This window comes from Ranitomeya imitator, chromosome 2 (genome assembly GCF_032444005.1).
Source record: "Ranitomeya imitator isolate aRanImi1 chromosome 2, aRanImi1.pri, whole genome shotgun sequence".
Lineage (NCBI taxonomy): Eukaryota > Metazoa > Chordata > Amphibia > Anura > Dendrobatidae > Ranitomeya > Ranitomeya imitator.
In genome coordinates, this window is record NC_091283.1 from 307,737,891 (window position 1) to 307,882,069 (window position 144,179).

Sequence of the window (144,179 nt, forward strand, 5' to 3'; positions counted from 1 at the left end):
GACAAGGAAGTGACTTGTCCCTGACCGTGAACATCCACTAACGACGCGCTGCTTTTACTTTTACCAGTTTCACGAGAGGAGGCAAAAGAGCTAGAGGCTGAGTCAGCAAGATAAGCCAAAACTTGCTCTTGCTGCTCCGGCTTTAAAAGCGGTTTTCCTAATCCCAGAAAAGGGAGCGTTCGAGGCCTTGTGTAGCCGGACGACGAACCTGGCTCCACAGCTCCAGACTTAGGTGCAATATTTTTTTCCCCACGACCACCTGATGCTCCACCACTACCACTACCCTCATTACCAGCTGACAATGAACGCCCCCGGCCACGACCTCTTCCACTAGACTTCCTCATTGTTTTAAAAACGTAACCAAACTAACGTTATTTGTTGCAGTCACACAACTTACACGGTGAGCTATAACTTCAGTATGATTTAGCTACCCCTTTACAGGTTGGTGAGACCACAGCGAAAATCAGGCCCAATGTTACACACTCTTTTTTTGGTGGCTGCAAATTAGAGAGATGCCCCACACGCAGGACTGTCACTGAAGCACAAATGTTAATATTAATGTCACACTATTATTTTTTTTTTATTTTTATTTTTTTCAGGAACACTTTAGAAACCCCCCCAAAAAAAAAAAATTGATTTTTGCAGGGAGAATTTAGAAAACAAATGTAACAAACTATATGCTTTCTATGGGCCACTGAGTGAGAGATGACGCACACAGGAATCAGGAGTGGCACACAAGCCCAGAGGCCAATATTTTTCTACCAATGATTGATGGAGTTATTTTCTCTGGTAGATTTTGGAACCCAAATCAAGGGAAAAAAATATAGGCTTTCTATGGACCACAATTGGAGAGAGAGAGAGAGAGAGAGAGAGAGAGAGAGATGGCACACCCAGGAGTCAAGACTGGCACACAAGCAGAAAGGCCAATATTAATCTCCCACTGTTTTTTTTGGTTGTTTTTTTTTTTTTTTTTTCAGGGAGACTTTAGAAAAAAAAATAATAAAAAAAATATGATTTTATCAGGAAGAATTTAGAAACCAAATAAAATAAAATGATTTTTTCAGGGAGAATTTATAAATCAAATAAAAACAAAAATAGGCGTTCTATGGCCCACTGACTGAGAGATGACGCACACAGGAATCAGGAGTGGCACACAAGCCCAGAGGCCAATATTTTTCTACCAATGATTGATGGAGTTATTTTCTCTGGTAGATTTTGGAACCCAAATCAAGGAAAAAAAATATAGGCCTTCTATGGACCACAATTGGAGAGAGAGAGAGAGAGAGAGAGAGAGATGGCACACCCAGGAGTCAAGACTGGCACACAAGCAGAAAGGCCAATATTAATCTCCCACTGTTTTTTTTTTTTTTTTTTTTTTTTTTTCAGGGAGACTTTAGAAAAAAAAATAATAAAAAAAATATGATTTTATCAGGAAGAATTTTGAAACCAAATAAAATAAAATGATTTTTTCAGGGAGAATTTATAAAACAAATAAAAACAAAAATAGGCGTTCTATGGCCCACTGACTGAGAGATGACGCACACAGGAATCAGGAGTGGCACACAAGCCCAGAGGCCAATATTTTTCTACCAATGATTGATGGAGTTATTTTCTCTGGTAGATTTTGGAACCCAAATCAAGGAAAAAAAATATAGGCTTTCTATGGACCACAATTGGAGAGAGAGAGAGAGAGAGAGAGAGAGAGAGAGAGAGATGGCACACCCAGGAGTCAAGACTGGCACACAAGCAGAAAGGCCAATATTAATCTCCCACTGTTTTTTTTGGTTGTTTTTTTTTTTTTTTTTTCAGGGAGACTTTAGAAAAAAAAATAATAAAAAAAATATGATTTTATCAGGAAGAATTTAGAAACCAAATAAAATAAAATGATTTTTTCAGGGAGAATTTATAAAACAAATAAAACCAAAAATAGGCGTTCTATGGCCCACTGACTGAGAGATGACGCACCCAGGAGTCAAGACTGGCACACAAGCAGAAAGGCCAATATTAATCTCCCACTGTTTTTTTTTTTTTTTTTTTTTTTTCAGGGAGACTTTAGAAAAAAAAATAATAAAAAAAATATGATTTTATCAGGAAGAATTTAGAAACCAAATAAAATAAAATGATTTTTTCAGGGAGAATTTATAAAACAAATAAAACCAAAAATAGGCGTTCTATGGCCCACTGACTGAGAGATGACGCACCCAGGAGTCAAGACTGGCACACAAGCAGAAAGGCCAATATTAATCTCCCACTGTTTTTTTTTTTTTTTTTTTTTTTTTCAGGGAGACTTTAGAAAAAAAAATAATAAAAAAAATATGATTTTATCAGGAAGAATTTAGAAACCAAATAAAATAAAATGATTTTTTCAGGGAGAATTTAGAAAACAAATAAAACCAAAAATAGGCGTTCTATGGCCCACTGACTGAGAGAGAGAGAGAGATGGAACGCTTAGTACTGGCACACAAGCCCAAAGGGCAATATTAATCTCCCTTTTTTTTTCCAGGGAGAATTTCTAAAACCCCCCCAAAAAAAAAAATTGGCTTTCTATGGCCCACTATTTGTGAGAGAGATGGGACGCTCAGGACTGGCACAGATGGCACGCTCAGGACTGGCACAGAAGCCCAGAGGCCAATATTAATCTCCCTTTTTTTCTGGGAGAATTTATAAAACCAAAAAAATATTTAAATAGGCTTTCTATGGCCCACTATTTGTGAGAGAGATGGCACGCTCAGGACTGGCACAGATGGCACGCTCACAACTGGCACACAAGCCCAGAGGCCAATATTAATCTCCCTTTTTTCAGGGAAAATTTATAAAACCAAAAAAAAAATTAAATAGGCTTTCTATGGCCCACTATTTGTGAGAGAGATGGCACGCTCAGGACTGGCACAGATGGCACGCTCACAACTGGCACACAAGCCCAGAGGCCAATATTAATCTCCCTTTTTTCAGGGAAAATTTATAAAACAAAAAAAAAAATTAAATAGGCTTTCTATGGCCCACTATTTGTGAGAGAGATGGCACGCTCAGGACTGGCACAGATGGCACGCTCACAACTGGCACACAAGCCCAGAGGCCAATATTAATCTCCCTTTTTTTCAGGGAGAATTTATAAAACCAAAAAAAAAATTAAATAGGCTTTCTATGGCCCACTATTTGTGAGAGAGATGGCACGCTCAGGGCTGGCACAGATGGCACGCTCAGGACTGGCACACAAGCCCAGAGGCCAATATTAATCTCCCTTTTTTTCAGGGAGAATTTATAAAACCCAAAAAAAAATAAAATAGGCTTTCTATGGCCCACTATTTGTGAGAGAGATGGCACACTCAGGACTGGCACACAAGCCCAAAGGCCAATATTAATCTCCCACTGTATTTTTATCAGGGAGAATTTATACACCCCACAAAAAAAAATACAGAAAAATGAAAAGGCTTTCTATGGCCCACTATGTGAGAGAGATGGCACACACAGGGATGGCACTCTAGCAGAAATGCCAAATTGCCAATCTTAATCTCCCACCAAAAAAAAAAAAACAGGGAATGTCCTACAATTACTATCTCCCTGCCTGCAGTAATCTCAGCCAGGTATGGCAGGCAGCTACTATCTCCCTGCCTGCAGTAATCTCAGCCAGGTATGGCAGGCAGCAATAAGGAGTGGACTGATGCACAAATGAAATAAAAAGTGTGGACAAACAAAAAAGATAGCTGTGCAGAAAGGAAGGAACAAGAGGATTTGTGCTTTGAAAAAAGCAGTTGGTTTGCACAGCGGCGTACACACAGCAATGCAGCTATCAGGGAGCCTTCTAGGGCAGCCCAATGAGCTACAGCGCTGAGGGGAAAAAAAAAAAAAAAAAAACTTCCACTGTCCCTGCACACCGAGGGTGGTGTTGGACAGTGCAAATCGCTGCAGCACAAGCGGTTTTGTGGTTAATGGACCCTGCCTAACGCTATCCCTGCTTCTGACAAAGCGGCAGCAACCTCTCCCTAAGCTCAGATCAGCAGCAGTAAGATGGCGGTCGGTGGGAACGCCTCTTTATAGCCCCTGTGACGTCGCAGACAGCAAGCCAATCACTGCAATGCCCTTCTCTAAGATGGTGGGGACCAGGACCTATGTCATCACGCTGCCCACACTCTGCGTTTACCTTCATTGGCTGAGAAATGGCGCTTTTCGCGTCATTGAAACGCGACTTTGGCGCGAAAGTCGCGTACCGCATGGCCGACCCCGCACAGGGGTCGGATCGGGTTTCATGAAACCCCGACTTAGCCAAAAGTCGGCGACTTTTGAAAATGTTCGACCCGTTTCGCTCAACCCTAGTGATGGTGTCTCCGCAGCTCCTCTACATGCATTTGCATATTTGGGGGCAGTGTTCTGGATCACTGCGTTGAGAAATACGTGATGGTGTCTCTGTGGTGTTGGATGTTTTGGTCTCCACGAGGTCAATCATCCGTGCCTTTATAGCCCCTCACAGTAGTGGCAACCAAAGCCCCCATTACAGGCATAATGGTAAACAAAGCTTTTCAACAAAGATCCAGGGGTTGCTACAATACCCCCATTCAGTTTTCTCCTATAAAGCAAGACACTGTCACATCCAGCTTCAAACACCTCCTCTGACAGGTGGTGTCATCTTGTCTCCATGGTACCATATTTAAATCATCTCAAAACCCCTAAGACCATTATATGTGCATCTAGATCTGCTCTTCTGTGCAGGGCTGCTCGCAAAATTCACCATTTTCAGATGTCCCCTTCATATCTGTTTGCAAGAACTGGAGGTAATGCACCAAGCTGACAGACAGCCGCGAGCCACATGTGGCTCCCAAGCTACAGGTTGGGGATCCCTGATCTATATTATCACCAAGTTTATTTAATAGCAACCAGTCAAAGACAAAAGGAAAGAAAACATGGTTGGACCTCAAAGGTTTCTTCAAATGTGGGGCTCAGCGCTGCTTAGTATGTCAGTATGGATGGAAGACAAAAATTTACCAATCAAGCAGTAATCTTCCGGAATTTCAGATTAATGATTTTATTAACGGCAATGACAATTATGTAGTCTCTCACTGAGTGTACCCTCTGTAAAGCAAAAAAGGGGAGAAGCCAGCGCAGCCTAAGGTTAAGACGCAATACATAAAGTGCATAAGCACATATTAATTTCTAACTGTATTTTCAAAATGAGACATTTAGCAAACAATTGATCAATTCTTTGAGCCACCCCGCCTCTTCACGGCAATATCATATTGGGGCAGTCCTACACTACGTTTTTTATATTCGCTGTGTGCTGTGTGGTCTTGCTTTTAGTTCATTTAGGAGGCCTTTATGGCACAGCGAATATAAAAAACGTAGTGTAGGACTGCCCCAATATGAGATTGCCGTGAAGAGGCGGGGTGGCTCAAATAATTGATCAATTGTTTGCTAAATGTCTCATTTTGAAAATACAGTTAGAAATTAATATGTGCATTTGCACTTTATGTATTGCGTCTTAACCTTAGGCTGCGCTGGCTTCTCCCATTTTTTGCTCTGTTATTGGTAAGTGGCTGACCACCACTGTTGCCGTGCGCCGCGCCTGGTTATGTGCGCCATTCTTTCTGTGTCTCAGTGATTGATAGGCTGCTGTACACACACAGCAGCCCTGCCCTGCCTCAGGCTTTGTTTAATTATGCACCTGTGCCTCAGCCTGTTTCACTCTTCATCTGTGGCTCTGGATGGGCAGTGTGGAGGTTGGATCCGAAATGTCTGTCTGGACCTGGTCAACCTTTATCCTCGCTTGCCTACTCTGGCGCCATGGGGGTGACTCAGTATATGCTCCAGGTACAGCATGTTTTTAATGTGATCTTGCTTTTAGTTCATTTAGGAGGCCTTTATGGCACAGCGAATATAAAAAACGTAGTGTAGGACTGCCCCAATATGAGATTGCCGTGAAGAGGCGGAGTGGCTCAAAGAATTTATCAATTGTTTGCTAAATGTCTCATTTTTGAAAATACAGTTAGAAATTAATATGTGCATTTGCACTTTATGTATTGCGTCAACCTTAGGCTGCGCTGGCTTCTCCCATTTTTTGCTCTACCCTCTGTAAACTCCAATATGTGGGTTGTACAACATGCTCGCTAAAAACTAGAATCAGACGTCACTTATCTGATGCGGTTAATTAACCCTGCGGCTTTTTCTTCGTCTGCTGTCTCAAAACATTTTTGGAATGTCCATAAAGGTGATACTTTTGGCTTAGCCTTCTGTGGTATTGAAAAGGTATAAAGCACTTAAAGAGGTGGGTATCATAGAAGGAAACTCCTGAATAGGGAGTCCTTTTGGATTTTCATGCTGGAATCGAGAGTACCTTATGGTCTAAATCACAGACAAGATCTTATTTTACATTGCTAAAATATCTTATTTGCTCCTTCTGGCTTGATTTTCCTTCACCTTTTTTAGTGTGTGTTATCCCTTCACAATGTCTTTTATATTATTTTGCATTTGTGTTTTCATGATTTGTCTTCTCTGGTCTCCCTAGCCAACTTCTTCATTTTCTGGATACAATTGCAATTATTCAAATCAGCTGTGCAATGGAATAAGAGAAGCTATAAGAACTTATCCAGTCTTCAGTGAAGCATGCCATGATTAAGATGGAGGTCAAAACCCGTAGGCTAAACGCTATTCTGTGTGCATGATGCTGGAGAGTGCTGTAATGGTTTACCTTATTATCCTTTTTTTGTATTTTTGGATAAATATGTGAAATTTTGTTGAAGATAATTATTTCCCACTGGATCACTTGCTTTTTTTCTTCTTGAACTGGTTGCTCTGCCCTTAAAAAGTAGGGACAACGCTGGAACAGAGGCCAAAGGAGTCAAAAGTGACTCCAACCAGTTCATTATAGTAATTGGTTTGTTGGGGGTTTCGTCTGAATCTCTTAACACTCTGTAGGAAAATGGATCTTGTTCTGCCTAAATAGATCCACCACGGTCTTCTCCGCAATTATCTTGATAGTATAAAGCCAGCAAGTTGCTGGTCTTCTTCACCTTGTTCCTTCTATTCTTCCGGCCATGATGTCCACAGTGATCGCTCTCTCCGTATGATGTGTCCACAAGTGATAGCTTGATGATTCTTCCTTCCAGTGACATGTCTGGCTTGATTTTTTCTTCTTGCCGTCCATGGTATGTATAATATCCTCTCCCAGCTCCACATTTCAAAAGTGTTGATTCTTCTGTCTTGTTTTAATAAAAAGTGGGGTCACTTTGGGGGTTTTCTGCTGTTCTGACACCTGAGCGGTTTTGCAAACCGTCCCAGTTAAATACCTGTTAGGAGACTCCTTTCTCCCTCTTACAGACATAGCTTCCCTTCAAGACACAGATGTTGCTACCAACTTTTATAACACCACAATAACAGCATCACTCGACTCGGCTGTCCCTCTCATGCATAGCAAAGCTCGTACAATCAACAGGCAGCCATAGCTGACCAGCCTGACCAAAGAACGGAGACGGGCTTCCAGGGTTGCTGAGCGGAGATGGAAGTGATCCCGCTCTGCCGACCACTTCATTGCATACAAGCAGTCCCTCACCAGCTTCAAGTCCACGCTCAGTGGCGCAAAACAAACTTACTTCTCATCTCATATCCTCCCTGTCTCACAACCCTAAACAGCTTTTCAACACTTTCAATTCTCTACTCTGCCCCCCAGCACCTCCTCCCTCTCCACTAATTTCTGCTGAAGACTTTGCCTCTTTCTTTAAACAGAAGATTGATGCGATCAGAGCAAACTTTGGCCCGCAGCCCCCAATACCTCTCTTAGTCGCTCCACCCTGTTGCTCCAAAACCAGCTTCTCCACCATGACAGAAGATCAGCTCTCCACCCTCCTGTCAAGATCACATCTCACCACTTGCACGCTTGACCTGCTCCTGTCCCACCTCATCCATAACCTCACCACAGTCTTCATCCCAACCCTAACACACCTCTTCAACCTCTCACTCAGAACAGGTGTCTTCCCCTCATCCTTCTAGCATGCCTCGATCACACGCATCCTCAAAAAGCCCTCCCTTGACCTATACTCTGTGTCTAGCTATCGCCCGATATCTCTTCTCCCTTGTGCCTCAAAACCACTGGAACAGCATGTCCATCTTGAACTGTCCTCCCTCCTCTCCTCCTGCTCCCTCTTTGACTGGTTACAATCTGCCTTCTGACCCCATCACTCAAGTGAAACTGCCCTAACTAAAGTCATCAATGACCTACTAACCGCCAAGAGCAAGTGACACTACTCTGCCCTCCTTCTTCTGGACCTGTCTTCTGCCTTTGACACTGTGGACCACTTTCTCCTGCTACAGATGATCTCATCTCTTGGCATCACAGACTTGGCCCTATCCTGGATCTCATCATATCTAACAGACTGTACATTCAGTCTCTCCCTCTCCCACACCAACTCCTCACCTTGCCCCTTGTCTGTCGGTGTCCCTCAAGGCTCAGTTCTAGGACCCCTACTCTTCTCCATCTATACCTTTGGCCTGGGACAGCTCATAGAATCCACGGTTTGCAGTATCATCTCTATGCCAATGACATGCAGATCTACCTATCCGGACCTGACTTCACCTCCTTACTCACCAAAATCCCACAATGTCTGTCAGCTATCTCAGCCTTCTTTTCTGCTCGCTTTCTAAAACTGAACATGGACAAAACAAAATTCATCATCTTTCCCCCATCTCACTCTACCCCTCCACCAGACATATCCATCAATGTCAATGGCTGCTCACTTTCCCCAGTCCCACATGCCTAGTGCCTCGGGGTGATTCTCAACTCTGCCCTCTCTTTTAAGCCACATATCCAAGCCCTTGCCTCCTCCTGCCATCTCAAACTCAAAAATATTTCCCGTATCTGTACATTCCTTGACATGAAACCACAATAACACTAGTACACGCCCTTACCATCTCCCGCCTTGACTAATGCAGCCTCCCCTCTAGCACCACTCCAATCTATCCTACACTCTGCTTCCCAACTAATCTACCTGTGTCCCCACTATTCCCCAGCATCTCCCCTATGCCAAGCCGTTCACTGGCTTCCTATCATCCAGAGACTCCAGTTCAAAACCATTACTATGACATACAAAGCTGTCCACAACCTGTCTCCTCCATACATCTGTGACATGGTCTCCCGGTACTTACCTACACGCAACCTTCAATCCTCACAAGATCTCCTTTTCTACTCCCCTCTTATTTCTTCTTCCCACACCCGCATCCAAGACTTCTCCCATGCTTCCCCCATACTCTGGAACTCTCTACCCCAACACATCAGACTCTCGCCTACCATGGAAACCTTCAAAAAGAACCTGAAGACCCACCTCTTCCGACAAGCCTACAGCCTGCAGTGATCCTCAACCTTCTGAACCGCCGCATGACCAGCTCTACCCTCTCCTAGTGTATCCTCATCCATCCCATGTAGATTGTGAGCCCTCGCGGGCAGGCTCCTCTCCTTCTGTACCTGATAGTGACTTGTTTTTGCACTTGTTTATTGTATTTGTCTATACTTGCCCCCTTTTGACATGTAAAGCGCCATGCAATAAATGGCGCTATAAAAAAAATGTATAAAAAAGAATCTATGGGTTATTTTCAAGAGGAGGATGAGAGACACCAGACCCCACAATGCAGACAAGCTGAAGGCTGCAATCAAAGCAACCTGGGCTTCCATATTACCACAGCAGTGCCACGGGCTGATAGCCTCCATGCCACGCCGCATTGATGCAGTAATTGATGCAAAAGGAGCCCCAACCAAGAATTGAGTGCACTTACTGAACATACATTTCAGTAGGATAACATTTCGGTTGTTATAATCATTTTTTCAAGCTGAGATAATGGCTTTTGGGTTTTCATTGGCTGTAAGCCATAATCATCAACATTAACAAAAATAAACACTTGAAATAGATCAATCTGTTTGTAATGACTCTATATAATATCTGAGTTTCACTTTTGTATTGAAGAACTGAAATAAATTAACTTTCTGATGATATTCTAATTTTGTGAGATGCACCTGTACTCCCTGTCTGCCGTAGTCCAGGTAATTACGCATATGTAGAACAGTCACATCGGAAGAGTGTGAGCGTCAGCATGTGAGTGTAAGCATCAGTGTGTTAGCGTGAGCGTCAGTGTGAATGTGTGTGTGTGAGCGTCAGAGTGAGCGCGAGAGTGTGAGAGTGAGCATGTGCAAGAGTGTGAGCGTGAGAGAGCGAGTGTGTGTGAGAGTGAGCGTGAGAGATAGCATGAGCATGAACGTCCACAGATGGAGGTTGTGCTCACAGCCCAACACTGTGCAAGACGCTTGGCATTTGCCACAGAACACCTGGATGGGCAAATTCGTCACTGGCGCCCTGTATATCTGCAGTATATCACACAGCCCACGCAGTATATAACACTGCCCATGTAGTATATAGCAGCCACGCGGTATATAACACAGCCCACGCAGTATTTAGCAGTGTGGGCACCATATCCCTGTTAAAAAAAATAAAAAATAGTTATATGCTCACCCGCCGGGATCCAGCGAAGATCTAGCGATGCGCGCACGGCTGCCGCTATCTTCCGTTCCCAGGATGCATCGCGATACCGCTAAGTCTTCTGGGTAATTTCGCAATGCATCTCTGGGAACGGTAGATGGCGGCCGGCGCGAGCGCATCGTCGGACGACGGATGGTGAGAATAGCATTTTTTTTGTTTTTTTATTATTTTTAACATTAGATCATTTTACTATTGATGCTGCATAGGCAGCATCAATAGTAAAAAGTTGGGGACACACAGGGTTAATAGCAGCGGTAACGGAGTGCATTACACCGCGGCATAACGTGACCCATTACTGCTGGCATTAACCCTGTGTGAGCAGTGACTGGAGGGGAGTATGGAGCGGGCGCCGGGCACTGACTGCAGGGGGGTAGGGGGGGACTGTGCCCATCGCTGATTGGTCGCGGGAGCCTTGACAGGCAGCTGGCGAGACCAATCAGCAACGCGTGATTTCCGTGACGGAAGTTGCCGACAGAAAGCCGGAAGTGACCCTTAGACAATTATATATATAGATGTTTTTTATTGTCTTGTTAAATATATATTGCAATGACGACTAATGGAGCATGGGAAAGCTTATTTTCTAATGGAGGAACTGATTAACTGGACTTCTGGTCACCTGCTGCTCCATCAGCAGTAATTTTATATTCTAACAAGAGAAGGGACTATGTAATAAAAGTGGGCACTGTGAATAACAAAGATAACAAGGATAGACTATATAAGAGACAATGCTGTACATAACACAGAGGAAGCTATATAATAAGGGACGGCATTATATATAACTAGAGAGGATGGTACATAATAAGGGACGGTGTTATACATAATAAAAGAGACGATAAGGCTGTGATCACATTGAACAGGATTTCTATGTCTCATAGGCTTTTATTATAGTAAAAAATATATTCTGCATGCTGTGTGATAATTGTTTTTTTCTTTCTATTGGATAAGTTACATTTTTGCGTATGAGTGTAAGGGGGTGACACAGGCCATCGCATTGCCCCCCCCCCCCTTTGGACAGTATTCAAATTGAGTGTGTGCAGTTTGTGTAAATGTATTCCTTTAATGTTGTTATGAAAATATAGAGAGTGTAGGACTTAGACAGTAGGGAGAACACAGTAGAATAGAATAAGGAATTAGTTAGACCAATAGGATTAGTCTAGTTAGGAGGGGCTAATGTAGAGTAGTTTGGGGAGCTTCCTGGAGTTAGTCAGAGAGAGAGTGTGAGCCGGGAGCAAGGACAGGACAGTCATGTCCAGGGGTAACGTTTAAGTCAAGGAGCCCAGCAGTCCGAGGCCTAAAAGCTGACTGTCACGCGGTAGTGGAAGAATATTTTGGCAGCATAAGAATGGTAGCAGCTAACTTCGTGGGAACAACCCTTATTGTCCGAGGCCTACGGCCGGCTAAATAATGGAAGAGCCATTCTTCGACTTTACCTTTGGAGAGGGCGGGGAACTCCTAAAGAGGGTTAGTGTGACCAGTCAGGAAGCTACAGGACCGCTGGATATTCCAGAAGGAGAAAGGGACAGTAGAGGGAACGGAATGATGATATTCTGCTAAGAATCTTGTGCTATTTTTGTGACTAAACTGGACGAGCTGAGTAAAATTGTTTTGTTGAATATGAACCTGGACTCTGTGATTGTGTGATGTTAAAAGAAAAGGAACCTCGGCAATGTGGAATGGACACCGAGTTACAAGTGAGTGGACTGCAATGTGTTAATGGAACGGAGGGCCAGGGTGCACTGAAACTGCCACCGTTAGCCACAACTACTACTGCCCTGCTCTCCGTTTCACTTGGAGTAGTTGGAGTAGTACGGCGGGATGCGCATACCTTGCACTCAGAAGGTGGAGGTACCCAAATTATGGCAAAGGTGGCAGAAAATGGTGCGGAGACTGAGGACAACTCCAGCTCTGCCCCTCATGGGCATCCTGATCGTGAAAGTGGCACGAAATTCCATCTGGAAGAGACAGTGGTCTGAGCCTGAGGTGCATTCCCCGGTGAGCGATGCCTGAGCATGGTGGGCGCGATGAAAGAGAAGAAGGCCTCACCCCTATCAGCAGATCCCTGAGAGATGGGCGGAATCCGATGCTGAATGGGTGGAGCAGCAGGAAGTGGCTCCACCCTGGAATGGGTGGGGCCCAGAAGAAGAAAATCCCGTGGGCGGCTGCACGGCGCTATTATGAGGCACGACACCGGCACCGATGGCACACTCCTGCGTCCATTGTTGCAACGGTGTCTGCCACAGAGTGGAAGTGGCAGCAGGTAGAGGAAAGGACCCAGCCCGGAAGGCTGTGGGGAACATCAGTTGACGATGGCGAGTATTGGCCTGACATTCCCATTATCTGCTGGAGAGCAGTATAGGCGACTGCTGGAACCGGAACGTCGTAGACCAGAGGAGGTCAGTGACCTGGGAGAAAAGACTGCCTGGAGGAGCCTGAGCTGGAGGATGCGGCAGCTGCGCTGGTGGAGTCTGACGGTCGTGGAGTGATTGCGGTTGGGATGTCGGAGCGGTGGGACTATGAGCAGGTGGTGAGTGGAACTCAGTCCCAAACCCCAGAGCACAGACCTGTGTTTGTAGACGGTCCATCTCCCGGTCCGGCACTCCGATATCAGGAGGGAGATGGTCCCTTCCCATCCCCTGGGCAGGCAGCGTGGATAGCAGGGGTGATCGAAGGAAAGAAGAGGTCCGGGCAGAACTGTGTCAACCAGGAAGTGGCGCAATGGCTGGACAGCAGACCCATGGGATGCTGGCATATACTCACTGGTCTTGCGCCTACACCCACGGCAAGGTGTACGTGAACACAAGTTCCATTAAATTCCAGAGGCCCATGAGGGAAGGAGATTAGGTCACGTTTTTCAAAGAGGATGGACCTCAGAGGTATTTTGCTGTCACAGTCACTCTGACATCCCCGGAGGACAACCCAGTACTGTATAGGCACCAGGAGCAGGCACAATCGCCCTCATCTTCTCAGCGTATGGAACGGCCGAGCTCTGCCCCTCCCTGGTCATTGAGGCGGGTGGACATGACACCTGCGATGGCGATGGAGCCACCATCACCCGCGGGAACACGGGCACGGAGCCCGATGTGGAACAATGATCAAAATTGGCCACCCCTTTTAAAGGAGAAAAAAAAATTGAGCTATACTTGAGTTGGTACACATGCAGAGGTTAAAGGCATGTTCACATTGGCCACAAAACATTAAAACCTACAAGAGAAAAAAGTAAGCGAAAACCCTGATGTAACTAAGTAGAAAAGCAAAAGTGCATTTAAATAACAGAGTTTTTAGTAATACTGTTTTTTGATAAAAAAAATAGCACAAAAGCCATCCCACCTCGTCACGGTAACTCTGATCGGGACAGTCCTACACTGTCTAATATTAAAACCTTACCATGTGTCAATGTTGACCTCAGTGTGATTAAGGGCAGACAAAAAGGCCTGGGCCCAACCAGTGAAACACTGGTGGTGAGTCCTAATGTAAACTGTTTACGTGTTCAGGTCCTGGTAATAAAAGGGACCAGAGCCAATGGAACTTGTAGTGTTAACTGGATGACCTGAAAATTGTGCTGGGTCATGGAGAACTATGCCCAAGGCATATTGCTGGCCAAAAGGCCAGAGGTGAATGCTAAAAAAAACCAAAACAAATAAAAAGAGACTCTTATGAGCAAAAAGGGCCTTACTGTGGTTAACAAAATTAAAAAAAAGGGTGTTTTACAGTTTTAAAGTTAAGTTAGACTGACACTGTATGGTCGGGAACAACCATATTTTAGAAGGGAGGAGTGTAAGGGGGTGACAGGCTGTCATATGCCCCTCCTCTTTGGACAGTATTCACACTGAAGGTGTGCGATTGCTGTAAATATATTCCTTTAATGTTGTTATGAAGATATAGGGACAGTGTAGCACTTAGACAGTAGGGGCAGCACAGTAGAATAGAATAGGTAATTAGTTAGACCAATAGAATTAGTCTAGTTAGGAGAGGCTAATGTAGAGTAGTTCTGGGGATCTTCCTGGAGTTAGTCAGAGAGAGAGTGTGAGCCGGGAGCAAGGACAGGACAGTCATGTCCAAGGGGGACTTTTAAGTCAAGGAGCCCAGCAGTCCGTGGCCTAAGAGTTGACAGTCACATGGTAGTGGAGGAAAATCTGGGCAGCATAAGAATGGTAGCAGCTAACTTCGTGTGATCTGCTCTTAATGTCCAAGGCCTACGGCCTGGTAAACAATGGAAGAGCCATTCTTTGACTTTACCTTTGGAGAGGGAAGCAGGTGGGGAACTCCTGAAGCTGTTTAGTCTGACCAGTCAGGAAGCTGCAGAACCGGCAGATATTCCAAGAGGAGAAAGGGACAGTACAGGGAACAGAATGGTGATATTCTGCGAAGAATCTTGTAATGTTTCTGTGACTAACTTGGACAAGCTGAGTAAAATTGTTTTGTTGAAGATGAACCTGGACTCTGACTGTCATTGTGTGATGTTAAAAGAAAAGGAACCCTGGCAATGTGGAATGCACCCTGAGTTACAAGTGAGTGGACTTAGAACGAGAAGCGCCACCCAACTGCATAGGTTCTCCTAGAGACTCAGATTCTGGTGAGTCAAAATCTGAATTACCCTTGAATAGCGGTGATTCATTAAGTCTCTGGCGCAGGCGGCGGTCCACACGAATCGCAAGAGACATAGCTGCCTCCAGTGTGGTTGGTGTCTCCTGTAGAGTGAAGGCATCTTTTATTTTATCAGAGAGGCCCTGATAAAATTGACTGCGGAGTGCAGGGTCATTCCACATTGTGTCAGTAGCCCATCTCCGAAACTCAGAGCAGTACTCCTCTACTGGCCGGTCTCCCTGTGTAAGATGGCGTATTGTGGACTCAGCGAGGGAGACGCGGTCAGGATCATCATACACTTGACCTAAGGCTTGAAAAAACGCCTCCACAGTTTGTAATGGCAAAGCGTCAGCGGGAAGTGAAAATGCCCAGGCCTGAGGATCACCTTGTAGGAGCGATACTACAATTCCAACCCTCTGCTCCTCTGAACCTGAAGCGTGAGGACGCAACCTAAAATACAATTTACAGGCCTCCCTGAATGCAACAAATTTGTCATGCCCCCCAGAGAATCTGTCAGGTAACGCAATTTTAGGCTCCAGCGAAGCTTGTGGAGGTGTAAAATCCCCTGCAGTGGCAACTGGAGTGCGCTATACAACCGCCGACTGAGTTGCTGCAATTGTCCAGCTAAAGCAGCAATGGGGTCCATATTGGACCAAGAAAATTTTTTAGGTCAGTGATACTGTCACGCCGTTAACGGCGATAAAGGGGCAGGATGGCGTACTGGGACCCTCACCTGTCCCTGCCACTATAATGGGGCCCTGGCTTTCCCTTATCTCAGGGGTACCTATAATGGTTAGGAGGCCTGAGCCGCCAGCGTATCCCTGTCTCCTGTGCAGGCCCCATCAGTGGCCCCCTCTCCCCCCAAGGGAGGTGGACTGCACCAGTGTATAAATACAACAACTAACAGGGTATACAGACAAGGTAACTAAAAGTCTCAAACTCACCAAATGCTCACAACCACAGAGGAAACACAGAGAAGGGAAGAGAAGGAAAAAACTAGGAAGGAAAACAAGTTTAACATGCAACCAAAACAGCAGACACCAATCTCTGTAAATAAACCTCCAAACTCCAACTCTACGCTCCTTCACACTCTCCAAGCCAGGCAGCTGAACTGATCACTGACAATAGCTGTAGTCAGGGCTGAGTCTATATAGAGGATGAGATTACAAAATCCACTTCACATGAGAGACCCAGCTCTCAGCAATAAGTTTAACTCCTGCACTGCTGGCACAAAGCAGCCAGGTCAGAACATAGGAGAAGAGCTTCTGTTCACTGTGTGTGAACGAGGCCCAGAGCGCTGCAGTTCTCTGGAACCTCTCTGTCGCAGTAGCCCCGTGACAGCCATTCACCTGTCCAATTTTTTCCTCCGACCAAGTGGTAAAAGGAAAATATTGGAAACATGCCGATATTGATCCAAGCTTTGGATCAAAATTAGCAATGCAAGTCAATGGGTTCATGAAAAAAATTGGACTGCTCTCGGATGACATCCGAGTGCAGTCAGATTTTCGTGGACTGTCAGAACGGAGAAGCTGAAGAACCTTTTTTTAAAAATATCTCCATGTACAAGAATATCGGAAGACACTCATGCCACACTTTAAACAAACTGTGATTAAACTCTGATCAGAGTCTGATCAGAATAATTTTCTCGCAAACTTTTTAACTTCTCCAAACATGGTGTATCCTAAAAAGATACTCCACATATCTCAGGTGCTTGGACCCCAATAAATACCCACTAGATGAATGTTAGCCCCATGCATTGTCATATATTAGATGACTGTCGATTTTGGATTTTAGTTGCACCCGCCAAAGATCTATGTGTATGACAATGCTTCCCAAATACTATTCAATGCTCCATAATACCCTGTGCACATTCCAATCAAACTTTCTGTCAGAGATGTTCTGCGAATGTTACCCGACATACAGTACAGACCATTTTTGGACACACCTTCTCATTTAAAGATTTTTCTGTATTTTCATGACTATGAAAATTGTACATTCACACTGAAGGCATCAAAACTATGAATTAACACATGTGGAATTATATACTTAACAAAAAAGTGTGAAAGAACTGAAATTATGTCTTATATTCTAGGTTCTTCAAAGTAGCCACCTTTTGCTTTGCTGACTGCTTTGCACACTCTTGGCGTTCTCTTGATGAGCTCAAGAGGTAGTCACCAGGAATGGTTTTCACTTCACAGGTGTGCCCTGTCAGGTTTCATAAGTGGGATTTCTTGCTTTAAAATTGGGTTTGGGACCATCAGTTGTGTTGTGCAGAAGTCTGGTGGATACACAGCTGATAGTCCTACTGAATAGACTATTAGAATTTGTATTATGGCAAGAAAAAAAGCAGCTAAGTAAAGAAAAACGAGTGGCCATCATTACTTTAAGAAATGAAAGTCAGTCAGTCTGAAAAATGGGGAAAACTTTGAAAGTGTCCCCAAGTGCAGTGGCAAAAACCATCAAGCGCTGCAAAGAAACTGGCTCACATGAGGACTACCCCAGGAAAGGAAGACAAAGACTCACCTCTGCTTCTGAGGATAAGTTTATCTAAGAACAAGTTACACGGCACTCTATAAATTTGTGAGTAGAGGTGCTCAAGTAGGGTTTCCAGCCCCTTAAATCAAATGCATCAAAAAGCTTGGCACTCAAAAATGCTTGTAGAAAATAAAGTCATTTACTTTACATCTGGACAAACAGACCAGCGGTAGCTCTTTTCTTGCTAAACGTTTTTGGTCCTTTGTGGACCTTCTTCAGAGCAGGTTTATCTGGAGCATAGGATCTGGACTTATAAGCAGATGTATGAGTATATTGGCAATATATGTGGAGGCAAATTTCAGAGGCAGTGATGGAGACTGGTGACTGTGAGCAGAATAAGCTGCTTGGGCATGCTGTGTACCCACACTGTGTGCGTTCTGTTGCCTGGAGCGCTGGTGGCGTGCTGAGACGCTGAGGGAGGCGCGCTCACAGTCACCAGTCTCCATTACTGCCTCTGAAATTTGCCTCTACATATATTGCCAATATACTCATACATCTGCTTATAAGTCCAGATCCTACGCTCCAGATAAACTTGCTCTGAAGAAGGTCCACAAAGGACCGAAAACGTTTAGCAAGAAAAGAGCTACCGCTGATCTGTTTAATAAGTTTATCCAAGTCACCAGCCTCAGAAATAGCAGGCTAACAGCAGCCCAGATTAGAGACCAGGTCAGTGCCACACAGAGTTCTAGCAGCAGACACATCTCTACAACAACTGTTAAGAGGAGACTTTGTGAAGCAGGCCTTCATGGTAAAATAGCTGCTAGGAAACCACTGCTAAGGACAGGGAACAAGCAGAAGAGACTTGTTTGGGCTAAAGAACATGAGGAATGGACATTAGACCAGTGGAAATCTGTGCTTTGGTCTGATGAGTCCAAATCTGAGATCTTTGGTTCCAACCAAACACATCTTGGAGGCTGTGTAAGGGCTATTTGACCAAGAAGGAGAGTGATGGGGTGCTACGCCAGATGACCTGGCCTCCACAGTCACCAGACCTGAACCCAATCGAGATGGTTTGGTGTGAGCTGGACCGCAGAGTGAAGGCAAAAGGGCCAACAAGTGCTAAGCATCTCTGGGAACTCCTTCAAGATTGTTGGAAGACCATTCCCTGTGACTACCTCTTGTAGCTCATCAAGAGAATGCCAAGAGTGTGCAAAGCAGTCATCAAAGCAAAAGGTGACTTTGAAGAACCTAGAATCTAACATATTTAACATAACATATTTTCAGTAGTTTCACACTTTTTTTTGTTAAGTATATAATTCCACATGTGTTAATTCATAGTTTTGATGTCTTCAATGAGAATGTACAATTTTCATAGTCATGAAAATACAGAAAAATCTTTAAATGAGGTGTGTCCAAACTTTTGGTCTGTACTGTATGCCACCTACAGGTTCTACTCAATTTTTAAATTTTTCATAGGCAGCATGAATCAGACACGGAATACGCTATTGCAGCTGTGTATGTTTTCATATATCAGACTTTTATTGTTTTACAGTCAAATTAGAGTAGACATACAATTAAAGAATCATGAAACACATCAAAAACTTGACAATTCTTAAATTTGCTGAACCCCTTCGCAACATGCGCCATACTAGTACTGTGCTGCAGGCACTGCATTTCTGCCAGCTGCCGGGCTAGTACGGTGGCACAATCGCACGGTCTAACGGTGAGCACCGCAGCGATCGCGTGCGGGTGTCAGCTGTTTGTGACAGCTGACACCCCGCAGCAATGCCCACAATCGGTGCTAGCGCCGATCTTGGGCATTTAACCCCTCTTATGCCGCTGTCAGTAGTGACAGCGGCATAGAGAACAATCGCGCAGGGAGGGGGCTCTCTGCGCTCTCCCACCAGAACAACGCGATGCGATCTTGCAGTTCCGGAAGTCTCCATGGCGACCTCCGGCTCCAAGATGGCCTCAGAGTCCTTCTGGGTCCTTCTGGGAGGTGGCTTGAGAGTTCCTGCTAAGAACAGGTGCCGGCAAATCTCCTTCACTGCCTGTTAGATCGCTGATCTGACACTGTGCTGTGCAAAGTGTCATATCAGCGATCTGATGTAATATAGTGCTGTCCCAACCTGGAACAATGTTATAAAGTAAAAAAAAAAAATTTTGAATGTGTAAAAATATTTTTTTTAAAAATCCCCAAATAAAAGAAAAAAAATAAATATTTTTCCAATAAATCCATTTATTTATATAAATAAAAAAACAATAAAAGTACACATATTTGGTATTGCGCGTCTGTAATGACCCGCTCTATAAAACTGTCCCACTAGTTAACGCCTTCAGTGAACACCGTAAAAAAAATAAAAAAACATGCAAAAAAACAATCCTTTATCATCGCCGAACAAGAAATGCAATAAAACGCGATCAAAAGACAGATGTACATAAAAACTGTACCGCTGAAAACATCATCTTATCCCACAAAAAACAGGCCCCCATACAGCTCCATCAGCAAAGAAAATTAAAAAGTTATAGCTCTCAGAATAAAGTGATGAAAAAAAATATATTTTTTCTATAAAATAGTTTATTTTGTGTAAAAGCACCAAAACATGAAAAAAAGATATAAATGAGGTATCACTGTATTTGTACTGACTGTTATGTCTGCTAATGAAAGGTGTAATGAAGGCAATCCAGAGACACAGTGCGCCTAGAGATCAGAGCGCACACAGTGATCTGACAAATACCCAAAAACAAAAGAACGAGCTCTGAGACGTGGAAACTCTGTAGACTGCACACCTGATCCTATCCTAAACACAACTAAAAGCGGCTGTGGATTGCGCCTAGCAACTACCTATGCAACTCGGCACAGCCTAAGAAACTAGCTAGCCTGAAGATAGAAAAATAGGCCTGACTTGCCCCCAGAGAAATACCCCAAAGGAAAAGGCAGCCCCCCACATATAATGACTGTGAGTAAGATGAAAAGACAAAACGTAGGGATGAAATAGATTCAGCAAAGTGGGGCCCGATAATCTTAGACAGAGCGAGGATAGTAAAGCGAACTTTGCAGTCTACAAAAAACCCTAAAGCAAAAACCACGCAAAGGGGGCAAAAAAGACCCACCGTGCCGAACTAACGGCACGGCGGTACACCCTTTGCTTCTCAGAGCTACCAGCAAAACAAAGACAAGCTGGACAGAAAAAAAGCAACAAAATAGCAAAAAAGCACTTAGCTATACAGAGCAGCAAGACACAGGAACAATCAGGAGAAGCTCAGATCCAACACTGGAACATTGACAAGGAGCAGGGATAGCAGCATCAGGCGGAGTTAAGTAACGAAGCAGTTAACGAGCTCACTAGAACACCTGAGGAAGGAAGCTCAGAAGCTGCAGTACCACTTGTGACCACAGGAGTGAATTCAGCCACAGAATTCACAACAACTGACCCAAAGAATAAAGCTGCCCTATCAATTTTACCACAAGAGGAACGGTATAAAAAAAAATTATAAAGAAAACAAAAGCAATTCCGGGATTGCTGGTTTTTGTTCATTCTGACTCACAAAAATCGGAATAAAAAGAGATAAAAAAATGTCATATGCCCGAAAATGGGACCAATAAAAACGTCAACTCATCCCGAAAAAACAAGACCTTACATGACTCTGTGGGCCAAAATTTGGAAAAATTATAGCTCTCAAAATGTGTTGATGCAAAAACTATTTTTTGCAATAAAAAGTGTCTTTAGTGTGTAACAGCTGCCAAACATAAAAACCCGCTATAAATAGTAAATCAAACCCCCTTGATAACCGCCTTAGTTAGGAAAAAATAATAAAATAAAAAAATGTATTTATTTCCATTTTCCCATTAGGGTTAGGGGTGGTGCTAAAGTTAGGGTTGGGACTACAGTAAGGGTTAGGGTTGGGATTAGGGTTAGGGGTGTGTTGGGGTTAGGGTTGGAGTTAGAATTGGGGGGTTTCCACTGTTTAGGCACATCAGGCGGTCCCAAACGCGACATGGCGTCCGATGTCAATTCCAGCCAATTTTCCATTGAAAAGTCAAATGGCACTCCTTCCCTTCCGAGCTCTACTGTGCGCCCAAACAGTGGTTTACACCCATATATGGGGTATCAGCGTACTCAGGAGTAATTGTACAACAACTTTTGGGGTCGAATTTCTCCTGTTACCCTTGGTAAAATTAAAAAGATTGGATCTGAAGTAATTTTTTTGTGAAAAAAAAGTTAAATGTTGATTTTTTTTTAAACATTCCAAAAATTCTTGTGAAGCGCCTGAAGGGTTAGTAAACTTCATGAATGTGGTTTTGAGCACCTTGAGGGGTGCAGTTTTTAGAATTGTGTCACTTTTGGGTATTTTCTATCATATACATCCTTCAAAATGACTTCAAATGTGATATGGTCCCTAAAAAAAAAAATGGTGTTGTAAAAATGAGAAATCGCTGGTTAACTTTTAACCCTTATAACTTCCTAATAAAAAATAAAAAAATTGGTTCCAAAATTGTTCTGATGTAAAGTAGACATGTGGGAAATGTTGCTTATTAAGTATTTTTTGTGACATATCTCTCTGATTTAAGGGCATACAAATTCAAAGTCTGAAAATTGCATTATTTTCAAAATTTTCGCCATATTGCCGTTTTTTCATAAATAAACGCAAGGCATATTGAAAATTTTTTACCATTATCGTGAAGTACAATATGTCACGAGAAAACAATGTCAGAATTATCGGGATCCATGGAAGGGTTCCAGAGTTATTACATCATAAAGGGACATTGGTCAGAATTGTAAAAAATTGGCTCGGTCATTAACATGCAAACCACCCTTGGGGGTTAAGGGGCTAAATAAAGTATCCTGATGAGTCGCCTTTGGTAAGGACGATGAAACCCATAGAAATGAGAGGCTTGGAGAGTGAGTGTGTATATGTCACCTCGCCCCAAATACTGAAATGTAGTGTATTTATTTTTTCTATTAGTCACCTACTGACTAACCTTCAGAGGGTGAATTATGAGTATAGTTTTAAATTTGGAATTAATAAAGTTTAGTTTTATCCTTCTATAACAAAACATGAGGAATGACAAGAGACAACCCATTTAAGAAAATCCAATTTTGGTTAAAACTATTCCAACATTATGAACATAAGAAAGGCTTCTCCCCTATGTGAACTCTCTGATGTTTATTAACAGTTGATTCCCAAGTAAAACATTTCCCACATTTTGCACAGGAATAAGGCTTCTCCCCTGTGTGAGCTCTCTGGTGGTTAACAAAATCTGATTTATGCCCGAAACATTTCCCACATTCTGAACAGAAAAAAGGCTTCTCCCCTGTGTGAGTTTTCTGGTGGTTAATAAGATGTGATTTCTCGTAAAAACATTTCCCACATTCTGAACAGGAAAAAGGCTTATCTCCTGTGTGAATTCTCTGGTGCCTAACACAAGCTGATTTAATGTTAAAACATTTCCCACATTCTGAACAGGAAAAAGGCTTCTCTCCTGTGTGAGTTTTTTGGTGTATAACAAGACTCCCTTTCTGGTTAAAACATTTCCCACATTCTGAACATGAAAAAGGCTTCTCCCCTGTGTGGATTCTCTGGTGCCTAACACAAGCTGATTTAATGTTAAAACATTTCCCACATTCTGAACAGGAAAAAGGCTTTTCTCCTGTGTGAGTTATTTGGTGTGTAACAAGACTCCCTTTCTGGTTAAAAAATTTCCCACATTCTGAACATGAAAAGGGCTTCTCCCCTCTGTGGATTCTCTGGTGCCTAACACAAGCTGATTTAATGTTAAAACATCTCCCACATTCTGAACATGAAAAAGGCTTCTCCCCTCTCTGGATTATCTGGTGCTTAACACAAGCAGTTTGTTTTTTAGTGCCTCCTTTGTGACTTTGATTTTCCTTAGTAGTCGGTAATGAATCAGAAGATGGGACCCGTTTCATAGGATTAGATGACAGATCTTTGCTGTGAATGGATGATGGTGTATCTGGAGTAACAGCAATCACTTCAGTTGTATCTTGTAGGATCTCAAGATCATCAGATTTAAAAATTGAAGAAGTCAGCTGTCCCTCTGATCTCCTGGTACAGTCATCTGCTAAGATAGAAACATAGTTACTTACCGATAACGGTATTTCTCTGAGCCCATGACGGCACCATGGAGAGAGGGGATCCACCCCACAGGGACAGGAAACCTACAGATAAAAAAGGCAGCACCTCTCTCCCGCATCAGTTGGTTTACAGAACATTAATGGAACTTCAGACTGGTATCATGAATGGGTACATAAAATATTTAGCATTAATATAAGCTTAATAGAGACACCGCGTGGCAATTTTCCAAACTAACTAATTTCAGTGTGCACACCCACATGTGAAGGGAGGGAATGTATGGGTGCCATCATGTGCTCAGAGAAATACCGTTATCGGTAAGTAACTATGTTTTTCTCTTTCCCCCATGACAGCACCATAGAGAATTACATAGATTGTACATTAGGGGGGGGGGGGGGACCACTGCCTCCAGAACGCTTCTCCCAGAGGAAAGATCTGAAGAAGAGGCCAGGTATAGCCGATAATGGTTAAAGGACGTAGAGGGAGAAGACCAAGCAGCCGCTCTACATATTTGATCTATCGAGGCGCCGTCTCTCTCTGCCCAGGAAGTCGCCACTGCTCTAGTCGAATGGGCTCTTATCTCCTCTAGAATGACTACTCCGCATGAGGAATATGATAGGGTGATATTGTCTCTTTTCCACCGTGCCAGTGTGGCTTTTGATGCTTTTTGTCCTTTCCATGTACCCCGGAAGCATACAAAAAGAGACCTATCCATCCTACACTCCCTCATAGCTACCAGATAATGGATTAGGCATCTCTTTTTAAATCTAATGTATGTAGGACTTCCTCCAAATTATTTTTGTGATTGGGGCAGAAGAACGGCAGGGATATTTCTTGCCACCTGTGAAACCGCGATGCTACTTTCGGAAGATAGGCTGGCTCGGTTTTAAGAACAACTCTTTTCTCCAGTATCTGTGTGAAAGGCGAGTATGCTGACAAATCCTGGATATCACTAACTCTACGTGCTGATGTTAAAGCTACAAGCAGGGAGGTTTTAAGAGATATAATTTTCAGTGGGGCTTCCCACCGGGGTTCAAAGGGAGCCTTAGTTAGCCCAGTAAGGACAAAATTCAGGTCTCAGGGTGGAGTAGTATGAAGGAAAATAGGTCTGGATCTACCAGGTCATGGTTGTACAAGGCCCCTAGTGCTGCAAACAGAACTTTAAAGGCGCTTGTAGACAGACCCTGCTCCAAACCCTTCTGTAGGAATTCTAAAATATTGTTTATTGGAACTTCCCCGACTAGATTGGCACCTGAGACTGAAATAAATTTTTTCCAAATTCTCCCATACGCCTTGGTAGTTACGGGTTTCCTACTTTGTAGTAAAGTGGCGACTAAGTTTGGAGAGAACCCCTATTGCTCAGAAGTGACCTTTCAAGTTCCATGCTGTCATATGCAAGTTTTCTACCTGCAGATGAGCCACTGACCCCTGGGGACAAAAGATCTGTTATGTCTGGGAGAACCCAAGGCTCTGAAATGGACATCATCCTCAGCCACGAAAACCATGTCCTCTCTTGTGAATTCTGCTCTTGGGCTCCCTCCGGTGGTTACGAGTGGTAGTGCTGCGGTAGTTGGATCGCAGCATTTATCAGGTGTATCCATTTTTTGCAATCTGGGCTGGGCTATTTAAGTCCTGCTTTATCCTTTAGTCAGTGCCAGTTGTCCATTGTTTTTGGAGGATTCACATCCATACCTGGTCTCTCCTGGTCTGCTGTTCATTTGTTCAAAGATAAGTTCTGGCATTGTTTTTGCTGTCCACTGCTGTGGACCATATAGTTCTGTGCATTTTCATGTTTTGTTTTGTCCAGCTTTGTCTGTAAAGGATTTTTTTTGCAGCCAAGCTGTGTCTCTGGAGATGCAGATATACCCCCCATGTCTTTAGTCAGATGTGGTGATTTGTATTTTCTGTGGTTGATATTTTCTAGCGTTTTTATACTGACCGCATAGTACTCTGTTCTATTCTTTCTTTTTAGCTAGTATGGCCTCCTATGCTAAATTCTGATTTCATGTCTGCGTATGTTATTTCCCTCTCCTCTCACAGTCAATATTTGTGGGGGGCTATCTATCCTTTGGGGATTTTCTCTGAGGCAAGATAGGTTTCCTGTTTCTGTCTTTAGGGGAAGTTAGTTCTTAGGCTGTGTCGAGGGGTCTAGGGAGTGTTAGGTACCCCCCACGGCTACTTCTAGTTGCGCTGCTAGGTTCAGGGTTTGCGGTCAGTACAGGGACCACCTTCTCCAGAGTCTGTCTCATGCTGCTCCTAGGCCACCAGATCATAACAGTCCTCCTCGACCAGAAAGGGGCTTAAACGATCACCGTCGCGTTGTCCTCCCGAATTTTCCTCAGCACTAAGGGAATCAGGGCTATTGGCGGGAAGGTGTAAGCTAGATGGTAATTCCAAGGTATTGTAAAGGCGTCTAGAGCAACTGGACTCCCCAAGGGATTGATCGAGCAGAAAGCCTCTACTTTCTGGTTCCGGCTGTTTGCAAACAGGTCTATTTCTGGCCAACCCCAATGTTCTGCTATGTGATTGAATACTGTCAGGTTCAACTCCCACTCCCCCTGTCTCAGTTGTGTTCGACTTTGTAAATTTTCCGTCCGATTTTCTGTGTGCAGCGCCCCCAGGGTCCTGGTCATTGCAGTAATGTCATTCTTCCACCAGGGGGAGTGATGTTACGTCCGAAGGCAATAAAGGAGATCACCTAACCAGGTATCACAAACAACACAACACACTTCACACTCCAGTCCACCAGGGGGAGCTATGCTCCAATTTATTAGGGCACTCTTCACAATTAGGTAAAACTGGTGGTCTGGATAGGAAGTTAGGCAGAAGCTGGCTGGGCTTTACCCAGGCAGCACCTGTCAGGCAGCCAGAGGGGAAGGAGGAACATCTAAGAGCTGCAGACAGAGTGGTCCCTGACAGGGGTGGGATCCTGTCAGAGGCCGAGAACAGAAGGCCACAGAGCTGCATTGGCCCGGCGTGCGGCAGCATCCTAAGAAAAAGACACAAACAGCGAATTGTATTGTAGAGGGTGAGAAACGAAGTCATAGCAAAAGGAGAGGAAACCAGAAAGAGTTCTGCCCTACACAGGCTGCCTCCTTTCTGAGGCGCAGGATCCGGTAACCGGAACACCGAGGGAGTAATCGTCTCCAAGCCTTGCTCCAGAGACCGGCAGGACAGCTAATTCAATATTATCTGCCAGACACATACCCAGGAGGCACAGTGGCAACTTGTGGGGGCTGGGGTGTGCTAGAGTCCCTGTAAAAAGCCTCAGGCCATCAGTCATACGGGTTGTTCCTATCCATCTGGGGGACAGAAAGAAAGACATAACATCTAGAACATCTACAACAGTTGTGAGGACCTTATGAGCAGCTCAGCAGTAAGGTACCACAACATCCAGGCACTACAGGAAGGCTACTGATTTCCACCTGGATAAGGAGACTCTGGATTTGCCTTCAGATTGGCCGGACTCTGCCTGACCTGAGATCTGGTGCTCTGGACTGTGGATGCTGAAGCCTTCAGCAAAAAGGTATAGAGACTGTAGCCATGTGTCCTCGTTCTTCACTGCGCCTTACACCATCCACCATCTACACTCTGGGAAGCCCTGGGGACATATTTCACCTGTGGGAAGGTATACCATCTAGCTGCCATAACATCACCCCAGCGGACCCCTAAGCAGTGTCGGTCACCCTGACTGAATACCACAGGTGGCGTCACAAACATTTCCCCTTTAAAGACCTTTCCCTTTTATCAACGGACCTCCCGGGGGTTCCACGGACTGGGTCAGCCACCGTGACATCTCCCTTGAGAACCGAAGGGCCTGGTACAGAGGTCCCCTAGCCCTTGGGGGCGCTCCAATCTTTTGGCGTCACAAACAGGATCTACTTAAGCCTGAAAGTCGGGTCATGTGCGTCTAAGAACTGTGCCAGAATTGTATTTGAACTGTGATTTACTAAAGGACTGTGTATTGCAAAAGACCGCCAAAATTCCTGCCAAAACTGCTGCCATTACAGCGCTATGAGGAGCGCAGGAAAAGAAGAAGGGCGTGGCGATGTAGGCGTGAACGAACTGAGAGGCACAGAAAATAATGGCCGCCCAGTCTAAATATCTCTGTACCTTGAGGATGTGTCCGTCAGATCCGCCTCCTGATCCTCAATGGCGGGCGGAGACAAAGAAAACTAAACCGCCCCAGGAGAAGACAGCGGGAAAAGGACGAGGAAGGAGCCAGCCACGTGGACGACGCCATCGCCAGCCGCCCGGAACCAGAGCGTGGGGTCGGAGCAGAGGACTCCCCCAGCCACCTAGAGAGGCACCGCAACCAGGCATCCACAGCTGGCGCTGACTTCCTGCAGACCGGGGTGGAAGAGCTGATCGACCAACTCCTGCAGCTGTGGGTGAACGCCAAGGCTGCATGCTGGGCAATGCCTGCGGAGGACCTACAGGCACCGCCACCAACACCGCTCCCTACACCGCTCCAGGAGCCGTTGCCAGCACCACTGCAGACACCGCCGCCAGCAGAGCCAGCCGACATCGAGGACACCGCTAAGGCAGGTATGAACGCCGACCCTGCCCAGGTGACAGAGGACCTGCTGATAGGCCCTGTAGCAGCTTCCCCTCCCCGCAATACCCGCCGGCTTCAGCGCCTCGAGCCTTGGGACCAGGCCACGGGAATGGAGCAATTCATGCAGGCCCCAATTGCGCCCACCACCCTGCTGGGTGAGTTGTATGCAGAGCGGACTGTATACCGCTGGGTGAATCCCAGATCAGACTTTATGGGGTTCCCCGGTGCAGAAAACCTGAAGGGAGAGACTGTGGAAGCTTTGAGTTGGGAGGACTACCAGGCCCAGCTTGCTCGCAAGTGGGAGGAAACAAAAGAGAGACACCAGGCCCAACGCAGAGCCTTTGACAAACGAGACTTACAAGTTAAAGCCCAGGCCTGCAAGGTGAAAAAGGCTGGTTTGCTCTGAATGTTCATAAGATGACACACCATGCTAAATGTCACGGCCACTCCTTTCGCTCATACTTATCCGCTGCGGCGCGCTCCTCCTGCAGGCGTGCGTCCTCTTTTTCATTCTTCTCGTCGGGTGCGCGTGCGCACCGCCCACTCCAGCACTTCCTCTTTCTGATTTACAGGCGCTCTGTATCTCCTCTCTGTGATCCTGGAGGACCGTGACCCGGAAGTCCTCCAGCACTCCATGTATATTAGGCGATTCCTTCCTCTGCTCCTTGCCTGTCTGTCTTTTGTGTTTCTGTGACTCAGGTCCACCTTTGTCTTTGCACTGCCTGTTTTGAGTCCCCACCCTGTTCAGCCAGTTCTGCTTCTCTGTCTCTCCCAGGCTTCCTTGTCTCCTCGTCCAGTCCAGTCCTCCCAGTGTCCTCTCCGTACTCTGTTAGTCTGGTGTCTCTTTCCTGTCCTGCTTCCTTTGTGTCTTCCCCTTCGCAGTGCTCCTTTGGTCTCGCCTGTACCCAGCTCTTACCTAACTGTACTTTATCTTACCCCGCTCTGTCCGTCCTACGCCTAGTTTCTCTATTTTGTACCTCCTACTACTTGTCTCCGGGTTCCAGCTTCTGCGGCAATAGTCTCCCTTTGGTCTGCACCTAACGCTCCCTGTATAGGGGGTGGTCTACCTGGTCAGCTCACCCTTGGGAGGTTCGATGTCGTGGATCTGTGGGTCCACCCCAGGTATTCCAAAAGATCTCACAATAGGACTCCACTCGGATGACATCTGAGTGCAGTCTGATTGTCACAGTACAGACAGGCCATAGACCCCGCTGAGACCTCGACTCCAACTCAGAAGGAGTTATTGTTCCTACGGGAAAACCAGTCCAGGATTATGTCCTTTTTGAAGTCCATGGAGTCTCGTCTCTCCGTGCTACAAGCTTCTGATCCCAGTAGTGCTGCGCAGCTGGCTACTCTCCATGTGGCCTTTTGGGGGTTTCCTCTGAATGAACCTTCTGTTCCGAAAGGGCCATCTGTAGGATCTGTAGATCCAAGTGATCTAGCCATGTCATCACGGCTCTAGCTGTTCATGTGGCGGCTATAGCTGGTTTTATCTCCCCCAGCGGCCTCCGAGGAGCCTTTCAGGAATGTCTCTGCCTTTTTATCCATGGGGTTTTCAATGTCCCCATGTCCTCAAAAGGCACAGCAAATTTCTTGGAGCCTTTTGCTACCACCACATCCAGCTTTGGAGCTTTTCCCCCAAAAGAGCATACTGGGTCTTTGAAGGGGTACTTTCTCTTTGGGGTTAGAAGGCCTTTTTTTCCGGTCTCTTCCACTCCATTTTAATTAGGGACTGGATTTTTTCCTTCACTGGGAATGCTCTCTGCTTTTTCTGCTACAGACCACTAAACATTAAGCCTTGGACTGTTTTTTGGGGCCGTGAGTCTACTAGGCCCATGGTTGTTCTGATGGCTTAAACAAGGGCGTCTGTCTCTTCTATTATGAAGCAGCTGTGACTCCCTTCTGAGGATGATGAAGAGGAAAGGGAAGATGATGAATTATTTGAGTCAGACAAAATCGCTCTCCCCCTCACTAGCACTTGATTCAGGGGACCTGTGCCTGGATCTACGTTTTTTCCTTGAGCCTTTACTTTGAAGGTGACTTCTGTCTGATTTTTGATTAACGTTCTCAGGTCTGATGCAAATTTTGGAGACTTTTCAAAAATTGTTTGCTCTATGCAGGTAGTACAGAGCCTCTTTTCCCACATGGTGGGTAGCTCGTCTGTGCAGAGCGCACACATCCTATGCTTGGACTTTGCTATACATTTCTTCCCCTATGAGAGAAGACAACAGGCCCTAATCAAGGAATGGACTTTCACAAAAGTTCACTTACCCTCATGTAGAAAGAAAGATACCGGCTTTGTGCCAAGGACCATTTCCACGGATGGATCTTCTTTTGGCCTGGTAGCTCACTGGAGCTTCTGCTGCGCTGAGACCCCGAATGGCTGCCGCCGCGTTACTGGGAAGAAGCCCATCCCACTTGCTTCTCCTGCTGCTGTCGCCGCTGTGGGTACTGGCATTGGTGCTGTTGGCGCTTCTGCTGCGATTGATGCCCATGTTGAGGGGAGTGGATTTGAGGGGACTCATGAAGCACAGCTCCTTGAATCGCTGTTCCCATGCGCCTCTTTGTTTAAATCCCCTTCAGGGCCCCCACTACTTCCGGCGACATAGTATACCTAACTGCTGGATTTCACAGTAATGCTTTGTGCTAATCGCGTCATTGGCTCACTCCTGATTTCCCAGTAGTTCCTTGCGGTTTCGCTTGTCTCATAGGGGGGCGCCGGTTCGCGTGTGCGCACAGCTCTACACTGGCGACGCATCGCCGGCACACGTGGAGAGTCTGGCAGTGATCCAGTGAGGTGACCACTGTCACAAAGTCGCCCCCGCCTCTGCCGCCAAGCTCTGCCATGCACAGACTGGAGGCGTTCCAGTTAGGCGACTGCTGTCCCCTAGTCGCCTCCCGCCACCTCTGCAGTGCACCCGGTGATTTTTGCTTGTGATAAATCTGGGAGAGGCAGGCTTGGATCTTTTTCTTCACTGCCTCTCCCCGCACACCCTCAAGGTCCGTTTACCCCAGCGGTGGCGCTTCGGGCAACCGCCTCAGCCAAGGCAGGGACCCCCCCACTGCCTGGATCGGACTGGTCTGATCCCGGCATCCCACGACGCTCTACATTTATGTCCTACGTCGACTGTAGGTTCCCCATCATGGACAGGAAACCAATTGATGCAGGAGAGAGGTGCCGCCTTTTTTATCTGTAGGTTTCCTGTCCCTGTGGGGCGGATCCCCTCTCTCCGTGGTGCCGTCATGGGGGAAAGAGAAAAAACAATTATTTTTAATAAAATATCCTTGAGTTCTACTTGAGCTGTCCATAAAAATGGCAAGCTATGTAAAAAAACGTTAATTATTTACCAATACAATGACAGTTCACAGTCTAATACAGAGGTCTCAAACTGCATTCCTCGAGGGCCGCAAACAGGTCATATTTTCAGGATTTCCTTGTATTGCACAGGTGATAATTTAATCACCTGCACAGAATGATTCCAGCACCTTATGCTAAGGAAATCTTGAAAACACGCATAGCTTGAGGCCCTGGAGGAATGCAGTTTGAGACCCCTGGTCTAATAGAAAACCTTGTTGGATGAACCAGTAGTGTGTGGTGTTCAACTGTTCGTTCATTCTTCCTCTCAAATATGGAATAAAAAGAAATCAATCAATGTTATGTAGGTGAAAATAATACAAATTCTCATCTCACCAAAAACAAGTCCCCACTCAGGTCCATCATCTGTCAATAGAGAAACAGATGTTCCCACACTATTAGTGGCTCAAAGGCTGTTGAAAAGCAACAGAGCTTCTATAAACCAATCCAGCAAAATCCGCTCTCACTTCTGAGTCTTGCAGTGTGCTCAAACAACATTTAGGATCCCTGTAATAACCAATATTATAGTGAGAAGAATCAACTTAATTTGCGGTGTGTGTCTCCTGGCGCACAATCTGGGCACTATGTGCTGGGTACTAAAATGTCAAATGTGTAATTTTCATTCTCGAACATCCACTGCGTGTTAATTTCCAGAAAGTGGCTGTGGAGTCAAAATATTCACTCCTCCTACACAATTGGCAAACCCCTCGTTTATTGACAGAAAAACCAACAATGGTGACAGAAATAACAAATATGACAAAAGTAATAATAAATAAAATAAATCTATGAAAATGAACAAATGGAAGTCAGACATTGCTTTTCAACCATGCTTCCACAGAATCAAAAAAAATATATAAACCTCATGAAATAGGCCTGGACAGAAATGATGGTTCCCTTAACTTATATTTTGCTGCACAACCTTTTGAGGCAATCACTGCAATCCAATGATTCCTGTGACTGTCAATGAGACTTCTGCATCTCTCGACAGCTATTTTGGCCAACTCCTCAGGAGCAAACTGCTCCAGTTGTCTCTTGTTTGGAGGTTGCCTTTTCCAGACGCCATGTTTCAGCTCTTTTCAAAGATGTTCAATAGGATTTAGATCAACAAAACATTCTTAGAACAATAAATGTCAAAGGATAAAGGAGTGGAGCTAGAAGAATGATTTTTATAAAAAAAAAAATATTTTTTACTTTTATTAGACCAACAAACATGATAAATACATGGATAAAATAGTAAGAAGTGTTCAGAAAGAAAAGAGGGACTTTAGGGCTCACAATAGTTAAATTTTGCTGTCTAATAATTAGCATGATCCGAATCTCAGATCCAAAGTGATCAAAAAGTAAGTCACCTTGCTAAAACAATAGGTGCTGCAATGTTGTGAACACTAAGAACAAATGTCAAATCTTGAATAAATAGTGTATAAATTATAGCAGGCATGTGATTATTTAGCAAAGATTAAGATGCAAGTGCAATATTATAATCCTATTACCAGATTGACATCTTTAGCTCATACATGCATCCTAATCTGTGCAAAACCAACCCCTGCAGTGCAATATGAACAACTTGTATTAACATCTTCTTTAATATGTTCACCTCACATTTGGTATGCACTTTATCAGGTTAAGATCACACATATTACACTTTTTTATGTAATACATTGTTTTGCACTTGTCACTTTATTATTAGTGATGGGTGAGCACTAAAATGCTCGGGTGCTCGTTGCTCGGGTCGAGCAGATTGGAATACTCGGGTACTTGGCCAGAACAACGAGCCCAATGTAAGTTTATGGGAGACCTGAGTATTTTTACCGCGATGCTCCCAGGGGTCCTTTTAAGGTCTTAAAACATCTGAAAATGATGGAAACACTGCTCAAATGACACAGGGACATCATGGGGATCGCCCCTGGAAGCATTCCTGACTCCTAGTTCACAGCCTTAATAATTTTTTCCCGAGATTCATGCAATTTTTCCCGGTGCCACAAAAAACACATGCAAACGAAACCAAAACGGGTTTTGCTGGGAAATATGTCAAGGTACATCCTTTGCAGGTTAATGACTTGCCTGTAAGGCCAAATATTTCACCCCAGACCGAAAATTTCCTCCCCCACTTAGGCTTAGTTCAGACGCAGCGTTTTTGAAGCGTTTTTCAACTTTAACATTGCTTTCAACCACTACAAATGCATTCACTGGGAAATGTCATTGTAACATTTAACAACCCTAGCTGGCCATGTAGTGTGTGACACATAAGCAGACCCATCTTGTTTCATGTACGAAGGAGGGACTCTTAAAGTCACAGAGCCTATTTTTACTGGTGCATAAGGCAGTATTAATCTTCTTAAAGGGCCATTATGAAACAGTGGATCTCCTAAGCTGTTGTAGCCTATGCTGTGAGTGGATGGGCTGCCAAGAATTACGACGCACCACAATACCCTTGTCATAAGATGTCCAAGGGGGACTCCTGAAAAAGTGTTGCATTGAATTGAAGGCCTGCCCTGCTACCAATTCATATGCACCCCAATAAGCCTCTGAACCCACATAGTGGATGGGCCCATGGAAATCCACTTCACAATATGCATTTTCCACTCCGTACTCCTTTGTTTTACACATTGGCAGCAAGGCCAGCCCTGCTGCATAGTCAGTCATATGCACCCCATTAGGCCTTGGAACCCACATACTGGATGGGCCCGTGAAAATCCACTTCACAATATGCATTGTGTGCTCCCGTACTCCTTTGTTTTACACATTGGAAGCAAGGCCAGCCCTGCTGCATAGTCAGTCATATGCAACATGAAGAGCAGACTCAACAAATGCACTAGCAGGGTGCAGCAGGCCCCCAATAATAAATTCTAAAGCAGCACAGGTGCAAGCTACTGATGAGAGCAACCCCCGACTCGCCCAAACATTAGAGGGGTTGGCTGCCTAGTAGCAAAAATGCACACAGGTAAGGCTCGCATAAGACACTATTCACACAGATAGATGTGATACACAGTGTCTGGACAACCTATTGATCACGCCCCATAGTATTAGCAGGCGGCCGGTTCAGCACTTTATATATACATGCAACACACAAGGAACAACATAAAGGGGCCCTGCCGCACCCTGCAAAAAAATGATAAAAAGTGCAAAAATATGAAAAATTAAATAATGTATATAATACATTAGATGAGGTATTAGTTATAATTTTGGCCAAAATGGATAAACTCGCAACCCAACGTCAAGGGTCCTCATAAACTTGCGAGTCCTACTCTAATATATAAAAAAACAGCTAACATAGAAAAACTAAAAAAAACACAACATGAAGAGCAGACTCACTAAATGCACTAGCAGGGTGCAGCAGGCCCCCAGTAATAAATTCTAAAGCTCATCAGTAGCTTGCACCTGTGCTGCATTAGAATTTATTATTGGGGGCCTGCTGCACCCTGCTAGTGCATTTGGTGAGTCTGCTCTTCATGTTGTTTTTTTGAGTTTTTCTATGTTAGCTATAGTCAGTCATATGGTCATATGCACCCCATTACGCCTTGGAACCCACATACTGGATGGGCCCATGAAAATCCACTTTACAATATATTTTGTACTCCCGCATTCCTTTGCTTTACATATTGGAAGCAAGGCCAGCCCTGCTGCATAGTCAGTCATATGCACCCCATTAGGCCTTGGAACAGGCCCGGATTTAGGGGGGGGGGGCAAGGGGCCCAGGCCCTGGGCCACCCACCAAGCGGGGGCCTCACACCAATATAGGGATAAATATCTCAAAACATGTAAAATACACGTCTCTTTGCTGTGAATCATTTCTAATGATAAGGAACATTTAACAAAAGAGAAACTATTGAAAGTGTAGGGACCTGGCTACCGTCGTACATCTCAGTGGCTGGTACAGAGCGGCAGAGTCATGGCACCTGACCTGCGTCAGCATCCACTAACCTGGCTAGCCTAGCCAGACTTCCTTAGTACCCTCCCTATACCTAATGCTTAGCTTATGGCATGCGGCAGCCTTCTCCGATCCCAAAAGAAGCTTCTGGATGCTACCTATTCAGCTATATGATCGCTCCCTCGGATTAGATCAGATGAGTTTGTTCAGCGACCTTCGAGGAAGGAGGTGGAGCCACAATGTTGGTGCGAGAAGAGGATTCTCCACCGCGGAGCGCGGCAGGACTTCACTCTGGATCTTCAGTCACTGAAGATCCAGAGGTGAAGAGGTTCAGTCTTCACAGTGTTGCGGTGTGTGTGTCTGTGTTGAGACTACTGAGATAACTCTAAGGATATATCTAATTTTGATAAATTGGTAACAAACCTTAGTGGTGAGCGTTCCGTCTCAAAACTCAAATTAGTTAAAAAACCGATTAAGGACATCCATGAAGCAGGAACGACTTGTAAATTTGGCTATCATGAGCATCGAGTCAGATATACTGCGTGAATTGGACTTTAGTAACATCATTACTGATTTTGCAACACGAAAATCAGGGACAGTGCCTGGACTGTAAAAAATGAATGATTTTACGTGAATTACTCTGCGTAAATGATTTTTGTAAATAAACTTGGGTTCGTTTTGACTTTGTGTTTTTGTATTACATATTACAACACCTTGAAAAATGGGCCTCCCCCAAAACGGGCCCCGGGCCACCCACCTCTTAAATCCGGCCCTGCCTTGGAACCCACATAGTGGATGTGCCCATGAAAATCCACTTCACAATGTGCATTTTGTTCTCCCGTACTCCTTTGTTTTACACATTGGCAGGAAGGTGAGCCCTGCTGCATAGTCAGTCATATGCACCCCATTAGGCCTTGAATCCCAGATACTGGATGGGCCCATGAAAATACACTTCACAATATTCATTTTGTGCTCCATAATCCTTTGTTTTACACATTGGAAGCAAGGCCAGCCCTGCTGCATAGTCAGTCATATGCACCCCACTAGGTCTTGGAACCCACATACTGGATGGGCCCATGAAAATACACTTCACAATATGCATTTTGCGCTCCATACTCCTTTGTTTTACACATTGGAAGCAAGGCCAGCCCTGCTGCATAGTCAGTCATATGCACCCCACTAGGTCTTGGAACCCACATACTGGATGGGCCCATGAAAATACACTTCACAATATGCATTTTGCGCTCCATACTCCTTTGTTTTACACATTGGAAGCAATGCCAGCCCTGCTGTATAGTCAGTCATATGCACCCCACTAGGTCTTGGAACCCACGTACTGGATGGGCCCATGAAAATACACTTCACAATATGCATTTTGCGCTCCATACTCCTTTGTTTTACACATTGGAAGCAAGGCCAGCCCTGCTGCATAGTCAGTCATATGCACCCCATTAGGCCTTGGAACCCACACACTGGATGGGCCCAGGAAAAATCACTCGTATTTTTTAATGGTATGATGTTTCCCTCTTTGCACGATTATTTACAGGAGAATTTAGCAATTTTATTTGACATGTTTTTAACACTAAGGTACAGATAAGGCTTTTAAAAAAGGCAAATAGTTGCAGTACAAGGCACTTTTTTGCAAACTACAAAATTCAAGGAATAGTATGAATGAATAGTGTGAGTGCGTACACTTTTGTATGTGTTAACATACACATGTTAATAAAGTACATATAAGAATTAAATAAATATAGTGATTACGTATATATGAAGATTACCTACATATAGTATAGTTAGATCCTCACCAAGAGGCTTTTAAACATCATCCTACTGGAATATCAGAGAAGCAACACCAAGACAGATAACCCCTGGGAGGTTACCTACACTGCATGGGTGTCCGACGTTATGCAGGTATCAGCACACTGTACATGTACAGGTACCCCAGTTTTGGCATCTGTCTTAGTCATGTTTCTCTGGTCTTATATAGTGAATAACACTATGTAGTAACTCTACTTTCACCTACACCTTCAAGTGGCCACTTTTCAAGGTTGGATGAAACGGAGATGTCATGGAGTCATCAGACGAGGGGCCATAAACCCCTAGAAAATAAAAGCCACAAGGATTTAGATCAAACCACCACTAGCATAGTTTCAGTAAACCTTAATGTTTTACTATGACAAACAGCAAACATATAGAGGCTTAGAACTGTTTGTGAAGTGAATAAACAAACATTTATCAAGATTGTGTCACTCACTCTGAGCATTGTCTGTCACATCTCTAAATGTTTTACAAGAAATGCAGCTATGTGATTGTCTGAATGCATTCGGTATACAGTATTTCAATCTTGTTTACAAATCGCCATTTGTATATTCTCCATCTGTACATTAGAGGCAGACAAAGTTAAGGCTCGCAAGGATAGAAACAAATATAGTGGACAAAGCTATATTTTTAATGAACTACTGAGGCAAAGTAACAGCATTGCTTTATCAAATTTAGATGAAGTGTATTGTGTCCAATGTTAGCAACCAGGCAACACAAAAAGGAGCTTTTCAAGTGAGCTCTTTAAGGTACACAAATGTTATGAAGTATTTGCCAACAAGGATGTGGTTTCACCAAAGGGGGGTACCTTTTGTAAAAATAGACTAGTGCCATCACAGCCCCCCTTGACCAAACTTCACCGGCCTATAACAGTACAAAGCATGTTCACCCTGGTGATCTAGTGGCAGTTAAACAAGAGACATTGCAGGAGACAGAGTTAAGAAGTAGGCCCAATGGAATGCCATGCCCAGTTCCCCAATGTGGGGTCCTTTTTGGACTGATTAAAATAGTGCCATCACAGCCCCCTATCCCCAAATTCCCCATACAGACCATGTTCACCCTGGTGATCTACTGGCAGGAACTGGACAGATTGCAGGAGACTAAGTTAAGAAGTAGGCCCAAAGTAATGTCATGCCCAATTCCCCAATGTAAAATCCTTTTTTTTTCTTTTTTTTTAAATAAAAGAGTGGCATGACAGCCCCCTAGGCCAAAATACACTGTACAGAGCACGTTGACCCTGGTGATCTAGTGGCAGGTACAGGACAGATTGCAGAGTTAAGAAACAGGCCCAAAGTAATGTCATGCCCAATTCCCCAATGTGGTGTTCTTTTTGGACTTAAAAATATAGGGCCATCATAGCCCACTTGCCCAAAATTCACTGGCCTATAACAGTACTGAGCACGTGCACCCTGGTCATCTAGTGGCAGTTAAAGCACACATTGCAAGAGACAGACTTAAGAAATCGGCCCAATGTAATGCTCAATTCCCCAATGTGGGGTCCTGTTTTAAAAAAATAAAATAGTGCCTTCACAGCCCCCGTGCCCAAAAATCACTGGCCTATAACAGTACTGAGCACGTGCACCCTGGTCATGTCGTAGGAGATAAGGAAGAGACATTGCAGGAGACAGAGTTAAGAATTTGGGTCAATGTAGTGGTGTGGGTCTCTGAGACTTTTAATGCAGTGCATGATCTGCCAAACAATTCCCCAATGGGGGAACCTTTTTTCAAAATACACTACTGCCATCGCATGCCCCTAGCCCAAACTATAACAGTACAGAGCATGTTCACCCTGGTGATCTACTGGTAGGTACAGGACAGATTGCAGGAGACAGAGTTAAGATGTCAGCCCAATGTAGTGTCAGGCCCAATTCCCCAATGTGTTGTCCTTTTTTTTTAAAGGAAAAGAGTGCCATCACAGGCCCCTTGGCCAATATGCACCGTACAGAGCATGTTCACCCCGGTGATGTACTGGCAGGTACAGGACAGATTGCAGGAGACAGAGTTAAGAAGTCGACCCAATGTAGTGTCAGCCCCACTTCCCCAATGTAAAATCCTTTTTTTTTTTTTAAGAAAAGAGTGCCATCACAGCACCCTTGGCCAAATTGCACCATACAGAGCACGTTCACCCTGGTGATATAGTGGTTCTGGATGAGGAGGATGAGGATAAGGAGGATGATAAAAACAAACAGACCAAATCTGGAAGCGTATCCCATGTGTGGTTGTGAAGAGGTGCATGAGAATACATGTATACATGTATTTGAGATTATGTTTCACTGATTTCACTTGGTGGTGTACAGAAGTCTGTCTTTCCCAATCCAGGCCTTGTTCATTTTGATAAGAGTCAGCCTGTCAGCATTTTCAGATGGCAGGCGGATGCGCTTATCTGTTATAATTCCACCAGCGGCACTAAAAACCCGCTCTGACAGAACGCTAGCAGCAGGTCAGGCCAGGACAATAAAGGCGCAGAGAGCCAGTTCATGCCACGTGTCCAGCTTGGATACCCAATAGTTAAAAGGCACAGAGGACTCACGGAGCACGTTTGTACGATCTGCAAGGTACTCCCTCACCATCTTCCCAAACATTGCACTTCTTGTGCCAGCACCCCTTGCCTCTGTGCCGCCACGTTGGGAGGGTCTGAGAAAACGGTCCCAGAACTTGGCCTTTGTTCCCCTGCCTGAGCTGGATTGTACTTCTGTCTCTCTCGCTTGGAGTCTTTAGTTGTACAACAAACTCTAACGTCTGCTGCCAGCGTTCTCACATGGGAATTTTCTAAGTAATTCCGCTACAAGGGCCCTGTGGTACTGCAACATTTTTGTACACCTCTCTGCCTCAGGCAGAAGAGATTGAAAATTCTCCTTGTAGCATGGTTCTAGAAGTGTCACCAACCAGTAAGTTGAGTGTCACTCAAAATTTTGATAATCCGAGGATCACGTGAAATGCAGAGCAACATAAAGTCAGCCATGCGTGCCAGACTGCTAACAGGCAAGACTTCCGTGTCCTCACCAATAGGACGACTGACTATGCTGTCCTCCTCCTCCTCTTTCTCCCTGTCCTCAGGCCATCCCCGCTGAACAGACACTAATACAGATGTGCTGGTAGTACCGTCTATAGCGCATGAAAGTAGCTCCTGTTCTTCCTCCTCCTCATTGCCTACCAATCCACGTTGAGAAGAAATGAGGCTGGGCTGAGTGTAATCCCCCTGTATGCTTCCTTGCTCCAAGTCATTGTGCTCCGCCTGCAAAGCATCCTCTTTGATTGTGAGCAGAGAGTTTTTCAGAATTCTGAGGAGCGGGATGGTGATGCTAATTATGGCGTCATCGCCGCTCACCATCTTGGTGCAGTCCTCAAAGTTTTGGAGGATGTTACATATGTCTGACATCCATGTCCACTCCTGAGGTCTTATGTGTGGAGTCTGACCTGAAATTCTACGGCCTTGTTGATGTTGGTAGTCAACAACTGCCCTCTTCTGCTCACAAATCCTTTCCAACATATGCAGCGTAGAGTTCCAGTGCGAGGGGACATCACACAACAGTCGGTAAGCTGGAAGCTGAAAACACTACTGAAGCATGGCAAGGGCAGCTGAAGCTGTAGCGGACTTTTTAAAATGGGCAGACAGATGGTGTACTTTCACTAGCAGATCCGGCAGTTCCGGGTAGCTTTTCAGAAAACATTGAACCACGAGGTTAAGCACATGGGCCGTGTGTGAGCTCACCTTGCCTCAGAGCCGCCACAAGGTTATGGCCATTGTCAAACATGACCATGCCTGGCTGTAGGTTCAGCGGTGTCATCCAAACATCGGACTGCTCTTTCACGGCTGTCTGTTGTGAATTCTGCTTTTGGGCTCCCTCCGGTGGTTGTAGGTGGTAATGCAGTTGTCCCTGGGCTGCAGTCCTGGACAGGTGTATCTGCTGATTGCAATTCTGACTGGGGTATTTAGGTTTGCAGGACTCATGAGTCCTTGCCAGTTGTCAATGTTTCTTGGGAAGTGTTGGATCTCTGTCTGGCTTCTCCTGCTTAGCTGCCAATTCAGCAAAGATAAGTGTGTTTCTTTTTCTGTGGCACACAAGCTGTGTGCTTATTTTTTGATTGTCTTCCTGCTCTGAGTGTAGGAGTCTCTGGAGTTGCAGATATACGTTCCACGTCTTTAGTTAGATGGAGGAATTTTTTGTATAATCTGCTGTGGATATTTTTGGAAGGGTTTTAATACTGACCGCACAGTATTCTGTCCTATCCTTTCCTATTTTAGCTAGAGTGGCCTCTTGTGCTGTTTTTCTGCCTGTGTGTGTCTTTCCTCTCCTACTCACAGCCAATATTTGTGGGGGGCTGCCTATCCTTTGGGGTTCTGCTCTGAGGCAAGGTAGAATTCCTATTTAAATCTATAGGGGTATTTAGTCCTCCGGCTGTGACGAGGTGTCTAGGGTTTGTTAGGTACAGCCCACGGCTACTTCTAGTTGCGGTGTTAAGATCAGGATTTGCGGTCAGTATAGTTACCACCTACTCCAGTGAAAGTTTTCATGCTGCTCCAAGGTCACCGGATCATAACAGCTGTCCACACCTCTTCTGCATTGTGCGGTTTGTCGCCTATACAGATTAGCTTCAGCAGAGCCTGTTGCCGCTTGGCTGAGGCAGTGCTTCCAGCTTATGACTGATGTGTTGATTTCAGACATGGAGGATGAAGAGGAGAAGGTGCAGGAGCTGTAGACTGTGGGGGCAACCCTGATTGACGTAGGGCCAGCAATCCTCGGCGTGGGGAGGATGTGTTCCATCCCAAGGTCCGACTGGGTCCCGGCTTCCACTATGTTAACCCAGTGTGCCGTCATTGAAATATACCGTCCCTGCCCACAAGCACTTGTCCACGTGTCCGTGGTTAAGAGGACTTTCTTGGTAACAGCATTGTTGAGGGCACGGCTAATGTTGTGGGACACATGCTGGTGTAATGCCGGTACAGCACACCGGGAGAAATAGTGGTGACTGGGGACCGAGTACCTTGGGATGGCCGCCGCCAACTGGTTGCGGAAAGCTTCCATCTCAACGAGCCTAAAAGGCAGCATTTCTAGCGCAAGCAGAAGAGAAATAGTAGAATTGAGGACTGTGGTCTGTGGGGCGTTGGCGGGGTATTTCCACTTGCGTTCCATAGACTGGGTTATAGACAACTGAACACTGTGCTGGGTCAAGAATGTGGACGTGCTTGCTGATGGTGCCACAACAGGTGCAGAGCTAGAGGCATCTTCACATGCACGGTGTACTGGGGATTGGCTTCTATGCAAAACAGTGGAAGAAGCAGTGGTGTGACCAGCAGGCAGTGGTCCTGGAGCCTGGGGTTGGGCCCACAAAGTCAGGTGCTTTGCTTCCATGTGCCTGATCATGCTGGTGTTGGTCAGGCTGGTTGTTTTGCTACCCCTGCTGATGCGGGCATGGCAGGTGCTGCAAATAGCCTGTTGGGGTTATAGACACAGTCTTTAAAAAATAGCCAGACTCGGGAAGATCTCACAGGTGGAATGGAAACTTCACTCATGTTGGTGTTATGGGGAACGGATGCCTTCTGTCTGTGGCCACCACACTGCTTCTTCCTGCCTGTTGGGGGGATATGCCTCCTTCCCCAGTTGTGCCTGCTGTCCTTGCTATGCATTTCCTCCTGCCAGGTTGGGTCAGTCACTATGTCATCTACCACCTCGTCTTCCACATCCGCACCCAGCTCCTCCTCCTGACTCTCTGGCAATTGTGTCTCATCATCGTCCACCTCTTGTGACACTTTCCCACCAACGTCTTCGTGTGACCGGGGCTGGTCAAAGCTTTGGCCAGCTCTACATGCGATCTCATCTTACCCCACGTCAAGTTGACCGGCAGAGGCTTCTGAATCTTGAAATGGAAAACTGAACAGCTCTTCAGAGTGTCCAAGTGTGGGATCAGTTGTCTCTGGGCACTCGGCATGGTGGGAGGAAGGAGGATCAGGATGAGGAATATCCTGGCCACACTCACGGCTACTCAGACTTGACCGTATGGAAGACAAGGTGGTGGTGGTGGCTAAGTGACTGGAAGCATTATCCGCTATCCAACCAACAACTGTTTCACACTGCTCTGGCTTCAATAGTGGTGTGCTGCGGTCCCCTAGAAACTGGGACAGGAAGGTCGAACGAGAAGATGTGGGTCTTTGTTGTTGCCCCACTTTCACCTTGCCCATGGCCTCGCCCTCTGGGTGCACCATCAGCATCACGTCCACTACCCCGTCCCTTGCTCCTTGCCTTGCCCATTTTAAATGGACTACTGCACTATTTCAAATGCTCAACACAAATGTCTTTATTAGTAGCGAAATAATATGTGATCAGTATGCCTGCAAATCTACGATTTTTCAAACCCAAACACGAGGCAGGCCTCAGCCTGACCTAACAGACTATTTTTTTTAAGTTAATTTATGCGAAATAGCGGTGTATAGGATTTGAGTATCTCACAGCCAAAAAATAAGCACACCAGCCTCTAATGGCAAAACTTGGAGCAGAGATATATGACTTCTGTAACAGAAATACCACACTGGCAAATCTGTGGCCTTTCAAATTTTGTTTAGGCTGAATAGTGTTGTATAGAATTTGAGTATCACACAGCCAAGAATAAGAACACCGGCCTCCAATGGCAAAACTTGGAGCAGAGATATATGACGCCTTTTTTCGGTGAATTTAAAACACCAATAATCCCGGAAATGCTCGCTGCTCGCCGAGTATCACGCCGAATAATCCCGGAAATGCTCGCTGCTCGCCAAGTACCACGATACTCGGGTGAGTAACAAGTAGTGGCGAGCACGTTCGCTCATCACTATTTAATATACTTTCTCCGTGTCATTATTCTACAATGCACTATACATCACAGGTTCGCTTCGCACCAATATTGTCATTTTATCACACGAGTCTTTTTATTTTTATTCCTTGTATTTGAGACCATGACTTTTAAATATTAGGGAAATATTTCATTTCACTGATTTACTCTTTATATATGGATTTTGCAAGCTTCCGTACTCACTCCGTGATTAGATTTTTTCTTCCATTACACTCCGTTCACTAGGGTCTCACCTAGCTGAGGCTTGTCCATCGCTTGGATTGTGTGCGCATGCGTGGATACGTGCACGCTCGTGACATATTGAACGCGGTCTGAAACGTTGGTGCCGCGCATTCCTACCACCTGATCAGTGTGGCGGATTGTGGGTATTCCACCGTGACCGCGCTTCTATGTCCTTTAATTCAGAGCATTGTGCGGCCAGCGCATGCGCCATCTGTAATCCCGGTGATATCCCCACATGACTGACAGGCGCTAATCCTATTGGCTCAGGGTTGTATTTAATCTACTGACACCCTCTGCCCAAGCACGCCCCCTGAAGAAGCAGGGCGAAACGTGTGCGTCGGGGCAGAGGGACGGGACTCCTTCCTTTGTCAGGCTGCTGGGATCCAGGTACTAGTGTCATGATCCCTGTTTTCAGCTTTGGGCCACAGTGTTTGATACAGTCAGAGTGATCCTTTGATGTTGCTGTTTACCCTATGGTTGTACTCGGACCTTGATGTGATGCAGACACGTTGTTCACATTGCTTTATATCGCACTGCAGGGGTTGGCTCTGCACAGACTAGGATGTATGTATGATCTAAAGATGCCAATCTGGTAATAGGATAATATTGCACTTGCATCTTGATCTTTACTAAATAACCACCTGCCTACTATAATTTATACACTATTTATTTATTAAAGATTTGTCATTTGTTCTTAGTGTTTACAACATTGTAGCACCTATTGTTTTAGCAAGGTGACATTTTTTGATCACTTTGTATCTGAGAGTCGGATCATGCTAATTACCGTACTAGACAGCAAAATGTAACTATTGTGAGTCCTAAAGTCCCTCTTTTCTTTCTGAACCCTTCTTACTATTTGTATCCATGTATTTATCATGTTTGTTGATCTAATAAAAAAATAATATTTTTTTATAAAAACTATTCTTCTGGCTCCACTCCTTTATCCTTTGAGGTTTATTGTCCTAAGGATGTTTTGAGATGTCACTGGGAGTTGTGAGTGGGCACTAACTAATAGGATTACCACGTTAAATAGGACCAAGTTGTGTATTAATATTATCTGAATACTGTCATCTTAACAGTGGGTCCGCGCAGAATGGATCCAGCTAAAGCTACGGATGTGTGTAAGAAGGGGGCAGGATTTGGCACCGGCCACATTTCAATCACCAGCCAAGAGATCCCCCCAAAAAATAAAAGTGCTTTACATAAAAAAATGAAACTTTGGTGAAAACGGCACAGGAAAATTATTGGGGCCAAAAAATCAGACCACGGGGACTAAGAATACAAATGTATCCGACTTTTGCTCCTGAGGATGAAAATTTAACTCAAAGGTGGATTAAGGCAGCGAATACATGCTCCTTGGAACTTATCTACATACAGTCATGGCCAAAAGTTTTGAGAATGAGAGAAATATTAATTTTTCCAAAGTCTACTGCTTCATTTTTTCAATGTCAATTTGCATATACTCCTGAATGTCAGAGTAATCAGCTTAACAGCAATTACTGTACTTGCAAAATCAATATTTGCCCAGAAAATGAACCCCCAAAACACATTTCAACATCATTGCAGTCCTGCCTTAAAAGGAGCAGCTAACATCGTTTTAGTGGTTGATCCATTAACACAGGTGTGGGTGTTGATGAGGACAGGGCTGGCGATCAATCAGTCATGATTAAGTAAGAATGACATCACTGGACGCTTTAAAAGGAGGCTGGTGCTTGGTATCATTGTTTCTCTTCAGTTAACCATGGTTATCTCTAAAGAAACACGTGCAGCCATCATTGCACTGCACAAAAATGGCCTAACAGGGAAGAGTATCGCAGCTACAAAGATTGCACCTCAGTCAACAATCTATCGCATCATCAAGAACTTCAAGGAGAGAGCTTCCATTGTTGTCAAAAAGGCTCCAGGGCGCCCAAGAAAGACCAGAAAGCGCAAGGACCGTATCTTAAAACGGTTTCAGCTGCGGGATCGGACTACCAGCAGTGCCGAGCTTGCTCAGGAATGGCAGCAGGCTGGTGTGAGTGCTTCTGCACGCACTGTGAGGCGGAGACTCTTAGAGCAAGGCCTGGTTTCAAGGAGGGCAGCAAAGAAGCCACTTCTCTCCAGAAAAAACATCAGGGACCGACTGATATTCTGCAAAAGGTACAGGAAGTGGACTGCTGAGGACTGGGGCAAAGTCATTTTCTCTGATGAATCCCCTTTTCGATTGTTTGGGACATCTGGAAAACAGCTTATTCAGAGAAGAAGAGGTGAGAGATACCACCAGTCTTGTCTCAGGCCAACTGTAAAGCATCCTGAAACCATTCATGTGTGGGGTTGCTTCTCAGCCAAGGGAATCGGCTCACTCACAGTCTTGCCTAAAAACACAGCCATGAATAAAAAATGGTACCAGAATGTCCTCCAAGAGCAACTTCTCCCAACCGTCCAAGAGCAGTTTGGCGCCCAACAATGCCTTTTCCAGCATGATGGAGCACCTTGCCATAAAGCAAAGGTGATAACTAAATGGCTCATGGAACAAAACATAGAGATTTTGGGTCCATGGCCTGGAAACTCCCCAGATCTTAATCCCATTGAGAACTTGTGGTCAAACATCAAGAGACGGTGGACAAACAAAAACCAACAAATTCTGACAAAATGCAAGCATTAATTATGCAAGAATGGACTGCTATCAGTCAGGATTTGGTCCAGAAGTTGATTGAGAGCATGCCAGGGAAAATTGCAGAGGTCTTGAAGAAGAAGGGTCAACACTGCAAATATTGACTTGCTGCATTAACTCATTCTAACTGTCAATATAACCTATTGGTACTCATAATATGATGGCAATTATATTTCTGTATGTGATATAAACATCAGACCAACACTAATAAAAACCAGAGGGCAGCAGATCATGTGAAAATATAATTTTGGTGTCATTCTCAAACCTTTTGGCCATGACTGTAATTATTGAAAATACTGCATCATTGGCTAAAATGGAGGAGGAGTTACAGGATCTCCACAATAAGGTACAATCAGAAGTGACAGCAGTATCTTTTCAAGAGACCATAACCAACTTGGAGAAAGACATGGAAAGATGGGAAAAAAACAATAAGTTCTGACAAGTCCAACAAATATCAACGTGACGGTTCAGATTTTGCCACCGGTAAGATTTTCCGCTGGCAAATAAAGAAAAGTTCCATTGAAAGAAACCTTTCCAGGAGCTCATCAATTCAATCAATATCTTCTGTGAGTGAATGTGACAGTCAAATCACTGACCCTGAAAAGACTCCTCGAACGAGGCAATTTGGGAAAAGGAATCAGCATCTCGCATCCTCAAATAAAGATCGTCGGAGGACCGTGTAAAGGTAATTGATCATATCATGAAAGGACAACCACACAGATGACCTTGCTGCAGAAAGGGCTAACGTTCTCCCCTTCATCTCGTTTCGATTCAGTCACGATAATTAAGGATTTACATCTATTTTACAGAAAATTTATTTTTTTTAAACTGCATCATAAATCTGATCAATTGGATCTTTTTCCTACAAGGGAGGAACAGGAGGTCCTTGCTAACCTTTCAATCTTTATTGGATGAACAAGTCTCTGAGGTGAGCCATTTCCCCACACATCTAATTAATAAATCCAAAAAATGTCCCCATTTGTCTTTGGTCTTAGCAGTTGATGTTTTTACCAAAATGGTCTCTGATGATAAAGCATCCCTACCATCTAGACCACATGAGACATCTAATCTAACACCAGAAGAAAGAAAGGCTTTGATGGATATGTAAAAATGGGATGTTGTTGTGGTGTTTTTCTGGATGTAGATTTTTTTTCTAAGCCTCACAACAGCCACAATATTATAGGCATTATTAACAATAATATCAACACTATTATATGCATTATGTAAAAATGGGGGGCAGGTCAGTGAGGGATTAGCGACCGGTCATAAGCCAATACAGATGAATATGTAATCAGAGCACCACATAAAGCCCTGCCCACAGCCCCGCCCCAGAGCACCACATAAAGCCCTGCCCACAGCCCCGCCCCAGAGCACCACATAAAGCCCTGCCCACAGCCCCGCCCCAGAGCACCACATAAAACCCTGCCCACAGTCACGCCCATAGCCCCACCCCAGAGCACCACATAAAGCCCCACCCAAGAGCACAAGAATCTCATTAACTGAAAACTACAAATACAGATTACACAACCAGAAGATGGATTTCATCACCAGGACTATCAGGGAGTTACAGACTCACATCAGGAGAGATTGTGCAGTAATCAGAATTTCTTAGGATCAAAAACAATGTCATTTATGATGTGGAGTGAATCCATGAAATCAGGGCTCGAGCCAACACATCTCCTGCAGGCGGGAATAAATGTATATTACAGCCATCAGCTACACACAGCTCAGAGATATATCATGGCACAGGTGTGATGTGTTTTATGTAGATTATCACAATCCTCCTTGAAGTTAGTTGGTTTTAATACAAATTGAAAAGTCAGGATAAAAGGAAACTCTGTTGTTATTGTACAGAAATTCACACTTGGCCTCACTGCACATTTAATGTTGTCAATCATAAGTGAAATTTGGCCAGAAAGACTGGACCTGGTCATGTAGGGACCATATGAGCACATTCAGTAGCACAGAAAGGAGAGAAGGGAGATTCATCCAATAAGATCTCAGGGTTCTAGGAAGCCAACAGCATCATTACCCTCTGCTTTCTCTTACAGGACCATCATAATATTTTTCTTCAAGTGATTTTCTATCTTGTCAGCACATTCAATGTACGCCGTCATTTGGCTTTGTAGTTCACAGATCTGGGCAGGTAACAGCATCTCCTAAACCCAGGGGGTAGGTGGATCTATCAGGTTGTAAGTTCTATAGAAAAGGGCTTTCGATGCCCAAAGTCATTTGAACAGTTTTGGGTGGAGGAGAATGTTGTGGTCTAGAGGCAAAATGGTGATCATGGTAATACGGCCGGACTACACCACCGATAAAGCAGCCACAGCCGGTGACTGAGAAGAATCTGTGACTTCTCTGCATTTAGTCAGATCTCCTCATTGTGTTCATCTGCATGAGGGTTATACAATGTAAGGACCATCTGACCATCATCTTGGAATTGTATTCTGGAGCGGAACTGTGATAATAAATTTGCCCCCAGTAAATTTACCGGACATGTGGGAGAGATTAGGAACTGGGCCGCAACCTCAGGGAAAGGTCCCACAGGGATGGGTTTTGCAAGAGTATATTTATTGGATCTGCCATCTACTCCAATTAAAACAAGCTCTTGGTCTGAGAATTGATATGGCGGGGCTGGGGACGGGGGGTTCCCAGACATAGGGTTAAAAGGAATATTGAAGTATGGGACTGGATTTGTGTACGGTGGGGAGGGCAGGAGCTGGAGTCTGTTGTGTGGGCCACTGATAAGGAACGGAGCTGTGCCCTGATAAGGAACGGAGCTGGGGTGGGGGCTGAGGTTGGAGCAGGAATCGCTGCAGCTACTGGTTTAACCTTTAATTTCCCTGCTGATGCAGTGGAAGTCTCAATGTCAGGTCTAACTGACATTATTGCCTCTTTCAATTCAGATTTAAGGTCGGACATTAAAGCTGTCACAAAAAGGTGTGAATGGGCTTTATTATACAATGAGATTCCCAAATCTTTAAATACTACCATAAGACACCCATAAAACTTCTCGGCAGTCCAGGATATATTGGTGCCTTGGGGCTAAGGGGCATAGGGCTTACAGTTGGGAGAAGAGGCTTAATACTCACCTGGGTAGCCATACGGAGGAACCTCCTCTTTACACCACTCATCCCCACTCACATATGTCTCTGTAGTATTAATATGGGTCAGATCTTCACCCTGAAACAAAAATTATAAAACTCACAGACAGATGGAGAAGTCACATCTATGATCAGTTCTAATTCTGCCATCTCCACCATTCTCATTACACAAGTATAAAACATATAATACTGGAGGATAAAACAAGACTGAGCACAAGACCTTCACCGGCGCCTACACATCATAGGGGAGATCTCCTGACAGCTTCTCTCCATCTACCTGATGATCCTGAGGAGCATTGGGATCTTCTTCATTACAGTCCTGTGGCAGAAGAGGACGGGGACATCTCTCTGGTGTTGTCTTCTTACTGGATAGATCTGGAGGAAACACATACAGGCAGTAAATTCATTCTATATATACAGATAATTATAGGCCGTGTGTATTTAGTCCTGTCTATTACCTGGTGATGTGAGGGGCTGGGGAACCTCCAATATGACGTTCTTGTACAGATCTTTCTGTTCTTCTAAATACTCCCACTCCTCCATGGAGAAATAGACAGCGACATCCTGACACCTTATAGAAACCTGACACATACAACGATCCCGTCATCCCCGATCCCTTCATAGTGTTACTGTATAATGTCCCAGCATTCCCAGCAGTGTCACCTCTCCAGTCAGCAGCTCAATCATCTTGTAGGTGAGTTCTAGGATCTTCTGGTCATTGATGTCCTCATGGATCAGGGGGTGAGGTGCAGGTCCAGTGATTGGGCTCAGGGGTCTTCCCCATCCCTCAGACACAGGATACGGACAGCGATCACTAGAGGTCTTCTTCACCACTGTGTAATCCTGGTTATGGAGAGACACATTAATAAATCTCACTACAGACATTTCCAGAGTCCTCACCTCTCCAGTTCTGTCCAGCTGTTATTCCCATAGATAAGAATGATGTAATGTGACGTCATCAGAATCTCTCACCTCTCCAGTAAGCCGGAAGAGGATCTCTAGGGTGAGGTGTAATATTTTCTCTACCATCTTGTCTCTGTCCATATCAATCTTTGATGGGTAAATCAGGAAAATTTTCTTTTGTAGAAGATCTTCACTGAGAGGATCCGATATTGTAGAGACCTGAATGAGATGATGAGCCGATGTAACATCATGAGAATCCTGTGTAATAATACAATTACTCGAGATAATAAGGGAAACATATGAGGAGATTTATTATTTTACAGTAATTAGTTTTCTGCTTTACATCTACTAATAAAACCTATATATTTAGGCCGCAGACAACAAGCAGTTTCTTCCTCGGAGTCGGCAGCTGAATACGTTCCTCATAGACTCATCTTCCATAACGCTAATTCTCGTCTCATTTACCGACACTGGAATCGGCATTAGCAATACTGCAGGAGATATTCATTACACGTGACAGGAGAAATAACTACTTCATGATAAGGAGGACATCTTCTTCTACTATGGCTCTAGAAACATATTTAGCCAGAGTCGGTCACTGACTCCATCACCACCGGCCAGGGCCGGACTGGGTCTAAAATTCAGGCCTGGCATCATTTGAAGTTACACAGGCCCACTTGTCACACGGTGACTGTATAATATCTTTGTACACTTGTAGGCACGGCCGGTTTTAGGCAAAGTGGGGCCGTAGGCAAAGTTTAAAATGGGGCCCCAAATGCTAACATATTGCACATCACACAAAAGCATTTCGGTTGTATTTACAAGCGCTGAGATCAGGCCGCTAAATGAGTGTGATCAGCAATATTGAAATTGTTCAACGTTTGTTTACCGGCCTCTTTCCACCAGCTGAGGAATAATGATGGGACAGAACGATCACTAATAGATCACTAACAGATCACCATACAGTATCATGTTATCAGCAGCACATCTACAGTTTACACCGGCGATATGCTGCTGAGAACAATGATTTTTGTTCCAGCAAAAACAATCTGAATATGTAGCATTTTACTTGTTTAGTAAAATACACCCCATAGTCCTCCATATATTATAATGTGCACCACAGTCCTCCATATAGTATAATACACTCCCTATAGTCATCCATATATTAACCCCTTTACCCCCAAGGGTGGTTTGCACGTTATGGACCGGGTCAATTTTTACAATTCTGACCACTGTCCCTTTATGAGGTTATAACTCTGGAACGCTTCAACGGATCCCGGTGATTCTGACATTGTTTTCTCGTGACATATTGTACTTCATGATAGTGGTAAAATTTCTTTGATATTACCTGCGTTTATTTGTGAAAAAAACGGAAATTTGGCGAAAATTTTGAAAATTTCGCAATTTTCCAACTTTGAATTTTTATGCAATTAAATCACAGAGATATGTCACACAAAATACTTAATAAGTAACATTTCCCACATGTCTACTTTACATCAGCACAATTTTGGAACCAAAAATTTTTTTTTGTTAGGGAGTTATAAGGGTTAAAAGTTGACCAGCAATTTCTCATTTTTACAACACCATTTTATTTTAGGGACCACATCTCATTTGAAGTCATTTTGAGGGGTCTATATGATAGAAAATACCCAAGTGTGACACCATTCTAAAAACTGCACCCCTCAAGGTTCTCAAAACCACATTCAAGAAGTTTATTAACCCTTCAGGTGCTTCACAGGAATTTTTGGAATGTTTAAATAAAAATTAACATTTAACTTTTTTTCACAAAAAATTTACTTCAGCTCCAATTTGTTTTATTTTGCCAAGGGTAACAGGAGAAAATGGACCCCAAAAGTTGTTGTACAATTTGTCCTGAGTACGCTGATACCCCATATGTGGGGGTAAACCACAGTTTGTGCGCATGGCAGAGCTCGGAAGGGAAGGAGCGCCATTTGACTTTTCAATGCAAAGTTGACTGGAATTGAGATGGGACGCCATGTTGCGTTTGGAGAGCCACTGATGTGCCTAAACATTGAAACCCCCCACAAGTGACACCATTTTGGAAAGTAGACCCCCTAAGGAACTTATCTAGAGGTGTGGTGAGCACTTTGACCCACCAAGTGCTTCACAGAAGTTAATAATGCAGAACCGTAAAAATAAAAAATCATTTTTTTTCACAAACATTATCTTTTCGCCCCAAATTTTTTATTTTCCCAATGGTAAGAGAAGAAATTGGACCACAAAAGTTGTGGCACAATTTGTCCTGAGTACTCTGATACCCCATATGTGGGGGTAAACCATTGTTTGGGCGCATGGGAGAGCTCGGAAGGGAAGGAGCGCCGTTTGACCTTTCAATGCAAAATTGACAGGAATTGAGATGAGACGCCATGTTGCGTTTGGAGAGCCACTGATGTACCTAAACATTGAAACCCCCCACAAGTGACACCATTTTGAAAAGTAGACCCCCTAAGGAACTTATCTAGATGTGTGGTGAGCACTTTGACCCAATAAGAGCTTCACAGAAGTTTATAATGCAGAGCCGTAAAAATAAAACAAAATTTTTTTCCCACAAAAATAATTTTTTAGCCCCCAGTTTTGTATTTTCCTGAGGGTAACAGGAGAAATTGGACCCCAAAAGTTGTTGTGCAATTTGTCCTGAGTGCGCTGATACCCTATATGTGGGGGAGAACCAGCGTTTGGGCGCATGGGAGGGCTCGGAAGGGAAGGAGAGCCATTTGGAATACAGACTTAGATGGAATGGTCTGCAGGCGTCACATTGTGTTTGCAGAGCCCCTAATGTACCTAAACAGTAGAAACCCCCCACAAGTGACCCCATATTGGAAACTAGACCCCCCAAGGAACTTATTTAGATGTGTTGTGAGAACTTTGAGTCCCCAAGTATTTCACTACAGTTTATAACGCAGAGCCGTGAAAATAAAATAAAAAATTTCCCCTCAAAATTATTTTTTAGCCCCCAGTTTTGTATTTTCTCGAGGGTAAAAGGAGAAATTGGACCCCAAAAGTTGTTGTCCAATTTGTCCTGAGTGCGTTGATACCCCATATGTGGGGTGAACCAGCGTTTGGGCGCATGGGAGGGCTCGGAAGGGAAGGAGCGCCATTTGGAATGCAGACTTAAATGGAATGGTCTGCAGGCGTCACATTGCGTTTGCAGAGCCCCTAATATACCTAAACAGTAGAAACCCCCACAAGTGACCCCATGTTGGAAACTAGACCCCCCCACGAACTTATCTAGATGTGTTGTGAGAACTTTGAGCCCCCAAGTGTTTCACTACAGTTTATAACGCAGAGCCGTGAAAATAAAAAATCTCTTTTTTTCCCACAAAAATTATTTTTTAGCCCCCAGTTTTGTATTTTCCCAAGGGTAACAGGAGAAATTGGACCCCAAAAGTTTTTGTCCAATTTGTCCTGAGTACGCTGATACCCCATATGTTGGGGTAAACTCCTGTTTGGGCACACGGGAGAGCTCGGAAGGGAAGGAGCACTGTTTTACTTTTTCAATGCAGAATTGGATGGAATTGAGATCGGTCGCCATGTCGCGTTTGGAGATCCCCCTGATGTGCCTAAATAGTGGAAACCCCCCAATTATAACTGAAACCCTAATCCAAACACACCCCTAACCCTAATCCCAACGGTAACCCTAACCACACCTCTAACCCAGACACACCCCTAATCCTAATCCCAATCGCAAATGTAATCCAAACCCTAACCCTAACTTTAGCCCCAACCCTAACTGTAGCCTTAACCCTAACCCTAGCCCTTACCCTAGCCCTAACCCTAGCCCCAACCCTAACCCTAACCCTAGCCCTAGCCCTAACCCTAACCCTAATCCCAACCCTAACCCTAGCCCTAACCCTAGCCCTAACCCTAGCCCTAACCCTAGCCCTAGCCCTAACCCTAACCCTAGCCCTAACCCTAGCCCTAACCCTAGCCCTAATCCTAGCCCTAACCCTAGCCCTAGCCCTAACCCTAGCCCTAGCCCTAACCCTAACCCTAGCCCTAACCCTAGCCCTAACCCTAGCCCTAACCCTAGCCCTAGCCCTAACCCTAACCCTAACCCTAGCCCTAGCCCTAACCCTAACCCTAGCCCTAACCCTAATGGGAAAATGGAAATAAATACATTTTTTTCATTTACTTTTATAGTGGGTTTTTTAGCGGATTTTTATGATTGGCAGCCGTCACACACTGAAAGACGCTTTTTATTGCAAAAAATATTTTTTGCGTTACCACATTTTGAGAGCTATAATTTTTCCATATTTGAGTCCACAGAGTCATGTGAGGTCTTGTTTTTTGCGGGACGAGTTGACGTTTTTATTGGTAACATTTTCGGGCACGTGACATTTTTTGATCGCTTTTTATTCCGATTTTTGTGAGGCAGAATGACCAAAAACCAGCTATTCATGAATTTCTTTTGGGGGAGGCGTTTATACCGTTCCGCGTTTGGTAAAATTGATAAAGCAGTTTTATTCTTCAGGTCAGTATGATTACAGCGATACCTCATTTATATCATTTTTTTATGGTTTGGCGCTTTTATACGATAAAAACTATTTTATAGAAAAAAATAATTATTTTTGCATCGCTTTATTCTCAGGACTATAACTTTTTTATTTTTTTGCTGATGATGCTGTATGGCGGCTCTTTTTTTGCGGGACAATATGACGCTTTCAGCGGTACCATGGTTATTTATATCCGTCTTTTTGATCGCGTGTTATTCCACTTTATGTTTGGCGGTATGATAATAAAGCGTTGTTTTTTGCCTCGTTTTTTTTTTTTTTTTCTTACGGTGTTTACTGAAGGGGTTAACTAGTGGGCCAGTTTTATAGGTCGGGTCGTTACGGACGCGGAGATACTAAATATGTGTACTTTTATTGTTTTGTTTTTTTTATTTAGATAAAGAAATGTATTTATGGGAATAATATATATATTTTTTTTTCATTATTTAGGATTTTTTTTTTTTTTTTTTTTTACACACTTGGAAATTTTTTTTTTTACTTTTTTACTTTGCCCCAGGGGGGGACAATACAGATCGGTGATCTGCCAGTTTGCACAGCACTCTGACAGATCACCGATCTGTCTGAGAGCAGTGCAGCGTTACCAAGTGCCTGTTCTGAGCAGGCACTTGGTAAGCCACCTCCCTCCCTGCAGGACCCGGATCCGCGGCCATTTTGGATCCGGGACTTACTGCAGGGAGGGAGGTAGGAGACCCCCGGAGCAACGCGATCACATCGCTTTGCTGCGGGGGTCTCAGGGAAGCCCGCAGGGAGCCCCCTCCCTGCGCGATGCTTCCCTGCACCGCCGGCACATCGCGATCATCTTTGATCGCGGTGTGCCGGGGGTTAATGTGCCGGGGGCGGTCCGTGACCGCTCCTGGCACATAGTGCCGGATGTCAGCTGCGATAAGCAGCTGACACCCGGCCGCGATCGGCGGCGCTCCCCCCGTGAGCGCGGCCGATCGCGCTGGACGTAATATTCCGTCCTTGGGAATTAAGGCCCACCCCACATGGACGGAATATTACGTCCAATGGCAGAAAGGGGTTAAAATACACTGCTCAGTCCTCCATATAGCATAATACACTCCTCATAGTGCTCCATATAGTATAATGCACCGCCATAGTCATCCATGTAGTACAATTCACTTCCCATGGTATAATGCACCGCATAGTTCTTCATAAAGTATAACGTATTCCCCATAGTCCTCCATACAGTATAATGCAGCCCACATTTAGTATAATGCAGCCACCACCCAACAGAATATAATGCAGCCACCACAGAGTATAATGCAGCCAACCCAGAGTAAATGCAGCCACCCCATAGAATGAAATGCAGCCCATCATAGTTTAATGCAGCCCCCTCACAGAGTATGATGCAATCACCCCTCAAAGAATATAAATATAATACAGCCCCCCATAGAATATAACGTAGCCCTGAATAGAATATAATACAGCCCACCTCCCCACAGAATATAATGCAGCCCCATCAAAGAGTATGATGCAATCATCCCTCATAAAATCCAATACAGCCCCCCAAATATAATATAGCCCACCTCCCCATAGCATGTAACATAGTAACATAGTTAGTAAGGCCGAAAAAAGACATTTGTCCATCCAGTTCAGCCTATATTCCATCATAATAAATACCCAGATCTACGTCCTTCTACAGAACCTAATAATTGTATGATACAATATTGTTCTGCTCCAGGAAGACATCCAGGCCTCTCTTGAACCCCTCGACTGAGTTCGCCATCACCACCTCCTCAGGCAAGCAATTCCAGATTCTCACTGCCCTAACAGTAAAGAATCCTCTTCTATGTTGGTGGAAAAACCTTCTCTCCTCCAGACGCAAAGAATGCCCCCTTGTGCCCGTCACCTTCCTTGGTATAAACAGATCCTCAGCGAGATATTTGTATTGTCCCCTTATATACTTATACATGGTTATTAGATCGCCCCTCAGTCGTCTTTTTTCTAGACTAAATAATCCTAATTTCGCTAATCTATCTGGGTATTGTAGTTCTCCCATCCCCTTTATTAATTTTGTTGCCCTCCTTTGTACTCTCTCTAGTTCCATTATATCCTTCCTGAGCACCGGTGCCCAAAACTGGACACAGTACTCCATGTGCGGTCTAACTAGGGATTTGTACAGAGGCAGTATAATGCTCTCATCATGTGTATCCAGACCTCTTTTAATGCACCCCATGATCCTGTTTGCCTTGGCAGCTGCTGCCTGGCACTGGCTGCTCCAGGTAAGTTTATCATTAACTAGGATCCCCAAGTCCTTCTCCCTGTCAGATTTACCCAGTGGTTTCCCATTCAGTGTGTAATGGTGATATTGATTCCTTCTTCCCATGTGTATAACCTTACATTTATCATTGTTAAACCTCATCTGCCACCTTTCAGCCCAAGTTTCCAACTTATCCAGATCCATCTGTAGCAGAATACTATCTTCTCTTGTATTAACTGCTTTACATAGTTTTGTATCATCTGCAAATATCGATATTTTACTGTGTAAACCTTCTACCAGATCATTAATGAATATGTTGAAGAGAACAGGTCCCAATACTGACCCCTGCGGTACCCCACTGGTCACAGCGACCCAGTTAGAGACTATACCATTTATAACCACCCTCTGCTTTCTATCACTAAGCCAGTTACTAACCCATTTACACACATTTTCCCCCATGTAATGTAGCCCCCATAGAATATAATACAGCCCACCTCCCCATAATATATAATGTAGCCCCCATAGAATATAATGCAGCCCCCCATAGTATATAACACTGCCTCCCACATAGAATATAATATACCCCCCATAGTATATAACACAGCCTCCTCCATAGAATATAATATACCCCCACAATAGTATAACACAGCCACATAGAATATAATATACCCCCATAGTATATAGCAAAGCCCGCATAGTATATAGCACAACCCGCATAGTGTATAGCAAATCCCGCATAGTATATAGCACAACACACATAGCAAATAGCACAACACGCATAGCAGATAACACAGCCCACGTAGCAGTATACAGTACAGCCCATGCAGTAGTATATAGCACAGCCCACATAGTAGTATATAGCACAGCCCACAGTAGTATATAGCACAGCCCACATAGTAGTATATAGCACAGCCCACACAGTAGTATACAGCACTGCCCACACAGTAGTATACAGCATTGCCCACACAGTAGTATACAGCACAGCCTACACAGTAGTATATAGCACAGCCCACACAGTAGTACACAGCACAGCCCACATTGTAGTATATAGCACAGCCCACACAGTAGTGTATAGCACAGCCCACACAGTAGTATATAGCACAGCACACAAAGTAGTATATAGCACAGCACACACAGTATTGTATAGCACAGCCCACACAGTAGTATATAGTACAGCCCACACAATAGTATACAGCACAGCCCACACAGTAGTATACAGCACAGCCCACATAGTAGTATAGAGCACCGCTCACACAGTAGTAAATAGCACAGCCCACCCCACACTGTAGTATACAGCACAGCCCGCATAGTAGTATACAGCTCAGCCCACACAGTAGTATATAGCACAGCCCATATAGTAGTATAGAGCACTGCCCACACAGTAGTATATAGCACAGCCCACATAGTAGTATACAGCACAGCCCACATAGTAGTATACAGCACAGCTCGCATCTCTCCTTTCCAGGAGAATGGCCCCACAGTCCAGTAAAAAAAACACACACACACACTCCTCACCTCTCCTCGTGCCCGCGTTGCTCCCTGCTCCTGTCTCGGCAGCTGTCGCTGCACTGCCTGGGACACAGTGAGTACACGTGCACCTGCAGTGTCAGAGGCAGAGTAGGGAATGATGGGAGAGGGAGCGTCAGTAGACGCTCTCTCCTTCATCACTGCACTCAACTGTACCGGCGTCTATGACGACGGTATAGTGAATGCGGCAGCGGTGCTGGGGGGGTGAGTTGGTGGGCAGCGGCCCACTACTGGCACCGGCCCTTCTGGCATTCTGGCCATTCCGGCCCTGCCACCGGCCGTCTATATGAAGGTTTCTCGTCTTCCCTGCACTGTAATCTTTTATCATGTTAGATCTCAGGTCAGATTCACACACAGAAGTTTGAGGCTTTAATAAAAGCTTTTTTCTTAACACGAAATGATCTGATCCCAAAGTCTCCATCTACAGTGATTTATGGGGTTTATTTCTGGCCTTAGGCTTTCCTATATTACAAGACAAACACCAGAAAAAGCAGAAATTAAAATGTTTCTAAAGAAAATTGGTTCCAACAATTCTTGTAAAAAGAAAAAACATGGAAAAGGCAGAAGACACATTTTATAATTTTTAACATGTTAAACATTTATTAAAAAGAAGATTATACTGTGTGTGGTGGGATGAGGTATTGTAGGAACATTATACTGTGTGTGGGGGTAAGGCGGTACTGTGAGAACATTATACTGTGTGTGGGGGTATGGCGGCACTGTGAGAACATTATACTGTGTGTGGTGGGATCGAGGTACTGTAGGAACATTATACTGTGTGTGAGGGTATAGCGGTACTGTGAGAACATTATACTGTGTGAGGGGGTATAGCAGTACTATGAGATTATATACTGTGTGTGCGGTATAGCGTTAGGGGCTGGCTGGCCCAGGTCGCACAGAGGCAAATGCCCCCCCTGCAGCTGTTCAGCTGCCTGGTGGTGGCTACAGCCTCACAGCAAATTTTGTGCAGCCATGTCCGATGTACTGTGACGTGGCTGGCAGCAGACACAGCCGCATCACAGTCAGCGCACACGTCTGCGCTGGGGCCGGGAGCTATGCTTGGCTGTCACCTTGACGGCTGAGGAGCATCTGCACCTGTATGTTCTCTATACTTCCAGGTTAGGTGTCGGGCATGCGCGATGGCGTCCTCACGCATGCGCCGACATGTCACGGATGCTAGAAGCAGAGAGGCGCTGCAGGGGAGCGACTGGTGAGGTGAGTATGAAAAACATTTTTGTTTTCTTTATAAAATAAATGTAATGGTGGGTAACTGCAAGTGATGAAGGGGGGGGGGTGTGAGGATACTGCACATGATGGAATTTGGGGGTTAAAGGAGACTGCACATGATGGAATGAGGGGGTAAGTGGGGCTGCACATGATGAAGGTTGAGTGGGGCTGTACATGATGGAGTGGGGCTGCACATGATTAAGGGGGAGTGCGGCTGCACATGATGGAGTTTAGTGGATAAAGGAGACTGCACATGATGGAGTGGGGAGAGTGGGGCTGTACATGATGGAATGGGGCCACCATGATGATGTGGGGGTAAGGAGGATTGCGCATGATGAAGGGGGAATGGGGCTGCACATGATTTGGGAGGTAAGGGGGATTGCACATGATGAAGTGGGAGGGAGTAAGGGGGACTGCACATGATGAAATGGGGGGTGTGTGTTATGAAAGCAATCCAGTGACACAGTGTGCCAGCAATCAGAGCACATACAGTGATCTGACAATAACTCAAAAACAATAGAACGAGCTCTGAGACGTGGAATCTCTGTAGACCGCAATACCTGAACCTATCCTAAACACAACTAAAGGTGGCTGTGGATTGCGCCTGACACTACCTATGCAACTCGGCACAGCCTGAGGAGCTGACTAGCCTGAAGATAGAAAAACAAGCCTGACTTGCCTCAGAGAAATACCCCAAAGGAAAAGGCAGCCCCCCACATATAATGACTGTTAGCAAGATGAAAAGACAAACGTAGGGATGAAATAGATTCAGCAAAGTGAGGCCCGATATTCTAGATAGAGCGAGGATAGCAAAGAGAACTTTGCAGTCTACAAAAAACCCTAAAGCAAAAAACCACGCAAAGGGGCAAAAAACCACGCAAAGGGGCAAAAAGACCCACCGTGCCGAACTAACGGCACGGCGGTACACCTTTTGCGTCTCAGAGCTTCCAGCAAAACGAATTGACAAGCTGGACAGAAAAAGTAGCAACAAAAGCAAAGAAGCACTTATCTAAGCAGAGCAGCAGGCCACAGGAAAGAACCAGAAGCTCAGATCCAACACTGGAACATTGACTAGGAGCAAGGAAGACAGAATCAGGCGGAGTTAAATAACAAAGAAGCCAACGAGCTCACCAGAACACCTGAGGGAGGAAGCTCAGAAGCTGCAGTACCACTTGTGACCACAGGAGTGAATTCAGCCACAGAATTCACAACAGTACCCCCCCCTTGAGGAGGGGTCACCGAACCCTCACCAGAGCCCCCAGGCCGACCAGGATGAGCCACATGAAAGGCACGAACAAGATCTGGAGCATGGACATCAGAGGCAAAAACCCAGGAATTATCTTCCTGAGCATAACCCTTCCATTTAACCAGATACTGGAGTTTCCGTCTAGAAACACGAGAATCCAAAATTTTCTCCACAATATACTCCAATTCCCCCTCCACCAAAACCGGGGCAGGAGGCTCAACAGAAGGAACCATAGGTGTCACGTATCTCCGCAACAACGACCTATGGAATACATTATGTATGGAAAAGGAGTCTGGGAGGGTCAGACGAAAAGACACAGGATTGAGAATCTCAGAAATCCTATACGGACCAATAAAACGAGGTTTAAATTTAGGAGAGGAAACCTTCATAGGAATATGACGAGAAGATAACCAAACCAGATCCCCAACACGAAGTCGGGGACCCACACGGCGTCTGCGATTAGCGAAAAGTTGAGCCTTCTCCTGGGACAAGGTCAAATTGTCCACTACCTGAGTCCAGATCTGCTGCAACCTGTCCACCACAGAATCCACACCAGGACAGTCCGAAGACTCAACCTGTCCTGAAGAGAAACGAGGATGGAACCCAGAATTGCAGAAAAATGGAGAGACCAAGGTAGCCGAGCTGGCCCGATTATTAAGGGCGAACTCAGCCAACGGCAAAAAGGACACCCAATCATCCTGGTCAGCAGAAACAAAACATCTCAGATATGTTTCCAAGGTCTGATTGGTTCGTTCGGTCTGGCCATTAGTCTGAGGATGGAAAGCCGAGGAAAAAGATAGGTCAATGCCCATCCTACCACAAAAGGCTCGCCAAAACCTTGAAACAAACTGGGAACCTCTGTCAGAAACAATATTCTCAGGAATGCCATGCAAACGAACTACATGCTGGAAGAACAAAGGCACCAAATCAGAGGAGGAAGGCAATTTAACCAAGGGCACCAGATGGACCATTTTAGAAAAGCGATCACAGACCACCCAAATGACTGACATCTTTTGAGAAACGGGAAGGTCAGAAATGAAATCCATCGAAATATGTGTCCAAGGCCTATTTGGGACCGGCAAGGGCAAAAGCAACCCACTGGCACGTGAACAGCAGGGCTTAGCCCTAGCACAAATCCCACAGGACTGCACAAAAGTACGTACATCCCGTGACAGAGATGGCCACCAGAAGGATCTAGCCACTAACTCTCTGGTACCAAAGATTCCAGGATGACCAGCCAACACCAGAACAATGAAGTTCCGAGATAACTTTACTAGTCCACCTATCAGGGACGAACAGTTTCTCCGCCGGACAACGATCAGGTTTATTAGCCTGAAATTTTTGCAACACTCGCCGCAAATCAGGGGAGATGGCAGACACAATGACTCCTTCCTTGAGGATACTCGCCGGCTCAGATGAACCCGGAGAGTCGGGCACAAAACTCATAGACAGAGCATCCGCCTTCACATTTTTAGAGCCCGGAAGGTACGAAATCACAAAATCGAAGCGGGCAAAAAATAACGACCAACGGGCCTGTCTAGGATTCAAGCGCTTGGCAGACTCGAGATAAGTAAGGTTCTTATGATCAGTCAATACCACCACGCGATGCTTAGCTCCTTCAAGCCAATGACGCCATTCCTCGAATGCCCACTTCATGGCCAGCAACTCTCGGTTGCCCACATCATAATTACGCTCAGCAGCCGAAAACTTCCTGGAAAAGAAAGCACATGGTTTCAACACTGAGCAACCAGAACCTCTCTGTGACAAAACCGCTCCTGCTCCAATCTCAGAAGCATCAACCTCGACCTGGAACGGAAGAGAAACATCTGGTTGACACAACACAGGGGGAGAACAAAAACGATGCTTTAACTCCTGAAAAGCTTCCACAGCAGCAGAAGGCCAATTAATCAAATCAGCACCCTTCTTGGTCAAATCAGTCAATGGTTTGGCAATGCTAGAAAAATTACAGATGAAGCGACGATAAAAATTAGCAAAGCCCAGGAATTTTTGCAGACTTTTCAGAGATGTCGGCTGAGTCCAATCCTGGATGGCCTGGACCTTAACCGGATCCATCTCGATAGTAGAAGGGGAAAAGATGAACCCCAAAAATGAAACTTTCTGCACACCGAAGAGACACTTTGATCCCTTCACAAACAAAGAATTAGCACGCAGGACCTGGAAAACCATTCTGACCTGCTTCACATGAGAGTCCCAATCATCTGAGAAGATCAAAATGTCATCCAAGTAAACAATCAGGAATTTATCCAGATACTCACGGAAGATGTCATGCATAAAAGACTGAAACACAGATGGAGCATTGGCAAGTCCGAACGGCATCACTAGATACTCAAAATGACCCTCGGGCGTATTAAATGCAGTTTTCCATTCATCTCCTTGCCTGATTCTCACCAGATTATACGCACCACGAAGATCTATCTTAGTGAACCAACTAGCCCCCTTAATCCGAGCAAACAAGTCAGATAACAATGGCAAGGAATACTGAAATTTAACAGTGATCTTATTAAGAAGGCGGTAATCAATACACGGTCTCAGCTAACCATCCTTCTTGGCTACAAAAAAGAACCCTACTCCCAGTGGTGATGACGATGGGCGAATATGTCCCTTCTCCAGGGATTCCTTCACATAACTGCGCATAGCGGCGTGTTCAGACACGGATAAATTAAATAATCGACCTTTAGGGAATTTACTACCAGGAATCAAATTGATAGCACAATCACAATCCCTATGCGGAGGTAGGGCATCGGACTTGGGCTCTTCAAATACATCCTGATAATCAGACAAGAACTCTGGGACCTCAGAAGGAGTGGATGACGAAATAGACAAAAATGGAACATCACCATGTACCCCCTGACAACCCCAGCTGGATACCGACATAGAGTTCCAATCCAATACAGGATTATGGGTTTGCAGCCATGGCAACCCCAACACGACCACATCATGCAGATTATGTAGCACCAGAAAGCGAATAACTTCCTGATGTGCAGGAGCCATGCACATGGTCAGCTGGGTCCAGTACTGAGGTTTATTCTTGGCCAAAGGTGTAGCATCAATTCCTCTCAACGGAATAGGACACCGCAAAGGCTCCAAGAAAAACCCACAACGTTTAGCATAATCCAAATCCATCAGATTCAGGGCAGCGCCTGAATCCACAAACGCCATGACAGAATACGATGACAAAGAGCACATCAAGGCAATGGACAGAAGGAATTTGGATTGTACAGTACCAAAGACGGCAGACCTATCGAACCGCTTAGTGCGCTTAGGACAATGAGAAATAGCATGAGTGGAATCACCACAGTAGAAACACAGACCATTCAGACGTCTGTGTTCTTGCCGTTCAACTCTGGTCATAGTCCTATCGCACTGCATAGGCTCAGGTTCAATCTCAGGCAATATCGCCAAATGGTGCACAGATTTACGCTCACGCAAGCGTCGACCGATCTGAATGGCCAAAGACATAGACTCATTCAAACCAGCAGGCATAGGAAAACCCACCATGACATCCTTAAGAGCCTCAGAGAGACCCTTTCTGAACAAAGCTGCCAGCGCAGATTCATTCCACAGAGTGAGTACTGACCACTTCCTAAATTTCTGACAATATACTTCTATATCATCCTGACCCTGGCACAAAGCCAGCAAATTTTTCTCAGCCTGATCCACTGAACTAGGCTCATCGTAAAGTAATCCGAGTGCCAGGAAAAACGCATTGACATTACTCAATGCAGGGTCTCCTGGCGCAAGAGAAAATGCCCAGTCCTGAGGGTCGCCGCGCAAAAAAGAAATAATAATCAAAACCTGTTGAATAGGATTACCAGAAGAATGAGGTTTCAAGGCCAGAAATAGCTTACAATTATTTTTGAAATTAAGAAACTTAGTTCTATCACCAAAAAACAAATCAGGAATAGGAATTCTTGGTTCTAACATAGATTTCTGATCAATAGTATCTTGAATCCTTTGTACATTTATAACAAGATTATCCATTGAAGAGCACAGACCCTGAATATCCATGTCCACACCTGTGTCCTGAAACACCCAAATGTCTAGGGGAAAAAAAAAACTGAACACAGAGCTGAGAGAAGAAAAAAAAATGATGTCAGAACTTCTTTTTTTCCCTCTATTGAGAATCATTAGGCAGGCTCCTAGTACTGTTATGAAGGCAATCCAGTGACACAGTGTGCCAGCAATCAGAGCACATACAGTGATCTGACAATAACCCAAAAACAATAGAACGAGCTCTGAGACGTGGAATCTCTGTAGACCGCAATACCTGAACCTATCCTAAACACAACTAAAGGTGGCTGTGGATTGCGCCTGACACTACCTATGCAACTCGGCACAGCCTGAGGAGCTGACTAGCCTGAAGATAGAAAAACAAGCCTGACTTGCCTCAGAGAAATACCCCAAAGGAAAAGGCAGCCCCCCACATATAATGACTGTTAGCAAGATGAAAAGACAAACGTAGGGATGAAATAGATTCAGCAAAGTGAGGCCCGATATTCTAGATAGAGCGAGGATAACAAAGAGAACTTTGCAGTCTACAAAAAACCCTAACGCAAAAAACCACGCAAAGGGGCAAAAAGACCCACCGTGCCGAACTAACGGCACGGCGGTACACCCTTTGCGTCTCAGAGCTTCCAGCAAAACGAATTGACAAGCTGGACAGAAAAAGTAGCAACAAAAGCAAAGAAGCACTTATCTAAGCAGAGCAGCAGGCCACAGGAAAGATCCAGAAGCTCAGATCCAACACTGGAACATTGACTAGGAGCAAGGAAGACAGAATCAGGCGGAGTTAAATAACAAAGAAGCCAACGAGCTCACCAGAACACCTGAGGGAGGAAGCTCAGAAGCTGCAGTACCACTTGTGACCACAGGAGTGAATTCAGCCACAGAATTCACAACAGGTGTGGCTGCACATGATGAATTGGGGGTTAAGGGGGACTGCGCATGATGAAGTGGGGTGTAAGGTGAACTGCACATGAAGTGGGGGGTAATGGGGACTGCACATGAAAAAGTGGGGGGTAAGATGGACTGCACATGAAGTGGGGGGTAAGGGTGACTGCACATGATGAAATTGGGGTAAGAGGACTGCAGATGATGAAGTGGGGGGTAAGGGTGACTGCAGATGATGAAGTGGGGGGGAAGGAAACTGCAGGACTGCACATGATGAAGTGTGTCTGAGGTGGGACTGCTCATGATGAAATGTAAGGGGGATAGGGGGCTGCAAATGATGAAGGGGCACTGCAGATGAAGTGAGGGGGTGATAGGGGACTGCGATGAATGAAGAAAGGGGACTTCAAATTAAAGTGGGGGACTGCAAATGATGAATTCAGTATGAGGGACAGGGGACAGCAATTTAATTGAAGGTTGGGGTGGGGAGAGCAAATGATCAATTGAAGAGGGGGTGGGGAGAGCAAATGATGATCTAGGGGAAGAACAAATAATAAATCTTAAGGATGGGGGAGTAACTGATGTATTGAATGTGGGGTAGAGCAGTTGATAATGAATAGAGGGTGGGAGAAAAAGACATGACAATGAATTGGGGTGGGAAGGGCATGTAACTATAATGAATAGGGGTTAGGGATAGAGTGGTAGGTACATAGTGGGTGGCGTTGATGAAGTGACTGGTAATAAATTGGGGGAAAGAGTACAGGTGCTAATTAATTTATATATTAAATGGAGAAAGTGGCTATTTATAGCTAGTGGGTGCACAGTGGTGGATTATAATTTATATTTTGAATGGTGGGTTGTTAATAATAATAATTATAATAATTTTATTTCTATAGTGCCAACATATTTCACAACACTTTATATTTTAGCAGAACATCCTGAGGCTGAAAAAAAAGAAAAAAACCATCAGAGAGATAGCAGACATGCTTGGAATAGCAAAATCAACAGTTGGGTACATTCTGAGAAAAAAGGAATTGACTGGTGAGCTTGGGAACTCAAAAAGGCCTGGGCGTCCACGGATGACAACAGTGGTGGATGATCGCCGCATACTTAATTTGGTGAAGAAGAACCCGTTCACAACATCAACTGAAGTCCAGAACACTCTCAGTGAAGTAGGTGTATCTGTCTCTAAGTCAACAGTAAAGAGAAGACTCCATGACAGTAAATACAAAGGGTTCACATCTAGATGCAAACCATTCATCAATACCAAAAATAGACAGGCCAGAGTTAAATTTGCAGAAAAACACCTCAAGAAGCCAGCTCAGTTCTGGAAAAGTATTCTATGGACAGATGAGACAAAGATCAACCTGTACCAGAATGATGGGAAGAAAAAAGTTTGGAGAAGAAAGGGAACGGCACATGATCCAAGGCACACCACATCCTCTGTAAAACATGGTTGGAGGCAACGTGATGGCATGGGCATGCATGGCTTTCAATGGCACTGGGTCACTTGTGTTTATTGATGACATAAGAGCAGACAAGAGTAGCCGGATGAATTCTGAAGTGTACTGGGATATACTTTCAGCCCAGATTCAGCCAAATGCTGCAAAGTTGATTGGACGGCGCTTCATAGTACAGATGGACAATGACCCCAAGCATACAGCCAAAGCTACCCAGGAGTTCATGAGTGCCAAAAAGTGGAACATTCTGCAATGGCCAAGTCAATCTCCAGATCTAAACCCAATTGAGCATGCATTTCACTTGCTCAAATCCAGACTTAAGATGGAAAGACCCACAAACAAGCAAGACCTGAAGGCTGCGGCTGTAAAGGCCTGGCAAAGCATTAAGAAGGAGGAAACCCAGCGTTTGGTGATGTCCATGGGTTCCAGACTTAAGGCAGTGATTGCCTCCAAAGGATTTGCAACAAAATATTGAAAATAAAAATATTTTGTTTGGGTTATGTTTATTTGTCCAATTACTTTTGACCTCCTAAAATGTGGAGTGTTTGTAAAGAAATGTGTACAATTCCTACATTTTCTATCAGATATTTTTGTTCAACCCTTCAAATTAAACGTTACAATCTGCACTTGAATTCTGTTGTAGAGGTTTCATTTCAAATCCAATGTGGTGGCATGCAGAGCCCAACTCGCGAAAATTGTGTTACTGTCCAAATATTTCTGGCCCTAACTGTAACTTCTGTCAGGAGTGTATGGTGGCATCATTGGTCTTTGTATAGAGTGTAGTTTCATGTAGAGGTAATGGTGATATTATAATATTATGTATTCGCTGTGTAGTGGTGATAGTACTAGGCACTGTGTAGCCGTATTGTTGTATGTATGTTTGTAAGTAAGCGCCGTTATGGCACCATATCTAAGCAGTAAGCTTGGTTCTGGTACTGTATCAATGTAGTAATCTAGATTATGGTACTGTATGTATGTCGTAATCTCGGTTCTGCTCCAGTATCTATGTAGCAGGCTTGGTTCCATGTGGTAGGCTTATTAAGCTCAGTTCTGCTCCCTTATCTCTGTAGTAAGCTTGGTTCTGCTCCCATATTTCTGCAGTAAGCTCGGTTCTGCTCCCATATTTCTGCAGTAAGCTCGGTTCTGCTCCCATATCTCTGTAGTAAGCTCGGTTCTGCTCCCATATCTCTGCAGTAAGCTCGGTTCTGCTCCCATATCTCTGTAGTAAGCTCGGTTCTGCTCCCATACCTCTGCAGTAAGCTCGGTTCTGCTCCCATATATTTGTAGTAAGCTCGATTCTGCTCCCATATCTCCATAGTAAGCTCTGTTCTGCTCCCATATCTCTGTAGTAAGCTCTGTTCTGCTCACATACATCTGTAGTAAGCTCCGTTCTGTTCCCATATCTCTGGAGTAAGCTCGATTTTGCTCCGATATCTCTGGAGTAAGCTTGGTTCTGCTACCATATCTATGCAGCAAGCTCCGTTCTGTTCCCATATCTGTGTACCAGCCTATTTTTGTTATCTCTTCTACTTTAATGCAGCGGCCAGATATAAGCAGGGAAAAAGAGGGCCACCGCAACTCGAGGGCCACTGCCTTGTGATTGCCCCCTAGGCTGAAAAGTGCCAGCCAGCCCCTGTGTAGCGGTACTGTGAGAACATTATACTGTGTGTGGGGGTATAGCAGTACTGTAGGAACATTATACTGCGTGGGGTTATAGCGGTACTATGAGAAGATTATATTGTGTGTGGGGGTATGGAGGTACTGTAGGAACATTATACTGTGTGTGGGGGTATGGAGGTACTGTAGGAACATTACACTGTGTGTGGGCGTATGGCGGTAGTGTGAAAATACCTTTTTTATGAGAGATGCCAGTACTGTGGAAACATCATACTGTGTGAGCGGCATCATAGATATTGCATAAGGGGTGTAAAAAGGAGGGTCATAAAAAAGACTCCTCAGGGCTCTGCTGCATTTGTACAAAAAGACTGCTATCTGCTGTCCAGACGGGACCATGTGACTTCAATGGGAAGAGGGAGAGTTTCAGGAAGCAAGAGTCTAGATCAGTGGTCCCCAACCTTTTTGACCTTCAGAGCCACATTCAGCTTTGCAAGAGGGTCGCAAGCCACATCCAGGTACTGTACCCCTCACAGTAGTGGCAACCAAAGCCCCCATTAAAGGTATAATGATAACCAAAGCTTTTCCACACAAATCACCCCGAAGCAGTATACAAGATCCAGGGGTTCCCACCACACCCCACCACATTCAGCATTCTCCTATCACGCACCCCCAACAGTCATATCCATCTCCAAGCACCTCCTCTGACCGGTAGTATCATCCTGTCTCCAGTATACCATACTTAAATTATCTCTAAACCCCCAAGACCAGTAGAAGTGTACCCAGGTCTGCTTTTCTGTGCAGGGCTACTCACAAAGTTCACCATTTTGAGATGTACTCTTCATACCAGTTTACTAAATCGGGAGCTAATGCACCAAGCTGGCAGACAGCTGCGAGCCACAATTCATGGGACCGCGAGCCACATGTGGCTCCCGAGCTACAAGTTGGGGGCCCCTGGTCTAGAGGGTGCACCTGGTCAGGTGACCTTGATGACGCTGTTACTGATATTATATAGGCCAGAACCCCAAAGGCAGAACAGATTTGGCGCCAAGGAAAGGAAAGGAGTGCGGGGAAGAATTTGAGGTACCAGCTCATGGTAAAGTGCCCGAGGCAGCTGGTTGTGGGGCAGAACCCTGCTTACAGGGGCATAATGGGGGCATTTCACTGTGTGGGGCCAAGAAAAGGGCCCTGTACTAGGAGAACAACCCGTTCCCTCACTTCCTGTCTTCCATAGTTGGGTTGTATGTATCTATTACAGGAAACGGAGCAAAAAACGTTATGATTCTTATAAAGTGGCAAAAACATCAAAAGAGTCGTAGTGCAGAAGGGGTTAATGTCCCCCGCGCTCAGTAATGGGAAATCTCCACATACCTCCACCTGCAGAGCCGCACACCACATATATGGCTGCTCCGTGCGCACAGGACCTGTGATGAGGTCACAGGAGGGAGGAGTCAGGGGTCACATGATCAGGGGTCTCAGGGAATGATATCCGCAGTGTAGACCCTACATGGAAACTTCTCCTCAGTCAGTGACGTTTCCGCCATTATTTCCCCTCACTACTGGCACAATTACCCCGCGCCGCCTTTTCTACACAGTGTTATGTGTGGACTGTAACGTGTGATTTCTCTGGAGACAAATAGACCCCACACATGAGGGAATTATCACCAGTTACCGGATGTCTAGTATATGGCGGCATATGATTGTGCTACCGACTCTATACCAGGAGCTAAAATGCCGAAATCTCCCTTATTTATCCCCTTCTAGTGTCCGGCTAAGGGTCATATACGGCCATGCACCTCTCCAGTCGCTGAGGGGTTTTTTTGGTAATAGGATGGAGGGCGGCGTTCATGCTTGGACTTCAGAGAGATTAATAAAATCACGGTGCACCTTCCCTATCCTTTACCCCTTATACCTGACCTGTTTAGCTGATTACCTGGAGATAAATGGTTTTACAGACTTAACGTGAGAGAGGCATATAACCTTATAGGTATACGCCATGGTGACGAATGGAAGACCGCACTCAATACACCTGAGGGGCAGATTGAACATTTGATGCTGCCATTCGGATTAATGAAAATGTCATTAATTATATTTTTTCTCCCTGATTGGCAGATTTGTGGTAATTTTCCTGGATGATATATTGAGTTACTCACGTACTCTGGAGGAGCATGGTGAGCATGTCAGACAGGTCTTTCAGGTTCTATGTGACAACTATTTATTTGCTGTATAAAATTATAGCCGTAGGCACAGCTTATGACAGTGGTGCTCAAGTAGGCGCCCAAACCATATAGTGTAGAAGATAGACTTGGCACACACTTAGTGGGATGCAGTGAACATTTTTAATATGGAGAGTACATACAGTAGTTGACGTTTCGGTCAAGTATAGACCTTCATCAATGTACTATAACAGGAAAGAAAGCAATACATAAAATAAAATGAAAATAAAGTATTTACAATACAAATCCATAGGTGGGTCAAAAGGTAGGCGGGTCTATTTATGTAAATAGCAGTATCCGGTTACAAGTGGTTATACAGAGAAACATTGTACTCGTACGAGAATAACCGTTTTCAGTCCAAGCATCATAGAAAATCCTAGCATGAGGATAGGAAACGTAGTACAGCTTAGTGAGGTCAGTGAACGTGATACTATATTAGTGGGACCGATGCACCATGTTAGAAAAAATAAACAAGGACATACCCTCTCATCAATCACAAGTTGTAATGGGTCACTAGGGTAATAGTCAGGAGAAAACCTATAGCAACACACAGGGGGAACAATAAAGGAAGGACCACTTTTCATGAGTCCGGTCAAATAGTGCCCTATAGGTGAGTAGTGTCGTATAGGGGTTACATACCCTGCTTGCTGCAGTGGGTAGACAAGGAGGCCTAAACCGGCACTGTGGGGTTAAAGCAGTGATATTGTTGTTCGTATAAGCAGAGCGTACAGACGCGGTGATGCTAGTGTGCGTCCAGGTAACTTACCAGGTGGCTGAGACTGTAATGGACGCGGTATCCGCCGCTGGTCCAGAGAGTGAGGGAAGTGCTCAGAGGCAGCCTTAAAAAGGCGCGCTGAATGGAGATCGCGCTGCCGGAGACGCCTACCCGGAAGTGACGCGGGGAGTCTGTGCGACATAGTGCGTTCCACTTGGAGAGAGGTGGGCGGAGTAGTGCGTTCCACTTAGGGCATGCGCATAGAGGATGACGTGCTGCTAGAATTGTGAGCCTGTTTAGTGTCGCTTCCCACTGGTTGAAAGTGAATGTGCCACTCTGAATAGGCGTGATGGATTTGTATTGTAAATACTTTATTTTCATTTTATTTTATGTATTGCTTTCTTTCATGTTATAGTACATTGATGAAGGTCTATACTTGACCGAAACGTCATCTACTGTATGTACTCTCCATATTAAAAATTTTCACTGAATCCCACTAAGTGTGTGCCAAGTCTATCTTCTACACTATATGGTTTGACCTACTAACTGCCAGGAGCAAGCGACACTACTCTGTCCTCCTTCTCCTGGACTTGTCTTCTGCCTTTGACACTGTAGACCACTCCCTTTTGCTACAAATCCTCTCATCCCTTGGCATCACAGACTTGGCCCTTTCCTGGATCTCGTCATATCTGACAGACCGAACATTCAGTGTCTCCCTCCCCCACACCACCTCCTCACTTCGCCCCTTGTCAGTCGGTGTTCCTCAAGGCTCTGTTCTAGGACCCCTACTCTTCTCCATCTACACTTTCGGCCTGGGACAGCTCATAGAATCCCACGGTATGCAGTACCATCTCTACGCTGACGACACGCAGATCTACCTCTCCGGACCTGACCTCTCCTCCTTGCTTACCAAAATCCCGCACTGTCTGTCTGCCATTTCAGCCTTCTTTTCTGCTCGCTTTCTACAACTGAACATGGACAAAACAGAATTCATCATCTTTCCCCCATCTCACTCTACCCCTCCACCAGACCTATCCATCAATGTCAATGGCTGCTCACTATCCCCAGTCCCACACGCCCGGTGCCTTGGGGTGATCCTCGACTCTGCCCTCTCTTTCAAGCCACATATCCAAGCCCTTGCCTCCTCCTGTCGTCTCAAACTCAAAAATATTTCCCGGATCCGTGCTTTCCTTGACCGCAACACTGCAAAAACGCTAGTGCATGCCCTTATCATCTCCCGCCTCGACTACTGCAACCTCCTACTCTCTGGACTCCCCTCTAGCACTCTGGCACCACTCCAATCCATCCTACACTCTGCTGCCCGACTAATCCACCTGTCCCCCCGCTATTCCCCAGCCTCTCCCCTGTGTCAAGCCCTTCACTGGCTTCCTATCGCCCAGAGACTCCAGTTCAAAACCCTCACACTGACATACAAAGCCATCCACAACCTGTCTCCTCCATACATCTGTGACATGGTCTCCCGGTACCTACCTACACGCGACCTCCGATCCTCCCAAGACCTCCTTCTCTACTCCCCTCTCATCTCTTCTTCCCATAACCGCATCCAAGACTTCTCCCGTGCTTCCCCCATACTCTGGAACTCTCTACCCCAACACATCAGACTTGCGCCTACCATAGAAACCTTCAAAAAGAACCTGAAGACTCATCTCTTCCGACAAGCCTACAGCCTGCAGTGATCCTCAACCTACTGAACAGCCGCACAGCCAGCTCTTCCCTCTCCTAGTGTTTCATCACCCATCCCCTGCAGACTGTGAGCCCTCGCGGGCAGGGTCCTCCCTCCTTATGTACTCGTGTGCCTTGTTATCTGCTCATGTTTAATGTATTTGTCTATATTTGCCCCGTATTCACATGTAAAGCGCCATGGAATAAATGGCGCTATAAAAATGTATAATAATAATAATAATAATAATATTAAAAATTTTCACTGAATCCCACTAAGTGTGTGCCAAGTCTATCTTCTACACTATATGGTTTGGGCGCCTACTTGAGCACCACTGTCATAAGCTGTGCCTATGGCTATAATTTTATACTGATACTAGCCTTACATAGAGCACACTTTTCTGGGTCATGACATCACTCGCCTTCTCATACAATGCAGAAGAAATGTCCAGCATCATAGCACAGTCCACGGCATCCCCTGATTTCCTTAGAGTTCCTCCTAGAGAGACAAGGGGACGGGACCTAGAAAGGGAACTAAGGCGTTGCACGAATCTTGGTTAGCTGCATGATACCCTATGGGGGGTTAGCTGCATAATACCCTATGGGGGGAGTGAACTGCATGATTCCCTATGGGGGGGGTGAGCTGCATGATACTCTATGGGGGGTTAGCTGCATAATACCCTATGGGGGAGCTGCATGATACCCTATGGGGGAGTGAACTGCATGATTCCCTATGGGGGGTGAGCTGCATGATACTCTATGGGGTGAGCTGCATGATACCCTATGGGGGGAGCTGCATGATACCCGATGGGGGCAGCTGCATGATACCCTATGGGGGGAGCTGCATGATACCCTATGGGGGAGCTGCAGGATACCCTACGAGAGGGGGGCAGCATAATACCCTATGAGGGGGCAGCATGATACCCTATGAGGGGGCTACTTTATATTCTATGAGGGGGCTACCCAAACCCCTGCTACACAATTAAAGGTATGTGCACACATTGCGGATTTCATTACGGATTTTTCCCTGCATTTTACCTGCGGATTTACCGCAGATTTTACCTGCGTTTTTACACCTGCCGATTCCTATAAAGGAATAGGTGTAAAATGCTGTGGAACCGAACAAAGAATTTACATGCTGCGGAAAATAAACCACAGAGTTTCCGCGCAGAATTTAACACAGCATGTGCACTGTGAATTTGCTTTTCCATAGGTTTGCATGGTACTGTACATAGAAAACTGCTGCGAATCCGCAGCGTCAAATCTGCTATAGAGCCACAGCAAAATCCGCAATGTGTGCACATTCCCTAAGACATGTACTACTTTATATTATACCCTGATATTAGCGTGTTTTACCACACAATTGGTGGTCTTGTATTTATTTCTATGTAACTACATAGTGGGCCCCAAGAATGACTTTCTCTGGTGGGTCCAAGGTGCTCCAGTACGACGCTGTCTATATGAGATGTGAACTGGTGTTCTGTAAGTGTCTGAAGTCATAGGTATAGTGGTGCAAAGCTGTGCACCACTAGTGAACTTGGTGGATCAGTATTGGACTAAAAAAAATAGGATTATTGGAAAAGAATCCATTGAACCAGATGTCACGATAATGTAAATATTCCATGTTGGAGTATCTACTTAACTTTGCAAGACACACGCCCCTTCTCTTCTCTGCCAGCAGCACAATGAAATTCATGCCACTCATTGTCCCTCCCCAGGAATGTGTGTGTTTGGTGACTCCAAAACGTAAATAGCAGAAAGAGGAGTGCATGTTCATTACTCAGCCCACTCAGTGATGTCACCATGAGAGGCCATACTTACCCCTGCTGAGTTGGGAGTAGTGTTGGTCCAGGAAGTGAGCTAACAACAGTTCAGCAAGCTGTCCTCATGCATCTAGAATCTAGATATATATGGATGTCATTCTCGTCCTCAACCCATGGCCAGTCATGAGATAAAATGACATAACGACATGTAAGTGTTCTTTCAATTTTAATCCTTTTATTTGTAATTGCATTGTACATATATTTGTCTTCTTTATAATATCTAATACTTTGTAAACACTGCCTACCTTTTTATGGAGTAAAATATACAATTACTAGCTTGTCTCTTCATGCTCTGTATGAACTGTTGCGTCCTCTGAAGTGAATTACGCTACCGATTTGGCTTGGCTCTGGACCCGTTAATCCTTAGGAAATCGGAGCTGGTGGCAACATAACTTGTCTTGTGCCGTTGGGAATCTCTGTAGCGACCGGTGGCGTTGATAAATATTGTTTCTGCCTGAGTGGGAATAGTTATATTGCCCACGCTGCAGCGTGCCCAATAGCCAGTACATAGCAGGCAGCCTTTCTGGTGACTAATTACCCTATGTGCAGTACCTGATCTGACCTGAGGGTAAGGGGGCGACAGAGAGCTGCAAGTTCCAAGCCGGCACTGGGAAGTGGGATATAGATAAATCCCCTTCAGAAGGAACCAGGAGCAACCAAACAACCCCGGTTCATGACAAATTGGTGTGAGCAGTGGGGATGAAGGTATCCTCCCCGGGATCCCTAATATATTGTTGGGATCCATAAAATAGTGTTGGCAGCACGATGTGAGCCGTGACATATTGGTGGCAACGGTGGAATAATAGAGCATTAGTGATCGAGTTTGAGCAATCATTCCTTTCACTATAACTTGCACAGTTCTTGAGAGGACTCTGCGCAAAAAAGTTTTGGGGAACAAGCTCAGTGTTTACTAGTCCTGAGACAATAGTGTGTACATACGATTACCCCCTACCCTCTTCTTCGTTTTTCTATCCTATCTTTTCTTTGGCAATGTTGGCCACAAAAGGAGAAGGCTTGTATAAGCAGAATGACAAGGACACTCTTATTGCCCTTTGCGAGTTGATGCAGATTGGTGCCACGGGCAAAAACAAAAGCCAACTGGTTGTGGCTCTGGTGCAATGGGAAATCACTCAGAGCCCAGCGGATGCAGAAGCCGGCACAAACGAAAAAGGTGCTGCTGCAGCAGAGGTCCAACCACTGAATGCCAGCCCTACTAGCAACCAGGGCGGATCGGACCCCCACCTGCACGCGACCTTGGAACAACTCTCCGCCAATGACCATGATGGACGTCTGCAGCTGCTCCAGCAATACCAAGAGAAAGCAGGAGGCGGAGAAAGCCCAGCAGGAGGCGGGGAGAGCCGAGGGGCAAGCAGACCGGGAGTATCAGCTGGAGTTAGCCTGACTCCAGGTGCAGAGGTTGTCCCAGTCCAGCTGCGAGCCCAGCAGTGCTCAGATTCCAAAACCACAGCCAGAGCACTTTCCCATGATGGAAAAGGATGGGGACTTGGACACTTTTCTTCGGGCATTTGAGAAAGCCTGCATACAGTACTGGCTGCCTGAGGACCAATGGGCCCAATACCTGACCCCAGGGCTAAAAGGCAAAGCTCTGGAGGCATTTGCTTCTCTCCCACCAGATCAAGATGACGACTATGAGGCCATCAAGCAGGCCCTGATAACTAAGTACCAGCTTACATCTGAGGTTTATCGTAGAAAGTTCCGGAATCTCCAACGTGGCCCACACGAAAGCTATAGCGATGTGGCGCATGGACTCGGGACTCACTTTGACCAGTGGACCCAAGGACTTTCAGTGACCACTTTTGCACAGCTGCGAGACCTGATGATCAAAGACCAGTTCTTACATCTTTGCCCAGCTGAGGTGTGACAGTCCGTGATGGACAGAGAACCCAAAGACGTGACTAAAGCAGCGCAGATTGCCGATGCCCATGAGGCCAACCGTAAATCTGAAGTCCGGAAGCCAGTCACTGCCAGCTGGAGAGGGGGTAAGCCTGCATTCAACGCCAGTACCCCTGCCAGCCAACTCACCAGAGGCCCTGTTCTTCTTTGCCAACAGCATCAGACCTACCACCGACCCTCGCCAGTGTTTTTCCTGCAAGCGGACTGGTCACATTAGCACCCTGTGTCCAGAAAAGCAGAATAACCCCCAGCCAAGGCCCCAGGACCTAATGTAGCAGTTATTTTGGTGGGTGGGGCGGTTGGGAGTGTGTATGACAACGTGCAGCACGTCAACGTGGGGGGCCATGTCGCTCAAGGCCTCAAGGACACAAGGGTTGAACGAACCCTCCAACTTGTTAAATAACAAAAGATGCAGCACTCACCAGATTCTTGCTGAAGATAGTGTCCTTTATTCGCTTAAAGCGATGTGAGACATTATGCGGAGAGGCGGCAGGAAAGAGGATTGGTTGCGGGGGAGAGGAGAAGGACTACGGCCGTTTCACGCAAAATGCGCTTCCACGGGACACTATCTTCAGCAAGAATCTGGTGAGTGCTGCATCTTTTGTTATTTAACAAGTTGGAAAGTCTGTCTGCTTTATATGCTAAGCACCACCTGGCATCTGCAAACACATAGACTGGTGGCTTGAAGTTTATGCCGAGACTTCTCCTACACTGTTACTGCCTGTGAAGATTAACACATCGAGTACCGCTCAGTTCCTTTTCTGCGGATCATTGAACGAACCCTCATCCGACCCGAACTGGTTGCCCTTGAAGAGATTATTCTGGGGAAAACCCTGACTGTCACCGGGATTGGGGCCATCAGCTGTCCCTTGCCAATGGCCTGGGTGCATATAGATGTCAGGACTCTGAACATTTTTTATTACCTTTTGTGCATTACTGCCCTTTTCCAATATGGCGTCTTTGGTCTCATGTACACTGTGTCTTCCTGCTATAAAACTCCACCCCAGCCTTCAGTCTGTGCTAGAGTATTCTGCCTTGCATCCAGCTCCTGACCCTGGTAACTCCTTGGCTATATACCTGCTCCTGTGAACCTGTGTGGTGATCCTGCTACTCTGCTCTGAGTTCCTGCTGCATACACCAGTTTCCAGTAATCCTACTTCATCTGCTGCTTGTGTTTTCTTCCATCTGCATTTGTTGGACGTATAAGCTGTTGCTGCTCTGCAAAAACCTGAGACTATTACCCAGGCCTCCCTAGTTGAGCTAAGATATTATTTGAACTGCCTTAAAAGCATAGCTATCTGTGTTTGGACTAAACAAGGACTTATTCGTGTCAAGTATCCTCAAGAATAATTATGCTTCATAGACTTTCTGCGTGATTGCATTTTCCTCTGACGTTCCCTATAGACTGTTAAGCTGCGTTTAATATTTACACAAAGTGTTGTGGACTTGAGTTTCTCTCTCCACCTGTTTGAATCACCGTGTGATAATATAGACTTTACCACTTATAAAACTGTGTCCTGTAGTTGTCTTGTTCCACGGAAAGAGTCTCCTTAGTTATCCCTTATAATTATTACAATAGATTGGGGTGCCGGGAGTGGGGTGAAGGAAGTGGGGTTACATTTCAAAAACCTGACCTGCACATCCAAACATAGACTCAGTGTGAACAAGTGCTGAACCTAGAGTCGCCAACTCGTATATAGTTAAGTAAATAAGGCAGCACACTGCAGCGCTAGAACATACAAACTTGAAATATGAAATTTGAACTGCATTACTGCACTAGAAATATGAAAAATGAGAGCGTTTAGCGCATAAAAATGGCCAATTTTATGTGTACCTGGTAGCCCCTTTACGGCATCTCTCTTATACCAGGTCCTACGCTTGCCTTACCTCGCTGAGAATAAACGTCTCCATCTGAATGGGTACATGTGAAAACCTCTTCCTAGACTAGAATTCTCTCTCTCTGTGGAGGGGTATTGGACCTACTGTAATTAAAACACCTGTAGGCTAGGAGGCGGAGTGCACGATCAGAAGGCTAGAGAATACATTTCAAAAACCTGACCTGCACATCCAAACATAGACTCAGTGTGAACAGGTGCTGAACCTAGAGTCGCCAACTCGTATATAGTTAAGTAAATAAGGCAGCACACTGCAGCGCTAGAACATACAAACTTGAAATATGAAATTTGAACTGCATTACTGCACTAGAAATATGAAAAATGAGAGCGTTTAGCGCATAAAAATGGCCAATTTTATGTGTACCTGGTAGCCCCTTTACGGCATCTCTCTTATACCAGGTCCTACGCTTGCCTTACCTCGCTGAGAATAAACGTCTCCATCTGAATGGGTACATGTGAAAACCTCTACCTAGACTAGAATTCTCTCTCTCTGTGGAGGGGAAGTGGGGTTGTCCGATAAGTTGCCCACTGATGTTTTATTGGGGACTGATTTAGGGAGGAAGGTTGCATATTATGCCCCTGACTCCCCTCCCTGATCGAATGCTGATGATAGCAATGGGAAATTGCATGTGTTACCTGACAATGTTTTACCGGTTAATGATGTACCTGACAATCATTTTTCTGAAAATGCCGAGGGTAATACGGATGATGCGGATGATGAAAATATGCATGTTTTACCTGATAACCATTTGTTTCCTAGGAATGATGTGTTCATAGGTGCAGGAGTGCTCAGCCACGTCACTCTGCGGGTGGGATGGCTGAGGAACCCCTAACAGGAGCAAGTTATGGTGCTAAGGGAAATGGGGAGATGCATTGGAACCGTGAGGAAGGTGATGCCGTGCAACTGATCAGTGCCACACAGGAAGGTAACTGCCCCATAAGTAGCACTGCTCCTGGAATGTTGGGGGTGGATGGGGAGGTTGCACCCATAGCAGCGACGGCTGATGGTTCTGTGGAAATCCCTGGGGAGACAGCCTACGTAGCTGCTGTCACCCACTGTCAGAGTGCCCACAGATAACGTTCTGCCTTCTGGACTCTCCTCAGTCACAGGCATGACTGAACCAGAGAAGGACCCAGAGCCAGGTGCAGAGGGTTCCCTTGGGAAAGGGACCTTGACGTCGCTTCTGGCTGCCCCCAGCCAGGAGTTCCAGGCTGCTCTGCACTCAGATGCGAGCCTGGAGAATTTGAGACATCTCGCCAAGACGCCCACTTCCGTGACTGATAGAGAGAGGGTGTTCTGGTAACAATGGAGGTTGTACCGGGAGACAGTACCCGGAAAATCCCAAAAGGAGTGGTTGAGGGAAAGACGCTTTTTGATTGCCCATGAGATCCTGCTCGCTGGATACTTGGGGATCAGCAAAACTAAGGCCTGGCTATCTCAACACTTCTATTGGCCCAAGATGGGGACAGATGTGACAAACTACTGCCACTCCTGTATCACCTGCCAAAGAGTGGGCCTGCTCTTATGGCTCCCCTGATCCCTTTGCCAGTTATAGAGGAGCCTTTCCAGAGGATCGCGGTGAACATTGCTGGGCCTGCTGGCAGTCCCAAGCAGCTCTGGAAAGCAATACGTCCTCACTGTGGTAGACTATGCTACCCGGTACCCAGAGGCAGTGGCTCTGTCCTAAACTAGGGCAGATAAGGTGGCGGATGCACTGTTGGCTATCTTTTCACGGGTAGAATTTCCCAGGGAGATGCTTACTGATCAAGGGGCCCAATTCATGTTTCGCCTAATGGAGGTTCTCTGTAGGAGAATGCAGTTGAAGCATCTGGTATCGAGTGCGTATCACCCACAGACCTATGGCTTGTGTGAGCGCTTCAACAGTACCCTCAAACAGATGCTATGCATGTTGGTTGAGACCCAGGATGCGAAAGGAAGCGGTAACTCCCACACCTGCTATTCGCTGAGAGGTCCCGCAGGCCTTGACGGGGTTCTCCCCCTTCGAGCTCCTGTACGGCAGGCGAGTCCTGGGACTCCTTGGGCTGATAAGGGAATCCTGGGAAGAGGAGCCAAATCCTTTTGAAGTGTCCATAGTGGAGTATGTCATGCGCTTCCGTGACAAAATGCAGACATTGATGCAGTTGGTGCATGACAACATGACGCAGGCTCAGGCTGATCGGAAACACTGGTACGACCAAAAAGTCCAGGAGCGTACCTACCTCATGGGTCAAAAGGTGTGGGTGCTGGTCCCTGTACCAAAGGATAAGCTTCAGGTAGCCTGGGAAGGCCCGTACGTCGTCCACCAACAGCTCAACCCAGTCACCTATGTGGTCACGCTTGACCACACTCGGGGTTAGCGACAACATGACAACGACAACATGATGAAGGCTCATCAGGAACATGAAACTTACATCCTACCGGTCTGTAGCCTGCCCGAAGTTGGGGAGGAAGACCCTCTACTGGACATGCTGGCCCAAGCCAAGTCTGGTGGGTCCACAGAGGACATAGAGGTAAGCGCCTTGCCAACCGAACGCCAGCGGTCACAGTTGCGGACCACGCTGGAACCCTTCCGGGCCAAGTTCTCCAACCGATCTGGAAGGAATGAGTTAGTGGTCCACGAGGTAGGCTATGGGAATCATGCCCCACTACGGAGAACACCCTATCAGATCTCCAACGAGGTGCAGCAGGTTATGTACCAGGAAATCGATGAGATGTTACAGCTGGGGGTGATTCAACGATCAAAGAGCTCATGGGCCTCACCTGTATTTCTCGTGCCAAAGAAGGATTGGACAACTCAGTTCTGCATGGATTACAGGGGGCTCAATGCTATCACAGCCTCTGACGCGCACCAAATGCCGCCCATCCAGGAGCTGCTTGAGCGGTTAGCTGACGCAAAATATCTAACCATAATGGATCTGAGTCAAGGATACTGGCAGATTCCCCTGAGCCCCGAGGTGCAGGAGAAGTATGCCTTTATCACACCCTTCGGACTGTATGAGTCCATGGTCATGCCCTTCGGCATGAAGAATGCCCCTGCCACTTTCCGGCAAATGGTCAATCACCTGCTTCAGGGACTGTAGAAGCACACGGTGGCACACTTGGATGACATTGCAATCTTCAGTTCCTCCTGGGACGAACACCTGCAGCATCTTCAGGAGGTGCTCAAGTGAATTCGCCGAGCCGGTCTAACGATCAATCCGGGAAAGTGCCAGATGGGCTTGAGTGAGGTCCACTACCTGGGGCACCGGGTAGACAGGGGCTCCATAAAGCCTGAGCCTGAGAAAGTGGACGCGATCGTGTCCTGGGCCACCCCAAGGACCAAGAAACAGGTGCTGTCTTTCCTGGGCACTGCAGTGTACTATAGGCGCTTCATACAGAACTATAGTAGCCTGGCAAAACCCTTGGTGGACCTCTCCAGGAAGAAGCTACCCCACATAGTCGACTGGACTGACGGCTGTGAGGGGGCCTTCCAGGCATTGAAAGCAGTTGCCCGTTCTTGGTGTAGACCAACTTCAGTGAGTTTGGCCTCGGTGCTGTGCTCAGCCAGGTCGACTCGGGGAACCAGGAGCACCCCGTGTTGTACCTGAACTGGAAACTTCTGCTGAGGGAAGTGGCCTATTCCACCATCAAGAAGGAGTACCTGGCCATAGTCTGTGCCCTGCAACGTTTGCAGACCTACATGTACGGTGGCACCTTCACTGTGGTGAAGGACCACAACTCTGCACTGGCTACAAGCCGTGAGTGGAACCAACAAAAGGTTGCTACGCTGGAGCCTAGCCCTCCAGCAGTACGACTTTACAATCAAACACAACACAGGCAGGGAGCATGGCAAAGCAGATGGGTTGAACCTGCCGAGGTGCGCATGGCGGAGTTCCGAGAGGTCCTGCCACCGTAGCGCCGTCTAAAAGGGGGAGGTCACAATAATGTGAATATGCCATGTTGGAGTATCTACCTAACTTTACAAGACACACTGCGGGCCATTCGACCACCTTCTCTTCTCTGCCAGCAGCACAGTGAAATTCTAGCCACTCATTGTCCCTCCCCCAGGAATGTCTTTGTTTGGTGACTCCAAAACGTAAATAGAGAAAGAGGAGTGCATGTTCATTACCCAGCCCTCTCAGTGATGTCACGATGAGAGGGCATATCTTACCCCTGCTGAGTTGGGAGTAGTATTGGTCCAGGAAGCAAGCTAACAATGGTTCGGCAAGCTGTCCTCCTGCATCTAGATATATATGGACGTCCTTCTCCTCCTCAACCCATGGCCAGTCATGAGATAGAATGACATAACAACATATAAGTGTTCTTTCAATTTTAATCCTTCTTTTATTGTAATTGCATTCTATATATATTTGTCTTCTTTATAATATCTTTTTAATACTTTGTAAACACTGCCTACCTTTTTATGGAGTAAAATGTACAATTACTAGCTTGTCTTTTCATGCTCTGTAGGAACTGTTGCGTCCTCTGAAGTAAATTACGCTACTGATTTGGGTTGGCTCCCGACCTGTTAATCCTTAGGAAATTGGAGGTGGTGGCAGCATAACTTGTCCTGTGCTGCTGGGAATCTCTGTAGCGACCGGTGGCATTGATAATTATTGTTCCTGCCTGAGTTGGAGAAGTTATATCGCCCTCACTGCAGCATGCCCAATAGCCAGTACATAGCAGACAGCCTTTCTGGCGTCTAATTACCCTATGTGCAGTACCTGATCTGACTTGAGGGTAAGGGGGGAGCCAGAGAGCTGCAAGTTCCAAACCAGAACTGGGAAGTGGGATATAGAAGTTCAGAAGGAACCAGAGGCAACCAAAACAACCCCGGTTAGTGACAAATTGGTGTGAGTAGTAGGGACGATAAAGGTATCTTCCCCGGGATTCCTCATATTTTGGTGGGATCCGTGACATATTGGTGGCAGCACGGTGGGATCCCTGATGTATATGGTGGGATTTATGACACCGAAGACAAATACGTAACCCAATGGTTAATAAGTAATAAGAATGAATGGGGTGTTACATAGTGAGAAATGGAAGTGCTGACAAATAAGAATGTGATTGAATCTTGTAGGTGACGGCTGTCTATTCGAAGAGCGCGTGTTGGTTTCTGATTGCGGCTGTTTTGGTAACAGGAGACATAAACCTAGTGAGCATATATCGGGGTCAAGCTACTATGGTGGAAGCAGATAGAATGTGTAGTGAACAGGAGTAAGGGAAAATGGAGGTGTTGTTGATGAGGTGAATAATGTGATACAAAGAGCGTCGGCTGATCACTCAGGCTACAGAATGGAGGATCCATTGGAGGAGCACTCTGGATGCCAGTGACAACAAAAAACTGGGGGACCGAATTACACTAGTGATGAGTGAGCATACTCGGTAATGCTTGTTGAGCATCGCTTTACTAGGCGAGCACCGAGCATTTCCGGGTTTGCTCGGCGGATGTTTGGGTCCCCGCCCTGCATGTTTGGTGCTCTTTAGAGAGCAAATAAACATGCAGGGATTGTCTGCCACGCACTGTAATGCCGTAGCCATGTTGGTTGTGGCATTACAGTGATTGGCTGGCTGCACAGCATCATCAGGTCTTTAAGAGACCTCGCCCCGCCCTGCTTGTCGCATTCAGCTCTGGATTCAGACAGTGTAGGGAGAGTTGCTGCCGAGATAGGGTCAGATGTGGGGGGTTTTCAGTTAGTGTGGGTCTACCATCATAGAATACACAAATTGCAGTGCTAGGTAGGCAGGGGAGTTTATGTGGCTCTATACATATCAGTGCAAGGCATTCAGGCACTCTATGTGAGTATATACAACCCCTAGCAAAAATAATGGAATCAAAGGCCTTGGAGGAAGTTCATTCAGTTGTTTAATTTTGTAGAAAAAAGCATACCACAGACATGGCACAAAACTAAAGTCATTTCAAATGACAATTTTCTGGCTTTAACCTCTTAACCCCCAAGGGCAGTTTGCACGTTAATAACCGGGCCAATTTTTACAATTCTGACCACTGTCCCTTTATGAGGTTAAAACTCTGGAACGCTTCAACAGATCCTGATGATTCTGACACTGTTTTCTCATGACATATTGTACTTCATGATAGTGGTAAAATTGATTTGATATTACCTGCGTTTAATTGTGAAAAAAATGGAAGTTTTGCAATTTTCCAACTTTGAATTTTTATGCCCTTAAATCACAGAGATATGTCACACAAAATTCTTAATAAGTAACATTTCCCACAAGTCTACTTTACATCAGCACAATTTTGGAGTCAAAATTGTTTTTGTTAGGGAGTTATAAGGGTTAAAAATTGACCAGCAATTTCTCATTTTTACAACACCATTTTATTTAGGGACCACATCACATTTGAAGTCATTTTGAGGGGTCAATATGATAGAAAATAACCAAGTGTGACACCATTCTAAAATCTGCACCCCTCAGGATGCTCAAAACCACATTCAAGAAGTTTATTAACCTTTCAGGTGTTTCACAGGAATTTTTGGAATGTTTAAAAAAAAAAATAACATTTAGCTTTTTTTCACAAAAAATGTAATTCAGCTCCAATTTGTTTTATTTTACCAAGGGTATCAGGAGAAAATGGACCCCAAAAGTTGTTGTACAATTTGTTCTGAGTAAGGCAATACCCCACATGTGGGGGTAAACCACTGTTTGGGCGCATGGCAGAGCTCGGAAGGGAAGGAGCACCGTTTGACTTTTCAATGCAAAATTGACTGGAATTGAGATGGGACGCCATGTTGCGTTTGGAGAGCCACTGATGTGCCTAAACATTGAAACCCCCCACAAGTGACACCATTTTGGAAAGTAGACCCCCTAAGGAACTTATCTAGATGTGTGGTGAGCACTTTGACCCACCAAGTGCTTCACAGAAGTTTAAAATGCAGAGCTGTAAAAATAAAAAATAATATTTTTTCACAAAAATGATCATTTCGCCCCCAATTTTTTATTTTCCCAAGGGTAAGAGAAGAAATTGGACCCCAAAAGTTGTGCAATTTGCCCTGAGTACACTGATACCCCATATGTGGGGGTAAAGCACTGTTTGTGTGCATGGCAGAGCTTGGAAGGTAAGGAGCGCCATTTGACTTTTCAATGCAAAATTGACTGGAATTGAGATAGGACGCCATGTCGCGTTTGGAGAGCCCTTGATGTGCCTAAACATTGAAACCCCCCACAAGTGACACCATTTTGGAAAGTAGACCTCCTAAGGAACTTATCTAGATGTGTTGTGAGAGCTTTGAAAACAAAGTGTTTCACTACAGTTTATAACGCAGAGCCGTGAAAATAAAAATTCTTTTTTTTTCCACAAAAATTATTTTTTAGCCCCCAGTTTTGTATTTTCCCAAGGGTAACAGGAGAAATTGGACCGCAAAAGTTGTTGTCCAATTTGTCCTGAGTACGCTGATACCCAATATTTGGGGGGAACGACCGTGCATGGCAGAGCTCAGAAGGGAAGGAGCGCCATTTGGAGTGCAGACTTAGATGGATTGGTCTGCAGGCGTCACATTGCATTTGCAGAGCCCCTGATGTACCTAAACAGTAGAACCCCCCCCCAAGTGGAAACTAGACCCACAAAGGAACTTATCTAGATGTGTTGTGAGAACTTTGAACCCCCAAGTGTTTCACTACAGTTTATAATGCGGAGCCGTGAAAATAAAAAATCATTTTTTCCCACAAAAATGTTTTTTAGCCCCCCCAAAGTTTTATTTTCCCAAGTGTAACAAGAGAAATTGGACCTCAAACATTGTTTCCAATTTGTCCTGAGTACGCTGATATCCCTTATGTTGGGGTAAACCCCTGTTTGGGCGCACGGGAGAGCTTGGAAGGGAAGGAGCACTGTTTTACTTTTTCAACACAGAATTGGCTGGAATTGAGATCGGACACCATGTCGCGTTTGGAGAGCCCTTGATGTGCCTAAACAGTGGAAACCCCCAATTCTAACTGAAACCCTAACCCAAACACACCCCTAAGGCTATGTTCACACTTTGCGGATTTTGCTGCGGATCTGCAGCGGATTTGACCGCTGCGGATCCGCAACAGTTTCCCATGAGTTTACAGTACAATGTAAACCTATGGGAAACAAAAAACGCTGTGCACATGCTGCGGAAAAAAACACGCAGAAACGCTGTGGATTACATTCTGCAGCATGTCACTTCTTTTCTGCGGATTTTCACCTGCTCCAATAGGAAAATGCAGATGAAAATCCGCATAAGAATCCGCAGTAAAAACCGCAATAAATCCGCAGTAAAAACCGCAACGGGTTTTCACTGCGGATTTTGGAATTCCGCTGCGGAAAAATCCGCAGTGGAATCCGCAAAGTGTGCACATAGCCTAACACTAACCATAACCCTAACCAAACCCCTAACCAGAACATGCCCCTAACCCTAATCCCAACCACACCCCTAACCCCAACACATCCCTAACCCTAATCCCAACGCTAACCACACCCCTAACTCCAACACACCCCTAACCCTAATCCCAACCATAACCTTTACCACACCCCTAGCCCTGACACACACCCCCAACCCTAATCCCAACCGTAAATGTAATCCAAACCCTAACCCTAACTTTAGCCCCAACCCTAGCCCTAACCCTAGCCTTAATCCTAGCCCCAACCCTAACCCTAGCCCCAACCCTAACCCTAGCCCCAACCCTAGCCCTAAACTTAAGCCTAACCCTAGCCCCAACCCTAACCCTAATGGGAAAATGGAAATAAATACATTTTTTAAATTTTATTATTTTTTCCCTAACTAAGGGGGTCATGAAGGGGGGTTTGATTTACTATTTATAGCGGGTTTTTTAGCGGATTTTTATGATTGGCAACTGTCACACACTAAAAGACGCTTTTTGTTGCAAAAAATAGTTTTTGCGTCTCCACATTTTGAGAGCTATAATTTTTCCATATTTTGGTCCACAGAGTTATGTGAGGTCTTGTTTTTTGCGGGACAAGTTGATGTTTTTAATGGTACCATATTCGGGCACGTGACATTTTTTGATCGCTTTTTATTGCAAATTTTTGTGAGGCAGAATGACCAAACAGCAGCTATTCATGAACTTCTTTTTTGGGGGGCGTTTATACCGTTCCATGTTTAGTAAAATTGATAAAGCAGTTCTTCGGTTCAGTACGATTACAGCGATACCTCATTTATATATTTTTTTTATGTTTTGGCGCTTTTATACGATAAAAACTATTTTATAGAAAAAATAATTATTTTTGCATTGCTTTATTCTGAAGACTAACTTTTTTAATTTTTGTATGCTGTATGGCATCTCATTTTTTTACGGGACAAGATGGCATTTTCAGCGGTACCATGGTTATTTATATCCGTATTTTTGATCGCGTGTTATTCCACTTTTTGTTCGGCGGTATGATAAAGCGTTGCTTACTGCCTCTTTTTTTTTTTTGCTTTTTGTACGGTGTTCACTGAAGGGGTTAACTAGTGAGACAGTTTTATAGGTCGGGTCATTACAGACGTGGCGATACTAAATATGTGTATTTTAATTGTTTTTTTTTATTTAGATAAAGAAATGTGTTTATGGGAACAATATTTTTTTTTTCTTTATTTAGGGATTTTTTTTTTACATATGTAATTATTTTTTTTGCACATTATAACATTGTCCCAGGGGGAGACATCACGTTATAATGTCAGATTGCTGATCTGACACTTTGCAGAGCATTTTGTCAGATTAGCTCTGAGCAGGCGCTTGCAAGCTACCTCCCTGCAGGACCCGGAAGTAGCCCCACGGCCATTTTGGATCCGGGGCCTGCAGGTAGGAGACACTCAGAGCAACGTGATCACATCGCGTTGCTCCGAGGGTCTTAGGGAAGCACGCAGGGTGCCCCCTCCCTGCGCAATGCTTCTCTATGCCACCGGAACACTACGATCAGGTTTGATCGTGGTGTTCCGGGGGTTAATGTGCTATGAGTGGTCCGTGACCGCTCCCAGCACATAGTGCCGGATGTCAGCTGCTATAGTCAGCTGACACCTGGCCGCGCTCCTCCCATGACGTACTATCCCGACCCTGGGAATTAAGTCCCAGGTCACCTGGACGGTATAGTACATCATATGGGATTAAGGGGTTAAGAAACACTAAAAGAAATCAAGAACCAAAAATGTAGTAGTCAGTAATGGTTACTTTTTTAACCAAGCATAGGGAAAAAATTATGGAATCACTCAATTCTGAGGAAGAAAATATGGAATCACTCTGTAAATTTTCATACCCAAAAATAACACCTGCATCAAATTAGATCTGATCGTTAGTCTGCATCTAAAAAGGAGTGATCACACCTTGGAGAGCTGTTGCACCAAGTGGACTGACATGAATCATGGCTCCAATACGAGAAATGTCAATTGAAACAAAGGAGAGGATTATCGAACTCTTAAAAGAGGGTAAATCATCACGCAATATGGCAAAAGATGTTGATTGTTCACAGTCAGCTAAAATATGGACCAAATGCACACAACATGGGAAGGTTGCTAAAGGCAAACATACTGGTAGACCAAGGAAGACATGAAAGCGTCAAGACCAGAAACGTAAAGTAATATGTCTCCAAAACAGGAAATGCACAACAAAACAAATGAGGAACGAATGGGAGGAAACTGGAGTCAACGTCTGTGACTGAACTGCAAGAAACCGCCTAAAGGAAATGGGATTTACAGAAAAGCTAAACAAAAACCATCATTAACACCTAAACAGAAAAAAACAAGGTTACAATGGGCTAAGGAAAAGCAATCGTGGACTGTGGATGACTGGATGAAAGTCATATTCAGCGATGAATCTGAAATCTGCATTGGGCAAGGTGATGATGCTGGAACTTTTGTTTGGTGCTGTTCTAATGAGATTTATAAAGATGACTGCCTGAAGAGAACATGCAACTTTCCACCGTCATTGATGATATGGGGCTGAATGTCAGGTAAAGCCACTGGGGAGATGGCTGCCATTACATCTTCAATATATGCACAAGTTTATGTTGATATTTTGGACACTTTTCTTATCCCATCAATTGAAAGGATGTTTAGGGATGATGAAATCATGTTTCAAGATGATAATGCATCCTGCCATAGAGCAAAAACTGTGAAAACATTCCTTGATAAAAGACACATAAGGTCAATGTCATGGCCTGCAAATAGCACGGATCTCAATCCAATTGAAAATCTTTGGTGGAAGTTGAAGAAAAAGGTCCATGACAAGGCTCCAACCTGCAGAGCTGATCTGGCAACAGCAATCAGAGAAAGTTGGAGCCACATTGATGAAGAGTAATGTGTGACACTCATTAAGTCCATTCCTCAGAGATTGCAAGCTGTCATAAAAGCCAGAGGTGGTGCAACAAAATACTAGTGATGTGATGGGAGTGTTTTTTTTTTGTTTGTTGTTCATGATTCAATATTTTTTTCCTCAGAATTGAGTGACTCCACAATTTTTCCCTTATGCTTAGTTAAAAAAAGTAACCATTAGTGACTGCCACATTTTTTGTTCTTGATTTCTTTTAGTGTTTCTTAAAGCCAGAAAGTTGTTATTTGAAATGACTTTAGTTTTGTGCCATGTCTGTGATCTGCTTTTTTTCTACAAAATTAAATAACTGAATGAACATCCTCCAAGGCTGGTGATTACATAATTTTTGCCAGGGGTTGTATATATCTGTATGTCATCTCCCCTGTATATAGTATATACCTGTGTGTCATCTTCTGTATATAGTATATACCTGTTTGTCATCTCCCCTGTATATAGTATATACCTGTGTGTCATCTCCCCTGTATATAGTATATACCTGTGTCATCTCCTCCTGTAAATAGTATATACCTGTGTCATCTTCTCCTGTATATAGTATATACCTGTGTGTCATCTTCCCTGTATATAGTATATACCTGTGTGTCATCTCCTCCTGTATATAGTATATACCTGTGTGTCATCTTCTCTTCCTGTATATAGTACATACCTGTGTGTCATCTCCTCTTGTATATAGTATATACCTGTGTCAAATCCCTTGCATATAGTATATACTTGTGTCATCTTCTCCTGTATATAGTATATACCTATGTGTCATCTCCCCCTGTATATAGTATATACCTGTGTCATCTTCTCCTGTATATAGTATATACCTATGTGTCATCTCACCCTGTATATAGTATATACCTGTGTGTCCTCTCCCCTGTATATAGTATATACCTGTGTCATCTCCTCCTGTATATAGTACAGATAGGTTCATATATATTTGGACAGAGACAACATTTTTCTAATTTTGGTTATAGACATTACCACAATCAATTTTAAACAATTCAGATGCAGCTGAAATTCAGACTTTCAGCTTACATTTGAGGGTATCCAGATTAAAATTGGATGAAAGGTTGAGGAGTTTCAGCTCCTTAACATGTGCGACCCTGTTTTTAAAGGGACTGTGAAGGAAACCCAGATCCTCCCACGTCACCAATCCGTGAGGTAACTACACAGGCACAGCTCTCCGGCGCCCCCTTTGTCTCTCAGGTCAATAAAGGAACTGCACCTGAACAAATGACCGCGGGTGAGACTGCCCTGCTACCCACGCTGGGTATTCTAAGATTCGCAATCAGAGTAAACGGATCAGCCCAAAATTAATTTATGATTTAATTGCCTTAAGGCGCACTAGGTAATTACAAGAAATATACAGTCAAAATATATCAAGAGTTACAGTCAGAGTAAAATATAACAATCATAAGACAAGGCTTATAAGTATAAAGCTGGAGGTCAATTTACCAGGTTGAAGGTCGCTTGTGGAAGCCGGGGGGCTCAACGTTCCGCAGGTCCAAGACTTAGTTGCCGGGCAGCCCCCAGAAAGCGTGTGCTTGCTCCCCTCAGGCTGGTATACCCTCTCCCTTAGTTCCTTAGTTAGTCATCTTCCTCTGTTCTACCCCACTCTCCAAGGGTCCCAGCTCTTAACCCTGCTGTGTCCCTCCCCCTGTACCTGGGTGGGCTAAGAATCTCCACCCTCCAGCTTCCCTGCAACATCTGTATCCAATATCTAATAAATGGGATAACTTCTCTCAGGATGATCAGATCAGCACACGGGCGGTACCAGCGCACAAGGTTTGTTCTGCTGGTCGCCCAGGGACCAAACCCGGACCTATTCGGTCGCTGTGGGAGGCTGATCTCCATATCTCAGGTGCCAGAACTCCCACAGACCCAGGAGTTGCACTGTCAGATGCGCAATTTCTTTAGGGCGAGGGGGATATTTTTTTTTAGCCTGTACCTCGGACAATGCGTCCATAATTCATGATTCCATGTTGGAGACGGTTCGACTGGAAGGCCACAATAGACGTGTATCCTGTGGCCACTTGACATGCATGCTTTAATTGAGCCCCCAGGCACCTCCTTGTCCCCTGCTGGTGCGGCTTCCTCATTGAGCTTTGAAGTACCTTCTGCCTGCTACACTGTGCTTAATTCCATTACCATGCTAAAAGGAACTTTATTCATGAGAAAAGGTGGGGGCCAGGAGTGCTCATCTCTGCAGACCTGTGACCAGGAGACAAAATGGAGTCACGCCAATCTCTGTTAGTATGCCCATATCCAAGATGGTGGCTGCTCCCTCATCACAGGGACCAAAAGTAATTGGACAATTGACTCCAAGGCTATTTCATGGACAGGTGTGGGCAATCCCTTTGTTATGTCATTCTCAATTAAGCAGATAAAAGGCCTGGAGTTGATTTGAGGTGTGGTGCTTGCATTTGGAAGGTTTTCCTGTGAAGTAAAAATGCAGTCAAAGGAGCTCTCCATGCAGCTGAAACAAGCCATCCTTAAGCTGCAAAAACAGAAAAAACCCATCCGAGAAATTGCTACAATATTAGGAGTGGCAAAATCTACAATTTGGTACATCCTGAGAAAGAAAAAAAGCACTGGTGAACTCATAAATGCAAAAAGACCTGGGCGCCCACGAAGGACAACAGTGGTGGACGATCGCAGAATAATCTCCATGGTGAAGAGAAACCCCTTCACAACAGCCAACCAAGTGAACAACACTCTCCAAGAGGTTGGCGTATCAATATCCAAATCTACCATAAAGACAAGACTGTATGAAAGTAAATACAGAGGGTTCACTGCACGGTGCAAGCAACTCATAAGCATCAAGAATAAAAAGGCTAGACTGGACTTTGCTAAAAAAAATCTAAAAAAGCCAGCACAGTTCTGGAAGAACATTCTTTGGACAGATGAAACCTCTACCAGACAGAGATCAACCTCTACCAGAATGATGGAAAGAGAAAAGTATGGCGAAGGTGTGGTACAGCTCATGATCCAAAGCATACCACATCATCTGTAAAACAGGGCGGAGGCAGTGTGATGGCTTGGGCATGCATGGCTGCCAGTGGTACTGGGTCACTAGTGTTTATTGATGATGTAACACAGGACAGAAGCAGCCGAATGAATTCTGAGGTATTCAGAGCCATACTGTGTGCTCAGATCCAGCCAAATGAAGCCAAACTGATTGGTCGTCATTTCATACTACAGATGGACAATGACCCAAAACATAAAGCCAAAGCAACCCAAGAGTTTATAAAAGCAAAGAAGTGGAATATTCTTGAATGGCCAAGTCAGTCACCTGATCTCAACCCAATTGAGCATGCATTTCACTTGTTAAAGACTAAACTTCAGACAGAAAGGCCCAGAAACAAACAGCAACTGAAAACCACCGCAGTGAAGGTCTGGCAGAGTATCAAAAAGGAGGAAACACAGCGTCTGGTGATGTCCATGAGTTCAAGACTTCAGGCATGCTTTGCCAACAAAGGGTATTCAACCAAGTACTAAAAATGAACATTTTATTTGAAATTATTGAATCTGTCCAATTACTTTTGGTCCCTTTAAAAACAGGGTGGCACATGTTAAGGAGCTGAAACTTAGAGAAATGTTGTCTCTGTCCAAATATATAGGGACCTAACTGTATATACCTGTGTGTCATCTCCCCTGTATATAGTATATACCTGTATGTCATCTCCTCCTGTATATAGTATATACCTGTGTGACATCTCCCCTGTATATAATATATACCTGTGTCATCTCCTCCTGTATACAGTATATACCTGTGTCATCTTCTCCTGTATATAGTATATACCTGTGTGTCATCTCCTCCTTTATATAGTATATACCTGTGTGTCATCTCCCCTGTATATAGTATAGACCTGTGTCATCTCCCCCTGTATATAGTATATACCTGTGTGTCCTCTCCCCTGTATATACCTGTGCATCATCTCCCCTGTATTTAGTATATACCTGTATGTCATCTCCCCTGTATATAGCATATTCCTGTATGTCATCTCCCCTGTATATAGTATAAATCTGTATGTCATCTCCTCCTGTATATAGTGTATACCTGTATGTCATCTTCCCTGTATATAGTATATACCTGTGTGTCATCTCCTCTGTATATAGTATATACCTGTGTGTCATCTCCTCCTGTGTATAGTATATACCTGTGTGTCATCTCCTCCTGTATATAGTATATACATGTGTGTTATCTCCTCCTGTATATAGTATATACCTTATGTCATCTCCCCCTGTATATAGTATATACTTGTGTCATCTCCTCTGTATATAGTATATACCTGTGTCATCACCTCTGTATACAGTATATACCTGTGTGTCATCTCCTCTGTATATAGTATACACCTGTGTGTCATCACCTCTGTATATAGTATATACCTGTGTGTCATCACCTCTGTATATAGTATATACCTGTGTGTCCTCTCCCCTGTATATAGTATATACCTGTGTGTCATTTCCCCTGTATATAGTATGTACCTGTGTGTCATCTCCGCTGTATATAGTATATACCTGTGTGTCATCTACGCTGTATATAGTATATACCTGTGCATCATCTCCCCTGTATATAGTATATACCTGTGTATCATCTATCCTGTATATAGTATATTCCTGTGTGTTATCTCCCCAGTATACAGTCTGTACCTGTGTGTCATTTCCCCTGTATACAGTATATACCTGTGTGTCATCTCCCCTGTATATAGTATATACCTGAGTCTCATCTCCCCTGCATATAGTATATACCTGTGAGTGTCATCTCCTCTGTATATAGTATATACTTGTGTGTCCTCTCCCCTGTATATGGTATATACCTGTGTATCATCTCCCCTGTATATAGTATATACCTGTGTGTCATCTTCCCTGTATATAGTATATACCTGCGTGCTGTCTCCCCTGTAAATAGTATATACCTGTGTTTCATCTCCCTTGTATATAGTATATACCTGTGTGTGTCAGCTCCTCTGTATATAGTATATGCCTGTGAGTCCTCTCCTCTGTATATAGTATATTCCTGTGTGTCATCTCCCCTGTATATAGTATATACCTGTGTGTCCTCTCCCCTGTATATAGTATATTCCTGTGTGTTATCTCCCCTGTATACAGTCTGTACCTGTGTATCATCTCCCCTGTATATAGTATATACCTGTGTTTCATCTCCCGTGTATAGTATATACCTATGAGTGTCAACTCCCCTGTGTATAGTTTATACCTGTGTGTCATCTCCCCTGTATATAGTATTTGCCTGTGTGTGTCATCTCCTCTGTATATTGTATATACCTGTGTGTCCTCTCCCCTGTATATAGTATATACCTGTGTGTCATCTCCCCTGTATATAGTATATGCCTGTGTGTGTCATCTCCTCTGTATATTGTATACACCTGTGTGTCCTCTCCCCTGTATATAGTATATACCTGTGTGTGTCATCTCCTCTATATTTAGTGTTATGGACCTGGTGGTTAGGAGCACCCGGCACGACCTGATAGTTAAACTCACACAGGACAAGCTCTGGGATGTGGGAGCTCTGCTGACCGCAGGCCCTAATCCTATCACAACAACTAGAAATAGCCGTGGAGCGTTCCTGACTCTCCCTAGACGCCTCTTCACAGCCTAAGAGCTAACTAGCCCTAGAGATAGAAAATAAAGCCTACCTTGCCTCAGAGAAATTCCCCAAAGGAAAAGGCAGCCCCCCCACAAATATTAACTGTGAGTAAAGATGAAAGTCACAAACGCAGAAATGAAACAAGTTTCAGCAAAGGGAGGCCAGACTTACTAAACAGACAGAGGATAGGAAAGGTATCTTTGCGGTCAGCACAAAAAACTACAAAAGAGCACGCAGAGTGTGCAAAAAGACCTCCGCACCGACTAACGGTGCGGAGGTGCCACTCTGCATCCCAGAGCTTCCAGCTAGCAAAGCAAAATCATGATAACCAGCTGGACAAGGAAACAATGAACAAATAATAACTATCAGGAACTTAGCTTCTGCTGGAGTAGACAGGTCACCAGAAAGATCCAAGAGCGAACTGAACCAGTACAAGAACATTGACAGCTGGCATGGAGTAACGATCTAAATGGAGTTAAATAGAGCAGCCAGCCAAAGAATAAATCACGTCACCTGTGTAAGGAACCTCAGAAGCAGCAGCTTCACTCACAGCCACCAGAGGGAGTCCATGGACAGAACTCGCCGAAGTACCATTCACGACCACAGGAGGGAGTTCGACAACAGAATTCACAACAGTACCCCCCCCCCCTTGAGGAGGGGTCACCGAACCCTCACCAGAGCCCCCAGGCCGATCAGGATGAGCCAAATGAAAGGCACGAACCAGATCTGCAGCATGAACATCAGAGGTAAAAACCCAGGGATTATCTTCCTGACCATAACCCTTCCACTTGACCAGGTACTGGAGTTTCCATCTCGAAACACGAGAATCCAAAATCTTCTCCACCACATACTCCAACTCCCCCTCGACCAACACCGGAGCAGGAGGATCAACGGAGGGAACCATAGGCGCCACGTATCTCCGCAACAACGACCTATGGAACACATTATGGATGGCAAAAGAAGCTGGAAGATCCAAACGAAATGACACAGGATTAAGAACTTCAGAAATCTTATATGGCCCAATGAAACGAGGCTTAAACTTAGGAGAGGAAACCTTCACAGGAACATGACGAGATAACAACCAAACCAAATCCCCAACACGAAGTCGGAGACCAACACAGCGCCGGCGGTTAGCGAAACGTTGAGCCTTCTCCTGGGACAATGTCAAATTGTCCACCACATGAGTCCAAATCTGCTGCAACCTGTCCACCACCGTATCCACACCAGGACAGTCCGAAGGTTCAACCTGCCCTGAAGAGAAACGAGGATGGAAACTAGAATTACAGAAAAAAGGAGAAACTAAAGTAGCCAAGCTGGCCGGATTATTAAGGGCGAACTCAGCCAAAGGCAAGAAGGACACCCAATCATCCTGATCAGCAGACACAAAGCATCTCAGATATGTTTCCAAAGTCTGATTAGTTCGTTCGGTTTGGCCATTAGTCTGAGGATGGAAAGCCGAAGAAATAGACAAATCAATGCCCATCTTAGCACAAAAGGATCGCCAAAACCTCGAAACAAACTGGGAACCTCTGTCCGAGACGATGTTCTCTGGAATGCCATGCAAACGAACCACATGCTGGAAAAACAATGGCACCAAATCAGAGGAGGAAGGCAATTTAGACAAGGGTACCAAATGGACCATCTTAGAGAAGCGATCACAAACCACCCAAATGACCGACATCCTTTGAGAAACAGGGAGATCAGAAATAAAATCCATGGAAATATGCGTCCAGGGCCTCTTCGGGACCGGCAAGGGCAAAAGCAACCCACTGGCACGAGAACAGCAGGGCTTAGCACGAGCACAAGTCCCACAGGACTGCACAAAAGAACGCACATCCCGTGACAAAGAAGGCCACCAAAAGGATCTAGCCACCAAATCTCTGGTACCAAAGATTCCAGGATGACCAGCCAACACCGAACAATGAACCTGAGAGATAACTCTACTAGTCCATCTATCAGGGACAAACAGTTTCTCCGTAGGACAACGGTCAGGTCTATCAGCCTGAAACTTCTGCAGCACGCAAATCAGGGGAGATGGCAGACAAAATTACCCCCTCTTTAAGAATACCCGCCGACTTCGGAACACCCGGAGAGTCAGGCACAAAACTCCTTGACAGGGCATCAGCCTTCACATTCTTAGATCCCGGAAGGTATGAAACCACAAAATCAAAACGGGAGAAAAAGAGTGACCAGAGAGCCTGTCTAGGATTCAACCGTTTGGCAGACTCGAGATAAGTCAAATTCTTGTGATCCGTCAAGACCACCACGCGATGTTTAGCTCCTTCAAGCCAATGTCGCCACACCTCGAATGCCCACTTCATGGCCAACAACTCTCGATTGCCAACATCATAATTGCGCTCAGCAGGCGAGAATTTTCTAGAAAAGGCACATGGTTTCATCACCGAGCCATCAGAACTTCTTTGCGACAAAACAGCCCCTGCTCCAATCTCAGAAGCATCAACCTCGACCTGAAACGGGAGCGAAACATCTGGCTGACAACACAGGGGCAGAAGAAAAACGACGCTTCAACTCCTGAAAAGCCTCTACAGCTGCAGAGGACCAATTGACCACATCAGCACCTTTCTTGGTCAAATCAGTCAACGGTTTAGTAATACTAGTAAAATTAGCGATGAAGCGACGGTAAAAATTAGCAAAGCCCAGGAACTTCTGCAGGCTCTTCACAGATGTCGGCTGAGTCCAATCATAAATGGCCTGAACTTTAACAGGGTCCATCTCGATAGTAGAAGGGGAAAAAATGAAACCCAAAAATGAAACCTTCTGAACTCCAAAGAGACACTTTGACCCCTTCACAAACAAGGAATTCGCATGAAGGACCTGGAACACCATTCTGACCTGCTTCACATGAGACTCCCAATCATCCGAAAAGACCAAAATGTCATCCAAATATACAATCATGAATCTATCCAGGTACTCTCGGAAGACGTCATGCATAAAGGACTGAAACACAGATGGAGCATTAGAAAGCCCGAATGGCATAACCAGGTACTCAAAATGGCCCTCGGGCGTATTAAATGCTGTTTTCCATTCATCGCCCTGTTTAATACGCACAAGATTATACACCCCTCGAAGATCTATCTTGGTGAACCAACTAGCCCCCTTAATCCGAGTAAACAAATCAGACAGCAGCGGCAAAGGATACTGAAATTTGACTGTGATCTTATTAAGAAGGCGGTAATCAATACAAGGTCTCAAAGAGCCATCCTTCTTGGCCACAAAAAAGAACCCTGCTCCCAATGGTGACGACGACGGGCGAATATGACCCTTCTCCAAGGACTCCTTTATATAACTCCGCATAGCGGCGTGCTCTGGCACAGATAAATTAAACAGACGGCCCTTAGGAAACTTACTACCAGGAATCAAATTAATAGCACAATCGCAATCCCTATGAGGAGGTAGGGCACCGGATTTGGGCTCTTCAAATACATCCCGGTAATCTGATAAATACTCAGGGACTTCAGAAGGAGTGGAAGGCGAAATTGAAAACAATGGAACATCACCATGTACCCCCTGACAACCCCAGCCGGACACAGACATAGATTTCCAATCCAACACTGGATTATGGACCTGTAGCCATGGCAACCCCAAAACGACCACATCATGCAGATTATGCAACACCAAAAAGCGAATATCCTCCTGATGTGCAGGAGCCATACACATGGTCAATTGAGTCCAGTACTGAGGCTTATTCTTGGCCAAAGGTGTAGCATCAATTCCTCTCAATGGAATAGGATACTGCAAGGGCTCCAAGAAAAAACCACAGCGCCTGGCAAACTCCAAGTCCATCAAATTCAGGGCAGCGCCTGAATCCACAAATGCCATAACAGAATAGGACGACAGAGAGCAAATCAGAGTAACGGACAAAAGAAATTTAGACTGTACCGTACCAATGGTGGCAGACCTAGCAAACCGCTTAGTGCGCTTAGGACAATCGGAGATAGCATGAGTGGATTCACCACAGTAAAAACACAGCCCATTCCGACGTCTGTGTTCTTGCCGTTCAGCTCTGGTCAAAGTCCTATCACACTGCATAGGCTCAGCCTATGCTCAGAGAATACCGCCAGATGGTGCACAGCTTTGCGCTCACGCAAGCGCCGATCGATCTGAATGGCCAAGGACATAGACTCATTCAGACCAGCAGGCGTGGGAAATCCCACCATGACATCCTTAAGGGCTTCAGAAAGACCCTTTCTGAAAATTGCCGCCAGGGCACACTCATTCCACTGAGTAAGCACAGACCACTTTCTAAACTTCTGACAGTACACCTCCGCTTCATCCTGACCCTGACACAAAGCCAGCAAGATTTTCTCTGCCTGATCCACTGAATTTGGTTCATCATAAAGCAATCCAAGCGCCAGAAAAAACGCATCAACATCACGCAATGCAGGATCTCCTGGCGCAAGGGAAAATGCCCAGTCTTGAGGGTCACCACGCAACAAAGAAATAATGATTTTTACTTGTTGAACGGGGTCACCAGAGGAGCGGGGTTTCAAAGCTAGAAACAGTTTACAATTATTTTTGAAATTCAGGAACTTAGATCTATCCCCAGAAAATCAATCAGGAATAGGAATTCTAGGCTCTAACATAGGATTCTGAACCACAAAATCTTGAATGTTTTGTACCCTTGCAGTGAGATGATCCACACAAGAGGACAGACCTTGAATGTCCATTTCTACACCTGTGTCCTGAACCACCCAAAGGTTTAGGGGAAAAGAAAGACAAAACACAGTGCAGAGAAAAAAAAATGGTCTCAGAACTTCTCTTGTCCCTCAATTGAGATGAATTAATACTTTGGGCCAGCTGTACTGTTATGGACCTGGTGGTTAGGAGCACCCGGCACGACCTGATAGTTAAACTCACACAGGACAAGCTCTGGGATGTGGGAGCTCTGCTGACCGCAGGCCCTAATCCTATCACAACAACTAGAAATAGCCGTGGAGCGTTCCTGACTCTCCCTAGACGCCTCTTCACAGCCTAAGAGCTAACTAGCCCTAGAGATAGAAAATAAAGCCTACCTTGCCTCAGAGAAATTCCCCAAAGGAAAAGGCAGCCCCCCCACAACTATTAACTGTGAGTAAAGATGAAAGTCACAAACGCAGAAATGAAACAGGTTTCAGCAAAGGGAGGCCAGACTTACTAAACAGACAGAGGATAGGAAAGGTATCTTTGCTGTCAGCACAAAAAACTACAAAAGACCACGCAGAGTGTGCAAAAAGACCTCCGCACCGACTAACGGTGCGGAGGTGCCACTCTGCATCCCAGAGCTTCCAGCTAGCAAAGCAAAATCATGATAACCAGCTGGACAAGGAAACAATGAACAAATAATAACTATCAGGAACTTAGCTTCTGCTGGAGAAGACAGGTCACCAGAAAGATCCAAGAGCGAACTGAACCAGTACAAGAACATTGACAGCTGGCATGGAGTACCGATCTAAGTGGAGTTAAATAGAGCAGCCAGCCAAAGAATAAACCACGTCACCTGTGTAAGGAACCTCAGAAGCAGCAGCTTCACTCACAGCCACCAGAGGGAGTCCATGGACAGAACTCGCCGAAGTACCATTCATGACCACAGGAGGGAGTTCGACAACAGAATTCACAATAATTTAGTATATATCTGTGTGTCCTCTCCCCTGTATATAGTATATTCCTGTGTCATCTCCCCTGTATATAGTATATACCTGTGTGTGTCATCTCCTCTGTATATTGTATATACCTGTGTGTCCTCTCCCCTGTATATAGTATATAGCTGTATGTCATCTCCCCTGTATACAGTATATACCTGTCATCTCTTCCTGTATACAGTATATACCTTTGTGTCATCTCCCCTGTATATAGTATATACCCGTGTGTCATCTCCACCTGTATAGAGTATATACCTGTGTGTCATCTCTCCTGTATATAGTATATACCTGTATGTCATCTCCTCCTGTATATAGTGTATACCTGTGTGTCATCTCCTCCTGTATATAGTAAATACCTGTGTCATCTCCCCTGTATATAGTATATACCGGTGTCATCTCCTCTGTACATAGTATATACCTGTGCGTCATCTCCTCCTGTATACAGTATATACCTGTGTCTCATCTCCCCTGTATATAGTATATACCTGTATGTCATCTCCTCCTGTACATAGTATATGCCTGTGTGTCTACTTCTCCTGTATATAGTATATACCTGTGTGTCAAAGTCCCCTGTATACAGTATATACCTGTATTTCATATCCTCCTGTATATACCTGCATGTCATCTCCCTTGTATATAGTATATACCTGTATGTCATCTCCCCTGAATATATAGTATATACCTGTGTGTCATCTCCCTTGTATATAGTATATACCTGTGTCATCTCCTCCTGTATATAATATATACCTGTGTGTCGTCTCCCCTGTATACAGTATATACCTGTGTGTGTCCTCTCAGAATTCTGCCGCCTCACCATCGCCAGAGCCACCGTCTCGCCATCGCCAGAGCCGCCGCCTCTCCCCTACCTTCTGTCTCTTCCCCACTATCCCATAGAAAGTAAGTCCGCAAGGACAGGGTCCTCTCCCCTCTGTACCAGTCTGTCAATGTAAACCTGCTTACTGTAATCGATATCTATAACCCTGTATGTAACTCCTTTCTCATGTACAGCACCATGGAATTAATGGTGCTATATAAATAAATAAATAATAATAATAATACACACATATCTCAGAATACACACATAAACATACCTGTGTGTGTCCGGTCAGAAGAAGGATACCAATTCTATTAATAAATTTGAAGCGAAATGTGGCACTCCTTAATGAATCAAAATGAAAGATATTTATTGAAAATATGATAGTCCCGAAATTATGTAACGTTTCGGTCTAAATTTGGACCTTCTTAAGACTGGGATATATATAATGAAAGAAAACAAAAAAGAATATACAATCAGTTATAACATGTCACTGATATTTGGTAATAGTTAATACAGTGTGAGGCAGTGACCCCTGTTACAGCTAGGGGGCGCTGTATGTGCTCTCCAGAATGTGCAAGGAAGTGTAGTGAGGCCATGAGGGCGTACTACAGACACAGATGTGGCTGTAATTAGAATAGTGAAGAGGTGACTGATTAAAAAGCCCTGTAGTACTGGGGGAGGGGTGTCAGTGTGTTCTTGGAGGCAGACAGGGCAGTTGTCTGCAGAGCTCTCTCTGTGTAGAGCAGCACAGAGGCTAAAGGAACCAGAGAGACTGACACCCTGCGTCTTGGGCTGTCTTATGTGTACCCGGCTGCACTCCAAAGGATAAAGAGTGCAGTGCGCTGAGTGAGTACAGAGACTTGTTACCGGCGTGCGGTCATCCAGGGAAACTGGACAGAGGGAAGTTCGGCCTGTGTATTGACTGCGTCATATAGCCATGCATTATTAATGGACTGTATGAAGAAGCCGTATATCATATTGACTGTGTGAATTAACACAATAAAAGAGCGTTTTGTTTGAACTTGCTTGGGTCACTGCCGTTTCACTGTGTATGGTCCTACCGCTGCATCACAACAGAAATAGAATATCGTGGCTAAATATTATAATGATTCAAGACCTGATGACACTGGACAGCTCACAATGCTATACAATAACTAAATTACCAAAGTTGTACATTATTGTATTAGAACGGGGTGTGGATAATGGGATGAACTGGATATATGAATTCATATGTGTGTATATATATATATATCTCTATCACGGATGTCTTAATCTTAGTGTATAGTATAATTTAACAGGGCAAATAAAGGATAAAAAAAGGGGAAAAATTGTGTAGAATATTTTTTTTTAAATGTATAGAAAGAAAAAAAAGGTTTAACCCCTTTCTGACCTCGGATGGGATAATACGTTCGAAGTCAGAACCCCCGCTTTGATGCGGGCTCCGGCGATGAGCCCTCATCAAAGCATGGACATGTCAGCTGTTTTGAACAGCTGATTTAACGTCTCAGGGGTCCCTCTCCATAAGCAAAAAACATCATCTATATATCTTCGCTATAACAGGCAATGTGATTGATATAATGTGTTTGGATATACAAATTCTGATTAAAAAAGCCATAAAGCATTTGCGTATGGTAGGACCACATTGGACCCCATAGCTGAGCCTTGAATTTGAAAAAAGATTTCCATTAAAACCAATTTAAGTAGGTCAATTAAGAATGCAATTACTTCAGTATCAATTGGGGAATGTTCCAATAACTGTTTAGTTGCTCTGATACCTTCTGTATAGAAGTATACAAATTATTTACATCAAAAGAGGCAAGTAGAGTTCCCTCAGGTAATTGTCCCTGATTCTTAATGGTTTGTAAAAGATCCCCTGTATCTAAAAGGAAAGATGGTGTCGTTTTGAAGAGGGGTGTTAGGACCTTTTCCAATAGTTTTGCCTATGGGGATAAGATAGAAGCGGTGGAAGCAACAATTGGCCTCCCTGGTGGTTTATCAAGCCTTTTATGTAACTTTTGGTAGCGTGTAAAAAAACAGAAATAATAGCATCTGTTTTAGTCAAATATTCTTGGGTCTTTTTGTCAATGATGTTAAGAGCTCAAGAACGCTCCAAGATTACCGCTATTTTATCCTTAATAGATGCTGTAGGGTTATTGGTAGTGTTGAGCGATACCTTCCGATATCGGGAAATATCGGATCGGATTGAATCGGACCGATACCCAAAAAATATCGGATATCGCCGATTCCAATACCGGAAATCCATGCAAGTCAATGGGACACAAATATCAAAATGAAAATAAACCCTTTCTTTCCTTGTAGGTTAAAAAAGATGTGGTTTTGCTGTGAGAAACACTGCAGATTGGGAGGGGGGAAGAGTGCGTGGGTGGAGTGTGGGCGGTGCTTGGGCGGAGACTGTGTGTGTGCGGGGAAGATGTGCATGTCTGTGTGCGGCAATCATGAGGGTCTGAGGGGATCGCAGGGCTGCTGGTGGTCTGTGCCGGGCTGTGGGGGGTCTGTGCCGGGCTGTGGGGGGTCTGTGCCGGGCTATCGGGGGTCTGCAGCAGGCTGTCGGGGGTCTGCGGCGGGCTGTGGTGGGTCCTTGGGGGTGTGTGCGCGTGCAGGCATCATCCGATGGGACTACAAGTCCCATCGGACGATGCCTGCTACAGTGACAGTGATTGACACATTAGCCAATGATGGGAAAGTAGTAGTCCCATCACCCGGCTAATGTGTTGAATGTAAAAAAAAAAACACGAACATACAACAGAACATAACAACATATAAGGAAAGATGCGTATATAGAACAAGTATAACAATCTTTATTGGAATAGGATTTACCTTTTACATATACAAAATTTAGAAACCAGTAGCAAGCAAGAGTGCTTGGTACATGAGCCAAACAAATATGAGTGGCACCCCTACTGAGCAAACAGCATAGCACAGAATAGTAACATCCACATAAGCGTATTGTTAATGCCAACGTAATTTAGAGTGGAACATCAAGAGCACTGTCAATGCTTTTAGTCACCAGCATGAATCATCAGGCCATAGTGGGCAGCCCCGGTTACCACTATTTAACAGTACATAACAGAACAAGGCATTAAACACGAGATGATAGTAACATTAGTAAATACATCTTTACCGATGCTCAGGAGATAGTGCCACTGCCCCTACGCGCATTTCGGCATATTTCCCATAAGGGATGGGGGCAGTGTTCTAGATATGCAAAGAAAAAAGAAAAAAAGCCAGCTCACCATATCCAGCAGAGCACGGAACCAAGTCCTGACACGATGCGAACCAATGGAAAAAAACACGATGTTCCAGCTCCAAAAGGTAAAATAAACAAACTTTATTGGGAAAATAAAAAAACATGAAAAATCATGAGCTCCATGAAGACAACACCATGACCTGCGTGAGTTTGGCTACGCGTTTCGACCGGAAAGGTCTTTGTCAAAGCACCTGTGGCAGTGTTCTAGATCACTGTGTTGAGAAACATGTGATGATGGTGTTTCCGCGGTGTTGGATGTTTTGATCTCCCTGAGGTCATTCATCCTTATGTTTATAGTCCTTTTACTAGGAACTGCTCCTAATAGCCAGTTTCCTACCCCCACTGATGAGGGGCAAGTACCCCGAAACAGCTGTCTGTGGATGGATACCATGTTTTGGCATAGGTGGTTTTCCTTTTTGGATGCTGGCCTTCCCGTGGTTGTTCCTTCCTGGTGAAAGACCTGGCTATTTATTGCTTGCGTTGAGAAACATGTGATGGTGTCTCTGCGGCTTTTCTACATGCATTTGCATATTTCCCATAAGGGAAGGGGGCAGTGTTCTAGATCACTGCGTTGAGAAACACGTGATAGTGTCTCCGCAGTGTTGGATGTTTTGATCTCCCCGAGGTCATTCATCCTTATGTTTATAGCCTAGCCATTATTAATTCTAGAGTAGTGAAAGAGTTAACAAAATAAAGACACAGCCAGAAAAAAGCATTTTATTATTCTTAATTTAACCATACTTACCATACTTCAGCGCCTGCAAAAAACGTAAAATAATTAACCGTATACTCCCTGTCCGACGCAGTCCAATTAATAACAAGTGTCCCACGACAATCTCCCCTATAGAACAGTCACATTGGGTGATGTCACTGCTCTATAGGACCTCCAGTGACACACTGACAGGAGACAATGGCTCCTGCAGTGTATCACTGAGAGGTTACTGTAGTTCACTGGTCTCACTTTATGGCATTTGCTGTGTGGGAACTTTCTCACACAGCAATGCCAAAAGTGAGACTAGGGACTATTTTTTTACAGTGGCAGAGGAATACAGTGTGGATGGATACCTCCCTCCCGTAATTGTATTCCTGGAACCCCTAGAGAGCGGTCGCATCAGCTGATGCTGCTGCTCTCCACGGGAGATCGTCGTGGGACACTCGTGGATTTCTGCGGATCAGGGAGTATATTGTTTGTTTGTTATTTTAATATTTTTACAGGTGACACTGGCTTCAGGGATCAAAGGGACAAGTGATGGTGAGTGTGTACTCTGTTATATGTACTGTATGTCTATATGTATGTAATTTATGTAATGTATGAATGTACTGTATGTATGTAGTATGTATGTAGTATGTATGTTGTATGTATGCAGCATGTATGTAGTATGTATGTATGTAGTGCGTATGTAGTATGTAGGTAGTATGTATGTAGTATGTTGTATGTAGTATGTATGTGGTATGTATGTAGTGTGTACTGTATGTAGTATGCATGTAGTATGTATGTAGTATATTGTATGTATGTTGTATGTATGTCTGTTGCATGTATGTAGGTAGTATGTATGTTGTATGTATGTAGTATGTATGTTGTATGTATGTAGTATGTAAGTTGTATGTATGTAGTATGTGTGTAGTATGTAGTATGTGTGTAGTATGTAGTATGTATGTAGCATGTATGTAGCATGTATGCTGTATGTATGTAGTATGTTGTATGTATGTTGTATGTATGTTGTATGTATGTTGTATGTATGTAGTATGTGTGTAGTATGTAGTATGTGTGTAGTATGTAGTATGTATGTAGCATGTATGTAGCATGTATGCTGTATGTATGTAGTATGTTGTATGTATGTTGTATGTATGTTGTATGTATGTTGTATGTATGTAGTATGTATGTAGTATGTATATTGTATGTATGTAGAATGTTGTATGTATGTAGTATGTATGTTGTATGTAGTATGTTGTATGTATGTGGTATGTATGTAGTATGTCCTGTACGTAGTATGCAGTATGCATGTAGTATGTATGTAGTATATTGTATATATGTTGTATGTATGTCTGTTGCATGTATGTAGGTAGTATGTAAGTAGTATGTATGTTGTATGTATGTTGTATGTATGTAGTATGTATGTATGTTGTATGTATGTAGTATGTATGTAGTATGTATATTGAATGTATGTAGAATGTTGTATGTATGTAGTATGTAGTATGCATGTAGAATGTTGTATGTATGTATGTTGTATGTAGTATGTATGTTTGTGTTTTTTTTTACATTCAACACATTAGCCGGATGATGGGACTATTACTGTCCCATCATTGGCTAATGTGTCAATCACTGTCACTGTAGCAGGCATAGCAGGATGATGCCTGAACACACACACAAAGACCCCCGGCAGGCCTGCACAGACCCCCGGCAGGCCCGCACAGATCCCCGGCAGGTCCGCACAAACCCCCAGCAGGCCCGCACAGACCCCCGGCAGCCCACACAGACCCCCGGCAGGCCCACACAGACCCCCGGAAGTCACGCACAGATCCCCGGGAGGTCCGCACAAACCCCCGGCAGGCCCGCACAGACCCCCGGCAGCCCACACAGACCCCCGAAGGTCACGCACAGACCCCGCCCGCACACACAGACACGCAGTCTTCGCCCACGCACCGCCCACACTCCATTATAGTGCATCATAACATCATTTCAGCAGCCAATCACAGCAATGTCATTTGTTAACATGGCTAACATGCCTAACAGGATGTGCCTACACTTCTTAGGATCCTCAACTGGCTCATTGCATTATGGGAACTTCTGATTCTGGTATTCGATATTGTAAAAATATTGGAACTCAGTATCGGAACTCCGATACAGCGAATATCGGCCGATACCCGATATTGCAGTATTGGAATGCTCAACACTAGTTATTGGATAAAGGCAAATAGACCTCACTACGATAAGAAGAGCGGTCCATAACTACTGTGGCACCCCCCTTATGCGCTGGCTCTATTATGATATCCTTGTCATCTATTAGAGTTTGTCAAACTACTCGTTCAGCCTGATTAAGATTAGACCGAAAGATCATCTCACCATTTGTAATTTGTTTCATAAATTTACATACTTCCTTCTCAGTTAAGGAAATAAATGTTTCTACCGGTGGATTATTCTTTGGAGGATTAAACGAGCTACGTAGTCTAAGTAATAAATCAGGTAGATATATTGCAGTCCTATTGATCTCCATTGGTAATTGATGTATCGGTGTCTGACTATTAAATTAAGCTTTAAGCCTTACTGTAAAATCGCTGTAGATCTAGTTGGAAAGTATTAAACTTATATGTTGGACAAAAAGATAACGTAACTGCAAAGTACCTCATGATTTTGATTTGATATTCATTACCAAATTTGAGTTATTACCTGTGACCTGGTGTTCATTGTATGTTGATTGGTTTCTAAAGCATTGCCCCCCTCCTCGACCTTTTCATTGGTTGTATCTCCTGCTGGAGCCTAAAAAAGATCTACCTGGACCAGGTTCATTATCTGAACTAGAAGCTGATGAGCCATCATTGAGCCTATAATTTCGATAACCGGAGAAGGAGGAGAAAGTGGAGTTTTGCCATCTATACACTTTTTTTTTTTGCAAATAGTCTTGTGTGTCCTGAATTTTTTTGGACGTTTAAGTTTTTCAGTTTCTTGTTTAAAAACGTCCAAGTTGTCTTTAGTGCAGGATTTCATGGAGTCAAATTCGTCCTTAGTTAAAGTGTCTTCCATTTGTGCTTCAATATTGGAGATCTTTTCTTGACCATTTTTGGATTTCATTATTGAGATATTCCAGAGTTAATGTCATTATGTCTAGTGAACAGTTATTTAACACCTGTTCAAATCTTTGACAAAAATCAGTGTTCTCCTGAAACAAGGTAGGATGTAGTGATGATGAGATTCTCTTTCCAGATCACGTGATTTAAATTCACTGCCGTAAATTTGTAAAAATTCGCTGGGTGCGCTAACTTCTGAGACAATATTGGCCAAATCTGTCTCATTATAAGAAAAGCTGATTACAGACATCTCTTGGTACGTGAAAAAACGGGTGCTCGTGTATATGGTAAAAATATATTCAATCACAAAACACGTCACTCCGTTCTAAAATTTGGGTGCACAGAAAATGGATACCAATCCTATTAATAAATATCAAGAAAAATCTGGCACTCCTTAATGCATCAAAATAAAAGATATTTATTGAAAATATGATAATCCCAATAATACAATAATGTACAACTTTGGTAATTTAGTTACTGTATAGCATTGTGAGCTGTCCAGTGTCATCAGGTCTTCATTCATTATAATATTTAGCCACAATGTTCTATTTCTGTATTAACTGTTACCAAATATCAGTGACATGTTATAACTGATTGCAGATTCTTTTTTTGTTTTGTTTCATTATATGTATCCCAGTTTGAAGAAGGTCCAGTTGTGGACCAAAATGTTACATCATTTTGGGACTCTCATATTTTCAAGAAATATCTTTCATTTTGATGCATTAGTGCCAGATTTTTCTCCTAATTTAGAGTGGCATTAGTTGTAGCTGTATAAATAGGTATAAAGTGAACTCGGTGTAACAGGCCAGATTAACCCCCCGCCCAGAATATACCCGGGGTTAAAGTGGCCTAGGCCAGATTATAGCCCGGGTATATTCTGGCCTAGCCCAAACTATACCCCGGGGTATAAATTGGACTAGTCTAGTTTATACCCCTCTGGGCCTTATTATACCCCGGGTATATTCTGGCCTAGCCCAAACTATACCCCGGGGTATAAATTGGACTAGTCCAGATTATACCCCTCCAGGTCAGAATATACCCCAGCTGCTGTAGATCAGGCAGCGCCACAGGGCCCCAGGCAGCACACAGGGGCCCCAGACAGCGCACAGGGCCCCAGGCAGCGCACAGGGGCCCCAGGCAGTGCACAGGAGCCCCAGGCAGTGCACAGGGCCCCAGGCAGCGCACAGGGGCCCCAGGCAGCGCACAGGGGCCCAGGCAGCACACAGGGGCCCCAGGCAGCGCACGGAGCCCCAAACAGCGCACGGAGGCCCAAACAGCGCACGATGCCCCAGGCAGTGCACAGGACCCCAGGCAGCCCACAGGGGCCCCAGGCAGACCACAGGGGCCCCAGGCAGACCACAGGGACCCCAGGCAGACCACAGGATCCCAGGCAGCCCACAGGGGCCCCAGGCAGCGCACAGGGCCTCAGGCAGCCCACAGGGGCCCCGGGCAGCCCACAGGGGCCCCAGGCAGCCCACAGGGGCACCAGGCAGCACACAGGGCCCCAGGCAGCCCACAGGGCTCCAGGCAGCACACAGGGGCCCCAGGCTCGGTGAAGCCTTGACCACTGCTGCTCCCCGCCGGTTAAGCCCCGCAGATGTTCTTTTGACGGTGCTGCAACCCGGGACGAAGGCAACAAGATGGATTTTCTTGCCTTCACTGAATCGTCAAAACAACGCATGCGGACGCAAACATCTGCAGGGCCTGCGTACCCAATGATAAAGATAGGGTACGCAGGCCGCATGCGCACCTGGGCGAAGCTTAATTGGTGGGCGCAAAAATGGACGGGGCTTCACTGAGAGCGTACACAGCCGTGCGCAAATGTGAAACTAGCCTAAAATGTCTAGGGCCCCTGTGCGATGTGTGATGTCTGGGGCCCCGTTCTTGAGTACATCCCTCAATGGTTCTCATAAGCGTGAAAAATCGGATCTTTAATATGCTTTAATCTTGAATATACTCAAGAACGGGGCCACAGACATCACACAGGGGGTCCCAAACAGCGCACATGGGATCCCAGACAGCCCACAGGAGGCAGAGACAGCGCACAGGGGCCCTGCGTGCTGTCTCTTCCCCCCTTGCACACTGTCACTTCCCCCTCCCTTGTGCACTGTCTCTGCCCCCCCCCTGTGCGCTGCCTGGGGCCCTGTGTGTTGCCTGGATCCCCGTTCACTGTCTTTTCCCCCCTTGCACACTGTCACTTCCCCCTCCCTTGTGCACTGTCTCTGCCCCCCTGTGCGCTGCCTGGGGCCCTGTGTGCTGCCTGGATCCCCGTTCACTGTCTCTTCCCCCCTTGCACGCTGTCTCTTCCCCCTCCCTTGTGCACTGTCTCTGCCCCCTGTGCACTGCCTGGGGCCCCGTGTGCTGCCTGGGGCCCCTGTGCTCTGCCTGGGGCCCCTGTGCTCTGCCTGAGGCCCCGTGTGCTGCCTGGGGCCCCTGTGCGCTGTCTGGGCCCCCGTGCTCTGCCTGGGGCCCCATGTGCTGCCTGGGGCCCCTGTGCGCTGCCTGGAGCCTCGTGTGCTGCCTGGGGCCCTGTGCGCGGCCTGGGGCCCCGTGCGCTGCTTGGGGCCCCTGTGCTCTGCCTGGGGCCCCGTGCTCTGCCTGGGGTCCCATGCGCTGCCTGTGGCCCCGTGGGCTGCCTGGGGCCCCTGTGGGCTGCCTGGGGTCCTGTGCGCTGCCTGGGGCCCCGTGCACTGCTTGGGGCCCTATGCGCTCCCTGGGGCCCCTGTGTGCTGCCTGGGGCCCCTGTGGGCTACCTGGGGTTCCTGTGGGCTGCCTGGGGCCCTGTACTCTGCCTGGGGCCCTGTTCGCTGCCTGATCTACAGCAGCTGGGGTATATTCTGACCTGGAGGGGTATAATCTGGACTAGTCCAATTTATACCCCGGGGTATAGCTTGGGCTAGGCCAGAATGTACCCGGGGTATAATCTGGCCTAGGCCACTTTAACCCTGGGTATATTCTGGGCGGGGGTGTTAGTCTGCCCTGTTACAGCGGCATTGTCAGGGTGGAGCTGTTACACTGAGTAAAATGATTCCTGGGTTGGAGAAATCCGCCTTGTGTTTCTTTCTTTAATCTGTGTTTGAAGTTAATAAAATGCTTCATGCCAGACTTAGAGTTCACTGCTTGCATCGAGAAACACGTGATGGTGTCTCCGCAGCTTCTTTACATGCATCTGCATATTTCCAATAAGGGATGGGGGCAGTGTTCTGGAATCACTGCGTTGAGAAACACGTGATGGTGTCTCTGCGGTGTTGGATGTTTTGGTCTCCCCGAGGCCAATCATCTGTGCCTTAATAGCCTTTTTACTAGGCACTGCTCCTAATAGCCAGATTCCTTCTCCACACTGATGAGGGGCAAAAACCCCGAAACAGCTGTCTGTGGATGGATACCATGCTTGGCATAGGTGGCTTACCTTCATAGGATGCTGCCCTTCCCGTGGTTGTTCCTTCCCGGGGAAAGGCCTGGCTATTCACTGCTTGCGTCGAGAAACACGTGATGGTGTCTCCGCAGCTTCTTTACATGCATCTGCATATTTCCCATAAGGGGAAGTTCTGGAATCACTGCGTTGAGAAACACGTGATGGTGTCTCCGCGGTGTTGGATGTTTTGGTCTCCCCGAGGCCAATCATCTGTGCCTTTACAGACTTAGGGTACCGTCACACAGTGGCATTTTGATCGCTACGACGGCACGATCCGTGACGTTCCAGCGATATACTTACGATCTCGCTGTGTCTGACACGCTACTGCGATCAGGGACCCCGCTGAGAATCGTACGTCGTAGCAGATCGTTTGAAACTTTCTTTCGTCGTCTAGTGTCCCGCTGTGGCGGCATGATCGCATCGTGTAACAAAGGTGTGCACGATATTGTATACGATGTGCGCATAGTAACCAACGGCTTCTACATCGCAAACACGTCATGAAATTATCGCTCCAGCGTCCTGCATTGCAAAGTGTGACAGCAGTGTACGACGCTGGAGCGATAATGGTGCGATGCTGGAGCGTCACGGATCGTGCCGTCGTAGCGACCAAAGTGCCACTGTGAGACGGTACTCTAAGAGAAGTTCCTGATTCTGGGCCCCCTGCAGTCTGTGGCACAGGGTGGTCTGTGTCGGCAGAGTAATAAATTGTGCAATTTCCAGATTTACAGAAGGATGATAACACCATAGAAATGAGAAGAATAATAGGCCTCAGTTACCACAACTGTCTACAAGAAAAACTGTTGCTCACAGCAACCAATCACAGCTCAGCTTTCATCATCTAAACAGCTCTGGTGAAATGAAAGATGCTTAGTGATTGGTTGCTATGGGCAACACAGGCAGTGTAAGCTGTTGTAGTCAAGAAGATGTGCCTATGAAATAGATATATTAGATACTATATATATTTATTAGATTACATATTATATATATATATATATATATATATATATATACACACTGCTCAAACAAATAAAGGGAACAAACTGTCCACTTAGGAGGCAACACTGTTTGACAATCTATGTCACATGCTGTTGTGCAAATGGAATAGACAACAGATGGAAATTGTTGGCAATTAGCAAGACACCATCAATAAAGGAGTGGTCCTGCAGGTGGGGACCACAGACCACATCTCAGTACCAATGCTTTCGGGCTGATGTTTTGGTCACTTTTGAATGTTGGCTGTGCTTTCACGCTCGTAGCATGAAACGGCTAGTACACCAGGAGACATGGAGGGGGCCATAGGAGGGCAACAACCCAGCAGCAGGACGCTACCTCAGCCTTTGTGCAAGGAGGAACAGGAGGATCACTGCTTGAGCCCTGCAAAGTTACCTCCAGCAGGCCACAAATGTGCATGTGTCTGCACAAACGGTTAGAAACCGACTCCATGAGGATGGTCTGAGAACCCGACGTCCACAGATGGGGCTGTGCTCACAGCTCAATACCGTGCAGGAAGCTTGGCATTTGCCACAGAACACCAGGATTGGCAAAGTCGCCACTGGCGCCCTGTGATCTTCACAGATGAAAGCTGGTTCACACTGAGCACATGTGACAGACATGACAGAGTCTGGGGAGGCCGTGGAGACCAATCTGCTGCCTGCAATATTCTTCAGCATGACGAGTTTGGCAGTGGGTCAGTAATGGTGTCAGGTGGACGTTGCACCACTGACGGTCCAGGAGTTGGCGGATGCTTTAGTCCAGGTCTGGAAGGAGATCTCTCAGGAGGCCATCTGCCGCCTCATCAGGAGCATGCCCAGGCGTTGTAAGGAGGTCATACAGGCACGTGGAGGCCACACACTACTGAGCATAATTTCCATGTATTGAGGCATTTCCACTGAAGTTGGGTCAGCCTGCAATTTGATTTTCCACTTTGATTTTGAGCATCATTCCAACTCCAGAACTCCATGGGATATTTTAGTTGTGATTTACATTGATCATTTTTAGGTTTTACTGTTCTCAACGCATTCCACTATATAAAGAATAAAGATTTACAAAAGGAATATTTCATTCAGTGATATCTAGGATGTGCGATTTTAGCGTTCCCTTTATTTTTTTGAGCAGTGTATATATTTATTAGATATTTATTATATATATTAGATATTTCTTATATGGGGCTTTGTGTGTGGAGTGATTATGGCTATGTGGAGTGGGTGTGGCTATGTGGAGTGGGCGTGGCTTCATACACAAACACATAAGTATTTATACATGATTGATTACCACTTCTGTCTTTGTAAAAACAATCCCCTTTAACCCCTTTCCAACATCAGGCGTAAATGTACGCCGATGTCAGACTCCATTCCTTTGATGTGGGCTCCAGCACTGAGCAACATCTTTTCTGGCACATGTCAGCAAGCATGCCATAAATCCCGCCCATCAGTGACCCCGTCACATGATCGTGGGTCACTGATGGGTTGGCATGACAACCAGAGGTCTCCAGCATAAGTGTATGGTTGTCACTGCCAGATTTCTATGAGCGCCGCCCACTAGCCGAAAACGCAGGAACCAGGGATCGTCTCGCCGAACTCCAGCTCTCCTTTTAATATGGGAAAAATGGAGCGCCCCCATGGGCGCTCCTAGTCCCATGTTGCTGGCGGCCGTGTAAAGCACAAACGGTTGGTCATATTCAGGGTAAGCAAGTACCTCATCTCCTGTCAGAGCCAATTTCAAACCAGTGAAGGATCTCTCCAGTCCGTCGTCCCAGTCAAATAGGGTATTCTTACCCTTGGTTTTCTTGGATTGGCCCATTAACAGGTCTTGTAGTGGTGCGGCTTTCTTGGTGAAGTCTTTGATAAATCTTTGGTAGTAGCCTACCTACCCCAGGAACTGTCGGACTTCATGGAGGTTGCTGGGCTTCGGCCAGTCTCTGATCACAGTGACCTTGTCAGGGTCTGGGACTACTCCTTCGGCACTCACTACATGGCGCAGGTACTGCACTTTGGGCTTTAACAGATGGCATTTGGATGGTTTTACCTTTACGCCAAAGTTGGACAGGGCTTCGAACACCTCTGCCAGGTGCTTCAAGTGGTCCTCATAAGTCTTGGAGAAGACGATGAGATTGTCCAGATACAGCAAGACGGTTTCAAAATTCTTGTGTCCAAGACAGCACTTCATCATCCTCTGAAACGTTCATGAGGCATTGCACAGTCCGAATGGCATGTAGTTGAATTCACAGAGACCCATCGGTGTGGTGAAGGCTCTCTTTTTACCTTATCAGCCTCTGCTACGGGAACCTGCCAGTAGCAGGTGAGATCCACTGGTGAGATCCAAAGTAGAGAAGTAGTAGAGAAGTAGTTAGCAGATTTTAAAGCAGCTAATGACTCTTCTTTTCTGGGCTGTGGGTATGCATCTTTGGGTGTAATGCGGTTTATCTGCCTATAATCAACACACATCCTCATCGTGCCGTCTTTTTTCCTGACGAGGACTAATGGAGCTGCCCAGGGGCTACAACTGTCTCTAACTACCCCAGTGAAGAACGAGGACACAGAGTTGCCGTCTCTTTAGCTTTACTGAAGACTTCAGCATCCACAGTCCAGGGCACCAGATCACAGGGCAGGCAGAGTCCGGCCGGTTTGGAGGCAAGTCCAGAGTCCCCTTATCCAGGTGGAAATCAGTAGCCTTCCTCTAGCACCGTGGTGTTGTAGTCCCTTACTGCTAAACTTCTCATAAGGTCCTCACAGATGTTGTAGATGTTATGTCTCTCTCTCTGTCCCCCAGATGGATAGGACAAACCCGTATGACTGGTGGCTTGAGGCTGTTTGTAGGGACTCTAGCACGCCCCGGCCTCTGAGGGGTGCCACCGTGCCTCCTGGGCGTAGATGCGGACAGGTAACGTGAAATTAGCTGTCCTGCCGGTCTCTGAAGTAAAGCGTAGAGATCCTTACTCCATCGGTATTCTGGCTACCGGATTTCTGCGCCTCAGAAGGAGGCAGCCTGCTCCTTGCTGATCTCCCTTTGATATCCTCTCCTTTGCTCTGACTTCCTTCACGCTTGCTACAATATGTTCTGCTTTCTATCTGTCTTTCCTAGGAGCTGCAGCACTTCAGGCCACAGGGCTCCTCTGCTTCCTTTCCCTCTGTCTTTCTGACAGGAACTGAACCCTTTCCCTCCAGATCAGGATGTTCTTATAGGGGAGTTCACCTTAAACAGGCTTAGAGCTCTGTTGTGAATTCCGCTCTTGGGCTCCCTCCGGTGGTTGTAAGTGGCACTTTTGTGAGTTCTGCTCTTGGGCTCCCTCTTGTGGTTTCTAGTGGTATGGCTGCTCCTTGGAGTTAGCTGTTATCAGCTGCCTCCACTTCTCTTCTCTTCTGCTCGGCTATTTAGGTCTGGCTCTGTCTTCAGCCAGTGCCACTTGTAAATGGTTTCTGGTTGGATTCACATCTCTTTGGAGTTCCCTGTTTTCCTGACCAGTTCAGCTAAGCTAAGTTTTTGCTTGATCTTTTCTGTCCATAGATTGTGGACTTGTCCGTTCTGTGCTTTCTATGTTTGTCCAGCTTATCAGTGTGAATTATTCTGTCATGCTGGAAGCTCTGGGAGGCAGATTTGCCCTCCACACCTTTAGTCAGGTGTGGAGTTTTTTTTTTTGTAAACTCTGCGTGGATTTTTGTAGTGTTTTATACCGACCGCACAGTATTCCATCCTGTCCTATCTATTTAGCTAGACTGGCCTCCTGTGCTCATCCTGGTTTCATTCTGTGTATGTCTTTTCCCTCTCCACTCACAGTCATTATTTGTGGGGGGCTAATCTATCCTTTGGGGATTTTCTCTGAGGCAAGATAGTTTTCCTGCTTCTCTCTTTAGGGGTAGTTAGCTCTTAGGCTGTGACGAGATGCCTAGGGAGAGTTAGGAGCATTCCACGGCTACTTCTAGTGTTGTGTTGAGCTTAGGGACTGCGGTCAGTACAGTTACCACGTCCTTCAGAGCTCGTTCCATGTTGCTCCTAGACCACCGTATCATAACAGTACAAGTGGCCAAAAATGAATTAAATGCATCTCAAAAGGAAAAGAAAGTCATGAACCATTTTTTTTTCTGTGCTTTGGTTTGTCTTTTTTTTTTTTCTTGTCCTCTTGATATCTGGGTGGTTCAGGATATATGCTTTGGCATGGATGTTCAGGGTTTGTTTTCTCGTGTGGATCAACTTGCTGCAAGAGTACAGAGTATCCAGGACTATGTTGTCCAGACTCCGGCTTTAGAGCCTAGAATTCCTACTCCTGATTTGTTTTTTGGGGACAGATCCAAGTTTTTGAACTTTAAAAATAACTGCAAATTGTTTTTTGCTTTGAAACCCCGTTCTTCTGGTGATCCTATTCAGCATGTAAAAATCATCAAATCCTTGCTGTGTGGTGACCCTCAAGACTGGGCTTTTTCTCTTGAAACAAGGGATCCGGCATTATTGAATATAGATGCATTTTTTCAAGCGCTCGGATTATTGTATGACGAACCTAATTCTGTAGATCATGCAGAAAAAACCCTGTTGGCCTTGTGTCAAGGTCAGGAAGCGGCAGAGTTGTACTGCCAGAAATTTAGAAAATGGTCTGTGCTCACTAAATGGAATGAAGAGGCTCTGGCTGCTATTTTCAGAAAAGGTCTTTCTGAAACCCTTAAAGATGTTATGGTGGGCTTTCCTACGCCTGCCAGTTTGAGCGAATCTATGTCTCTAGCCATTCAGATTGATCGGCGTCTGCGCGAGCGCAAAGCTGTGCACCATATGGCAGTATCCTCTGAGCAAAGTCCTGAACCTATGCAATGTGATAGGATTTTGACTATAATAGAACGGCAGGAATTCAGACGTCAGAATAGGCTGTGTTTTTACTGTGGTGATTCGGCTCATGTTATCTCTGATTGCCCTAAGCGTACTAAGAGAGTCGCTAGGTCTGTTACCATTAGTACTATACAGCCTAAATTTCTCTTATCTGTGACCCTGATTTGCTCATTGTCGTCCTTTTCTGTCATGGCATTTGTGGATTCAGGCGCTGCCCTGAACTTAATGGACTTAGAATTCGCCAGGCGCTGTGGTTTTTCCTTGCAGCCTTTGCAGAACCCTATTCCTTTGAGGGGCATTGATGCTACACCCTTGGCCAAGGATAAACCTCAGTACTGGACACGGATGAGTATGTACATGGCTCCTGCACATCAGGAAGATTGCCGTTTTCTGGTGTTGCATAACCTGCATGATGTTGTTGTACTGGGATTTCCATGGTTACAGGAACATAATCCGGTGCTGGATTGGAAAACTATGTCGTGTGAAAGAAATGGTTAATCTGAAATAAATAAAATGTATTTCTATGCAAGGAGTCAAGTATTATCATCTAAGTCTCCTTGCGTCCAGTCTCCCGGACATTCCATTTCAGTAGAAGGTCAGTTATTCTCGGAGGAACGTCAATAGGTTGGGAGTTGATATCCTTTCCAGGATGTACATCTGTTATGCCCTTTTTACAGAATAACCTACATAGTTTAGTCAAATCCCTTGTTGACAAGAAATATGTAAAAAGCATTCCCGCATTCTATCTTGGGAATGGGTGACAAGCCATCAAGTAAATAAGTTTGTTTTTGCCAAATCTTGTGTAACCTATACTCCTTGTAACCTTGTGACTTTTGGGTTATAAAAGAAGGCTGGGGCGGGATTAAAACAGATTATATTGGAAAGACAACTGCTGTCTGTCTCTCTGATTTATTTCTCCTAACTATAGGTACCTATCAACAATACCTGAGGTTGGTTTCCAATTGAGAGAAAATCTCGACTTCAACAACTTGGAGGCTTCCCAGCGAGATTTCCACTCCATTCCCCTTCGACTACCGTTCCAGACTGAACACGGCTGCCTACCGCCTGGTCCGAGAGAGGGGGGAAAATTAGAACCCGGGTAAGTGAGCTATTGCTCGCACTTCTTTTCCTGTCTCTCCGGACGGGGAGGCCGGTAGAAGGTCAGTCTGCAGGGTTTTTCTAACGGGAATCCCTTCAGGTAGAAAACATCTGTGTTCTGTGTTATCTGTTGTAATATCTGTATTTTTGTTTTTTTTATTTTTTTATCGTCATATTCTCTTATAATGATAGTCTTCATAATCCGTTATCCGTCACTGTTGATTTTGCTTGTGTGTTTAAATTGTGGTACAGTAATTACATTCACCTGCAAACCCATCTGTCCCGTTAAACGTTGCTGCTAACTATTGTCAATTTTGTCAATTGTCAAAACATTGTGTCCTGTCTGAATTGTATGCTGTGGTCCAGATTGTGCATTCACAAAATACCTTACATCCAAACTGGTTCCGGATTTTACTGTTATATCTTGTTGTTTAATTGTTGTTTATTGTGCAGTACTGCTAAAATTAGTTTCTGATTGGTAGTATAAATCATATTATGCCTTGTTATATATGCTCTATTTATCTCATTGTCTGTGCTATCCTTGCTTTGTATATGATGATCGATCACATTATTATGGTTTATTACTGCAGTTTTGTCTGCTTGGATAATCAAGAATATTAGGTCTGTTTATAAATTACATCTAGAGCATTTTTAGAAAAAGCATTTAGTGTCTATCTGGTTGTTGCAGGACCTAGGAAAGTTTTTTTCAATACTATATGCCTTGTACACATTGTCTGTGTTCTGTCACTATAGTAAAAAAGAAAGTAGGGGGTGAGGAAGATTGGTATTTGGAAAGAGTGCATTTGTCACCTGTATTTCCACATCAATATAGCCGAAGAAATAAGTTATATAGAGTGTTCTCTTGTCACGTAGTCCCACACCCTCAGGCACTGAATAAAAGTTGGGCATACATTATAAGGACTAGATGGTATATGCCTCAGTGGCAGGATATGGTCACTCATGACTATAATTTTGATACTTCATAAAGTAAGATTCTTTAATTGATTTGACATACTCATATTTCAGTAGGATCTCAGATGTTGCATGATGAATATTTAGCGCTAGTTTTTGGAATTGCAATATTCATGTGGGTATGTATTTATTTGTTTGAAAGAATTTACTCCAGCATCAGGGAAGAACAGAGAGCTGCAGTATAGCTAATTGCCGTGGGAACAGGAATCACTGACTATTCTAATAGATCAGTGGATTCCGGAGAGTACATAGCAGGACCGAAGACAGGGGTCGCTCCCTTTGACGGCTGTTATGGGTGCTAGATTTACTAGGTCAGGACAAAATATGGATCCAAGATATAAAATGAAGGACCTGGTGGGTCTAGAGCATGGCAAAAAGGCTGTAAGGAATGCAGCAAGGATTTTAGAAAAGGCAGGAATGCCGAGTAATGGATGTTTGGATGCTGAGAGATGGAAGCGGTTCAGCAGAGAGCATGCTGCGTGGATTGACAAGCATGGGTATGAGGAGCAAGTGGCTGCATGGATCAGAACTTCTGAACGTCATGATCCGTATTATAATGCTGAAAAGAATGATGAGGATGAAAGTGATGAAGCCCACATGAGAGGCAGAATGTATGTAAACAGATCCTCGCTTCCCCCGCAGGCACTAGGGCTCCCTCCCTCACAGGGCTCATCAGAGCTGGGAAAGGCAGCCCCTCCTTCTCATGGCCAGCTGGAGCAGACAGCTCCCTCCGCTCCTGTAACAAAGGGGGATTCCAGCAGTCAGGCAAAAAGTGTGACTGAGTGTAATAAAGAAATGCTTTCTGGCTCTTCTAAATCCCCAGATAATAATTCTTCAGGGGCTAGTACAATACCTTACTTGCCCGAGAGCTTTATTTCTTCCCCATCATTTCCATCTCCTTTGGGAATAGCAAGGCCAGGACCTTGCAACATGCAGACACCAGTGATCTGCCAGCAGCCCACGGCCCCATGGATGTCACTTCCGGAAGGAGGGTGGATGCAGGCACCGGGGCAGGTACAGTTGAGCTACCCTGCCCATGTCTTGTCCCCTCCCCAATACTCATCCGCAGATCACTACCCCGGACTACCGAAAGGGTCCCCTGATAGTTTTTCCACTCCAATAAATAGTCCAAGTCATCCAGGGGTCTCTCCTGAACAAGGACACAACCATTTCCGCCTACTAACTACCCCTACGCCCTCTCCAGGAGAAACTGCTTCTCCTGATGATAATAAGGTCGTAGAAAAGATTGTCCTGACCAAGGGTGACCAAGGATGGACATGTTTGAAAAATGGGCAATCCGGTGGGAGGGAAGAAAAATCCAAAGAAATTGCACCCTCACACCCAGCAAGCAGTCTACAGGGTGGTCTAGAAGAAAGGAGGGCAATGAGATCCAGTACTTGGATCTGTGACAAGTGTCATAGACAAAATGACAAGGGGAACTCCCAATGTGACTTCTGTACTAGGACAGAGAGAAGTGACATGGCCACAGCCCTCCCAGTCATTACACAAACAACCAGCAGACCACCAGAAGTGGGAGAGGATGCAAAGGTAGATACCACTACTTGGTATAAGCCATGGAGTAGATCCGAGCAACTTACTATGGCCAATAGTTTCCCAGACCCATACAAAAATCCTCTTGGGTTTTACAAAGCTATGGAAAGTGCAGCTGATAATTACGATGCTGCATGGAATGACTTAGAGCCACTATGTCGTATTTCTGCCGGAGTGCCACTGGTTGAAAAGGTAAAGGCAGTCCAAGTAGATACTGCAATACACGCTGTACCAGAGGACAAGAAAACTAGGGACTCAGGACTGCAGTTCCTGGCTAGATTACTTGTGGTTGCCAAAAAACAGGCAGAGGAACTAGCATCAGGGTTACCAGAGGTATTTCAGGGGGCAGATGAACCGATTGACAGATTTTATGCTAGATGTACAGCCGTATTTACAGACCATGACTATGACCTAAAGAATCCAAGAGAAGCTAGATTTCTCAAAAATATGTTCATGACAGGACTCAGGGAAGAGATTCGGACAGAAGTAATGCGTGTACGACCAGAATGCATCTATGCCACCCTTGACCAATCCCTTCCCATGTTTAGAGGGGTAGAGGATCAGATTAACAGTAAAAAGGCAAAGAAACAACAGAAGCCAACCCCAGTTATGGTCAACATACCCCCAGATGCTTTCAATAATGCTGTCAAAACCGCAGTACAGGCAGCAGGGTTGCAAAATAGAGGAACATGGCAGGGCGCTCAGGGGAAAAGATATGGGGTACCTGACTCGGAGGAATGTAGAAAGAAGGGGCTCTGTTTTGGTTGTGGCCAAAGGGGGCATATTAAGAGAAATTGTCCCCGACGAACGGCAACCAAACCAGACCCAACCCATGTTGCAATGGTAATGACAGAGGAGGACGGAAATACTTCAGACTAGGAATTTGGCAGCCCCCGGCATACTTCTGTAATAGTGGTTCCCCCGCGGGATGGTCCAATGGCCATCACACAATTACAACTTCCTAATGGGAAGCAATTAGATTGCCTGATTGACACGGGGGCGAGCCGTACTATTATACGAAAAAAGGATATGCCACAACGATTCATGACAGGCAAAACGATTCCAGGGCTAGGAGCTGGAGGAACGACTCTTCCTTTGTATGAAACTGAGCCTATGAAGGTGCGAATAGCACACACCACTGATTTGTGTGCCCAATTGCTAGTTTCAGACAAATGCCCACTAAATTTAATAGGTGCAGACATTCTAAATGCAGTAAATGCAATTATTAAATTTGGAAAGAAAGGTATTACTGTTGCAGGCCCGTTGTCAGAAGAAATACTTTCTACTATGATGTCAATGACTGTGCTGGATGATGCCAAGAAACCCCCGATTGAGCAAGATACGGAAGTCCAGCAGATGCTTGAACAAGTACCACCAGCACTATGGGTAAAAGACAAAACTGATGTGGGATTGTTGAGAATATCACCTGTATCAATAAAATTAAGACCAGGAACAGTACCGGTACGTATCCGACAGTATCCTTTAAGTAGAGAACAGACAGAGGCCATCTCCACTCAGGTATCAACGTATCTGAAAGCAGGAATATTGACCGAGAGAAAATCCGTATATAATACACCTCTTTTTCCGGTAAAAAAGAAACAGACAGAGGGACAACCAGCGGTTTACCGCATGGTACATGATTTAAGAGAAATTAACAAACTAATAATTGTTGACCTACCCATAGTGCCAAACCCACACACTCTGTTGAATCAAATTCCAAGCAATGCAAAATGTTTCACCGTAATAGATCTAAGCAATGCCTTTTTCTCGGTGCCTATTGATGAGGAAAGCCAACTGCTGTTTGCATTCACCCATGCAGGTAAACAGTACTGTTGGACACGCCTGCCTCAAGGAGGAGCAACATCTCCCTCTTTGTTTTCTGAGGCCATGGCGGGAATTCTGCTCTCCTGGCACCCTGAAAATGGTGAGGTGCAGCTACTGCAATATGTGGATGATCTACTACTATGTACCCCCAACAGAAAAGTTTGCTTAAATGAAACAGTGTCTCTACTGATCTTTTTGTATCATGAGGGATGCAAAGTGTCCAAAGAAAAATTGCAAATAGCAAAGGAAAAGGTTACGTTTTTGGGACACTGCATCTCATCACAGTTGAAGCACATAACACCAGAAAGGAAAAAGGCTATTAGCCAAGCAGTTGAGCCCGCATCAATCCCTGCACTCAGAACATTCCTGGGGTTGATAGGCTATTGTCGAGAATGGATTCCTGCTGCATCTCAATTGATGCAGCCCCTCTTTGATGTACTATCCACATGCAACAAGGGGCAGCCTTACCAGCTGACCCCTGAAGCCAAAGAGGGGTTCAGGGACCTGAAGGGAGCCATTCTCTCTGCCCCAGCACTGGGAATACCAAATTATGACCTCCCTTTTCGTTTGTACTGTCATGAATCGGGAGGACATGCTAAAGGTGTATTAACACAGGAACATGGAGGAAAACATCGCCCTTTGGGATACTATTCCGCCCAACTGGATATAGTGGCCAAGGGAGCACCCACATGTATCAGAGCAGTTGCTGCATGTGCAGTACTAAAAGAAAAAGTTGCAGATTTGGTGCTGGACAATCCTTTGGAGATTCTAGTACCACACTCTGTACAGGAGTTATTGCTCCAAGCCAGAACAAAACATTTGTCAATGAACAGGCTGACAAAATATGAAGTGGCTTTGCTGACACCTCCAAATGTGACAATAAAAAGGTGTACTGTTTTGAACCCAGCCACTTTGCTGCCAGAAACAGATGATGACCAAGAAATTGAAGCTCAGCATAATTGCTTTGAGCTTATGGATGCAGAAACACAACCGCTTGCCAATGTGCAAGAGACACCAATTCCAAATGCAGATCTAGAGCTCTATGTGGATGGGTCACGATTTTATCAGGATGGCGTACCCCACACGGGGTATGCTGTAGTTGACCAACATGGTGTAGTCAAAAGTGAAGCACTGCCACCTGGGATGTCTGCTCAGGAGGCTGAATTAAGGGCACTTGCTGAGGCGTGTATAATGGCTGAACATCTGATAGCTAACATTTTTACGGATAGTCGCTATGCTTTTGGCATTTGCCATGATTACGGTCCCATATGGAAAAGCAGACAGTTTGTTGGTTCCTCTGGTAAACCCATTAAAAATGCAGAGTTGGTAGCTCAACTCCTGAGAGCACTGGAACTGCCAAAGAGAGTTGCAATAATTAAAGTGCAGGCTCATACTAAAGAGCGCACTAGAGAAGCCGAAGGCAATAACAGAGCTGACATTGCAGCAAAAGCTGCTGCACTTTTTCCTCTCCCCGCAGAGATATACACTGTACAGGTGTCCGGGGGGATGGACCTGCAACTACTTCAGAGCCTGCAAGAACAGGCCTCTACACCGGAGAAAGAAGACTGGCAAAGGCACCTATGTGTGAAGGAAAAAGATGGTCTGTGGGGAGTCGACAGTAAGTACTGCCTTCCAAGGGCATTGTTCCCCATGATGTGCTCTCTCTCTCATGGCAAAACGCATCAGTCCAAGGATGCAATGGTAAGTCAGGTAAAAGCAAGTTGGGTCGCTCCAGGTTTCCACTATGCTGCTGCCAAATTCATACAGGGATGCGTAATCTGTGCCTGCCATAACATAGGAAAAACGGTGAAGGTGCCGCCAAAGTGCACCGCCAGACCATTGTATCCTTTTCAGCGAGTACAAATTGATTTCATACAGCTTCCAAGGGTAGGCACCTATGAGTATGTGCTAGTGTGCATTGATTTGTTTTCCAACTGGCCAGAAGCGTGGCCCTGTGCTTGTGCTAATGCACGCACTGTCGCAAAGAAACTGTTATCAGAGGTAGTCTGCAGATTTGGAGTACCCGAGGTTATTGAAAGTGACAGAGGTAGTCACTTCACTTCACAGGTGTGTCAAGAAATCACTCAAGCCCTGGGGATTGAGCAATCATTCCACACTCCGTACCATCCACAAAGCAGCGGTAAGGTGGAAAGGTTGAATGGTACTCTAAAAATGAAAATTCAGAAAGCAATGGCCGAAACAGGTAAACCATGGACTGAGTGTCTTCCCATTGCATTATATACAGTAAGGGTTACACCAACCAAAAAGACCAGTTTGAGTCCATATGAGATTCTTTTTGGGGGACCTCCAAAAACAGGGTTGTATTTCCCTCAGCAGATGCAAGTTTCTCATTCAAATATGACAGCTTATGTTGGCGCATTGCAACAAATATTGCAACAAATTCACACCCGTGTTTTTAGTTCCATTCCAGATCCCTCCTCCCTGCCAGGTTCGCATGACCTCAAGCCTGGAGACTGGGTGGTGACACGAAAGCATCTGAGAAAAAGCCTTGACCCCCGATTTGAGGGACCATATCAAGTCCAGCTGACTACACCAACTTCAGTCAAGCTGGAAGGAAAGCCTGCCTGGATCCACGCATCTCACTGCAAAAGATTCCACAAGAACTAAAAAAAAATGATACTAGGAAAGTACTATTCCTTTACACTTCTCATGCTTGTTTCCTTGGTATATGGTAAACTAAGCAATGAAATACCTGAGATTTGGGATAGTGATCTGTCCAAACAGTGGACTAATAAATTTGTCCAGTATCATAATTATATTGTACAGGCCCGAAACTTGTCAAATTGTTGGATTTGTTCCCATGCCCCCATTGCGGCTAAGACTATGCCTTATTTTGTAACTCCATTATCTGAAGAAGACCTGTTCGTAAGGGGGTGTTGGGACATGCGACCTTTAGACCTGTCTGAGCAGCAGAGTAAGACTGCTGCTGCTTTACCCATCACAGGATGGACTAGACAAACATGGTTCCAATTTAATCTTACTGGAAACAAAGACCCCTTGAGTAAGCGTCCAAATAATCTATTTGAATTCAAGGATAATGATGGCACTTGGGGAAACAGAGAGGTAGACAGGAATTATATAGGAAAGGTTCCAGATCAGGAGCTGAAAGTTAGCTTTGCTGCCAAGGTCCCTTTCCCCAAGGAAGATAAACTCCAATGTTATAGGGGTGTCTGTCTAGAACGGATGCTGCATAACACCAACTGGTCAAGAAATTATTTCTTTATGGGAGGAGACACTAACTTATGTAAGAAAAGAGAAGCTGTCCATATAGATGAAGAAACCAGGGAGGGCCAGCTTGGAGATGGGGCAGCTGAAATGTCCATAAGCATTAATACTACTCCCCAATGCCAGCCACTACAATACTATAGGTCAGTCACCACCGATTTAGATGATTCCTGGTGCCTATATTCTGATACTACACTCCTGGTTTCGATAGCAGTGGCTCTCACAAGTGAATATCAGTTTGAGTTGCCCAAAGGAATATACATAGTATGTGGGAGTAACGCATATAGGTGGATTCCCCGGGGAGCAGAAGGCGCCTGTACTCTGGCCAGACTAGAGCCAGCCACATGGGTATGGGAAGAAAAAGATTTTCCATATAATAATATTCCAGACCACATGATAATAAAACGAAGTGTGCCATCCACACAAAAACAAAAAGGCCATCTAATGCAGACCCCCTGGTACCTTAAAACAGGGATGATAATGACTGGTCCCCTTGGACTTATGTTTGGAACCGTAAGAAATGCTCAAATGATAGAAGAACTGGGAGATATCTTTGATAATGTAACTGAATATTTGTTTGACGCTCTTAATGTTGAATCCGCATATACTAAACAGCTCATAGTAATTACCAACCAGCACTCTATGGTCCTTGACTATCTCACTGCCTCACAGGGAGGATTCTGTCAGGTGGTGGGACCTGCATGCTGTCACTATATAGATCCCACTGGACTTATGAGAATTAGCCATGACATAGAGCAAGCAAGGTTAATCAAGGAAGGAGTACGAAAAGCTAATTCACTGGAAAATTTGCCCTTCCCTGAGTGGCTCTCCTGGCTAAATCCTTTAAATTGGTTCAAGGGAATAGGCGGATGGCTGTCAGGAATAATGCATTTTCTTATTCAAGTTGTGTTCGTTATTTTGATCCTGGCAATAGCTGTAAAGTTGTTTGTACTATTGGTTAAGAAAATTCTCAGTTCTAAATGCAACTGTTTTCCAGGTAAACGTGAAGTAAAAATCGATACTGATTCAGAAGTAAAGTCCACTCAAGTAATGATGACTACCTTCATAACTTCACTCCAGCGTGAATGCATCTTCTGCAACAAGCAAACTTCCGTGGACCTATCGGACTGTATGCAATGTGGAAAGCCGTTGGTCTAACGGGAAGAAAGAAGCTCACAAGATTTCAACAAGAATTCTTTATCAAATGAACTTTCTTCAAATATGAACTTTGCATTTATGCTTTGAAAACTATATACATTTATTTATCCAATTTCTATATACTCATATACGCGTTAATATAGTAATAACCCAATATATATATGCATCCTATAGCAATTCCCCATATTTAGTACCTCCTGTAATAACCAGGGCAACCAAGGGAAAGTGGGTCTGATTCCCAGGTATAGTCTGAATGGATGCGCAGCAGGACTGGCATCCCATGACATACAATAGACCAGCTGTGTATCTCGTGAAGTAGGGCTATCCTGCAGACCTAGTGGTAGGAAGGGATCAGATAGGGCAAGGTAAATTAGATGATAAAAAGAGGGGAATTGTGAAAGAAATGGTTAATCTGAAATAAATAAAATGTATTTCTATGCAAGGAGTCAAGTATTATCATCTAAGTCTCCTTGCGTCCAGTCTCCCGGACATTCCATTTCAGTAGAAGGTCAGTTATTCTCGGAGGAACGTCAATAGGTTGGGAGTTGATATCCTTTCCAGGATGTACATCTGTTATGCCCTTTTTACAGAATAACCTACATAGTTTAGTCAAATCCCTTGTTGACAAGAAATATGTAAAAAGCATTCCCGCATTCTATCTTGGGAATGGGTGACAAGCCATCAAGTAAATAAGTTTGTTTTTGCCAAATCTTGTGTAACCTATACTCCTTGTAACCTTGTGACTTTTGGGTTATAAAAGAAGGCTGGGGCGGGATTAAAACAGATTATATTGGAAAGACAACTGCTGTCTGTCTCTCTGATTTATTTCTCCTAACTATAGGTACCTATCAACAATACCTGAGGTTGGTTTCCAATTGAGAGAAAATCTCGACTTCAACAGTCGGTGACTGGTTGGGGTTGTTGCGGAGTACATAGTGACGTTCCTTTGATGTCAATTTCCTCTTCCCCCTCTTCTGAGGTCCCTGAGTGTTTGTCGGATTTCCAGGATGTATTTGATGAGCCCAAGTCCAGTTCCCTTCCTCCACATAGGGACTGTGATTGTGCTATTAACTTGATTCCTGGTTGTAAGTTCCCTAAGGGACGACTTTTCAATCTGTCTGTGCCAGAGCATGCCGCCATGCGGAGCTATGTTAAGGAGTCTTTGGAGAAGGGGCATATTCGGCCCTCTTCGTCACCATTGGGAGCGGGTTTCTTTTTTGTTGCTAAGAAGGATGGCTCCTTGAGACCCTGTATTGATTATCATCTTCTTAATAGGATCACGGTCAAATTCCAATACCCCTTGCCTTTGCTTACTGATTTGTTTGCTCAGATTAAGGGGGCTAGTTGGTTTACTAAGATTGACCTCTGAGGGGCATATAATCTTGTTCGTATTAAACAGGGTGACGAATGGAAAACTGCATTTAATACGCCCGAAGGCCATTTTGAATACCTTGTGATGCCATTTGGGCTCTCTAATGCTCCATCTGTGTTCCAGTCTTTCATGCATGATATTTTCCGCAATTATCTTGATAAATTCATGGTCGTATATTTGGATGATATTTTGATTTTTTCCGATGATTGGGAGTCTCATGTGAAGCAGGTCAGGATGGTGTTCCAGATCCTTCGTGATAATGCTTTATTTGTGAAGGGGTCTAAGTGCCTATTCAGAGTTCAGAAGGTCTCTTTTTTGGGTTTTATTTTTTCTCCCTCGTCTATAGAAATGGATCCTGTTAAGGTCCAAGCTATTCATGACTGGATCCAACCCACATCTGTGAAGAGTCTTCAAAAATTTTTGGGCTTTGCTAATTTCTATCGCCGTTTCATTGCCAATTTTTCCAGTGTGGTTAAGCCCCTTACTGATTTGACGAAGAAAGGCGCTGATGTGACTAATTGGTCCTCTGAGGCTGTTGAGGCCTTTCAGGAGCTTAAACGCCGATTTACTTCTGCCCCTGTGTTGCGTCAACCGGATGTTTCTCTTCCTTTTCAGGTTGAGGTCGACGCTTCTGAGATTGGGGCAGGGGCCGTTTTGTCTCAGAGGGAGTCTGATGGTTCTTTGATGAAACCGTGTGCTTTTTTTTCCAGAAAGTTTTCGCCTGCGAAACGCAATTATGATGTCGGCAATCGGGAGTTGTTGGCTATGAAGTGGGCGTTTGAGGAGTGGCGACATTGGCTTGAGGGAGCTAAACACCGTGTTGTGGTCCTGACCGATCATAAGAATCTGATTTACCAAGCCAAGCGGCTGAATCCTAGACAGGCTCGATGGTCCCTATTTTTCTCCCGTTTTGATTTTGTGGTCTCGTATCTTCCGGGATCTAAGAATGTTAAGGCTGATGCCCTCTCTAGGAGTTTTGTCGCCTGATTCTCCTGGAGTCCTTGAGCCGGTTGGCATTCTTAAGGAGGGGGTGATTCTTTCTGCTATCTCCCCTGATTTACGGCGGGTGCTTCAGGAATTTCAGGCTGATAGGCCTGACCGCTGTCCAGTGGGGAAGCTGTTTGTTCCTGATAGATGGACAAGTAAGGTAATTTCTGAGGTTCATTGTTCAGTGTTGGCTGGTCATCCTGGGATTTTTGGTACCAGAGATTTGGTTGCTAGGTCCTTTTGGTGGCCTTCCTTGTCGCGCGATGTGCGTGCTTTTGTGCAGTCCTGTGGGACTTGCGCCCGGGCCAAGCCTTGCTGTTCCTGCGCTAGTGGGTTGCTTTTGCCTTTGCCGGTCCCTGAGAGGCCCTGGATGCATATTTCCATGGATTTTATTTCGGATCTTCCGGTTTCCCAGAAGATGTCTGTTATCTGGGTTGTTTGTGACCGGTTCTCTAAAATGGTCCATCTGGTACCTTTGCCTAAGTTGCCTTCCTCCTCAGATCTGGTTCCATTATTTTTTCAGCATGTGGTTCGTTTGCATGGCATTCCGGAGAATATTGTGTCTGACAGAGGTTCTCAGTTTGTCTCTAGGTTTTGGCGGGCCTTTTGTGCTAGGATGGGCATTGATTTGTCTTTTTCTTCGGCGTTTCATCCTCAGACTAATGGCCAAACTGAGCGAACTAATCAGACCTTGGAGACCTGTCTGCTGATCAGGATGATTGGGTGTCTTTCTTGCCGTTGGCCGAGTTTGCCCTTAATAATCGGGCTAGTTCGGCTACTTTGGTTTCACCTTTCTTTTGTAATTTTGGTTTTCATCCTCGTTTTTCTTCTGGGCAGGTTGAGCCTTCTGATTGTCCTGGTGTTAACTCTGTGGTGGACAGGCTGCAGCAGATTTGGACTCATGTGGTGGACAATTTGACGTTGTCTCAGGAAAGGGCTAACCGCCGTCGGTGTGTTGGTCCCCGGCTTCGTGTGGGGGATTTGGTTTGGTTGTCTTCTCGTCATGTTCCTATGAAGGTTTCTTCTCCTAAGTTTAAGCCTCGGTTCATTGGTCCTTATAAAATTTCTGAAATTATTATTAATCCGGTGTCTTTTCATTTGGCTCTTCCTGCCTCTTTTGCCATTCATAATGTTTTCCATAGATCTTTGTTGCGGAGATATGTGGTGCCCGTTGTTCCCTCGGTTGACCCCCCTGCCCCGGTGTTGGTTGAGGGAGAGTTGGAATATGAGGTTGAGAAGATTTTGGATTTTCGTTTTTCGAGGCGGAGGCTTCAGTATCTTGTCAAGTGGAAGGGTTATGGCCAGGAGGATAATTCTTGGGTTGTTGCCTACGATGTTCATGCCACCGATTTGGTTCGTGCTTTTCACTTGGCTCGTCCTGATCGGCCTGGGGGCTCTGGTGAGGGTTCGGTGACCCCTCCTCAAGGGGGGGTACTGTTGTGAATTCCGCTCTTGGGCTCCCTCCGGTGGTTCTAAGTGGCACTTTTGTGAGTTCTGCTCTTGGGCTATCTGTTGTGGTTTCTAGTGGTATGGCTGCTCCTTGGAGTTAGCTGTCATCAGCTGCCTCTACTTATCTTCTCTTCTGCTCGGCTATTTAGGTCTGGCTCTGTCTTCAGCCAGTGCCACTTGTAAATGGTTTCTGGTTGGATTCACATCTCTTTGGAGTTCCCTGTTATCCTGACCAGTTCAGCTAAGCTAAGTTTTTGCTTGTTCTTTTCTGTCCATAGATTGTGGACTTGTCCATTCTGTGCTTTCTATGTTTGTCCAGCTTATCAGTGTGAATTATTCTGTCTTGCTGGAAGCTCTGGGAGGCAGATTTGCCCTCCACACCTTTAGTCAGGTGTGGAGTTTTTTTTTGTAAACTCTGCGTGGATTTTTGTAGTGTTTTATACCGACCGCACAGTATTCCATCCTGTCCTATCTATTTAGCTAGACTGGCCTCCTGTGCTCATCCTGGTTTCATTCTGTGTATGTCTTTTCCCTCTCCACTCACAGTCATTATTTGTGGGGGGCTAATCTATCCTTTGGGGATTTTCTCTGAGGCAAGATAGTTTTCCTGCTTCTCTCTTTAGGGGTAGTTAGCTCTTAGGCTGTGACGAGATGCCTAGGGAGAGTTAGGAGCATTCCACGGCTACTTCTAGTGTTGTGTTGAGCTTAGGGACTGCGGTCAGTACAGTTACCACGTCCTTCAGAGCTCGTTCCATGTTGCTTCTAGACCACCGTATCATAACAGAGCTCCCCCTTCTGATCTGGAGTGTGAACATGTTGCATTCATTGTGTTACCTGACAAAGCGTTCTCCTTCATTGCCTCCAAACGTAGTTTTCCGTGGGGAAAGCAATACCACTGCGACGACCAGGACCCTGGGGCGCCACAAAAATGCTACTCAGGCAACATAGGGTGAGAGTAAAACAGTGTGGCATAGCTTTATTGAACCACAAAACAGGCAGATAACATATAGAACAGTCCCAGCACAGTAACCAAGATGGTGCACATTAGAGTCTCACCCTTCCGCTGACTCGCCTGGATAATAGTAGCTGTGACTACAGATCTTCCAGGGATGCTACCACCTGTGGCATACACACAGAGAGGAGGTAACGAAAAGTATAGGAAGATGCCAGTCGATACAAGGCCAGTTGATCCGAGGATCACAACCTGGCTTCATATTCCAGGGTTGGTCATTCCACCTGTGGCACGCACCCAGAGAGGAGGTAACCACAAGTGTAGGAAGATGCCAGTCCATACAAGGCCAGTTGATCCAAGGATCAAAACCTGGCTTCATATTTCAGATTCGGTTACTCCACCTGTGGCACGCACACAGAGAGGAGGTAACAACAAGTGTAGGAAGATGACAGTCTATTGAGTCCATATAAGGTACAAGGCCAGTTGATCAGAGGATCACAACCTGGCTTCTCCAAATGTATCCATGGTTCAGCGATGGCCAATGGAGTAGATCTGCATTCTTCCAATCGAGGCTGAAAACCCTTAGGTTGTCTCCTTATACAGAGGCATGTAACCTATTTTTAGACTTAACAAGTGTCTCTCATTCAGTATTTACATAAAGGGTAAGAATGGAGATGAGATCAAGTAGCATTACTTGATTATGTAAACTATTTACATAGTTTTTCCTTCTCTGGTTTAGAAGTCAACAAACTGGCTCAGTAAAGGTACCGTTACACTAAACAACTTACCAACGATCACGACCAGCGATACGACCTGGCTGTGATCGTTGGCAAGTCGTTGTGTGGTCGCTGGGGAGCTGTCACACAGACAGCTCTCTCCAGCGACCAATGATCAGGGGAACGACTTCGGCATCGTTGAAACTGTCTTCAACGATGCCGAAGTCCCCCTGCAGCACCCGGGTAACCAGGGTAAACATCGGGTTACTAAGTGCAGGGCCGCGCTTAGTAACCCGATATTTACCCTGGTTACCATTGTAAAAGTAAAAAAAAAACAGTACATACTCACATTCTGATGTCTGTCACGTCCCCCGGCGTCCACAGGGTTAAAACTGCTTTCGGCAGGAGCGCTGCTAATGCACGCGCTCCGGTAGAGAGCTTCCCTGCACTGACTGTCAGCGCCGGCCATAAAGCAGAGCACAGCTGTGACGTCACCGCTGTGCGCTGCTTTACGGCCGGTGCTCACACAGTCAGTGCGGGAAGCTCTCGGCCGGAGCGCGTGCATTAGCAGCGCTCCTGCCGAAAGCAGTTTTAACCCTGTGGACGCCGGGGGACGTGACAGACAACAGAATGTGAGTATGTAGTGTTTTTTTTTTTTACTTTTACAATGGTAACCAGGGTAAATATCGGGTTACTAAGCGCGGCCCTGCACTTAGTAACCCGATGTTTACCCTGGTTACAAATGAACACATCGCTGGATCGGCGTCACACACGCCGATCCAGCGATGACAGCGGGTGATCAGCGACCAAAAAAAGGTCCTGATCATTCCCCATGACCAACGATCTCCCAGCAGGGGCCTGATCGTTGGTCGCTGTCACACATTAACGAGATCGTTAGCGGGATCGTTGCTACGTCACAAAAAGCGTGACGTTGCAACGATATCGTTAACGAAATCCTTATGTGTGAAGGTACCTTAACACAATGCATAATTAGCATATCAGCAAACATCACTAGTAATCAAGGATAAGCAACAATAAAAGTCAATATTACCGGCCTACACAAACAAAAGTCTGTTTTCTTGACCAACCAGAAATCAACACTTAATTTGAAAGCAAACATACAGATAACATTCTAGTATTCTTCGTTTGCTAAAAATAATCATCTGGTTATTGAAGATACAATGCTGTATGCCTTCACAATGCCAAAAGTAAAAAAAAAAAATGTTTTAAAAAAAATATATATATAAGTTTAAATCACCCCCTTTCGCTCCATTCAAAATAAAACAATTAAAAAAAATTAAACATCCACATATTTGATGTCGCCGCGTTCAGAATTGCTTGATCTATCAATATAAAAAAGAATGAACCCAATCGCGTAGAGAGAAAAAAAAAGTCAAAACGCCACAATTACGTTTTTTGGTCACTGCAACATTGCATGAACGCACGCTGCGCGCATCATGGGCAGCACGGTGGCGCAGTGGTTATCACAGCAGCCTTGCAGCGCTGGAGTCCTGGGTTCTAATCCCACCCAGGACAACATCTGCAAAGAATTTGTATGTTCTCTCCGTGTTTGCGTGGGTTTCCTCCGGGCACTCCGGTTTCCTCCCATATTGCAAAGACATACTGATAGGGAATTTAGATTGTGAGCCCCAACAGAGCGAGGGTCTTCAGAAGGATTGAGCGTAGTATAAATTATTACAACAACCTTTGTTTTTATTTCAATAAAATAATTTTTAATAATGTGTGTGTGTTTTTTTAACCCTTAGTACTATTGGATTAATAATGGATAGGTGTCATAATTGACGCCGCTCCATTATTAATTTGGCTTAATGTCACCTTACAATAGCAAGGTGGCATTAACCCTTCATTACCCCATATCCCACCACTACACGGGAATGGGAAGAGAGTGGCCAAGTGCCAGAATAGGCGCATCTTCCAGATGTGCCTTTTCTGGGGTGGCTGGGGGCAGATGTTTTTAGCCAGGGAAGGCCAATAACCATGGACCCTTTCCAGGCTATTAATATCTGCCCTCAGTCACTGGCTTTACTACTCTGGCGGAGAAAATTGCGCGGGAGCCCACGCCAATTTTTTCCGCCATTTAACCCTTTAATTTAATAGCTAGAACGGCCAAATTTTGCATATACACACTACTTACATTAGTAGTGAGGAATATGCAAAAAAAAAAATGGGGATATGAGATGGTTTACTGTATGTAAACCATGTCTCATATCATGTCGGGTTTAGGAAGGAGATAGCAAAAGCCGGCAATTGAATTACCAGCTTTAAAGCTATCTAGCGCTGTATGAAATATTAATATATATACATATATGTGTCTCACTGACATATACATATATATATATATACCTATTCTATGTGTACACATTTATTCTACCTATTCTACTGTAAGCTGTCAGTGTGATTTTACTGTACACCGCACTGAATTGCCGGCTTTTCTCTCTAACACCGCTGTGTATTTCTCGCAAGTCACACTGCTGGTCCGTGTGTAATCCGTATTTTTGGGGCTTCCATAGACTTTCATTGGCGTTTTTTTTGCGCAATACGGTGACAAACGCAGCATGCTGCGATTTTCTACGGCCGTAGAAAGCCGTATAATACTGATCAGTAAAATACGGCAGATAGGAGCAGGGGCATAGAGAATAATTGGGAGGTTTGTTAGGCGAGTTTTACGGACGTATTTTATGCGCTCATACGTCCGTAAAACTCGCTAGTGTGATGCCGGCCTAATACTGTTTTTTTGGAGGGAATTCTCAGAGAGATAGGTTTAGGGAGTTGGGAGGAGTCGGGACTAGTTGTAATATCAGCCCTTTTCAGGGTAGGTTACAGCAGTTCATAGCACTGTTTGCCAGGCAGGTCTGTGCCAGTGCTGTGCAAGTGTTTGTCACAGCATTTGGTGTAATCTAGCTCAGCCAATCCTTTTGGGCTAGTAGCATTGTCTGATAGTCATCTGAGTAGCCCGCCTGTAAAGCTAGCTACACTGCCTGTGTATCTAAAAAATTTTTTGTAAATTCTTTATTTAAGGAAAAATGATGGAACAGAAATATGCAGGTATAAAGTTATCATAAATGAAGAACAACAATCAACATTTTTCAGATGTTTAGAGTTAACAGGGAGGGTAAGAAAGGGTAGGAAAGGAAAGTGGTAAAACATTGATAGAGTAGGAACGAGAATGATTGGGAGGAGGGGGAGGGAGTTGGGAAAGAAAGGAAGGGAGGGGAAGGGGGAGTATTAAACTAGTACAGCATTCAGTGGTACCATAGCTAATGTCTAGAAAATGAGCAAGTAGATTCTATAGAAATATAACCATTTTCCATAAATAACATGTAAGGCACAATTCAAAGGCACAAGCAAAGTCAACAATAGCTACCCGTATACTCTTTCCAGGGGGCCCAGATTTTCATATACAAATCATGGGTGTTCATTTCCCAGCTGGATAACTCTTCAAGCCTAGAAATTTGGTCAATTTTGGACAGCCATTCAGATATTGTTGGAGGGGTGTCATCTCTCCAGTGTAAAGTGATTAGGTGCTTTGAGGCGCTAAGCAGGAGTGGTAAAAGTTTGTGTTTCTTTGGTCTGTAATTACTAGATGGACAAGAAAGAAGAACCTCTGGAGCCTGTAGATTTGTTTGAATTAGCTTTAGTTTCCTGAGGAACTTATTAATCTCCTCCCAGAATTCAGACAATTTGGGACAGTCCCAGAAAATATGAGTGAGATGGCCCAAAGAACCATAACATCTCCAACATGAATTGTCGGTCGTCAATCCCAGATGGTTCAGCTCAGCGGGCGTCAGGTGCCATCTTGTCAAGATTTTGTATGCGTTTTCTTGGAGTAGTATTCACCGGGAAAATCCCCGTGCGTTAGCTAATATTTTTGAAATTTGCGTCTCTGTAAAAGTAACCCCCATCTCAGACTCCCAAGAATGAACGAATGTAGGTTAGGAGTAGTTGTTAATAGAGTTGAGTTGAGAATAGATTCGGGAAACGCTTTTCATCTCCGGGTGAGGGGATTTATACAATATGTCAAGCCATGACCAGTTAGATTTAAGGGGAAACCTCTTTTTAAAAGTGAGGAGTGTGCGTCTAATATGTTGAGTTTGGAGGAAGTTTTTAGGACTTGTCAGGGTGTCGGGGGGCCAGGTCCCTCTATGAAGTATTTTCTCATTATAGAAATTCCTCAAAGGTTCTCTGGGGAGGGATGACCATAATCTGTATGGATCTCTATAGCTCGGGTCCAGAAGGAAAGAAATAGAGCAAATTGGGGTAAAAGCAGAGGGAAAGGTGTCTAGGGGAAGTTCCTTATTTAATACTAGATTGTGGCCCGATTCTAACGCATCGGGTATTCTAGAATATGCATGTCCCCGTAGTATATGGACAATGATGATTCCAGAATTCGCGGCAGACTGTGCCCGTCGCTGATTGGTCGAGGCAACCTTTATGACATCATCGTCGCCATGGCAACCATTATGACATCTACATCGATACTGTGCCCGTCGCTGAATCAGAAACGTGAGATGTCTACGTCCTTTATGACATCATCGTCGCTGTGCCCGTTGCTGGCGGCCTCGACCAATCAGAGACGCGGGATTTCCAGGACAGACAGACAGACAGAAAGGCAGACAGACAGACAGACAGACAGAAAGACAGATGGAAAAACCCTTAGGCAATTATATATATATATAGAAGCGCCTGATTTTAAGTGTTGTCGAAGTTACCTCATCTAATCTGAGTTCTTTGGGAGGTTTAGTAAGTGTGCAGAGGTAAGGTATTCCTTTTGGTCCTAGTAGTTCTATGTCTACAATGATAACAATGATAAATGTAAGGTTATACACATGGGAAGGAATCAATATCACCATTACACACTGAACGGGAAACCACTGGGTAAATCTGACAGGGAGAAGGACTTGGGGATCCTAGTTAATGATAAACTTACCTGGAGCAGCCAGTGCCAGGCAGCAGCTGCCAAGGCAAACAGGATCATGGGGTGCATTAAGAGAGGTCTGGATACACATGATGAGAGCATTATACTGCCTCTGTACAAATCCCTAGTTAGACCGCACATGGAGTACTGTGTCCAGTTTTGGGCACCGGTGCTCAGGAAGGATATAATGGAACTAGAGAGAGTACAAAGGAGGGCAACAAAATTAATAAAGGGGATGGGAGAACTACTATACCCAGATAGATTAGCGAAATTAGGATTATTTAGTCTAGAAAAAAGACGACTGAGAGGCGATCTAATAACCATGTATAAGTATATAAGGGGACAATACAAATATCTCGCTGAGGATCTGTTTATACCGAGGAAGGTGACGGGCACAAGGGGGCATTCTTTGCGTCTGGAGGATAGAAGGTTTTTCCACCAACATAGAAGAGGATTCTTTACTGTTAGGGCGGTGAGAATCTGGAATTGCTTGCCTGAGGAGGTGGTGATGGCGAACTCAGTCGAGGGGTTCAAGAGAGGCCTGGATGTCTTCCTGGAGAAGAACAATATTGTATCATACAATTATTAGGTTCTGTAGAAGGACGTACATCTGGGGATTTATTATGATGGAATATAGGCTGAACTGGATGGACAAATGTCTTTTTTCTGCCTTACTAACTATATTACTATGTTACTATGTTACAGTCTCCTTTCTCGAAACTAGTTACAATCTTGAGCCATCTACATATATGGACCGCTCTGAAATATACAGTCGGGTCAGGGATCCTCAAGCCTCCAGTCATGGCCGAGCGAGAAAGAAATCTGTATGTGATTCTCGCCGGTTTCTGTTTCCAAATATATTTAGCTATTGTGGACTGGAGGATTTTAAAGTAGGTTCTTGGGATATGAATAGGGATGATGTTTAATGTGTACAGGATTATTGGCATAATGTACCTCTTGAAGACGTTAATACGCTCCAACCAAGACAAAGTAGGTAAGTTATATGATTTAAACAAACTCTGTACCTTTTTAAATAGAGTGGAATAATTTGTACTGAAGAGTTGGCTTGGGTCTCTTGTAATCTCTATTCCTAGGTATTTTATAGAGTGCGTAGCCCAAGAGAATGGGCAGAGGGAACGTAGAGTGGAGAGTCGCGAATGGGGGAGGGAGATGTTTAAGGCTGTAGATTTTGCAGCATTAATTTTAAAGTTGGATAGGAGCCCAAATTGATGGAAAATATCAAGAATTTTCGGGAAGGCTCGAAGTGGGTTGGCGACCAAGAAGAGTGGATCATCAGCAAATGCTAAAGTTTTTAACTCCAGTGAACCAATTTTTAGCCCCTCAATCTGAGTATCTTGTCGTATTGTTTGAATTAGGGTTTCTATAACCAAAGTAAATAAAGACGGGGACAGTGGGCAACCCTGCCTCGCACCATTGTGAATATTAAAACTCTCTGACAGGGTGCCATTCACTCGTACCTTAGCCGTAGGCTGTGAATAAAGGGAAAAAATTGCGGCGATAAATTCCGTTGGAAGGCCAAACATAGTTAAATCCTGTTCCATGAAGCACCAGCTCACCATGTCATAAGCTTTTTCAGCGTCAGTTGATGGGAAGACCAGGGGGGTCCCCGTGTTTTTAGCGAAGGCTATAGACTGGATAATTTTTGTAGAATTATCTTTGCCTTCTCTACCCTTGACAAATCCCACTTGACCTGTGTGGATCAATTTGGGTAAGAAAGAATTCAACCTATTAGCTAAGAGTTTTGCCCAAAGTTTGATGTCGGAATTTAGGAGGGAAATGGGCCAATAACTAGAGCAGGCTGTGGGGTCTTGGCTTCCTTTAGGAATCACAGAGATATAGGCCTCTAGGGATTGTCTAGGTAAAGTTTGACCTTCTAGGAGCGCATTAAATAAAGACACCAGGTGAGGTAGGAGTTGTTTAATGAACTTTTTGTAGTAGATTATAGGGAGACCGTCAGGGCCCGGGGCCTTCCCATTGGGAATCTGTGCTAGTGTGTCTAGTATTTCTTTAGGGGAGATAGGTGCTAATAATACTTGTTGGCCTTCAGCAGAAACTTTGGGGAGCTTGAGGGGTGCAAGAAATTCATTTATTTTGTTGAGAATTTCAGGTGGGTCTCCTAATTGTGGAGGTGTGGGTAAGTTGTAGAGGCTTTCATAAAAGTGTCTAAACTCTTTTGCAATGTCAGGGGTTTCGTATTTGTGCGACTTATCTGTAGATAGGATGTGGTTGATAAACATCCGTTCATTGCGTTTTTTGAGTAAAGAGGTCATTAGTTTACTGCCCCTATTACCATGTAAGTAGAATTTTTGTTGGCTCCTCATGTAGATTTTAGCTGTCTGGATGTTGAGAATATTTTTTAAAGTATTTCTCAGGTCTGATAATTCCTTTTGTATGGTTTTGCTTTGGGATTTTTTGTGGATCTTTTCCATGGTGTTAATTTGGTGGATGAGTGATGTGATACGCTTCGACCTTTCCTTCTTGACAAATGTGCCCAGAGCTATGAATTCGCCCCTCATAACCGCTTTGTGTGTTTCCCATATGATGGTAGGTGGGGGTCCTGATTTAGAATTTTCTAGAAAAAAAAGATTAAGGGACTCTGCTAGTTTAGTTTGGTGGGTTTCAGAAGCTATCAGAGTTTCATTTAGGGACCAAGTCATAGTCTGTCTGGGCAGAGAAGCAATGTTCATTTCTAAAAATATGGGGGCATGATCTGATATAGTAATATTGCCAGTTGTAGCAGATTTAATGGATTGAAGGTCTGACGTGATAGTCAAGAAATAGTCAATTCTGTGGTAGGAGTTGTGGGGAGGTGAAAAGAAGGTGTAGTCCCTATCTGTAGGGTGTAGTGTCCTCCAAGTGTCTAACAGATTTAACCCCTTCCCGACCTGTGACACAGCGTATGCGTCATGAAAGTCGGTGCCAATCCGACCTGTGACGCATATGCTGTGTCACAGAAAGATCGCGTCCCTGCAGATCGGGTGAAAGGGTTAACTCCCATTTCACCCGATCTGCAGGGACAGGGGGAGTGGTAGTTTAGCCCAGGGGGGGTGGCTTCACCCCCTCGTGGCTACGATCGCTCTGATTGGCTGTTGAAAGTGAAACTGCCAATCAGAGCGATTTGTAAAATTTCACCCATTATAACGGGTGAAATATTACAATCCAGCCATGGCCGATGCTGCAATATCATCGGCCATGGCTGGAAATACTAGTGTGCCCCCACCCCACCCCACCGATCGCCTCCCCAGCCCCCCGATCTGGCCGGTACACTGCTCCGGCTCCCCTCCATCCAGTGCTCCGCTCCCCCCCGTGCTCTTGTCCGCTCCCCCCGTGCTCCAATCACCCCCCGTGCTCCAATCACCCCCCCTGCATTCAGATCCACCCCCCCGTGCTCCGTTCCACCCCCCCATGCTCCGTTCCAGCCCCCCGTGCTCCGTTCCACGCCCCCCGTGCTCCGTTCCACGCCTGCCGCGCTCCGATTCCCCCCCCGTGCTCCGATCCCCCCCCCCCCGTGCTCCGATCCCCCCCCCGTGGTCCCCCCCACCCCATCATACTTACCGATCCAGCCGGGGTCCTGTCCGTCTTCTCCCTGGGCGCCGCCATCTTCCAAAATGGCGGGCGCATGCGCAGTGCGCCCGCCGAATCTGCCGGCCGGCAGATTCGTTTCCAAAGTGCATTTTGATCACTGAGATAGATTATATCTCAGTGATCAAAATAAAAAAAATAATACATGACCCCCCCCCCTTTGTCACCCCCATAGGTAGGGACAATAAAAAAATAAAGAAAATTTTTTTTTTCCACTAATGTTAGAATAGGGTTAGGGTTAGGGGTAGGGTTAGGGGTAGGGTTAGGGCTAGGGTTAGTGTTAGGGGTAGGGTTAGGGCTAGGGTTAGGGCTAGGGTTAGGGGTAGGGTTAGGGGAAGGGTTAGGGCTAGGGTTAGGGTTTCGGTATGTGCACACGTATTCTGGTCCTCTGCGGATTTTTCCGCTGCGGATTTGATAAATCCGCAGTGCTAAACCGCTGCGGATTTATGGCGGATTTACCGCGTTTTTTTCTGCGCATTTCACTGCGGTTTTACAATTGCGATTTTCTATTTGAGCAGTTGTAAAACCGCTGCGGAATCCGCACAAAGAAGTGACATGCTGCGGAATGTAAATCGCTGCGTTTCCGTGCAGTTTTTCCGCAGCATGTGTACAGCGATTTTTGTTTCCCGTAGGTTTACATTGAACTGTAAATTCATGGGAAACTGCTGCGGATCTGCAGCGTTTTCCGCAGCGTGTGCACATACCTTTAGAATTAGGCTATGTTCACACGGTGCGGATTTGGCTGCGGATTGGCCGCTGCGGATTCG

General features: G+C 45.1%; 1 protein-coding gene across 1 annotated transcript; it reads right to left on the minus strand.

Moving 5' to 3' along the window:
• Window positions 1-20,534: 20,534 nt before the first annotated feature.
• LOC138663371 (zinc finger protein 773-like) lies at window positions 20,535-71,120 on the minus strand. The gene is made up of 7 exons (XM_069749547.1): window positions 71,064-71,120; window positions 51,045-51,233; window positions 50,736-50,915; window positions 50,531-50,654; window positions 50,350-50,447; window positions 50,061-50,151; window positions 20,535-23,655 (listed from the first exon to the last, which is right to left on the minus strand). The coding sequence occupies exons 1-7, from the start codon at window positions 71,088-71,090 to the stop codon at window positions 22,694-22,696; spliced, it is 1,671 nt and encodes a 556-aa protein (XP_069605648.1). The 5' UTR covers window positions 71,091-71,120; the 3' UTR covers window positions 20,535-22,693.
• Between the last annotated feature and the right edge of the window lie 73,059 nt (window positions 71,121-144,179).

What these genes read in the sequence shown, in the direction of transcription:
- LOC138663371 (XM_069749547.1), bottom strand. Translation starts at nt 71,090, where the DNA reads ATGTGGTGTGCGGCTCTGCAGGTGGAG. An exon ending in TCTTCCGGCTTACTGGAGAG is followed by an intron (nt 50,916 to 51,044) that starts GTGAGAGATTCT and finishes CTCCATAACCAG; the next exon opens with GATTACACAGTGGTGAAGAA. An exon ending in ATGCTCCTCAGGATCATCAG is followed by an intron (nt 50,152 to 50,349) that starts GTAGATGGAGAG and finishes TTTTTGTTTCAG; the next exon opens with GGTGAAGATCTGACCCATAT.